The following is a 121,896-nucleotide window of genomic DNA, read 5'->3' on the forward strand; positions in this document are numbered from 1 at the left end:
TGCACAACCAGCAGCCATATAAAAGCTGCTGTCTCTTCCGGCAGCTTCCTTCAGCCCACCAACACCACCGTTGGCTTTTTGTTCAGATTATACTGCACCTAATGAGCTCAATGCAAGCCATGAGGTGCTGGTTCCTCCCCAGTCCTGTTAGTCCCACAGCTGTGGGGCCACCATTCTCCTCAGTTTGTGTCGACTCATCTCTCTTGACAAACTTTGTATGTGGTCTCACATAACCCCCAATGAATAAAGGAATAAGAGGAGAGAACCTCTCAATGCCCTGTAAGGCATATTCACTGCTTACATCAACTGTCTTCACATCATGAGAAGAGGAGCAACCACCACCTCCTGCACTCCACAGGGCAACACAGCTCATTGCTTATGGTACCCCAAGTCCTGCTCATCAGCAGGGTCCAGGAAACCTAAGGACTTAAAAAAAGGCTCTGATGGCCAGGTAGCCAGATTGTCAACATCAAGCACTGCTGGCCCAATTACTGCTCTCACTACAGTATTCAGAAACCATTGGCACTGGTTCCCTTCCCTTACATATGGAAAAGAGGATAATCTTAAGCAATAATGGGTGTAATAGCAAAAAATCTGAGGGTATAGGTCACATATCATTATGTCTTCCCATCATATAACCACAGCCTCACTGAGGAATGGGCACTGCGTAGGTAGAGTACATTCAATTCATCCCTGTAAGTGTATGGGGCTATTTCCACAAGAGGCAGCAGCTCACCTGGAGCCCAAGCAACTTCATAAGCAAAGCAACATGGACTTCCTTCGCCATGAAGAAACCTTCATTCTGGAAGTGAGCAGAGACAGGCAGAGGTACCAGGCCTTCAACACCAGAAACTTCTGCTGTGACAGAAACTCTGACAGAGACTACAAGATCTTTTATAATGTGGGATCCACAAAAAAATATATGCACTTCAGAAGCAGTTGTTCTAAGCAAGAGGCTTTTATCTCTGGCTTTCTCTCTGCCTCCCTTTCTCATCTTCTCTGCTGTAGATCATATGCAAATTGCTGTGACCTGTGAAACAGATCAATGAAGAGGAAATTTAGGGGCCAGCATAAGGATAAAAGAGGACACAAAATTATGACAATGCCCTACTAAACCATCCAGAGAGGTCAAAGTGAGAAGAACAACTTTATCCTTTGAGGCTGCTTGTAACCACAGGAAGCTCCATTAACTCCTGACGGTGCATCATAAAACATTAGCTCTTGTGCTGTGGGATGGATGTAGAGCAGGCTCCTGCCAGGAGAGACAACGGCCCTTCTGCGACAACAGCCGCTGTGCAACAACCGCGGCGGTGCCACCGGGGCACAAAGATGCTCAAATTTATCCGCAGAATTTACAGTCACCTGGGACTGTATCGGTTGCAGAGGCAGGCATGAAAGCCAGAGTTAGTATCAAAGAACTGTCACAGGCAGCAAAACCCCCTGTCCCTCACAAGCATTAATCTCGGACTCTTCACACATGCTGAATATGGCATCATTACTTATCCTGGGTTTGGAGCTCAGAATTGCTGGGACTGGCTGCTAAGGTCTTCACAACTAACTCACCAAGACCCCTCATTACAAACCCTTTGGTTTAAATCTAAGACATAAAAGAGACTGTAACATCTTTTAGGAAAGGCACCACACACGCTTCAGCCTGTAGCTGTGACAGTTCACGACATATGATTAAATAAATTCTCGTTCTGGGAGAACTGATTATCATAAACTGAACCATAACTAAAAATTCACTGGGACAAACACATCCTTGGGTGCCTCTAGGTATCCATAAAACTCCTCCAGGGATTTTTTGAACCTAAGATCTTCCAATATTTCTGTTTAAAAACTGAACACATGAAAAAATATTTTGGAACAAACTGCACAAACAGGATAGATGTAAATTACATCAATTTGTTTTGATGCTGAGTAACAACAGTTTCACAGAAATCTGTGTTACTGAATGTTTGGCAAGCTCTGTAGGAGATGCAGGTATATTCAGATAAACTTCTTTGCAACCAGTTCCTTCAAACACATCATCTGCTGGGTCCAGGAGAACACTGGGGCAGCTGTAGTAAAAAAACTCATTAAATATACTGTATCACAAACGCCTGAGGATTTTTTTCATGATCACATTTTAGTCACCCCTCTGGTATTTTTCCCTCATAACGTAGCTCTAAAATCATGCAAGCTGTCTTGTTAGTAGGCCACAAAAACAAGACACGCTGCTTTTTTATTGGTGAAGTTTAACTGCAAATTCCATATAGGCCAGCCCTGCCTGCCTTCACAGCGGGGTATTTGTTATGCACCTCCTTTCAAACATTTCCTATTGACAATCATCTTTTCCACATACGGGCTCAAGAACTAAAACAGCACTTCAAAAATTAAAAATTGATTTTAGCTCCAAAAATCTGACTGTGCATGAAAAAAAAGAGTAAAAGAAAACATCCCTATCTCTAAAGGCTGCTTTAAACATGAAAAGCGCTTGGAGCTTTTTTTCCTTGGTTGTTTTCACATCGCTTACGTCTCCTCGTGTTTCTCGGAATGACAACAGTCACTTTTGGAGATATGATTTGTCTCACACTGACTGCTGGGACCGGCTGCTAAGGTCTTCATAACAAACTCCCCGAGACCTCTCATTATAAAACCTTTGGTTTAAATGTAAGAGATGAAAGTTAGTTAGGCAGATGCAAGATAGATGTTAGCCATAGCTTATTAGAAAAATATTTTTTTAATAGTCTTGATAGGAATAAAGTTCATTATCTTCTAACCCACAGATGGCATTGGCACAAAGCATAAAGGGTTATAGCAGGGTTACAAAAGGCTTAGTTTCATGTTTTTAACTGGATTCAGAAAGTGTTTGTGTGGGGGGTGTCAGAGAAAAATTCAAGTGAGGTTTAACTTATATATTTATACTGCCTTTATGTTCCCATTATGACAATAAGCAAAATGGATTGGCTGGGCTATAAAAGTTGTTTAAATTACATTTTATGATACAGTATTAATGAAAAATACACACCAGAAATAAGTCATTTTTGTTTTATAATTCAAACAACATCAAAAGCAGGATTTAATTAGCTATTTTTCATTTTTTATTTAAAAGGCAGCATGGAGTGATATGTTCACTCACTAATCAGGGGGTGAGGTTACTAACCAATCCTGCCTTATACGGTTCCAGCTTAGGAGGCCCCAGACCCCAACTCTGTGCAAGTCCCCGCCATCCTGCAGCGAGGACCCCCTGCACAGTGAGGTTGTTCCAGTCGCGTACAGCCCAGATCTCCGGTCCTTCCATGCTCTCCTTGACAGACAGCCACCAACTTATACAAAAACAGTGATGACAAATATTTTCAAACATCCAGTAATTTTTTGTCTGTTTTCTGGGTGCCAGCGAAGTGTTTCAGATTGAGCAACTAAAACTGGAGGGACCCAAAATTACTGGATGCCATCCAAAACGACTGTCTTGCATATCTGGATCTAAATCGTGCAAAACTTTTAGAGTCCTCTGCCCTCCCTTCATTTCCTGAGCCCTATACCCAGCCTCCTCAGGGTTTTACAAAACCCTATACTTTCAGGTGTTTCTGCTGGCCGCTGAGCAGGACCCAGCAGCCTGGGAAGAGGCACGCTGCCTCGGCTGCTGCAGGGTGCTACCTGCTGCGCTATCAGAGAGGGGATGCTGAGATAGAAACGCACGGGCATTGCCTCCTACCAGTAATCAAAGAGCTGTCTTTCCCTTGTAAAATCTCACCTTCACCTGCAACAGATCCTTACCCACAAATATTAATCTCCTCTAATGGCTTCTTTCAAGTTACCTATGACTTTGCCTTAGAACATTTGTTTTCCTTTTCTTTCCAAAGAAAATGCCTCAGGAACTATGATGTCAGTTGAGGATTTAAGGGTTATATACACTCCAGCCTATGATACTGGGGCAATCATTTTTTCCTTACATTTCTTGGAAGGTACCTGTCTCCCTGAGGACTGTATGAAATCTTGTTAATACTAATGAAGCAGATGCCCTAATGGCAAAAGGGAATAAACAATACTACGTTAGAAGATTAAGGGCACCTTTCTTTCTTTTCACTGAGCCTCTTTGAAGTCCTATTGTTCAAAAAGCCTGCAAGAAATCATATATCTCTCCCACGAGAATTAGTCAACAATTATTCCGCTTCCAAGATAAATTTATTTTGAGTCAATGTTTTTAAAATCTATCTGTTCATCAGGCTTACTCATGCATTAAGGATGATTTTCACTGTTCAATAGAAACTCCTGAAACAAGGAGCAATTAGAAACATCTGATTTCATGATGCATTTTCCCTCCAGCAAACCAAGCAACTGTTTCCACAAGGAAAATGCAAAGACTCTCTGTCTTCCAAGCAGTTATTAAGTGTACAGCAGAAACAGCTAAATTTCAAAAGCTGAAATACAACAATAACTTGGCTCGCAATGCAAGTTGTCAAATGACTGAATTTAGTTGTACGACAGTAGAATAAACATAAACATTAACTCAACTCAACTAAAAAAAATGGCTAACAATACGAGCAACAGCAACCAGCCAAGAGCACAGGTCAGAAAGTCCTGGCTTTGTCCTGGGTTTCTTGCCTAAATTCAGGCAAGCTCTGCAATTGCTTTGCTCCTGTCCTGAAAACCAGCGACGGGGCCCATCCCACAGACAGAGCTTGCAAATTTACTAGCTAAGCTCTGGGTAGTGTGAAACGATGTAAAGGGTTGCTGAGTGTTATTTAAGAATGAACATTAAGAAGTTAATGGTACCTTTTACAGGTGCTAAAAATTAAGCACATATTTAAGTGTTACACTGAGGCAGGGACTTGGGCCTGCTAGAGTCAATGGGCTGCTGCCATGAGCCCACCTTCTGCCTCCAAGCCTTCTCCTGCAATCTGTGGCCTGAGCGCAGCAAAAAAGGGAGAAACATGCAGGTTCGAATAACACCCTCTGATATGGATCTAAACATAGGAAATGCCCAGTCTCGATGACAGAAAAGCAATTTGTTTGGCCTTTTTCTTTTGCAGACAACAATCAGCTCACTAGCTTGCCATAGTTTATTAAAGATCAGAGATTAAAGGCAATTTATAAACAGCTTCAATCCCTAGCAAGAAAACGAAAGAAACGTTAAATAGTACTTTCACCAGTGTTTCAGTTGCTAGTAGTTAAAAAATAAGCAAAACAGGTCTCAACAATATCCAGTCTTTTCTACAGACTGGTTAGTGGCTTCTGACACAATATAATTTCTTAGACACAGTCTGTAAGTAAGTTATAAAAACACAGCTTTTCTTAGTCAAATTACACAGCACAGATGAAAGGGAGCTAATCCCCAAGGCTACACAGATACTACACTGCACTTTTCATTGAAACCATGAAAGATGGCCTGGCTAGGAAAAGTGAAAAGTTAAACACCATGGCTTGCTTATCTGTTCTTTCTCCTTGCCACAAGAAGGAAAAAGACGCACATGGGGCAAAAGAAGCAATCTCTAGTAGGGGTCTTGGAAAAGCAGTTCTTACAGCTTCACCTTTTTGGCTCTGCCACACAAACAGATGCAGAAATGTTATGTCACAAAATATATCTGCTTCTCCTATTTTGTCCTCCTTGCTTTCTTTGTGATTTCATTTCATTTTTTTCTTCTCCAGATGCACAAAACTGGCCCTGTGGACACATCAAGCCAGGTAATGTTCATAGGTGAAGAGTCCGTCTTGCAGTAGCGCAGACACATTTCCTCGAGGGGGAAATGTCAGCATAATTCACCAGCAAGGAAACAAACAGGACTAACGGGCAAGGATTAAAAACAATACGTACTTCCTTCTCACCATCACTAAGAAAAAGAGCCAAAGGAAGGTAAAATGGAAACAGGCAGCAGCCTAGGGTGCTAAAATAAACATACTTTAAAATAAAGAGAGAGAGAAAGAGGGAAAGAAAGGAAAAAAGAGAGAGAGAAAGAGAAAAAGTTATTTCAAAAACTAAATTGGAAATAGGATTATCTTTACAGAGAATCCTGAACTGGGATGTGTTCCATCTGAACACAAGAGTGGAGTATTAAGCTTCCTAAATTTAGTCTGGAAATGTTAAACAGCTCCATCAGCAGGGTGTAATTCTGCAACGGTTACTGCAGTGGGAGCCGCAGCGGCAAACATCCTCAGCGGCCGGAAGGTTCAAAATGAGACACTTCTCAAAGCCTCCTGTGATATGGCTACCGAGAGCATCTGTGGACTGGACTCAAGAATCCTGGAGAGCTTTCCTATTCCTGCGTCCTGGGAGAGCCCAGCGCTCTGCACGTGCAGTGCCGTGGTTATGCGCGTTTGGCATAGCAGCGTCCAAAATGAACCCAGGCTTTCCTCACAGGACAAAGAGGAAGACAGCCTTCCCAAGGAGTTCACGATCTGTATGTGTGAGCGGTGCTGTGGCTTCCCAGCATCAGCAAGGGAAGAGTCATTCAACACTCCACAGCGAGCACCATCTGACTGTCCGGCTGACATTTGCTGCTATTTCTTTATATTCTGGGAAAGTCTTAATGAGCCTCAGGAAAGCCAATGCTTTGCCCCTTAATTACTGAAAGAGGCAGAAGGGGCTGTTTTGCCAGCCAAAGAGAGTCTCGCGTTCTACGAGTAAAACACATTAACATCACCTAGAGATCTTCCCACTTGCTTGTACTGCTTCAAACGTCACTGATCGGCTTAGTACCTGGGCATTTCACAGGAGTTCGACGACTCTGCCACTGAGGTAGGGAACCAGAAACATCTCCAAAGAGAACTGGGACACAAAAGTATTAAATGACTGGTTTTAAGATGCACGGGGGTATGTGGCAGAAGCCTGCCTCCTGAGCTATAGCCTCCTGTGGTCACAGCACTACCGCCACGTGCCAGCAACTGACTGATAGTGAGATCCTACGATGATCTTCTAGGGATTTTTTTTCCATCTCCCACACACGGAGGCCCTTCCCTACTCCAGTCTTCAGCCACTGTACATATCCCCAACAACTCACTCTTCTGAGAAGTTCCACAGAAAGGGAATAAACAGCATTGTTAATCATTGAAAAAAATACATATATACAATAATTTATTCTCACATTATCACTCTGCTGCTGTCTTGCTTAGACTGTAGGCTGTTCAGAGCTGAACCAGACAGCATTTTCTATCTTATTCAGCACACTGTGGGCACCAGTAGAGATGTTTAAAGCCTGTTTCAGTGTTCATCCAGATAGCAGCCACAGAAATTAAGGGGAGTTATGCAGCTGAATCCCTTAGTCATCCATTTATGCTTCCCCTTCCTCATAAATCAAAGGACAGGAAAGCAATTTAATCGGAAATAAACACAGAATTAGCAGTACAATTCAGCTCCTTATGCTCTTTCCTCATTGCTTTTGGTAAGTAGAGTCAGCAAACAACCAAACAGCAAAAGAAAAAAATAATGAAAAATTAAAAATCCCACTAGTATCACTGCGCTGCAGATTTCATGAAGTCCTGTTCCAGTCTGAAATTGAATATTCTTCCAGTTCAGTGCAGTCTGGTTAAATAACTGGATTTTCAATTTCTTAATACAGATCTGATACTAGTTGTATTACTGCAAAGCTCTGAAATTGCAGACTATACTTAAATATTTGTTTTATACAAATATGCAGTCCCATCGCAATGATGTGGCTAGATCTCCTTTACCCAGCATTCTGTTCTGATGCGATATGTAAATACGCTTGCTAAAGGACATGACCAGGAGGTCTCAGTGATAGCTTAGTAAAAATATAATAGAAATGGGCAATGGCAACAAAGGGGAAAAAAAGCAAGCCAACTATACAGAATATAGTAATTAATAACACATAAAGCATTACTGAAAAGGTTAAAGACTCTGCTGACTTAGAAAACAGAGCTTCTCTATGGCCCTCCCATCTCGCAGAAAATGAAGTCAGAACAGAATCCATTCCGTAAGGGCAAATAAAACATTTAGGAGCACAGAAAGCCTATAACAAAGGGTTGGAAAGATTAAAAATATTCAAAGAATAATTAATGAGAGGATAGACAAGAGATGTGTGAAAACAGCAAACACCATGAAATTAGCCCTTTACCCTCACTGAAAACATAAACAACAGGATATAAAAAGTAATGTATTTTATGGGGGTGACAGAAGGTTCCCCATGGGATTATCTTGGGGAAGATGCTATCAGAAGATACCATAAAGGTGAAATATCTTTAAAGGATTCCCAAAAGACACCATTTTCACAGAAAAACAGAAGCCTTTAAGTAATCTTGGGCATGCTAAAATATAGATGAGAGATTAAAAAAGATTTTTTTAAAGCATTTTACTGAATAAACCAAACAGTAATTGCTCTGAATTAGGAGGCAACTTCCCCTCTAGGAAGATTATTCCAGTGTCTATCAGTCGGACAAACTTTCCCCTTCAGCATCTGCCAACGGGCTCAGCCAAAGAGCGAGCACCACGCTGGTCTGAACCCCCTATTTCATAGCAAGTCTTACTAACTGCCTCTGGCAATCGTACTCCTGGGTATGAAAAAATGATGAACCTGCGTCAGAGTTTACACCAATGAGATGTAAACAACAGGCAAATTAATATATACTTCACAAGAGGCTTGCAAAGAAGAGCACATGTGCCGTGCTTTCGGCTGCCAACACCAGCCTGACCGGCCATGGGGGCTGGCTCCAGCGCACGTGATGTCTCCGGTAAAAATCACTAAGAGCCTTGGTCGCTCCTACAGCAGCTCTTTGCTGTCCCGATGCTCCCGGATGCTGCTCCGCACTCCCTGAATGTCAGTATGTAATGCGTCTGACTCCGCAGAGCCCTCTCCTGAAATTATCCTATTACACCTAACACACTTAAAAATTAATTAATGCTCCTCTGCAGTAAGATGCCATAATTAAACTCTCTCTCTTTTCATTTAAGACTGAATTTAAATGAGGGCTTGATGACACTGCAGTACAGTAACATTCACAAAGGCAACACTGACCTGAGACCTTTGCCATGGGTTTTGGCTGCAAAATTGCCAACAGCTTCCTTCAACATCAAGATTTTGGCCTTCAGCAATATACATTTATAACCACCCCAGCTTTTGGCAATATTGGCTGAAACACATGCATGGGTGATGATAGGTATCTCCTCAAGGAGAAAATAGAAGTCTTCAGGATTTTTTTCCCCCAAACTGAGGCTGTCTATCTCTCTCTCACACACGCCAAGCAGTGACCCAGCCGTTACAACTGACAATGGAGAAGAATAAGATGACATTTCCTGACCTTTAAGAAGCATTCACTGATCAGCACTAACGGCACCATTTCACTCATCTTGTTACTTACTAGCTTAGCTATAAAGAAAAAAAGAAAGCCGAAATTCAGTGTATTTTGCTCTTTATGGAATACTACAAGCACTGTCCCGTTCCCAGTGCCATGACCACATGTCTTCAAAAGAAGGGCAAAGCCCTGGTCTGCTGTTTGCATTCAGCTCCCACTGGAGGCAAGAGGGCTGAAAATATCTGACATCAAATAGGACATTAATGTACATACATTAGAGAAGCAGATTTATTAGCTAGGTTTAAAGAAAAAAGATCAGGTTTTGGTCAGAATGGACAGCACACTTTTTTTTTTTTTATTAAAGCCTGAATAAAACAGTAGTTAAAAGCAGGTATTTCAAGAGTAAAAAAGGTTCAGTTTGACTCCATATATGCAGCATAAACATATCTGTAGAGTCAGCCATACTAAGAAAGTATGTCTTCAGTGCAGTCAGAGCAGTTTACATGCAGGCATAAAGATAGCTCTGAACAACCTAGCATAGGTCCTGATCACACTGTGGCCAGAGCAAGGTGGACATCAGTACTGGCTGGCTCTCCAGGGATTCAACAAGGACCTACACAAGCTTTGCAACTTGCATTAAACCTCACATAATCACAGTTGATCATCTCCATACCCAAATCAACAGCGCTGGGCCACTCAGTGCATGCACTGATTCACCTGGACGTAAAGGACCATCTTGAATTCAGCATCCAAGAGAGCGCTAACACACTGAATCTCATTCAGGGCATTAGTCTGCATTCAACTCACTGCAGAGGAGCTTTTTGGCAGTTCAAGCAAAGAAAAAAGCCTCCGAGAAAGTAAATGACTAATTTCTTTCTCACAAAGACTAACTTCAGCTGAAGATGGAGCTGACTGGAGATTACTCCCGGTTGCTCCCAGGGAACATCTGTTCTCACAACACTGCCCTTGAGCTAGTGAGGTCTTGTGATGGGTCTTTTAACGTCACCATGGCACTCACCATGCTCTAGGCGTCCTCTCAGCACTTCTTGATACAAACAAATGAGAAGGAGCTTGTACAAAGCACCAAGCTTTAACCCAAACCTTATCTGCACCGCTGCTGCCTGCCAGTATCCTATGATGATTTTTTGATGGGAGATACTGGGCAGTGGGAAAAGGAAGCAGGAAGGTCCTCCAGGCTCCTTGTCAGGGCAGCCACTGGAACAGTGCTTAAGGGAACGCATTTTGTCTTCCATCCCCAGCTCTTCTCTCTCACATGTATATCTGGATTCTGACAAGAATAATTAGGGGTTTGTAAAAGTTTGGCTTGACCAGAATATTCAGCTCCTTTCCCTTTCTGGTGACCACTACTACCAGTTTTCCATTATAAGCCACTTCCACAGGCAGTGTCATTCACCCACACAGCTCTCACTGGGATGGTGCAAGTGGTTTGCCGAGACAACAATTTATACAGGTCAGAAATAGGGGTTTCAGCTATCCCAGTAAGCGTACGCTAGCGAGATGTCCCTATTATCAGTTATGATATCAGGATCATTAATTCTAATTTTTCCATATTTTTAGGCCTTAATTACTCCACATCACACAGTTCCTTCAGTATAGACAGGCTCCTGTCTTTTATTTATGTCATAAATTTTAGATATATATACACCTATACACACACACATATTTTTTTTTCAACATATGTCACACATTGATATATTTTATATATCTACTGGTGTATTTTAACCAAGCAGCATGTCAGGAAAACCAACACTGGTGGATGTTTAAAAGTATAGAAGCAATGTTGTGGAAAGTGGAGAAATAAGATTCAACTCCCAAGCAGTGGGCTGGAATACTTGGGAGTGGTATTAACAAGTACCCCTGCTCACGAGCTCTCACAATGGGATTATCAGCTTGCAGTTAAAGATATGTTAGACACTCATACTAGATTTGCAACAGGAAACCCAAACCAATAACAAAATCTGGGGATTTACAGTTACTTTTCAGCAGTTCTGTCCTCTTTTAAAATCTCTGCAGTTCATTCTTGTAAGTCTCTATTGCCATTCCTAAGAATGTCTCCTTTATTCACATTCTTAATGAAAACAATTTCGAATAGGATTTATTGCTGAGCAAGCGTGCAAAGTCACTATCCTTGAGGAGCTAAAACCTTCTCTGGCTGTAGCCCTGTCAGGACAGTCTTAACATGTTCTGACTGCCTTCCCAAGCAGACAGTTAGACAGGTGTATGTGTGGGGCTATGGTAGTCTTCAAAACCCACCGGCCTCCCTGCTGAAGCTGTCAACACAATACCAACAAATAAGCATCATTTGTGAAGGCCGTTTCAGTGACTATTCACTGGTTCATTAGGCAACAGACTGATCCAGTGAGGATTTCTCTTCCAGGTCTGTGAGAAAATCACATCTATGGATTCATCCTCTTCTGTCAGTACCATCATTCCCTTTCTGTTTTCTTCCTTCCTTCCTTCCTCTAAAAACGTATTAAATATCTTTTTCCATCTTCACCCCTTCATCCCATTAAATTCAGATCACCAAAGATTATTCTTACACTTCTCAGATGCACCTAACAATACTTCATTCATAATATTTCCATTAGCTTGTGTCCTAACAAAATGGTTCACATAGTCAAAATTGTTTTTAACCAAGTGAATCAAGAAAATCATATTTGGAAAAAAATCAAGACTTTGCACTACCTGTTCAGCAGATGACTACTACATTTATGGCTTAATATTTATGTTCACCCATGCTTTGCAGGTTTATTGCCTCTTAGATATACTATTACTGATTAAATAGGTATGCAAGACTTTGTTACTTTCTACACAAATCAGTAGAAACTCAGAGCCTAAGTTAATATGGAACTAAGGGACAAATTACATTCTTCATGGTCACACAGACTGGAAGGTAAACAAAAAAATGGGATTAACAACCTTAAAAACAAGAAGCTGGAGGTACCATAAGTAGCACAGGTTTCAGATGGCCTCTCAGTACCCAGTAGGTCACCTCTGACTCCTGACACCTCTCATAGCGCAGCACTCTAGAAACACAACTGATGGGAGGGAACCAGAGGAGTACCCTAGAAACATAATGAGGGAAAATTAACAGAGAAGGCAGCAAGGAACACAGCTATATACCCTGTGGAAAGGAAGGGAAATCAAAAATTTATTCCCACCACTGCGACAATTACAAGCCATGACCAAGGAACAAACCAAGGCAACAAAACTTCCTAGTGTCACTAGCCTGCCAAAAGCATGAAATCCTAACAGATCTTACCTCACATTAGTGAGTGACCGCTACTCCTTGGTCAGCTGCCACAACCCATCGGACACCACAGCACCGTGGCAAGCTAGAATGAAGTTTCTCAGAAGTTACTGAATTCCAACAGCAGAATTAAAGTTCCTATTTCTCCATTCCTTGATTTCTCATGAAGACAAAGCATTCCAATTTAATTCTGCATTTATTTCCACCCTGTTTTGGGGCTTGTTTTTGTTTTTAAATAGCAACAAGTTAATTGTAACCACCAATACCCTGAGATGAAACTTTTGTATCACACTTCTCTCCTTGATCTCCTGGCTTAGCTCAGCCTGATGGCTTTTCTCCAGCACTAACTATTCTTCCCTCATTTTTTCTCATTTCCTTCATGTTCTCTGTGCACAAACCTGTAAATTACTATTTTGAAATAGACTTTTGCAATAGAGCTTGACTAGGGAAGTGATTGTCCCCCTGTACTCAGCACTGGTGAGGCCGCACCTCGAATCCTGTGTTCAGTTTTGGGCCCCTCACTACAAGAGAGACATTGAGGTGCTGGAGCATGTCCAGAGAAGGGCAACGAAGCTGGTGAAGGGTCTGGAGCACAAGTCTTGTGAGGAGCGGCTGAGGGAACTGGGGTTGTTTAGCCTGGAGAAAAGGAGGCTGAGGGGAGACCTTATCGCTCTCTACAACTGCCTGAAAGGAGGTTGTAGTGAGGTGGGTGTTGGTCTCTTCTCCCAAGTAACAAGTGATAGGACAAGAGGAAATGGCCTCAAGTTGCGCCAGGGGAGGTTTAGATTGGATATTAGGAAAAATTTCTTCATGGAAAGGGTTGTCAAGCATTGGAAGAGGCTGCCCAGAGAAGTGGTCGAGTCACCATCCCTGGAGTTATTTAAAAGACATGTAGATGTGGTGCTCAGGGACGTGGTTTAGTGGTGGACTTGGCAGTGCTAGGTTAACGGCTGGACTTGATGATCTTAAAGGTCTTTTCCAACCTAAATGATTCTATGATCCCACAACTCCCCTTGAAATCACTGGGTGTACTCATTAAACAATGCACTTCTCAGCCAGAGCAAGCATACCATAGTCTGCCTCATTTGATGAGTCTAATTAAAGTTTTCCAAGTGGGATATGCAAACTGATTATCTGCTCTACAACAGAGTTTCAGCAGGAGCGGGCAGCGTTTAAATCTCCTGAAATTAGACTTAGTTGATCGAATGTCCAAATTGTTCTTCAAGTACCTTTAATTTCCCTTTTTTAAAAAATAAAAAACACATGGCTTGTATTGTATTTTATTTGCTTCTTTTACAAGTTGGCTATATTATTTTTTAGCTATCTGTTCTACACAAATATTTAAATAGGGTTCTTTATCTTCTTCCCCTCAAAATAAACCCGAAAAATGTTAAGAAGATGGCTTGGCCCCTGTGTACCAAGTCAATTCCTACATTCACTGTCAAGGGAACTTGCCTTGTCATACTACTTTTCAGCACATCCCTTTTCTTCCAAATTTTCAAGACCTGAATAAAAATGAGAAGCTATTATACAGCACAGAATAAAAAGAGATTGCTCTGTAAATTTTCTTAGAAATTACAATGTTTTGTGCAAATCAGCACATTTTAACAAACAGATTTGTTCTTCAGTTTCAGTGTGTATAATTTGATCACATCAGCTTGTGGACATTTTTCACATTAATCTCCCGTAATTTTTGGCCATCATTTCAGTGTACAATAAAGATCACAGTAAGGCTTCAGCAGAGTCTAAGGAGTCCCACGAGGACATGGGTCTCTCCAAAGAGCATAATCCAGATCATCTAATTTCAGAAGGAACCAGGTAGGATTTACATTTCTGAAAGTATATACAACAAATCTGTGGCCATTCAACAAAAATCCTGCAGACTCTTCCAGCAGTGTTTTGTCCCAGTTGTGCTAAAGCATCTTTATCACCAAGATACATAAGCAATCAAAAGGAAAGTTTAGGGTTTGGGATTTTTTGTTTCTTTTTTAAACACATGGTATGTTTTCAACCCATTGCACACTTCTAATGCCTTAGGGGGAAAAGAAGTTTTCTCTATTCTCTTTGTCTTCTGCACCTTTCTTCCTGGAGTTTCTCAAGGAGAAACATTTCCTCTGCTGGAGTAAGGACAGATGCAGTTACTGACTCAAGAGTGCTCCCTGTTTGCATATATTACTGTAAAAGATAGCTTCCCTTAAGAGAGATAAGACTCCAGGCTATGAATCTGATGCTCTTTAAAGCAGAGGGTATCATGCCTCTGATACACATCTTGATTTCAGCTACTTCTCCCTAGATCATATATTAAAAGAAAAACACAGCAAACCACTAGCCTATCAATGACAAATACGTCAGTGCCCATAAAACACTTCACTACCACTGCCTTTCTCAGCTGCTACATTTCATAGTATCCGTACCATGCACATTCCTTCCCCCAGGCTCAGATACATCCCCCACTACTGCCAGCCCCACATCACAGCAGCTTTTGTTTGCTTTTCAGAGGAAAGCACCGGCTGAACACAGAGTCAAACTTTTGTCCTTGTTTGATTGTAAAGGTCTGAAACCTTTGAGTTTTCCATTTCCTTAATGACGTACTGATGAAATATTCTGACAAGGCCAAATTGAACCACGGTTCATAGGCTATGGTAAATTTGATCTTGATTCCATCACTGAACTCTCAAAAATTAATTTTCTTATCTCTAAACCACAGAAATATGAATTAACCAGATTGTGGAGCATTTATCTTACGTCAAGATGAACTAGCGGTCTGAGCAACAATCTTTCTTCTTTTGCTGCTAACACACACAAAGAAATCTGTTGATCTGGTATTTAGGGCATTCTTCATTTTCTGTCCGCCAGTTGCAGCATTCCTCAGAGACTCTATTTGTCGGTATCATTGAAAAGTGATTTAAAAAATCTCTGGAAAAAATGTCTGTGCAAAATCCACATTGATTTAATGATTCAATACACATATGTTTATCACACAAAAGTAAAAATTTTCCTTACCTGCCATTATTCAGTTTTAATCAAGACTTTTTCAGGAGGCTGAATGAAGCCATTTTCTGTAAAACTGTTTTTGCACCTCCTCTTTAACAAAAGTTTTACATGACAATACATTAAAATACAGCTGAAAATGCTGTATTTTATTAGGACTAGATGTTCAAAGTTATGATTAAGCATAGGCTTCCAGGGAACAGTAGGAAAGGGATGTTAGGCACCTTCATTAACACCCTCCAGTACAACACACCAAGACATATGAAAGCGTATGACAGTGTAGCTGTGCAGGCACATCACCATTGCATAAATAAATTACTCCAGCTAAAAATGCAGAACTCCAGGCACTTAGGCAAATTATACATACAATACCCACCACATATTTGCATGTATGGACACATCTGCATATAATGCACTTTAACAAAATCTTTCCCCTAAAGCTTTCCATTAGATTTGCTGCCAGAGAGCTGCAACGTGATTGCACTGCAGCCAGCTGCTCACACAGATGCAATCACTCCAACACTGATGGTTTAATCACAGAATCTCTAAGTCAGGAAGGCACCTCTTGATCATCTAGACCAACGTCCTGCTCAAAGCAGGGTCAGCTACAGCAGGATACTCAGGACTGTGTCCAGTCAGGTTTTGAGTATCTCCAAGGATCTCCTCATCCTCCCTGGGAGACCTGTTCCAGTGCTGACTACTCTTACAGTGAAAAAAGGTTTTTCATACGTTTCAGTGGAAACTCGGTGGATTTCCTGTATTTCAATTTGTGCCCATTGTTTCTTGTCCTGTCACAAGACAAGAATGAGAAGAGCCTGGTTCCATCTTCTTTGCACCCTCCCTTCAGGTATTTATACACATTGATGAGATTCCCCCCGAGCCTTCTCTTCTCCAGGCTGAACAGTCCCAGCTCTCTCAGCCTCTCCTCACATGTCAAATGCTCCAATGCCCTCATCATCTTTGTGGCACTTTGCAGGATGCCCAGGATTTCTTCTACAAGCTGCTTGTTCATTCATGCAGGTCTCCTGCCACCTTTGCTTGATTTCCTGCTTGTCAGGATGGACCACTCTTAAGCTTGGAGCTGATCCTTGAAAAACCAGCCAGCTCTCCTGGACTGTATTCCACAGGTTAATAATGCCAGCACTAGTTCAGATACACCTACTCCCCTGCCCAAATCACCCAACGCACTGGCAGCAAAGACTGGCCTGCTATAAATGCTGTCTTAGGAAGAGGTATCAAACACAAGGTCCAACCCTTTGGGGTCATCAGCACGCTGCTAGAACAAAGTCATTAACCCTCAGGTGTCCTGACCTATTCTGAGAAAGCTGACAGCAAAGTTGATATGAAACCTATCCCACAGATACCATGAAATTCACACAAGAGGGTATATTTGAAGCCCAGATAATCTAAAATGAATTATGTGTGATGGGAGGCTATCCATTATTGCCATAGAAACCATAATTCCTACATTGCTTGACACATCCCTGCACCTGAAGTGTTAATTTTCACACTGGACACAGTGCTCGCTGGACTGATGGTTAGATTTGGTATAAAGACAGCTACACCGAGTCAGACAAGAAGCCTATTTAGCCCTGTATCTTCTCTTTGGCAGTCAGCAGGAGATACTGAAAGAAGGTGAGAATATTCTGTATGTGTCCTGGTTCTTCCTGAAGATGTTCTTCCCACTTCCTGCAGTCTGTACCTCAGGACCTTCCTATAACCATGCTCTTGAGAAGCAATGAATAATCACTTGCCTTCTCCACCCCTTCAATATTCCATAGATTTTTCTCATTTCTTCCTTAGTTTCTTCACAATCTGAAGTCCTAATCCAGTTAGTCTTCCCTCAAGAAGAAGCTATTCCATGCCCTAGGTCATTCCTGTTTCCCTTTTCTGCACCCTCCCCTACCTCAGCTAACTCTCTTTTTAGATAAAGCAATATTCAGGATATGAGGGCAGCATGTGCTTATACAGCAGCAAAAAGATGTTTCCTCTTCTGTTCTCACCTTCTTTCTTAATTAATTTCTAGCAGCTTGTTTGCCTTTCTGACCACTGGAAAGCACTGGGTTGGTGTTTTAAGAAAGCTGTTTAGTATAATTGCTAGTAATTAGAGCCCATAATTGTCTAGGTACAGTGTAGATGTTTTTGCCTTGCTTGTATTACTTGGCATTTAGTGACCTGGAGCTTCATCAGTCAGCCAGCACTTCTCAACTTTGCCCATGATCTGGTGATCCTGATTGAACATTCAGCTGTTCTTATCAAAATATCTTGTGAGGTGTTTCGAAGCTATTGTAGCTGTATGCTTGATGACCACTAGTACCGGGGAACTAACTGTCCATTCTCATCAATCTCCAGACAACAACCGCCTCTTTACTATAGCCTCTGGTAGTTGGGGGAGACCACCACAGGGCTTGGGATGCTCCGGTTCACCATGGAAATCATTCAATACGCACAGCTGAACCGAAATTACAGGGAGCATGACTTAGCAAAAATCAGTCGGATATGGCCTGTCCCCATCACGATGTGGGAGGTTCCCCAGCCAGCTCTAAGGACCCAGACTGTGTGCTCACTTGTATCTTCTCACAGACTCTGAGCCACTGGAAAGCTAGAGCGGAATTAAATATTAGTCCTCTGGTACTGCAGCAGCAATCTATTTCCCAAATGTTTTCATATGTCTTGTGTGCAGTTTAAATATATATATGTATCTTTGCCTCTTTTTTTTTTTAAGTATTCAATTTTTTCTAGAGCTCAGCAGACCTTCATTAATCTCATACCACCGCATCTTGCCCTACACATTCCCCAAGTACCTGCCCTGTTTAATCAAGGATTTTCACAAAGAGGCTCTGGGAATACAAGTTCAGCTTCTTTACAGGCAGACATTTCAAAACCAGAGCTACACCTGCACCCTCACACGCATACATGCACATACACACATGCACCCAGCCATCACTATATAACCACAGTGCTATATATACATAACTATATAGCAAGTGCTAAAAACTTCACTATTTAAAAATACATTCTTGTCTGCGCAGTTTTACTGAGAGTGCCTTATTGAATGTAATTCTAAATTATATGAACATGAAGGGAGTATCTCCAAGATTTCTTCCACTTTCTCCTTCTCTTCTCCAATTAAGAAAATTCCATTGATGAAGATATTTTTTCATGGTCTTTTTTTCATGGTCAGCAAAACAAGATTACATGGACTGCTGTTTATTTGAAAATCTGCTAAGGAAACCAGCAAGAAATTTCTCCCTAGAGCTATCATGAAAAAAAATTATCTCCATATGGGGAATTTCATGTTTTTGTGAGCTCATAAAAAAGTACAACATTTAGTCTTGTACTCCATAATGTTTACTCTTGCTTTAATTTTTTGCCCAAGTTTAAAATACTGGTTTTGACATTTTACCTCAAGAAAGTGTTGCTTAGTCTCCCAAAAGGGAAGCAGCATGAGCTCAGGCTTTACTGGGGAGGTGAAATTTTATTGTGCTTCTCCCACCTTTAAAAAATTCTGTGTTGTAAAATCTGGCATTGAGCACATTATTGTATATTCCAAATTCCATATGTATCCAGCGAGCTTATCTAAGACAACACAGACCATGTAGACTTTTAAGCAAAAGCTACTCCCGGAGCAAAATCTGACAGGTCTGCACAGCTACAATAGGTTTAAGCCCTGGCTCTACAATATTTTGGAGAGCCTTTCTCTCTCCATATGGACTCTAAGAAGATACATTCTCTGGAGTTGATGTAAACTTCCAAGACTGGATGCCTGAAATTTCAGCAAAGAGGATGAGAGCTAATAGCAAGAATTGTCATCCACAGTGAACGGAGTTCTGTGGGACTCTTTTGGGATGCATATATATACACACACATATATCTATCTCTCTGCATATCCACGAGTATGTGAAAGGTATATTCAGAATGGAATTCGTGGCCATTGCCTGTCGTTTGTATTGAGTTGGTTATCTACAGCCAGAGCCCTAAAATCATGCCTGTACCTAACCAGCTTCCTTCAGACAAAGGTCTCTCATCATTTACTCTATATCCCTGAGCATTCTGGGTCACTTACTGTCTTTTGTAATATATTTGTTTACTGTTCAGTAAACCTCTTACACTGCTTTGCTGCAAAAACAGCTAGAGCCCTCCTGATTCTTTTGTGGCTAATGTAGTAAAAACAGCTCTTTTGAAGCTTACGAGATTTCACAATGCAACTACGCAACCTGTATTAACACTGCTGGGAGTCTCTTGTTTTTGTCCAAGGTAAAAATCCACCCATTCATTAATGTACTTTATATTGTCTCTGAACACATCCCACTATAAAATACAAAGGTGTGAAAATCTGGAATCTGTAAGACTGCAGACCCATATTGCTCTCTCCTTTTGCATGCATTCACTTGGTCTTCCCAGCGTGCCATCTTCTGTGCTAACCTTTCTAGCTATCAAGGAGAAAATATAGGGTGGAAAGCCTGTTGTGTTTCACTGTGTCCCCAGGTGACACATTACGCCTTAGAAAAACAGCACCTTTAAGGAACGTGTTTCTTCAGAGCGCCGCGCAAAAATAATCAGTAGTGTTGTTTATCTGTGCAGCCTGTAACCTGGGCCAAAATTGGCAGTCTTTAAATGGTAGGGCTCCTCTTCTCCTATGAAAAATGTCAGCTTTCCATTCAAGGGTTAGAACATTTCAGATCTAAAGGGCTACTGTAAATGCTTCTCAAGAAATGCAGCTGGGGTGCCCAATGCTCCTCCTCTCCTACACAAACAGCATCCTCCGGTCAAATTAACACTCCAGAGAGACACAAACCTCCCATGAGGGCCCCATGGCCAAGGTGCTCCATGGGAAATAAAGTCCTGTTGGTTACTTCTACCTCCAGAGGAGACCCCAGAGTGCTATAACCAACAGGGAGTATCATACCTTTCAGCCAACGCTGGTTTTGACAGAGCATTTTTAACCCATCCTATGGGGAGATCTGAGCCCTGCTGCCTTGCTGAGGCGAGCAACTTTGTTGACTCACCTGAAGCAGCAAATACATGAGAAAAACCTTCTTGAGTGATAAATCTAGAGCCTGCAGCTGGGCAGTACCCGATGTGGAACATCCGGAAGAGCTGTGCTAAGGCGAACACTGGGAACAGAAAACATCCAAGCCAGCTTACAACACAAGGGCACTCACAGTGCCAGCCCTCCAACAGTACAGAGTTAATGGAAAGCTGTTATATGCTGCCTCTGTCTCTTTTTTGGCAGTCCCCCAAATTCATAATTAAGAATGATGCAAGTGTGATTAGAATATTCAGCAAAATCTGAATAGTTTATGGTTTCTACTAAGTTATTTCCCATGAATCCAAAGAGCTCATAAGATCATCCTGAATAATAAAATAAGTTATTCTTATAGGGACAAGATATCATTATCTAATATTCATCATGACAGAATATAGTCATCTTACAATTTATGCTGCAGTATCCAAGATATTATCTAACATCCATTATCAGCTATGTCTTCAACTGCCTATATTACATTTATTTAAAGAAATTCAGACAGGTGAGATGTTCTACAAAGACGCCATTTTCAAACAAGCAAATGGGAAAAAAGGCATAGACTGCTATAAATGTAATAAACTCCTACGGATGTCTCAAACGCGTTACAATTCACTAACAAGTATAAAGGCTGATTACTATGATAAAAGAAATAGAGAGAAATAGCTTCCTTTCCTTTATAGGAAAGGAAGTACGGTATCTACTCTTCATTGTGCCGATCCACCTGACTGTTACTCTTGGCATCTGCCCAACATGCTTCCCATCCTTTTTGTTAATGCTACATTCATTAAATAACTCTTTTTTCTGCCCCTATTTCATAATGCCAGGCTTTGAACACAATTTAAGATATAAAGGGTGCAATTTGCAGAGCTATATTTGCTATTTCTAGGGAACTAATTTAACTGATTATTTCTTTTTCAGGTCCAAAAACTTAAAAAAATGATACAGCACAGCTGATAGGCCGGTTCCTTCCTCTGGCTTACTGATAATAAGATGCCAACAAGATTAAATTTAGCATCATGCAACTAGGCAACTGGGTGCCAAACAGGTTTCAAAAGATTTAATCCTGACAAAAACCATGCATAGAAATATAAAATCCACCAGGTATGTAAATCAGTGGTAGAACAGCTAGATTACTCTATTGAAACATCTTCTCAACACAAACTAGCACTAGCCAAAAACATGGCTTGTTTCCTCTGTGGAAAAAAGCTATGTTGGAATAATAACGGTTAATATCTGTCAGATAAAACAGACAGGATCTTGATGTCAAAATATGTGTCTGGAAAAGATTTTTGTTGTGGTGACTTTTCCCATGTTTTGTCCTTTGCACATCATCAGGATTTTAATCTTGCCTGAAATTTTCATAGCCACATTCTTATTGATGATGTTAAAAAGACAAAGTCAAACTTGGTAGCACGCAAGAGAGGGCGAGGTTTCCCTGGAGCCTGCAAGGGGCTTCAGCATCTGTACTGGGGTGGGCGAAGCAGGCAGAGAGGCTGAGCCCTTCCTCCCTTCTCTCCTCCCTCCCTTCTCTCCTCTCTACCCCAAAATCCCTCTGCTGCCACTATAAAGCTCAATTTACCAGCAAGTCCAAAATGCCTGAAGAGCAAACAGGGCAGATGTTCCATGCTGAGTGCATTTATTCAGATGAAGTCTTTCTGGTTTTGTTTTTTTTAATTACTGAACAGCAGAGTGGAGCAAGTGAAAAGGGGACCTTGATACACTGCTGCTGTCAGCCATCATTTAATGCTTGTTTTCTTCAAGGCCACATATATAGCTTGATAATAGATAATGCTGATATAAATCAATTAATAATTTGACACACAAATGGTCATTTGCTTATTTAAAGATTAGTTTTCCTTCCTTTGATCCCAGTTTGATGGTGAGACACATGCAGCGGGTCCTTCTTAATCTCTAGCCACAGCCATATTACAAAAAGATTTTCTAGCCAGGGAAGACTTTTTTCTAGGATTTTTCTAAGCCAGAGCGTATGGAGTCAAGGACCCAATACACAGATGACAGTGCATCTCAGAGTAGCCTCATCTGAAACGTTAGCCTTTTAGCTTTCTCCACTGAGTCTAAGAAAAGGAAAAGAATAATAAAAAAATAAAACCTAAAGATTAAAAAAAATCACAAAAGCAAGAGTACTGGGGGCATTTGAAGCACTTCATCCCCTTAAATTTAGCACAATGAACTATGTCCACATGGTTTTATTGATGCATCCCAAATCTGGCAATGAATGGTCCAGAGGAAACATGGGACTGAATTCTTGAAGTAGGTATGAAAATCTTCACTTGTCTGTATTTTCCCCTATGGAAAACTAGTTTAGTAAAGAAAAGAAAGGGTCTTGTGCAACTGCCCTTTTCTATTTTCAGATACAACATAGGTGGCACACGCAGTCAGTCTGCCCACCCGTGTGACATTGCCCGGTCAGTGGTGCCCAAATGGGCCCACTGGTGGCCTGGCCACCCACCCACCAACCCACGCAAGGTCTCTGCCAGCTCCAGCCCCATCTGCGGCAGGTGCCTTAGGAGGAGACCCGGCCACTGTGGGCTCGGGGCTGCTGAAGGGCTGGGAAGTCAAAGGCAGACCTCCATGGTGCCTGCCCCGCCTACAGCCTTCTCGCATGGTTTCCCAGACAGCCCTACTAACTGCTGCCAGTCCCATGCAGAAAGAGGCAATTGCTTCCAAACTGCTCGCTCCAAAAGGCTCTTGGCAGCGCCCCAAAACCAGCACCTGGCCCAATGCCCTGGAAAGGCCTCGGAGCTGCTGGGCTGCCAGTGCCACCAGCGCCCCAAGCTCTCTGAAGCGGGGATGGTCCATCACCACTTCTGAGAGCCATCACGAGGGGTGGGGAGCAACAAAAATGCTGGTTCTGCTTGGCTGTGGGGTGAGGCTTCACATATCCCACTGAACCAAAGAGAAAAAACGCTACAGGGGGCACAAAGGAAGGCCCCAGCCCCACAGCACTTTGCACAGTGGAGGTCCTCTGTGCCCGCAGCACAACTTAAAGGACTGAGGTCAAAACACATTTAAAGAATCCCTTTCCCCATTAATTCAAGCCTTTTCGGTGCTGTTTGCAATTAAGGAATAATGCATTTAATTGCTAATTGCACCAATCAGTCTTAACTTCAAAAAAGCCAAGGGAAACTTACTTTCCCTGAATTCCACTCACACAATTGGCATGCACAAGCCAATGTGCAGACTGAAAGAGTAGGAGCAGTGGGTTTAGCTGTTGGAGTCTATATCCTTCTTCAATTCCAGGCTGCTTTGATGACAACAATTCTGGCTAGATTTCTGGTCTCTTGCTGCACAGTAGTTCTATATTGCAAAAAAATTAAAACAGATAAAACTTCGCAAGGCAAGCTTTTCTTTTATGAAGACTCCATCCTATCTTTAAAAAAAAAAAAAAAAAGAAAGATAAAAGCAAACATGCAAAAGGAAAGGAAAAAATGTTCACTCTTTTAAATACAAGAATACCCAAATCTAGGTCTGTAAATTGTTTTGAAAATATGTGATGTGGTTCAAGTCTGGCTATAGCACAGGAAGCTAGTTACTCTTGAGGAGAGATGCCAATGATTTTGCAGTGAGACATGTCATTCAAGTCTTCTATGTGAGCTGCAAGCCTGACAAAAAAGCCTCACGGTGGTTCTGAGCTGTTGTTATTATTAGGCAATAGCGTATGTAAGCATCCTTGACACATTCAGCTTGACAACATATTTCAATCTCAGGAGGAGTCTAAATAAAATCTTTGCCTAGTATGTTCAATAATTTTCTCAAGAGGCAAGAGGAAAAGGGGAGGGCAAGATTAAGGCATACAAGCTGCAGAGATCTTGGATTTTGAGTCACCCAAAGCAATGAGAATCAGCAGTGGCTTGCTTAATCTTTTATTTCCTTTCCATAATGAGCCTGCCTCTATGAATACAGTTCTCTTGCCTCTCAGCTGTTATCTGCCACTTCATAAAGCAAACACAGCTTCTAATTTGACAGTTTTCTTGTTGTTAGTGTTTGTTCTGAAACCAACTCTCCCGTTGATCTAAAAAGCCAGCGGCTTTCAGCCCCATCCTGTCCTGATTATGGTCTTGTCTCTCCAGTGCAAAGACTTTCTTCAACTTGTTATGGTTTTTCAATGCTTTATCTCCCACCCCACAAACGAGAGCATCTCTACTAAACCCTACTACATTTGCGGTTCTCCCTTATCCTTAATAAGGGAAACCTAAGCTAGAAATACTGCAGGACAGTAACACTGCATCCTATAAACTGCCTGGTCTAGAGCTGATCATGAATTTTTCTGACAAAACCTTAACTGTGAAAAATTTTGCAGGACAAGGACAGCCAGTAACGAATTCCACCAGTCATAGCAGCATTACAAACACCCACAGAAAAATTGCTTGCTTCTTCTATCAAACAACTTCTGGGGGAAGACACATTTTGGGAGTTGTCGCTTCTTAAGGTCTGCAGCATAGGAGCAACATTAGCTAGGTTTGTAATATCTTGTTGGAACAGCTATATTTAATAAGAACAGCCACTCTGGATCTGACAGAAGAGCTGTCTACCCCACACCCAGGCTCCCACAGTGACAGTGACAAGCAGCAGATGCCTCTGATACAGAACAAGAACTGTGCACGTATGCCATGATACCTCCCCCAGTGCAACTTCCCTGCTTCAAAGAGCCTGAAGCTTGGGCAGATCCTCAAACAAAAATATGATCTACGGCTTAGCAGCCAAAGGATTTTTCCTCTTTTACTTTTTTTATGTGTTTGGGCACAGATAAACCTTTGGGAATAAAGCCTTCTGTAACAGTGATTTTCACTGTTGGCTAGATGCTGTGCAAGGAAGGACCTCTTTTGGTTTATTTGCAGCCTTCACAGACCAGTTCAAGACTAATAATTCCCATAGTATTTTCAAATTCATACTGCTAAGTTCAGTTGAAGGCTCCCAGATTTTCCTAACAATGGCAAACCAAGATGTGCAGTTAGTTTCCAACTTTATCAAATTCATGAATAGTTTCATTTTACTCCAATCTTTCATTTTCTTTTTGGGGGGGATATATAGGAGGAAGGAGATCAAGATATTTATAACGCTTACTGGAAAAAAATCAGATCTTCTTTTAAAATCTTCTTGCTGAAAGAAACTTCAGGATTCCAGCTGAGGAGTCAAGCATTTGAGAAGGACCTAAACGTAAGTATTTTAGCACTGGTGGCTGGCCACCTGCTTCCATGCAGATCTGCTCGGGTGCAAAGACCACCATGCAAAAGCTTTCTGGCCATTCCCTGTTAAACAAGGCAGATGTTGATGTGGCCCATCAGCTCTTCCACACATCATCTCCTCTACAGAACCTCAGACTGCAGTATTGGGCCTGCTCCAGACACAGTCACGTGTCAAAATGAAGGGAACATAAGAACATATGGAAAAATCACATTTAAATGCGGCAAAGTAGTCAAAGATGCATTTTAGACATTTAAGAAACCCAAGAAGTTTCTTTAGGGCACTAGCATATTATGTAAAACCCAGAAGGCTCCAGACTATCCAGGGATGTAGACTGAAGTACGGAGACGCAAACAGCCTTAAATACCTGAAAGGCCACAATCTAAGGAATCTCCTTTATCATCTGTTGCTCTTTGCCTGAAGTGAAAACAGAAAGGTGTTGGTTAGATTTCATTAACTGAAAAACACCTGAATATTCAATGCATGGCACCTCAGCCTTCTTCACTCAACACTAAATACTCCAGCAGACTGCCTTTGCTATCCCTGTCCTTGTCCAAAACCTGGAGATTCCAGTTAAGTATCCTAAAATATCTGCCAAAGTACAGTTATACTTTGTTGTTGATTCCAGCAGTTAAAGTGAGAAACCTTAGGTGAACCCAGCAATACAGAAAATCCCAAGTGCACTTGAAATAAGCCACAATGACACAAACACAAGACACAGAGCAAGCTTAATGTGCAGATTTACTTGTCTACACTTGGGATTTTCTTTACCTTAGGTAAAGTACCAGTGAAGGCAGAGCCAGGCTCACTCTTCCCTTACTTCCCAGGTTAGTCAGCATATGCATCGCAGTACACTGGATTCAAACATCCTTACTCTCTAATACACTTGTCTATATGGTTGCCACTAGCTCCAAGCAACTGTCACTAAAGCAAGGTTAATAATGCATGTACCCCAGCTCCAAAATGCTTCAAATACAGCATCACTTGTTCACTTTGTAGTGAAGTAACCAGCGCCATGCCAACTACTCCATTTGGTCATGCAAGCACACATGAAGAGACAGGAAAAAGATGTTAAGAAAATGCTCCTAATTCAAGGGTCTGATGACGAGATATTTCCCAGCAAATAGCATCTGGAATTCAAAACAGAGAAGCAAGATAAGCCCTGATTTTAACAGCATTAACTTCAGTAAGCTTTGGTAGAGAAGCATGGCAAAAAATACCGCAGACGTTCCAATATTTACAGATGCAACTTTCTCCCTTTAAATTAGCAAGTTAAAAAGAAAGCTAAAACACAAAGTACAAAACCTTATTAAAAAATATCACATAATGAGACTGATCAAAACTTAATCATGACTTGGTTAAATTCACTCATAATAGTTAAAACTGTAAAACCTGTTACTAGAGTGGCCCAGGTCTGGGATTTCCCTCCTGACAACAGTACCACCAGAAATGGCTAAAAAGCACTCCATAGCAAAACTACTTGAAAGAAAAAAAAGCTTTCCAGTGGTATAGGAGGGGTGTTCAGAGGGGGAAAATTACTGTTTACAGTCTTAATATGTAAGGGGCTATTTTGAGTGGCACTATCTGTTCCCTCTCTTTCTCCTACACAAAGCAACTGTTCTCATGATGAGCGGCGCTGCCAAAGTTAACAAGGCAGATCCAAACAATCTTGTTGTTTGTTACCTGAGAAGCCCCTTGGTCCAGCAGGTCAGTCTGTCCCCTCCTAGTGCACTTTCAGTGTTGGATGATCTAAACCCATGTTGTCACCAGAAGGGGTAGAGCTGCCCCCAGCCACACGCTCCTGTCCTGTGCCAGCGGTCGTGCTCACACAACCATCTGGCCGGCCAGATCCACGAGCTGACACGCAGCTGAAAATTAACCCTGAAAAATAAGGTTGCTGGCTAACTGAAAACAGCTTCAGCTCATGGCTACAGCTTCAGCTTATGGCTACTTGCCATAAGTCAATGCTGGCGCAGGGGAAGGAGCAGAAACATGGAGGCAGGCAAAGGGCAGCAGTGGCCATTTCTGAGGTGGCACAGACTTAGATGAACTTAACCTGTTGCCAAACTACACCCTGAAATCAACCCCTGCATTGCTTGTGAGGCCTCGTCTCCCAGGCATGTCCGTTCCTGATGTGTTTTGCATCAAAACACATGTTTTTGGAACAGCCAGGGGCACCACCCAGGGAAGTGGGGTACAGCTCCATCTTCCACCTGACCATCCCCTTGAGAAGTCCTATTCAATCTCCTCTGCTCTACGCCCCATCCATACAGTGTGATGATACTTAAAATTACCTGGATCCCTATTGATTAGCACTTTAAATAAAACACTGTTGTAAAACTTCTCAGAATACACAAAAGCAGGAATCTTCCTTTTCTTTTGGTGCAGCTTCTCTTGAGGACATTTCTCTTAGGACTACATTCAGCGGAATGAATCAAAGTTTTCCTTGCTCTTTCACAGTCTACCTTCTCTGGTTTACCTGGTTTCATGTAACTGGGACATTCACCACAAGTTACACAAATACAGGTATGTAAGATTAATGTCAGGAGAAGATAAATGAAATGTGACAAATTATTATCTGAGTTGCATTTATTATCAAAAGATTATCAGTTGGTCATCAACTTATTAACTAATGATTACTGCCTTCCACCCCAAAATCTCCTGAGGTTCTGCCTGAAGACCAGGGGTCCCTCCTGGTTAGCAAACAACTTTTTTAAAATTTCAAGGTACAGACAGAAGACAAATAGCAGAAGTTGGAAGAAAACTATAGTTTGAATCACAGACACTTCAACCACTTGGCTTCATCACAGTACGTAGCAGGTTGATCACAGCAAACTCCCACAGAATCTCACACCAGAGATGCAGTTACACCTACACAAAATGAGGGACAGTCACTGTGGGACATCTAAACCACAGATTATCTACAAAACCATTTCTTTCAAAGGTCCTTCTCAGTGCTTATGGAACAATCCTTGAAGTGAGTTACATGGGATAAAGTTCACTCCAAGGGAAGGGAAGGGACGGTCCAAGAACTAGACACTATCGGAATATAGGCACTTTGTAAGCCATTTCAGTCCCACGTAAGCATCACTTTGGAGGCCTGATGAGAATAAGCATTGCATTGGCTCTTATGTGAATGCAACAGAGAAGATGCAAATTAAGTTTAAGATCATATTTTTATCACACTTCAGGGCTGTAAGACCTCCATATAATGAGGTCCACAGGATATGCATAGCACACAATTCAGACAAAAAGCCATAGAAATATTATACTTTCCAATTTCTGAAAATAAAAATAATCAGAGAACAATTATCAAAGTTTGAGCTATTTTTTCCCTTTGTGTCCTGATTTCAGCTGGGATAGAGTTAATTTTCTTCCTACTAGCTGGTATAGTGCTGTGGTTTGGATTGAGCATGAGAATAATGCAGTAACACACTGATGTTTTAGTTGTTGCTAAGCAGTGCTTATACTAAGTCAAGGACTTTTCAGCTTCCCATATTCTGCCAGCGAGGAGGTGCACAAGGAGCTGGGAGGAAGCATAGCCGGGACAGCTGACCCAAACTGGCCAAAGGGCTATTCCATACCACATGACGTCATGCTCAGTATACAAACTGGGGGGAGCTGGCCGGGGGGCAGCAACCGTTGCTCAGGGATGGGATGGGCATCAGTCAGCAGGTGGCGAGCAGTTGTATCCCTGGGTTTTCCTGAGTTTTATTTCTCTCTCTTTTTGTTATTTTCCTTTTCATTAAATTTTTATTATTATTATTATATTTTATTTCAATTATTAAACTGTTATCTCAACCCATAAGTGTTCTCACTTTTACTCTTCCAATTCTCTCCCCCATCCCACTGAGGGGGGGAGTGAGCGAGCGGCTGGGTGGTGCTTAGTTGCCAGCTGGGGTTAAACCACGACACTTTGAAAATAGAACAAAGCAAGAGTTGATGAGTGAGTTGTAAAAATGAATGATTCAGGCTATAACATGCCTCAGAGGAGGTAAACCTGAATTTAAAACAATTTTACCAAAAAAATCCATGAAGTTTCCAGCCAACCAGTAAGGGAGGTTTTGCCTCTTATTTGATTACTGGCATGAAAGTCACTAAATCCCAACTCTCCTGATGAATCACTGAGAGTGGGTTAACATAAGCCACCACTCTACTTTTTTTGTTTCTTCAAAGTTATGTATTACAGTCCAATAAACAAAATTTTCCTTGAGTCATCAAGTAGTCAGCTATCAGTATTAGATTTATTCTCACTTGCTCAAAAGCATTAAGGAAGAGCCACTGTCAGTTAAGCCAAACAACTTTGTTCAACTTTGCTAAAGTAGACAAGAAATCTAACTTGTTCTAACAATGGAAAAGGGCAATTTTTTTCAAGAGATCATACAACATGGCTGCTTGTGGTAAAAAAATAAATCAATAAACCAAGATCCTTTTCGAGTACCTCATTCCCACAGCTTCCAGGAAAGCAGTAAGTCATCAACACATCTGAATATCAGAGTCTGAATCTGAAGGGATCCATTTCCTTGATGATATGATTTATGGCCATTTATTACCACAGCCTGTAATCTATAGCTGTTTGTTTATGCCATCCATAGCGGTACACAGTGGACCAATAGCACCTATACAGATTTAGCTCTACAGGGGATTTTTGATAGCTGTCAATACCCTGTATGGTAACAGTATTTCCAAACAACTAAATCCTAGACAGAAGCTATCAGTAGGCCCTTGCTGGGAGGGAGAGACAGCTATTAAACATACATGAAACCAGCTGCCATGCCTACCTAAAATACAAGAAAAAAATTATAAATATATTTACAGAAAATGTCAGTGGGGAAAAAAAAAACAACGGCTCAAGGCTAATGGCAACCACAGTTTTTCGGAGTACATTCACATGCAATAAACCACAGCCTTCACAACTGACAGCATCTGCTCCCCGGCCTTTCACAGTTTAAAAGGAAAGTAGGTCCTTCAGAGTGAATCAAGGCAAAGAGAGCAGAAACATCTCACAAAGGGAATAAAACAGTCTGTAGCTAACACTTTGTTAATCACTACCACACTTAAGTAGGAAAAGTGAAAAAATAGCCTTTTTGATCCTGATCCACTAACTACACTGGGGCCATTTTTACCAGATTTTACCAGAACGTACAATTTGACATGAAAAGTACCCAATCAATTTGGGACCCAGTTCTCAAAGGTGAAGATGCACCTTCATCTTTGTGCAAGATGCACGTTACGGGAATCAGGTGTGTTCAACACCTTTCAGGATTGGGAGCCTGACTGCAGTCAGACAAGAAGTACTTCTCTCTCCCATTTCTCCTTTCATCCAATTTACTCTGTGGGTGCTTTGTCAGAACTCAGCCTTGGTAAGAAACATGTTCTTTCTCACAGATGATCAGCTCTTTGCAGATATTACCATTTTTAGATTAGTCTATTCCACCACTGTTCGTGGGAAGAAGGGGCTCTTTTCAGAAGAGCTGTAAGTGAGGGAGGTTGTGGAGTCTCCCTCCTTGGAGATATTCAAAAGCCGTCTGGACATGGTCCTGAGCAACTGGCTCCAGGTGGCCCTGCCTGAGCAGAGGGGTTGGACTAGATGTCCTCCAGCGGTCCCTTCCAACCTCAACCACTCTGTGATTCTGCGATGTGCAACCTCCTCTCAGGCACCTGGAGAGGGATCTGTAGTTCTGAGTTATAGAGAAAGGCTCCCTGTACAGAGTTAACTTCAGTACACCAGTCAGCACTTTTGACGGACCCATCTAAGGAACACAGCAAGGAAATTCTGTCTTCAGCCCTATAGTCTTTCCCAGGGTTTAAATATCTGTTATCAGTTTGGGATTCACAGCCTTTTCTAGAGGTTTCCTAGATCACACCAGGTCTGATTATTTCCAAAGCAGAGCAGGAGCCATTTCAGACCTCACCTGTGAGCAGCAGCAACCCCCCATCTTTGTACAACATCACTGTCTGAGCACCCCAGTCATGCTGCAGACCAGACTTCCACACATTTGGCAGTGAGAGAGGATTCAAGTCCACACACCAGTAGTTCCCAAAACTACTGGGCTTATGCAGATGTTTAGGGGGAGGAAGACTTTTAGCCTACCAAAAACCATGTTGTTGGACCAGAGTTGTGCTTGCTCTCATGGGTGAAATTAAAACAGCAATGTTTTTGCATAGATGGAAAGAGCCGTTCCCACTTCAGCATCCTTAGAGCATGGTACTGAGAAGGAAATGGATGTCTGGTTCATGCCAGGTCTCTCATTTGCCATAGATAAATGTCGTAACCACCAACCAACCCCACATACTTGGGGACAGGATACCACTACCCCTCTTTTACCCATCTTTTTGGGCAGATGTGGCTATGACCGCTATTTCCAGCAGACCTTTTATGTACCAGCTGCTGTCCTGCACACACATGGACTGACCACAGATACCATGGAAATTCTACAGCACATGAGCACACCCATCATTTAGGCCCCAAAGGAGGTTTGGAAACATCTGAAAATTACCTTTTAGGACTTAAGCACCCAATTTTGCCAAATCTTTAATGATTAAACCTTTTTGTAGATCTCTGGGATATGACTGCAGGTAGGGACACGTGAATTAGAAAAGACAAGAATGAGAACACAGTATTATTAAACAAGCAATAGTAATATAGGAGTATATGAATTATGTAATACCTGATAGTTTATTAACTCACTCTCTTTGGCATTCTGCAGTGATAAATCATGAGGAAAGATACAACAGACAAGAGTGTTAGTGCCATTTGTGGGCCAAAAGTTTGAACAATTGAACAAGATTTGTCGTGCTTTTGGAGAAACAAGTATTTCTGCAAGTCACTGTTCAAATTCACTGACTGAAACAGGTAAACCTACCAAAAAGAGGTATCTAGAGTATTGGATGTTAAATAATGGCATATTTCTGCAACTTACAAACTCTACATTTAAAATTCACCTAACTGCAAGCAGAATACGGTCTCCCCAATGTATTAAATCCTAAATTTGTCAGTAATAACAAATAGTATAAATTTAATCTTGATTCCATAAAATGTTCTTTCTTTTTCTTAGCAATGGCCATAAAGAAACATCATGATAATAAAGGTAGCAATATTTATTTTTGAGGACAGTAATACAAAGATGCTGCTCTAGAAGCAATTGTAACATTTACCAAAGGCACCCATAGATCTTATTTCCAGGCAGGAAGATTATGACTATGTAGTCTGGGCTGCTATGAAGCACCAATGACAAACAAAACAATTTCTGCATCAAAGCCCATAAATTCCTGTTCAGACACTTCCTCACTTTCAGAGGGCTGTCCTGATTTACAGCTTTTATATCATATCTCTATGCTCCTGTGTGACACAATGGCTATTAGCCCTTTCTGTTAAATACATACCCTACATGCATAAACAGTGTATCTGTGTATATACATATACAGATTGTGAAAACGGCTATAAATTAAGAAATCTTACACCTTTGAGGAAAATCAATTGGACCTACACTGAAAGCCTACTTGAAGGCCCCTGCCAGACTGAACAAATCAAACCTAAACTTTCTGTTACCTGATTGCAAGGATCTTATCATCTGGGCCAACATTCTGACTTCAGTTTCTTTGCAAAAGCTGAATCACACCTTCAGGACATGGGCCCAACCAAAGTCCTGCATAAATATGTCTCCATTAGGACACTGTACCCCATAAATCAGCATTTTCATTGCCATTAAGATATCTGTGGGTTCTAATACCTTAAAGAACACAAAAATATTTATTTCCTAGAAATTTAACTGTGGAATCAGTCTTTGCTTCACTATGGCAGGAATTTACACTGAAACCAACAGTAATCTTGCCACAGAGTGGACTAGGAGTAAGCTTAGGGTTCTCTCCAAGTAACATCCTTTGGGTTGGACCATAAGATGCATTTAAACTCCAGGCTTTTCAGAACTGAAGGTGAGATCAGTCTTCATGTACAGGTGTGGTGGGTTAGCCTTGACTAACAGCCAAATGCCCAGCCAGCTGCTCGTTCACTCCGTGCCTGCAGAACAGGACCTATTTACAGGGGAGTAAATAGGAAGAACAGGAATGAGAAAGCTCATGGGTTGAGATAAAAACAGTGAGACCACTTACTGGTTACCCTTGCAGGCAAAACAAACTTGACTTGGGGAAAATTAAGCTAATTTGTTGCCAATTAAAACAGACATTTAATTACTGATTCAAGTAGTAGGAAACAAAAACATAAACAATTAAACAACACTTTTCCTCCACCCTTTCCCACGCCCAACCTCCTTTCTTCCTTCTTGCTTCCTCTACCCACTCCAAGTGGTATGGGGGTGGCTGGGGATAGGGGATTATAGTCAGCACACAGCAGTTGCTCTCTGCCGCTCCTTCCTCCTCACACCTTTCCTCTGCTCTGGCATGGGCTTTCTGTGGGCTGCAGTTCCCGTCAGGAATGTCTGCTCCAGCATGGGCTCTCCACAGGCCATGGTATCTACTCTGGCACCTGGCGCACCTCCGCCTCCTCCAACCTTGTTGTTGAACCCTGTTGTTTCTCACTCTTTTTCTTCCCTCCTCCTCTGCCCATCCAGTGTTTTCTGCCCTTTCTTGAAAATGTTTTCCCAGGGGCACCACCAGCTTGGTTGATGGGCTCAGCTGTGTCCTGCACTGGGGCTGTTGAAGTCAGCTGTGCCCAGTACAGGGCAGCCCTCCACTACCAACACCTTGCCATGGTCACCCAATACAACAGGAGGCACACCAGCGCACGGAGGTGTCCCAAAAGGCATGGATCACATCTGCACAATGTGATCCCACCCAGCACAGAGAAGCTGGAGAGCGGCAGAGCCTGCAGCACCCTCACAGCAGCAGAGGGCAGAGGGAGGCAGCACCATACTACCAGTTTGTGCACCAGCTGCCTGTAATACCCGCTTTGGGTGTTCTGGTACATACCAGATTGAGCATCCATTTCTGAAACCTGCCACTGGTGAAGCACTGGAAACACAGGCAGAGCATGAGGGTCTACTACATAAAGCCTTTAAGAAAGAAACGAGTGAGAACAAAGACATCAGATTTGCTGTTATTTGCAGAGAACGTCCTTGCTGGTTTCAAAAACCTGCCACGTAACTCGGAGAAATCCAGCCTGCGCAGACAGCAGAAACATAGAAATGAGGTGGTGAATCTGTAATGTCAGGAAGGAGAGGAAATATTTAAAAAAAAATGCAAAGCATCTTAAGAGAGTTTTAACAAAGTCTTTGCAAACTCATTGGCAATTCAGTAGAGAACATGCAAGGATTTAATTTTAATACATTTTAATGGTTCTGAAGTGGTACAGGGTGGAGGCACCAGGAATGCATGTCCCCACACTGAAAACAGATGCCTAATTGTGCAAAATACATTTATCATCAATAGCTGGAATAAAGCTCCTTTCAGTGTCTTCTGTCACAAGGAACACTGAGCTCCACTGAGGCTTTTGAAGGCATCAGTGCTTCACCGTGTGAACTTTGGTAAATGTTACAGCTATATATAGCATCTACTTGATGGGAAACCCCCTCATCTTGATATGATCATATATTCTGCATCACACCAAAAAAAAAAAAAATCTCCAAATCTGAAGAACAAGTTTGAGATGGAAGAGACTGATGGAAGGACTGCTCTGTATCCTAGAAAATTAGACCACACGTTTATTACAGAATTGTCTTAGTCATATGAAAATACCACACAAGAAGCTTAAGTTCACCCTGGTTTTCAGTATTAGGCAACATTTGGAGATCTTTCAGGCAGCAAACTTGCAGAATGAAATAAAAAGGAAGAATTACAGGTCTGGGATTAAATCACTAAAATGTTGCAGCTAGAATCCAAATGATTATTCTGTTCACTTTGAGCAACTTTGTAGGACTGGAACAAATGTCTGGCCACAAAATTCTGCACTTCGGAAGACTGGGCAATTTTCAGAAGTATGAAAATACTCAGGGAATAATCTGTTCAGTTGTCCACAGGCAAACCACAGTTTAAATTTGGTAATCTTAAAACAAACAAACAAGCAAGAAAACAAAAAAGGCCCTCTCCATTTTCTAGCTGTAGTCGCCATCTCTCAAGAAAATACAAATGTAGTATTACTGTACCAATTGCCCAAAGGCATTATTCTTTGCTCTGCCCTACTTTTCAGTTTTTCTCCTCAAATAATACCCCCAGGTTTTTCTTTATTCTCATCATGGTTTTGTTTAGCAGTGGCCTTGCTACAACAAATTCAAATAGCATTCCTGTTTCTCAGTCAAAACTGAGAAGGTATCTAACTACTTTAAGCTCAAGGAAAACTGTCAATAACCAGTGTCGGTGATGTTCTGGAGAGCACCCAAGTGGCAGGTCATCTGAATCCGATCATACAGAGGATCCTTCCAGTCCTCCTCAGTGCAACTCCATACCGATCAGTGTTCACAGAAACACGTGTCTTCTTCCAGTGCCGTACAGCCTGATGGGAACCAAAGATACCCAACACCTGGATCACCGACTTGTATCAGCACTGAATCCCAAGATATAATTTCAAGAATGAAGACACAGAACCGTAACATTTGTGTCTAAATACTTTTCCTTTACTACCTGGCTGGAAGTTACAGTGTTTGTACTTTCTTCATTTTTAAATCATCAGTAGTATAAGCAAGTAGCTTCACAGCTTTGGGCTCAGCAAGAATGAGGTGAGCATTGGATACAATTTCAGGATCTCTGTGGCATACATTTAATCCTCGATATGTAGGTTTTAGCATCTGAAGTCAAACGACATTTGTGAGATTAGGCCCTAGAGAGGAGCCAGAGAGCAAGATAAAACAAGCTGAAGGTTTCATCAGCACAAAGCCAGTGGTGGGTGAAGGTGGGGTTTTGAGCAGTGTGCTGTTTTCTTCTAAACATCTGCTAAGACAAGGGCACTGACTGAACACAACTGTGTTTGAACAGCTGCTCTGACTACAGTAATTAGTCCTACAGTTGCTGCATGCAGGTGTTTAATTATCGAGGTCCCACTAGCTACATGTTTTTATTAGATTGGCTTTTTCCTTTCATGGCCTTTCACTGCTGTGTGTTCAGACTTGATGGGGATGGCACCCTTGAGAGAGCAGATCTTTGATCTTCAGGCTTTATTTCAGCCATCCAAAGCAAGTGGAGTGAAACACAAGCGGTCACAGGCATGCACGTGCCCCGGGCCGAGCATCCCAATGAGACTGAACAGGCTGTGCAAACAAAGGTTACTCACCACGGCACATCCTGGGGGAGACAGGGATCCCCGTTAACTCCTGTATTCTGGGACACACGTCACCTTTGACCAAGCACACCAAGATCGGCAATACAATTTTCCCCTCATTCAGGACAGCACCTAAACCATGTGCACTCTGACAAAGCCATTTTAAAAATTTGGTTTTAATTTCACATTCAATCGAAACCTTCAGAAGGACAAACTACACCAAAAAGATCTCTGCTAGTTGCTGTAAAACAAGCTTAAACATATAATCCTTTGTTTTACTGCTTCAAACAGTCTCTTAAGTGTCTTTAAAAATCTTAGAGCTCCTTCTTAAACAACCATTTGTAGTCAGCTTTGCATTTCTTTGCAGGAAGCACAAAATTCCTGTTTCAATGTTGTGAACAAAACAATCTTCATACTGAGACTGAAAACTAAGTGGTTAAAGACTGGCACAACCACCTTCACTTCCACAGCAAAAAACCCCAATTGTTTATGTGGTCGGCTACTCTCTCTTCAGGAAGGCAGGTGATGTGAAAGAAACAGAGCTTAGATTTGGGCCAGTGGAGTAAGCAATACTCTTAAACATTTCTGCAAATTAAATCCAATGTTCACTAGCATCTGCAACCGGTCTTTATTTGCTCATCTCTCTTTCCTTCCTTTCTATAAATGCTGCCAGTGATCACAACTGAACTTCTGAGCGCCTTCCTCCAAGGATTTATTCCCAAGACCAGCAGGAGTACACTTCCCTGAAGACATTCACACCAGAAGTTCCAGCACTAAACCCATCACTTCCATCAGAAGTACAACACACATTTTATAAAGACATTTAGCCCTGCTTGAAATGATGGCAGATCCATCACATCCAACAGTAAGTTGTCTCCTTAATTACCTTCGCTGTTAATCTTGCACACCACACACACACACTCCCAAAAATCTATTGTGAGAGATGGTACCTCAGCATGATGTTATCCCCTGAACCAGCCTCCTCACTGCTACAGGCTGAATGCTAATCTTCAGACTCATTGCTCTCCTCCTTCTGCACAGATTCAGCAAAATTGAGCGCCAGCATGGTGAGAAGCATTCAAGCTCTTTCACTGTTTGCAAGCTGGCCAAACAGCTATTCCTGCACTCCCATGTGAAAGCAACGGATCAGATGGAAAAGCCCAATGGATCAGATCTGGCTCACAGATGCTCCTGCTCAGCTCCATAAATAAGGCACAGAATAAAGTAGCCATCTTGCTGCTGGAGGTGCCACTGGTGTGACCATTCCCACAGGGGAAACAAGACGAGGAGCGAGATGCCCCCAGAACACATCAGACTAATGCTGACACCCAGCTTGCCCTTCCCCACTTTTAAAAGCATTTACAGCACAGTTACGAACCCCCCTTACCAGGTGCGCAAGAACATTGGAGGCATTTTTATCAAAGGAAGGCTGTCAATCAAGACCAGCTCTTTATCTAAAGGATGTGATTTAATCAAAGGGGAATTAATGCAGGGAAGCCTTACAAAATGAGCTATGGAGAAGGCCAGACCTGACACCTTGGCACCTCTGTCACTGGTGTGAAGTTGGACACAGAGCTCTGAGCACCTGAAGCCCATGGTGGATGGACACCTCACCTACACCCCCTCCCCACCGCTGGCAGCTTCAGGGACATCCCCACCCTGGGATGCCAGGGACAGAAGGCTCTTCTCCTGGCTGCCATGGTTTGACACTCAGAGACCTCAGGGAGATGGTTAAGGAAAGCTGGGGTGTAGGTCTCCCCTCAACAGCCATGACATTGTATCCAAAAGCTGTTCATTCAAAACCTTCTGCTAGAACTACCCTAACAATAAAATAAACAAAAACCACAATTGTGTGTACAGTGTTGGCTTTACAAGAGTGCAACAGAAGCACTGAAGGCTGCAGCTTTCATTTTACTCCTTGCAAAACAGGAACATCATCTGGTGCTAGAAAGGGCAGAGTACACGTGTGTGACTACTCCGAGACTGAAGCATATACTGACACAGGTCTGCTCCATCCTCACTACCCAAATTTGTGGACATACACAAGATATATATGAAACGCATTTATAGAAAGGTCAGGATTAATTCTGCAGAGCGCACAAGAGTAGAGCTGGGTTTACACCTCGGACCAGCCCAGAAGGTGCTTTTGTCTCCTCTTGCTTCAGCACCAGCCTTCGCCCACAGAGGGATGTCTGGGCACAGTTTGAGGAGTGTGCCTGCGGAGACCCAAAATGAGAGGCCCTTACACCACCTCTGTACCCACAGAGCATATGCTGTCCACGGACAGGACTGAGAAGAGTGGTACCAGACACAATTTGCCTGAAAATTGCTTCCCGTTGCAATAAGCTGCACCACACAAAGAGATTTGCCGATGGAGCGCAGTGCGAAACCTGAGTTGTCAAAGGGCTGAGCAAAGCTCACCCGGACAACCTCTCATCCATGTATGCGGTCACTTCCTTAACGTAAGGATTTTACGTGACCTCTGTCTCTCCCGATGAAAGCAACATCTCTGTCCACAAAGCAGGACCCTTGTTTTTATTCATCAAGATTTCAGAAACAAAAATACAGGTCTGAGCAATTATCCTCGGAGAAAAGGCAACAGCAAAACTGGAATGCATTAGCCATAAATGAGGCAATTAAGTCTAACCTTTGCTAACCTGGCAGGTCAATGGTACAAACAGCATGCCAGGAGTTATTTGGGTCCTATAGATGCCCTTTAAAAAGCCAATTATCCAGAAATGAGTGACTCTGTCAGATGACAATAGAGCAGTCCTTCAGAAAGTGCTGGGAGGGCGGTGGGGGGGTCTCTCCACCTGGCCCACATGCAGCTTTCCAGTATAATTGAACAGCTCTCACTGTTCAGAGGAAGGCAAAGGTTTTTTTCCAGCAGAAGGTCTTTGGAATTAATTACACTGCCTCTTACCGGGGAATGGTAGGGCACGTTTGCTTGGATGCTATGTCAACATATGAGTAGGTTTTTAAGAGGTACGAAAAAGTACAAAAGCAAAACAAAAAAGAGAGGGGACGCAGCAAGTTGTGTAAGAGTGCCAATTCTTTCAAAAATGCCAGGATGAGATGAAACACAACTAACTGAGCTTGAGTTACTAAAAAAAGAAAGCACTGAAGTGGCTGTCAGGGCACATACGCAGACCATGGTCACAAAGCAGGCAGGACAGGCGTGCCCATCCTCAGACAGGTGGGGAGGAGGAAAGGAGGGCCTTCATTTCAGTTCGGCTTTCAAAACTAAAATACCCATCTACATGCTATTTCAGAAAGAGCCAGCACATCAGTCTCACCCTGGGGACTTCTACAGATGACATGGCTGGCCTCACAGCAGACATCTTAATCAACGGATTCCAGGTCCAAATATAGATTTGGGCTCAATTATTTTGCCTTGGCCCTAATTTTTTTTTTTTTTTTTTTAAAGTCTGTGAAACAAACTAAACCCAGGGAAGTGTTACAAAAGATGGTTCAGCTACAGCCCTAACCCAAAACTACACTGTCCCTCTCAGACTCAGCAAGAGGGAACCAGGAGAACCTGAAACGAAGGCAAGGAAGGATGTTTACCTGCCATCTTGTATCCCATCTACTGCTCTCTCCTTTCTCTGCTGTCCGACTTACTCCCATCTTGCCCCATTGCCTCGAGCATCCATCCCATTTGTCCTTGACTTTCATTTTCCAGCATCCTTAAGCAGCAGAGGCTGTAAACGTGCACCAGAAAGAATGATCATTAAATGCATCCACCAGCAGAAAAGGAACAGGACAAAAATCACTACCTGCAGCCCCTGCCAGCAGGAAGCAAAACCCTGGAGATGAGCCAAAGCCTCGCAGAGAGCGCCTTTTCAAGCTCAGCCTTCAGGGTGCCCTGGCCAAGTGCTGTGGAAGGCAGATCTCTGAGTATTACACCTGTAAATCAAGATAAGCCCTAGGGCCCACCCAGGCAAGCACTATTTCCACTGAACTGATGAGGATGCTCACAGTCATAAGCACTACAGTTATTCACACCGTGGCTGGCCACCTTCCTGCACCTTCCCAGCTCCAGAGGGTGAGCAGTCTGTAGACTACAGTCTCCCCCAGGTATTCATCCCTGCTGCTCTGATTACACCACTGTAACGCATAAAAATCAGCCCTACTTTTAACCATTGCAATACAAAAGGGATCTGCAAATGAGCAGTATAGGTACCACCTGCAGGACACAGGCTACTTTAATGCAATATGCAAATAGTGCAGGAACAGCAACATACCTTCCGCATGTGTGCACAGTCAGGAACTACGCTGCTGCCACTCTCTGCAAGCCAGCCAGACCAGAGCACACAACCATAGGATACTGCTGCTGCTTGTTATGAGACAGGCCCTGACTATCTGCATCACACACTGCTCTTGAGGACTCATCTTCTCCAGACCAATTCTCTTCTGTTTGTGCAGGATGACAGGCTGGTTCACACTGGCTGCAGTGACACACAAGACTCATCGCACGTGAAAAGCCTCTGGAGCAGAAAGATGCTGTCTGGGGTTAAGAAATCACGTACTAAAGCACTGTTGCTAGTGTAGGCTCCTGCTCTTGTGTGTACTTGTCTTCACAGGCCAACAAGAGAGAATATGAAAATCCATAAAACATCAGCAGAGAACAGGGAGCAACTGGAAAACATGAGATCATGAAACAGCAAAGTACTGCAAAATCATTATATGCTCAACTTTGACACACAGACTGTATGACTCCAGCTTTGGAAAACAAAACACGACTATCACAGCACCCAATGAAAGTAAAACGAGCAGCAAAATCAACCACATCCATCAGCTCCAATTACCCCATGCAGCCCTGCCCCCCAAAACCCTTTAATAAACATTTATTAGTTTCTCACCCCAAATTCAGATTTACAACAGTAGACTATTTTCTCCCGGGAGCCCTTTACAGCACACTTCACCCACCCCCCGACAGCTACTGGTCTGCAACAGCGGCTGCTCTGTATGCCAGCCTGTTACACAGGTGAGCTGAACAAAAAGCATCTCCTGGGGTGCTGCACATGTAATGAGCTGGGATCTCTTAACAGAAGTAAATTTACAAATTTTGTATTTATTATAGCTCTCAATATAAGCAACTTAAATCCATGGACCATTAGTTAAGCTGCTTTTTTGGTTGATTACTCTATGTTATCAGAACTTCCTATGGTGATCTGACTACACATTACCCTATGTTTAATGGCAGTAACTGTTAGTGTACCTGATCTGACAATCATAGCGCTTTACAGCTTCTTTTCTAAGAAAAAATATCTCCAGGAAAAGTAACCTGTGGTCCTTTCAATGAACTGTAAGACAAAGAGCACACTGAGCTCTTCTCAGCAACACCAGCCTCCTCTGTTATTAACTTCCCACTCAGTCCACTTAATGCACGCCCCACTGACACTGGACCTAGCAGCTTGTTTCTTACAAGTGCTTAAACAAAGTCCTACCAATTCATCTCTGTTCTCATTGCTATTTTTTTTCAATTTCATTTACTGCTTAGGTCTGTTTTTTCCCCCCATTTATGTTATCACGGCAGTAGTTTTCATACACCTCAAGCCACCTCCTGTTCAATAATCACCAAGGTCTCAATGCTGCTACCGGCTCCATGTTGACTTAATCCTGCTGAGACAGCCCAGGATTGGGTCTGCTCACACTGCAGCCTGGACGTGTGCTGCCATTGACTTATAATAGGAAAAGCATTCGTACAGAGCATAAAACACCTACGATCTCTACTTAACACTTTTGAAATCAATAAGAGCTCTCACTCAGATCTGACCTTTAATCAAGCAACACAGGATAACAACAAAAAAACCCCCAAAGCCCTAAGATTACTAACAAGCAGTACTAGTAAATCTCAAAAGCCCAAGAGACACTCTTTGGAAAACAACAGAAAATGTGGAGGGTAGACCTAACCTGGCATCGCTATAACACTGTGCTGCAAGCTCAGCAGAGCAGACTTTCTTATTTGCAGATGACGTGTTGTAAGGCAGCTTCTTCTGCCATTTAAGCTTTATCCACTTCAAGGAACTGGCTGAAGCAGGAAAGCTGAGATGAAAGGAAGAAGATTCATGGGTTTTCCTTGGACAATAAAAATTGTGTTTGATTCTACCTCAAATTAGTCACTTCTTCAGCACCTGGGAACAAATCCTGTCCTCCTGAAGTCATGCCAACAGTTTTACTGACAAGCACCGTAAAGATGGCATTCACAGGGCTGTCTTCACACACATGCCTTCTAGTCTGAGATTTCTCCTCTCCCCTCTATCCTGCATTTGGTTCAGCTTCACTTCACATGGCAAAAGTCACCACAACAGTTTAGACACACCAGTGGTCTTGTGGTTGCACATTAGTGTCCAGACACAGTTCTCTAACTAGATACCATACAGAAATAAGCCTGATCTCTGCCTCTTCCAAAGACTAACTTTTCAGCCTTCATACCACTGCTTCCTCAAATCAATCTTTGCCCACAGCACATGCCTCCGTTCCTATTTTTGTGGTGCTTCACATGATGTTCAGGACCTTGCAGACCCTCAGCATGCTCTCTCTCTGCTGATTCTACCTGCGCATGACCCATGCCTGCTGCCCCCTCTTTCAGAGCTTGGAGAAGTCATCCTACTCAGAGACATTTCTTCAGCACCACTGTCCATCTAAATTTACCATCTCCTGTTTCACCATCTGAATTCCCTCAAAACATCCTCTGTGATGTTTTTTTCTTACAGTCTACTATAAACATTTTTCTCCCATTTTGTCCAGTTCCTTAGTCTTGCCTACACAGGCCCTGACCAGATCTACACTGACCATACACTGATTCTGGCCCTTATTGATCCAAAGCAATTTTTTTCTCCCTCCTTTTAAAGGCTTAGAATATTTTTTGTTGATTAATTACATGTTGTTCCAGTTGCTTTTGGCCAAAGACTCAAACAACAGGTCAGAATCAGCACATTGTAATATCGTAGCCTACCCCCTCTCTCCTAGCTTGTTAACAGACCTTCTTGCCACTGCCCTTTCAGTGTGCCAACCCCATTCCCCATGGTAATTAATGCCCGTTTGTCAAGTACTCCTACTGCTTAAATGCCAGAAGGACCATGTGTGAAGTCAGTGCAAATGAATCCTTCAATCCAGCTGCACACAACTGCCTGAGGGTGCATGGACACTTGGTGTTAAACGCTCTCAGAAGTGAACAGTTTTGACCTCTCCCTGGAAATCCCAGAGCTTCAGGAGAAAAGGTACCAAGCAGTCCTGTCATCTGAAAGTGTTAAACACATCAAAGAGATGGGTAGCAGGAGGTTCCTCAAGTACCAGGAGGGAGAAAACTGTGGCAAAGAGGAACAGCACCAAAAGCAGAAACCACTTTATCTGAAAGGCTCTTAATCAAAAGCAACCCTTAATAGCAATCCCCGCAAATCACAATGTTCCTTCAATATAATGACCATGGTCACAGTTAGACCGAAGGGAAATTCTTGATACAACATTTGAGTTTGGAATTGTAACAAACGTTTGCATTAGGTCTATGCTAAACCCAGGTCGCCTGCGTTCATACAGAAAAAGTAATCAAGGAATTACTTCTATTCATCTGTTGGGGTTATTCTTGCCTCACAGTGCTGGAACAGACACTAAACTCCCTATTCATTTTCCCTAACAAAATAAAATGATTGCCAGTTTGTTTCCACACTCAAACCTGAAATAAAAACAAGGATCCCACACACTCCTTGTGCAATCTCTACAAACCAACTCTTCTTCTTGGAACAAGTTACAGAAATATGGAACTTCTTAGGTGGAGACTCAGCAAACAAAAAAAGCAAGGATTATGATCTCCTTTTCTATTTTATGACCTGGAAAGGCAGCCCAAAGAGTTTGCTTTGTCCACTGTAAGACTTTTGTTTGTTTAGCACTTTTGTCAAAAAAAATTAGGGATGTCAGAAATGTTCCATCTTTTCTGCAAAACAACCCAGAAATACTGGGTAGGAAAGAGGGTTCTGAAATGTTTAGCATCAACGGCTTTCCTTCCATTTGCCAGGATTTTAAGATAAATATATTTTATAGACAACCTAGAAAAGAGAACTGTAAATGGTCTTAAAACAAAGAATCATGCTGCCTCAGTTAACCAGATTCATTTGCTTATAATGCATGATCCTGCTAATACTCTAGTCTTTCAGAAAAAATGGAGTAGGCAAGATAATTTTGTAATATGAAAGCAAACAGAAGCAAAAATTCTAGATGTCATTCTAATATGTCTTAGAAGAGTAACAAAAAGTACGACTCTCTTTCCCTTTCGCAGATGATTACATCAGTCACTTAGGAGCTGCACCATCATTTCCAAATGCCTTCTCTACCACAGGAAGCTTCAATTAAATTAGTTACTAAACGCAATTAATTAAAGTTGCACGATTTCTATACAGATGCACTTGTTTTTGTTCAAGGGAGTCTTACTTGCTCTCGGTCCTCTTTCTAATCAACCTAAGCAAAATCAATATATGAGAGTTGACAAAACCTGTTGGTAGTTGAAGGATGAATTCCAAGTCATTTAGTTACAGTTAATTTGGAAAAACCTTCTCTACTACACAAAGCCTACCCAAATTGCCATTTTCTCTTATCTGAGAATCAATCGTTTAACTTGATGACGGGGAGGGGTGGGGGGATACATCCCTTCACTCTACAGTATTAAATGACTAATTAATGTTTCCCAGGTAACATTTTAAGTGAGGAAAAGGAGAATTTAGATGATAACAACTTGACAAAGCTTGAGGAAAACCTCCTGTCACACAAAATGGCCACAGCTGTTTAGCCAACACTATGAGCTCCCTCAAGCTGCTCCACACAAGACCTAACACAAAAAGGTTTGCCGTAGTTTTGACTCATCTTCCCTCTCTTCCCACTCACATCCCACTAGCTTTTCTAAGTGTTTTGCATTTGGTTCTTCCATTCAACAGTTCCTTCGGGTTCTTCTCGTGTCTCCTACATTCATTCCTTATCACCTTCAAATCCTCTCTTGTCCTTCTCTTCCTTTGCCTCCTGCCTTCTCCCAGTTCATTCCCTGTTTCTTCCTCTCCAAGTCCATTCCCAGGCACTTGTAAATGTGGCTGCTCAGCAGTCAAGCAGAAAGGGAAAACCCAGGCATCAAGGGAACCTTACTGCTTAGGCCTAACCTGAAATAGGCTGACACGGGAGCAATTAGAATGCAATTTTATGTAAGAAGATGATTTATTCATTAGTACAAGGCAGGGATAAAAGCCTACAGCTGATGAGAGAAGCAGGTTTGTTACAGCTGTCAGTTCCACCAGCAAAATGTATTAGTCATTTAATTTCTTTTTTTTTTTTAAACAGCAAAAGCATCCTATAATTACGTGTATGTGCCCTTCCTTATAGAAGGAGGGTCTGCACAGAGTTCTTTATTTTCATAATGAAACAGCAACAATTAAAGTGTCATGAGATGATTGGTCTGTCAGTGAGTTTGATTGACCCATGTATTACCAAAAACCGTATTTTTAAAAAAATATATAATAGTAAGATATTGGACTCAAAATACCTACCTACTTCTCCATAGTAGGAAGGTTAATAAGCATCAGGTACTTCAAGCACACTCTTAGCCAAGCGATCTATACAAAAATTCACATGATTTCTTTTCGAGGATGGCTGCATCAACAGGAGTCAGCTCTCATTTCTCTCCTGCTTTCAAAGCAATTTCAGCATAGAAGTCTGAGTACCAACATCTAAAGCACTTCTGCAGTTGGCCCTCCAACCAATATTGATAACTCCCAGCAAAAGATCACCATGAGTAACATCTGCACCATTGATGGCATGTCAAAGAGAATGAGAACCTCAAGGCTTTGGTTCATCGCCTCACGCACTACTGACAAAGCCTGAGACTCTGTAGAAAGTAAAGAGCACTCTGCTTTATTTCTCAGCGATCATGACAGGAGACCACACTTCCCCCTTTGCAGTAGCTCCTAGGCAGAGTTCACGTTGGATGGGAGCACTCAAAGCCTGTCCCATTCCCACCTGCTGGAGAACAACGGGAACACTTAGACCTGAGCAAAACCGTACCTGAACACAGACTCAGCACTTAGTGGGGCTGAACTGGCAGGAAAAACGGGCAGAAAGGACCCTTGCCCAGTACCAAGTCTCCTGTGTCATTCCACTCTCCCCCTACTTCCCATCTGCCCTCTGAGGACTTTGTGTTCTCCCGCATATGAAACTATGGACTAAGCACCAAAGAAGGGTGCTTATTGCAGAAACACTGGTGATGGTTCACTTTAAGCAAGATTCTCAACCTGTATGAACCAGACACTGTTCCTGCTATTCACCACCCAGCAGTGGAGAGCATGAGCACCACCACTGCACTACTATGGGGGTTTTTGTTTGTTTTTACATGTCAGACCTCAGTCATTATATTAGCATGCGTAGCCCTGTTAACATTTCAGACAGTGAGATTAAACCCCTAAGACCCAACTTGCAATAGAAAGGAAGGCAACTGGTGATCTGTGGAATCAACTAAGGCTGGTAGAAAGATCATACACTGAACAGAGTGAGGCTTCAGACAAAAAAAGTGAAGTGTGACAAGAGGAAGGTCCCCTGGGAAACGAGGAAAAACAAGGAAGACTATGTTCCATCCATGGATTTCTCAGTGCAAGAAGGCCAAGTTGGTAACCCCATCTTGGATGGGTTTTGGACTGCTTTGATGCCTGACCTAGGTAAATTGCTAAGAACATAATCTCATCTTCAAAAGAAGAGTATGAAGTCTAACTTAATCTGCAGAGCAGCTGCTGTGTTTGCTAGAAGAGCTGTGACAGGTGGGTTCACCTTCTAGAGAGGAAAGCATGAGGGATGTGCACAGGCTGGAAGAGTGGAAAGGCTGGGGCTCTTCACCTGAAAACACCAACCGATGGCTGCAAAAAAACATACTACAGAAAATGTAAGTGGGAAGGATCTGATCCACTGTCTCAGCACACAGCAAAGGGAATACTCAATGGATCCAAGGCTAGAACCTCAGAAGCTGTAAAAACCAGACACCTTTTTCCATCCAATCTCCGCTTTTACCAAAGATAACTGAAGCCAGATACAGAACTACACACAATTCCTAGTGATCTGAAAACCAGGAATTAAGTGTCTGTTGTTACTACAACTCCTGAATAAGTTTCATTAGGATGCCATGGGACTCCCATTCCATAAGCAGCTACGACTTTGGGGTTTTTGCTTTTTTCTTTAAGACCAGGGCTCTAGATTCGAGATTTGCCAAGATTTGTCACCCAAGACTTTAGTGTCTCAACTGGAAGACAATGTGTTTCCACTGGTTTGGTACAGAAATAAGATATGCCTTCAAAGCAGTCCCTTTGGCAAAAGCATTCTGCTTCTCAAAATACTTCAGAAACAATCATCCGCTCTATGAGGTGCAAAGCATCTGGCTTTTAAGTCAGCAGGTTCTGTGGCAATAAACTGACAAAACAAGTCACCTCCAGGGTCAGCAGCGCTGGTGCCTTTCTGCACAGATTAGCTGTGCATGCCTGACGGTGTCATAACTAAGGACAATTAGTGAGTTTACAGCAGACTTCAGCATGTTGGCCTGAAGGTACAGATGCATGAGTCACAAACAGGCTCTTTCATAAAAAACATCAGTACAAACATTTCTGCTCTCTATATAAAAAGCACTGCTGTTTAAAGGTTTAAGGTGCTGATAAGCACCTTAAGAAGTGATAAAATACTGCACTGAGGGTGTACTTGAAGAAACAGATATTCTGCAGACCTTTGTGCCAAAACATTCAAAAATCAAAGAAAAATCCAACAAAAGCAGGACCATGTCATGCTGGTTCCATAAACAAATTAATAAAGATAATTAAGCGGTATATACCTTTGGAGAGACTTGGTTTATTAGAAATCTTTGTTCCAGGTTAGTGATATAGCCTGAAAAGTTTATCTCCACTTCTCTCACAGGTGGTAGGAACCAGCAAGAAAGCAAACACTGTTCTTGAAGCAAACAGGTGACATGCTGAATTACACTGAGAATAGACAGCCTCCTCCAGCCAGCAGGCAAGGGTACTGTACAGTTACTGATTCAACTGCACAGAGGTACCTGTGCAGCAGGCAAGCGACTGCCTGGACTGAGGCAGCATCCAGAGGCTCCTCTCGGGCTCTGGGCTCTGTTATGCCACAGAAGAATTTCACACACGAAAACCTTCTGCTCCGATTTTTCTAAACCAGGTGAAACAAATGGGTAACAAATAGTAAGTGAAGGGAGAAGACTGAAAACAAGGGATATGTGATTACATAGTCTTACTGTGTATAAGGCAATAGCAGCTCCAGAGTGGACCTAAAATGCACACAAGAAGCCCATCATCTGTAGCTGCTGTTCAGTCTGGACATTAGCCTAATCTCTCACGGATATCAGAAAAATGTTACTGTAAATGTCTGCACTCAGATTCATTACAAACACCCAAACCTCCCATCGAAATGCCCACACATCATCCTTTGTCATTCAAGCGACAAAGGAGTTTCCTTTCAGTTTAACTACTTCAAGTATTTTCACTCGTACTTGCCCCCATCATAGCGTGCAGTTACCAAGATCACACCATGTGCACATGCAAAGTACTTACACATCCACGCAGCTCTGCAGGTGCACAGCAGTACATTCAAACATCTCGTCCTAGGCATCTCGTCAGGGATCTTCCCTTTACTGGGGCAGGGGGAAAGGGACCTGCCTGTGCCAGCTGAAAGACCATCACCAGCAGGTCGAGGGAAGTGATCCTTCCCCTCTACTCAGCACTGCTGAGTCCTCTGGAGCACTGGGTCCAGTTCTGGGCTCCCCAGTACAAAAGGGACATGGGCATACTGGAGCGAGTGCAACAGAGTCATGAAGATGACTCCATGGACTTGAGCACTGGCCACATGAGGAGAGGCTGAGAGCTCAGCCTGCAGACCCGATGGCTCAGGCATGATCTTATCAAAGTGTATAAATATCTGATGAGAGAGTGTAAAGAAGATTGAACCAGACTCTTCTCAGTGGTGTCCAGTGAAAGGACAAGAAACAAAGGGCACAAACTGATACACAGGAAATTCCATTTAAACATAAGAAAAAGCTTTTTTTAACTGTCACTAAAGCAAGGTTAATAATGCATGTAATGCATGTGAACATACACTCTGCAAAGGTGGTCAAAAACTGGAATAGATTACCCGGAGAGGTTTGCACTCTCCATCCCTGGAGATATTCAACACCCGATTGGACATGGTCCTGAGCAACCTGCTGTAGCTGATCCTGCTTTGGGCAGGAGGTAGGACTAGACAATCTCCAGAGGCCCCTTCCAACATCATCCACTCTGTGATATGCTGGTTCTAAGCGTCTGTTGTTAGCCTAATATTCAAACAAGCAAGCAGCACCTAAGTCAAGGAGAATAAGCACATAGACAGATACGAAGACTAAATCAATTTATCACAAACGTTTTTTTTTTTTACTTCTTTTTTTCTTTTCATAGCATGTGTACAGCATATATCTGTCTACCCACATACTTGTGACAGTTGTGAGGTCTGCTTTGGCATGCCCCAAGTTGTTCACATCATCTTGGGGAATATTAAATTAAAATGTCAGCTTTCAGATTAGATACATTTGAGTGCCTTTCTGTATCTTTGTCAGCAGCAGGGTTAGGAGACGAAGATCTTGGACGCAAACAGGCTTTGCCCTAACGTTTACTGAGTCCTGGAGAAGAGCAACCGAGCTGAGTCACAGCACAGAACAGAAATGAATGCAAGCGCGCGCGCACGCACACACACGTGTTTTTTAATCATCACCCCAAGGAGGTTGTGCTTATTTCACACAGCAACACTTTGAGAAAGTATGAGGATGCAAATCCTTCCTCCTGCCTGAAAAATCAACAACTACAAACAAATACAGTTTCCACCAGGCGTTTTACACACTTGCTGTATAAAAAGTTTTAAAGGCATCAGCATCTGAAGAAATTGAATCTCTAACAAACGGTGCAGGTGAATCATGGATCAGGGTGGTAAGCTAAAGGCATGATGCTGTAACAAGAATGTTCTGCATCCTTTAAATGACCTGTTGAAAAAAGTAAGGTTTGAGTAGACACCTGAACATGAACAGAGAACCATTCTGTGCCACTAGGTAGCATATGAAGTGATGCAGCCCTGTAACGCTGCACTCAAAGGAAAAATACCCAAAAGACATGCCGTAGGGGCAATGGATTCAATGCAGAGAAAGATACGACTTAACAAGAGAAGGATGCACAATTTGCAGACTGAAAATCAGATGGAGATAAATCACTACATGAATGAAACTGGAACAACTCCTTTTCCACCCTGCTCCTGCACGGGGCAGAATGTTCTTTGGCATGGAAGAAACTGCACGGCTGATGTGAACGGATCCATTAACTTCATCTGAAGAGGGCACTGCAACTTATCCAAAATATGTCCATGCCAACACCACCTCCTTTCGCATCCATAGATGGTCAAGGGACACATATCAAATCTAAGTGGTGTTACTGAACTAAACCTAATATGCAGAACACACTGACACTGATCTCTAGATGATCGCTTTCTATGCCAGTACAGAACAGTTTTAATGGGAAAAGACAAACCTTGAAATTAAAAAGGTGTCAGTAATATAATGGAAACTGATTCCAAACAAACTCATTCCCAATGCATTTGGATATTTTGGCATGGTACTGCAGTATGAAACTCAGCATCTCACTCTTGAATTCAGAAGAATTTTCTCCTAATTTCCACACTGAATCCAGCCCAGGAAAAGAACACTGAAAGTGTTTAAAAAAAAAAAAACCACCCACAAAAAAACCCCCTGTCAAAACATCAGCAACTTTTTACATCATTTTAAGCGATTAAAGGTGAGATTACACAGCTAACAAATTCTGACAGGGAAATCCTTCCACTTCTACCAGCAAGGTTCGGAGTTTGGGGGAGTTCTCCACAAGCAACAGGCTCAATTGCATTGAAGTTCAGTAATCATTTGCATTGCACTTTGCTACCTAGAGTTAGCACTTCTTCACATTTAGTGATCGTCACACTTCAGACGTTTACTGCCATACAGCTTAGTCCTGGCCCTCAGTACTGCAGTCCACGAAAAAGCAAGAAGTTAGATCTTGTCAACTGATGTTTGTCAGGGCTATTGCAAGAATGCCAACTCTCAAGAATTTCTCCAGACACTGAAGAAAAATTCTACTTGAGATCCAGGTCCACTGTACCTGTGTGAAACCCTGAAGAAACCAAAATCGAGCCTACCATAGAGACGTGCTACAGCTCTCCTTGGAAGTGAAGTGACATAGGCCACTGTTATTGTTCCGTAATAAAAATCTTAGTAGTATGTACTTGCAAGGACTGCACTCCGGTTTCCTTTAAGTTTGTTACTGGTCCATTAAGTTCCACTTTCTCAAAGAGCAAACTCTGAGAAATCTGCCCCAAATTAAACTTCATGTTAACTTCATTAAGCTTCATGATAACTTCATTAAGCTTCATGTTTCCTTTTTCCCTTCAATTTCAGACGCATTTCTTCAAATACTTGGCTTATCGCAAAAGATCTTTTTTCATGCTGTGTAGTAATGCAGACCTCCTCTCTGTGGCTGATGAAGGCTATCCTATATCAACACCTACCCCGCAGTAACAGTTAGACCAGTAGTAACTTTAGGGAAAGGAGACTTCCAGCCCTAAACATGATGCCCCCTGCCTCTCACTCCAAACACATACTTTTCCTCCCATTTTCCATTAATGGCATACAAATTTCCATCACTGCTTCAGTTAAATTTTAAAAAGACTACAAGAAATTTCACAAGAACACCATTTCAGCTTTAGTTCCCACCAAGAAACACTGGATGACTAACAAAAAGCCACCAAATTCACATAGCACATTGTCCAGATATGTCTATGCTAGACCTACATCTTTCTTATATATTCAAGAGAAATTGATTTTAATATTTTCCAGGAAATGATGAAGTCTTTCTACTGCATATCTAATTGGGGAATTACTACAGGAGCCATATATTAATGCTGTAGCCTAAAAGAAAACACACAAGCTTTCATCCATACTGTTCCACTCTGGGTCAGCAACACAACATGCATACCATTCCTGTGCAGAAATCAAAACACTCCCAACACCTTTATCCTCAACCAACTTTGATTTAAAAAGCAGAAGAACAGAAGGCATTAGACCTCCTCATCACACAGGAGTTGCAAAGGTTTGAGTTCACAGCAGAGGAAACCATGACACTCATCCAAGTTCACCAAACCACTCAAGACAACTGTTACAATCCACCTCCACTCAAAGCATTTAGACACAGACTTGAGCACTTTATTGATGTAAAATCTTCCTGATGAAGTGGGAAAATATTGCACATTCAGAAACCAAGAGCTGGGAGACACAAGAGGGCTTAGTCTGTACCTTGAGCTCACTGCCTGCGGTGGACTTAGAGCTGTGGCACATACTCTTAACTGAACCTAACACAATTTCTAGGGTCACATCAGATGACTGAAAACTCTTCCAAGATAAAAGCTACTCTGATTGCAGTGAACAGAAGAACGCTCGTTGCCAAGACTGTCTCAACAAATGAGCTGCGAGAGAAGACACACTTTGGTTTCTATTTACTCAATTTAATTGGTGCAAAGAGTGAGGTGGGTTTCTTTACCTTCTCCTGATTCAAGATTCCCTCTTGACCTTTGATTTTCAGGCTTCCTGAGAAAAAAGCTAATAGCAAAAATTCAGTATGAGCTAATGGTCTAAAACATTCAACAAACTGAACCTCTTCTGGAACACTTGGTACATCACTCCCTTTAAAAACAAGTCTGCTTGCATCATATTCTATGTATTATTATTTTTTTAATACTACTCCTACCAGGAACAGCTGAACAAAAGCAGGAGGTGTATTTCTCAGAAGTTCACCTCCTTCTGCTGCTCATTCCCCTGCCGGAAGGCAACTGTGACTAGATCATCGTAACTACCTCTGCAGCAGATATGCCACAAGCACAGCAGATGGGAAATCAACAGCAGATGACAACCTATATAGAAAGAGATCCTGTTGCCATCATCAGGTACCATTTGTAAAAAAAACAGAAGAGGTATAAAAACAGAGGATAGGATTTTGGTAACCCCTCTCAAGGGACAAAGTCAGTCCCACTTTGAAGCAGATTTTTTGGGAAGTGGGGAGGTCCGATATGAATACTGATGTAAATGCAGCTTCCTGCCCAGCCTGATGACAATTTACCAGTGGGCGGTGTGTCATCTGGCAATTCTTCCCCCATGGCAGATTAGACATACAGGCAGTATACTCTAAATAGAATGTTTCCCAACAAGATGAGACATCCATGGGCGTTTTCAGCCTTGTATCCAAACAAAGCTCGGTATCTTACTAATCATATACCCTTAACATTCTGGCCACAGAAGACAGTTACTGCTTGCAGCAATGCATTTGACAACTAGCTAAGGACAACAGGCCTCTGTATAAAAAAATTAAAATGCTTTAAAACTGATTTAGAGATGTACTGAACAAGACTTTACAATTGATAAAGCCTTTGCTGAAGTCATCCTTGCAGGCAGAACCTATTTCTTTGAGTGCTGCAGGTCTCTGCAAATGTCGAGCTGCCTTTGGTACAGAGCAATCCATGTGTGCAGCCTCCAATAAAGAGAAAAGGCCAAGTCACTGTTTAAGCTTCTAGGGCTGGAACTGCAGATGCATCTCAATTGCATGTGGTTAACCTAGGCCTCCTTTCCCTACCATCTGCAAATGAGATATTCTGACCCAGGTTTCTACCTTTTAATTTACCCAATTCAAGGTACTCCAAGTTCACACTTTTTTTCTTGGTGAAACCAACCTACCTAATAGTGATAGCTTAAGGCAAAGTGATATGTTTTAAACAAAAAAAAAAAAACAAAAAGCAGAGCCAAGTAGAACATAAAAAGAGTTATCCAGCCCATCTTCCACCCCATAGTAGTTATACATACCTACGTCATTCCTGCCAGACAGCTGCTTTATCTCACTACAGTACTGGACGATTCAAGCCTCCCTAAGCCATACATTCCAGTGCTCAACTACGCTGAATTAGAACGTTTCTTTCCCTAATGTCTAACCTGAACTTCCTTTGCTGTAAAAATCAACCCATTAATCCCCAAAGGGCAGAAGTAGTAATAACTCTATTTTGTTCATCTATGTTCTAGGCTTTTATCTCTTTGAAGACTTAAACCCACCCTTTCTTTACCCAAGTCTTTTTTCTAGCTCACAGATCCTGGTTTGTAGACCTCTGACCTTCTCATACTCTTCCCTGAACTGTCTCTGATGAGTTTTTACTCTTCCTTGATGTGTGATGTCCAAGTCTGGAAAGAGTACCTCAGCCAAGAAAAAGGGTATCAAGGAATCCCCATTACTGTACTGAAAAGACAGATAATAGCATGGAGGTCACTGGAGATTTTTTTAAGTCTCCAACAATCCTGTCTTCTCCAATTGATTTACTCTGAAGTTGCTTGGCATTTAACTCGTTAAAGCTAGCTTAACCTGCTTTTGAGACTACTAGGACGATTAGTGCATGGTCAAAAGACATGATTTTGCGTATTCTTTAGAAGTGACCCAATCTTGCACAGCAACTTATGTGAATGAAAGTGAGTCACCATGCTAAGGTTTATCAAAACCATGGAAAAGGCAGAGATATTAAACTGTGGCTGACAATTAATGGATCATTTCAGAATTAATATAGCTCTTCTAATGGCACAGTTAAACCATTTATTCACAGAGCCCCTCAGAAAGAGAGACATGAGTGAACGAAATGAAAGCTGGGAAGCAGCAATCCTAGAGGAATCCAAATACAAACACCAGAATGCATACAGGTATGCATACATGTACAGGATAGTTTCATCTTTATCCTAAACACTGGGCAGACATGTGGCAGAATGGGAACCTGCAAGCATTTTATAAAAACAAGGTTTCTTTCAGTGAAAAGTGCCACCTCTCAGTGGTACACTATGATTATATTGTTACCTTGTCAAGCCTGTGCCTACAGCCAATACCCCAGCACTTTAAGCTTATATGACATTTACCTTAGCATAAGCTTGGAAGCTTAACAAAAACCAAGGACACTGACTTTTATAATGAACTACCATGGATACAAAGATGTTGGTCATATATTTATATGCCCATAACTTGTTTCTCCTCACCAGGCTGATTTCTGAAAAAGCACTAAACGTTACTAGAGCAAATTCATTCTCCTGAATAATGCAAGTTCTGATTTAGTAATGTATCTCTACCTACCTGTCTATCTAAAGACTGATCGTTTCTGTAGAGCTTTTCAAACTTCAAAGCGAAGTTAGTAGGTGGCAGGTACTGTTGCTGGCATGGCACCTAAAAAGAGGGCACTTTCCAAAACAAATCACGCCACTTGAGGATTTTAAACTGAAAGTGAACCCACAGAGAGTAATGAAAAGATTACATCTTCTCTAATTAAATTAGAGACATCAACCATTCAAGAGCCTGACAGTACTTCTGTAGTAGCACTGACTTAACATTAAGCAAATACTGATTGCTTCCTGCTCAAGTCAGCCCAGGATCGCTCCATAAGTGTCTGTGCGCTAATCTATGGTGGTGGGTCACCTTCAGCAAATGAACAAATGCATTTCAAAACAATTTGAACAAAGTATAAATTTAGGGTTGAGGCAGCGGTCATTTGATAATCTGAATGGCTTAATCAGCAAGTGCTCCACTGAAGCACGGGAAATTGTTTTGCAGATTTAAGAGGTCAGAGGGACAGATTTACTACGTATACATAGGAAGAATCAAACCTGCGTTCTCTCCTACGACTGGGGTGAGACAAGACAATTCTGCCACCTTACTGTTGAGCTATTTATCTGATGACACACTAAAAAAAGAAACGAATATACTTATGAATCATAAAATGATACTAACTGCAGTGGATGATGAAATTCATGACTCAGGCTACTAAGATTACCATGTTCCAAATTATACTACTTGCATTTCTTTTATGTATTCCTTTGCAGCTAGTATAATTTGTAGTTACCATCAATTAAATGACAGTCATAAATGGAGCTTCTAAAAGATAAAAATGAATCGTGACGCTGAGCCAAAAAGCAAATAAAAATGTCAAAAGATTAACTTTATAAATGCCCTGAGGCGTACTATTAAGATATTAACACAACATGCCGGTCTGTCAGTACGCTCTGACCAGAAAATGTTTTACATTTTCAAAAAACCAAGTTCAGCATTTTGGCCCTTCTAACAGCACTAACAGGTTGTTTCCTGCCACTGTGTTATTGCAAAGGAGAAAAGCGGCAACTTCTGGTAGAGTTAGGACCGTCAGGAAATAATACTGCCACCTATGCTTTGAAATAGCGTATGGGTGGCGTGTACAGACACTGTCAAGTACTCTTCAAATGCACTGCTTAGAACAAGTTTCAGTGCATGTTTCTTAAGCTTCCTGTCGAAACCTGCCTTCTTTTAGAGAGACTTCCACTGAAACAGAAATAGCCAGGAAGGAAAAAGTTATGTTCAAGAACCAAGTCATTGGTATCCACTATCTCCTTCAGTTCCCCACACCATTTCTGTCTCCATCAGTGGGAGCAGATGACTATTAATAGGAGTGAGGGTTTTGATCCTATCTTTAAAAGATTAGCTGCTTCCCTAGTAAAACAGTGGGACAACATGCAGCATACATCCAGACGAAGCTGGAAGCCTATTATTAAGTTGGAGGAAAAAAGGCTGCTCTGTGACAAATCACTACAGCATACCCAAACAATCAGTCTCACAGTTTATGCACATTAGCAGTCGCATTAGTTGCAAATGGCACCATGAAGTAAACAACAGTGTCTCCAAGAGAACACCAGCACCAAACCATTCTCGCCCTCTACAACAGTAAGGTTTGTAGAGACAATGTAAGGAATTAAGTACTGAAATACAAAGGTTGTTGAGTCATAGTGACTGAACTATGAGGCCCTGATAGCAATAGGTGTCCCAAAAATTTAACAGCTTTGCAGATATATCATTGTAATACAACAAAGTCAAGCTCTGTTAACAGAGCTTAACAGTCTGGTTAACAAAATATTTCAAAAGAGTATTAGAAAAAGGCCATTACTGTAAACATACTGTCATCCAACAACTTTGAGATGTTTCTTTCTTTCATGTGATGTGTTGGAAACTGCGGCCTTAGCTGCGCCTGCAAGTCACACACACGTTTTCTCCTTGAGCATTCTACGTGACCAGGTACAAATGGCAGAGCCTGCCCAAACAAGCCTCAATTCTTCAATGCTCTCCAGTATTAAAATAAGGAGGAAGAGCCCCTGGGAAGGTAATGACTGTGTGTGTCCTTTCCAGAGGAGAGGTTCACAGACCATCCTAGTCAAAAAACTTGCGCTATGTTCTGTGTGAAACCATTGGAAAAAAGATGGCATACAAGAACTGTCAGAGGCTTGCCTCTCCCTCACTCCCTTGACAGAAGTTTTACTATCAAGAAATATCTTGCATGGGTAACAGCTGGGAGAGCTGAGCAGCCCTGCGGAGAAGGACTTGGGGGTACTGGTGGATGAAAAACTGGACGCAAGCCAGCAATGTGCGCTCGCAGCCCAGAAAGCCAACCGTATCCTGGGTTGCACAACAAGCAAGGCCAGAAGGTCGAGGGAGGCGATTCTGCCCCTCTATTCCAGTCTGGTGAGACCCCACCTGGAGTACCGCATCCAGCTCTGGAGTCCTCAGCACACGAAAGACCTGTTGGAGCGGGTTCAGAGGAGGGCCACAAAAACGACCAGAAGGCTGGAGCACCTCTCTTATGTGGAAAGTCTGAGAGAGTTGGGGTTGTTCAGCCTGGAGAAGAGAAGACTCCAGGGAGACCTTATTGCACCCTTTCAATACTTAAAGGGGGCTTATAAGAAAGATGGGACAGATTTTTTTATAGGGCCTGTAGCGATAGGAGAAGGGATAATGGTTTTAAACTAAAGGAAGGTAGATTCAGACTAGATATAAGGAAGAAATTTTTTACGATGAGGATGGTGAAACACTGAAATAGGTTGCCCAGAGAGGCTGTAGATACCCCATCCCTGGAAACATTCAAGGTCAGGCTGGACAGGGCTCTGAGCAACCTGATCTAGTTGAAGATGTCCCTGCTCATTGCAGGGGGGTTGGACTAGATGACCTGTAAAGGTCCCTTCCAACCCAAACCATTCCATGATTCTATGATAAATTGAAACATAACCAGATGCTACAAAATTCAACATGCAAGTACAAGAATTGATCATTTCACCAAAAAATGTACACAAAGGTGCAGAGAAAACAGGTCGCCAATCCTTGGGCCAATGGAGAAGTTAAAAGACGACAAACAACAGGTTCCAACTAGGTCTAAAAAAAAAAAAAAGAAAAAAGAAAAAAACAACTTTACAGAGGAAAGGTGACAGCTGGAAGAACAAATGAACAACAGCTCCACCTCTTGCTGACAAGGACAGAGGATAAAAATTACAGGCAGATTGATGAGCTTACAACAACTGCACACCTGCAATATGAACACTGGCAACATCCAGCCCTCCAAAAAGAGGTTGGCATTGCTTTTGTGGAAACATCACTCTGACAGTTATCTTAAATTAGGAGAAGGAAAAGAGTTGCTATGGAACAGATCTGCATTTCCCAACAGCAGACTTCAACTTTAAACAAAGTCCTATGAGGAAAAAAAGAAAAAAAAAAAATGTTTTTCAAATAAAACCACTTCCAATTCCAGCAGCCTCCACCTGAATCTCCTGATATTGAGATCACCAGGCTATTACTTTGGAGTATTCATCCAGTTTTCATCACAGCAGGTGGACCAAAGCATCTTCAATCTATTTGCTCCAAGGGAATTCTCCTGGTTTCTCTCCTCAGGGAGACTGAATCAATTCTGTAAACTGAAAGTGAGATACTTGTACACAAAGAAATCCTCTGAGTTGTGCTGGCTATAACACTTACTTTGTATGTGACTTCTCCACTACACAAGGCTTCTTGCATGTTTGTTCAGTGTTTCAGGTGGTAGGACTTGCACAGCTTGCAATTTACCACAATTCATGCAAACACAGCATAAAAATTTGAAGTGTGCTAATTACCACTTAAAAGCCTTCTATCGAACCTCAAGACACCCGAAAGACTGTCTACTGGGTACATAACTCTTATATTCTCCTTCAAGAATTGCCCCTGTGTCTACTCTACTCCTGCCTTGGCAGGGCAAGGTGGGGGAGCAGGCAATAACTTAACCCACCACAGGGTACATAAGGCAACACTATTAGGAACGTGCATTTCAGATTTTTAGGTTCTGGTAACACCACAACAGACTGTCTTTGAAAAGCAACAGAGAAACCTTATTACCAGAGTGAGGACAGGGAACAGAAGAAAAGTACTCAAGAAGTTGGTTAGAAAGAGAAGCTGCAGCAATGAGTGGAGCACTCAGTAAGCGACGGAAAGGACATTATAAATGTTCCCTCAGCCCTTGGAACTAACTACATGCAACCACGTACTGACTGCAAGGCCGTAACGTGCACTTTAACAGCACAGGCATCCTAGACCATATCTGGGAGAACAGACAATCCAAGGCACACCTGGTAAGGGCAAAACCTGCTGTTGAGTCATCTAGAGGAATAACATCTGGCATCTCAAAGCCTGAAGGCTCACATGCACCATCTTCTTCCACTTCAAACAAGGACTCTTTCTCCAGAGCTGTCAAGTTTGCCAGTATCCAGTATACTGACACCAGGTGGTACAGCTCTTGGCTTTGCTGAAACACCAGGCCATCAAGTTGAAAAAGGAGATCATAAAGAAGCCAGACGGCTGCTAAACTGACAGATTAAACTTGTGATACCATACTCAGGATACCAAAAACTTCTGGTCCACACTAGAACTGTTGAGATGAGACAGAACAGATCCAGTCTGCTTGACCATGCTACCAATTGTAAAGATTGCAGGAAAGTTGAATAGCTGGAAGTTCACAAGTGAAGAAACACATGTCAGGGAGTTTTGGCAAGCTTTTGCAGCTCTGCTATACAGCAAGTGGAAGGGGGTCCCATCCATAGGCCTCAAGCAGCTAACTAGCTGCTGGCAACACAGGGGGGTAACAAATACAAACCAACATCACTTCTTCACACAACAGGGCAAATCTTGTTTCTCCTCACCTACTGGTAACATACTTGCAGCTGTAACACATACACAGATGCCAGACAAAAGCAATAATAAAATATATTTTAAAAAATACCAATTTTAACTTACGAAGATGCTTCTACATGGTGTGATATTGATGTACTGCAGTGCCTGAATCTAAAGCTGCCAAAACTCAATTCCAAGACCTGAGCCCATGTGCCCCTACCACAGTGCAGGCTGGCACTAACAGAACAGAATTCTGTGTCGTAACAGCAGATCTGTCCACAACCCTAAAGGACAGGACGATTTGACAATTGTTTTCAGTCTATCTAGCCAAGGTGTGTCTGCTGTGAAAAATGCATATTTCAAGACAAGTGCTGCAGGAGCTACACGTGAAGTGTGGCATGGTGCTTAATCTTAGTGCCTGTCAGCACACACCCAGAAATGTGAGGAAAGTTTTCACCAGTGTTTTAAATTATATGAATGAAGATCTGGCTCTCAAACATCCGCTATGGTCTAGAGAGCCATCAACTTGCAAGCTACTAGACTCCTGATTTGAAATCAGGATGAATTCACAGGAAGTTCCTTGTAAGTTGGAGAAATGAAGTGACTGCAGAGGAAATAAATCTTTGCCCACCTAGGGGAAGTCCTTGAGGCGGTTGCCTATGAAGGAATACAGGCTGCAGGAAGGAACCTGCAGGCTATACAAACGTGCAGCCACCATCAGGAAAAGAATTGTTAAAATACTAGTGAGTGCTGGTAAGAAGGACTCTGTACTAGCGGAAAGCTATTTTGAAGTCCAAAAATCCCCACCCTTCTCTAAACTACACAGGCAGAAGTGTTAAATACTAATGGAGTGAGCAGCAAACTACATGGAAAGATACAGTAATGTTACTGTGGATGTTATGGTGGGCATGAAGATTAAGAGGCAGTGAACAGAACAGCAGGAGTCTCCAGAAGTGACCAGAGGGGTAGCAATCAGAAAGGAGTAGTTCCCACAGCTCCAGCCAAACCACGGAGATAAGAAATGCTGATGTCCTCCCAATCTGCTGAAAGAAGTCCTCTTCCCAAAGAAAATCAGTCCTATCCCAGGTCTGCAGGCTAGATTAAGTAGAGCCAGAGGAAGTGGTTGTTTGCAGGTGCCTGAAGAAAGCATTTTCTCTTAGGTGACTTTGTTACCAGACCTACAGCCTAGAAGGTGACTGTAGTAGCTGACTTGGGTATGATGTCCTCAGCAAAAGCTGAGACAGATAGCGACACACGACTGGTAGACACCAAAGGGATGAGTGCAGAGAGAACACAAATCTGAGCAAGTAACAAAGGTAACAGTCCTCATGAAAGGAAGTTGTCAGCACCAAGACTTGGAACTGCAGGCTTACCATTAGGGGCCATAAGAAGATATGAATGTCTTGGGCCCATGACAGCAACTGAACTCCTTACTTCCCAGTAAAGCAATACTCAGCCCCTGAAGGTCCCCCACCGATCTGGTCTGTGCAAGGACACTGCTCAAAACTGCAGAATGCTGGTACTGAGGAGGAGCAAGGTAAGTTTCGTTTGGGCTTCTTTGATGCAGCAGTGAGTAAGGAGACAGACCATTCCCACAGGATCATTTCAACCTCCCTTCTCTATCCTTCAAGTACCCATCTTCTAGCCAGAAGAGATGCAGTTGAAAAAGGTGTGTCTCAAACTATACAGCAGGCAGTCCATTACCATGGATTAGTATTCAGCTTTGGCAGGACAGCTGTGCAACATGACCCTGAACCAACCTATTTTCTTAAGGCCTCCAGCAAGTCAGAAATGAAAAGAAAGCCAGAGCTACAAAATTACCATAGAAAAGGTCGAAGCAGAAACAAACAGAACTGGCAACACTAAGACTGTAATCAACACTTAATCCAAATGGAAAGGCTGTCTCGTACCCTGACACTCACAGTACCAAAAGGTTTCAGAAGTTTTTAAAAAAAAAAACAAAAAAACAACAAAACCCATCCCATGCTAGGTTCCACATGTAAAAATCATATTACTTACAGCTGGGGAAGAGATTTCAAAGAGACTGCAATTTTTTTAATCAAGCATACAGAGACTTCTGGTTTCAGAAAACCAAGAAGGTTAGCAATTTGGAGATTTAAGAAGCACGTTTTAGGTTGCATGGACTCTGGAGCAGGAAAACTGGGCAAAAATTTATTCTAATATACATGACACAGCACGAAACAAACCATCAGGTTAGTCTTCTAACCTCTATTCAGTGTTTAACATTGATTAAAATTAAAGTTAGCCTTTTATTAACAGTGAAAGACTGCAATCAGTATTTGGAAAGCATCCCACAAAATTGCTAAACTGTTTATTTTCATTGACAAAAAACAAGGTAATATTCTTCTGTGATTTCTGTAGTGAAAATATTTATCACACTAACCAAAAATTCTACATAAAAAATATTTTAACAAAGGTTTTGCTATCATTGGTTATATACACATTACAGAAATTAAAAAATTATTATCATTTAATGAAAAAAGCATGAAGCACCTTACATGCTATTCCATATAAAAAACTAATTGGTTTAAGGATGGAAAACCAAGTCTAATATCAGAGATGGATCTGCCAAGGTGGTATCTTCTATCCACTGTGGACTGTATTATTGTACCCGAGGGCTCCCCAATTCCCCTGGTGCTGCTTCTTGCCCATTACATACTGCATTTTTACATTCTTCATCTGACAACATGCAGCTTCAACAATTCCTCTACCAAATACTAGTCTGCCAACAGCACTGTCCAAGAGCAACACCCAGAGGCTAAATATATTGCTACAGCAACTCTGCACATTTTGACCTGTTTCTTTCTGAGAAGAAAGGAAAACCTTCATAGAGATAAGCAACAATTTCCTGTAAAAATAAAGAGCTGACAGAACTCTTTCAATGGTAACATTAACAGCAAAGTGTTGCAGGCAAACAAACCTGGTCATGAAAATCACACCTTTATAGCTATTGAGAACACCATTTAAGAACAGATGATATATATATACACACACTTACCTAGAGCAAATAAGCAACAGTTTTTGCAAATGCATGTGTATAGTATTTTGACTGGCAGCAGCACTGCAAAGGAGAACTAGAAGGATGCCTGCTCTCTAGAAAGCCAACTGCATTTTTCAAATGCAGAAAAACAGAAAAGAGGCAGGCTGCTCTCCATTTCCTTTACCAGTTGTCAAAGCAGTACTTTTTTTTTTTTTCCCTTAAATCTTGAAGGCAGTAGCTGTAGGAACAACTTGGCTATGCAATAACAAAAAACCTCCAGCAAAAAGGTAATACCCGAGAGCATCTTTAAGAGGAACATGTTATCTGGAATCATAGCAAGAAGAGGGATAGAAAACCAGATACAAAAACAAGTCACTAAAATCTCATCTTAAAGATCTCTGGCACCTAACAAGGCTACTCTCTGTAAATTTAAAGCCTACATAACAGACAAAGAAAAAGGCTGACAAACTAAGAACACAATCAGTAACACCACGCTTATACCCCTGAACACTTATTTAAAATAAAATGTACTTAAAAGAAAACGCAGTGAAAACTGTGTAACCACAAAACATGAATGCACCTACCAAACCTTTTATATTTTGACATTTCAGATCAGGACAATGATTTCAAAACCAAACAAAACCAGAAGTCTCAGTCAAACACCTGATGGTAAAGTTCCTCATCTATTGAGTAGGGTTTGCTCCGTTCTCCTCAGTTAGTTACATTTTTTTTAATCTGTCTTCTCAAAATCATGCTCTTCACATGGCTCATGTTCTTCACCTGGTTGTGGCAAAACTGGAATCATATCAGCTACGAGGAAGCAATCATCCCTCAGCACCTGCTCAGCTGTCAGTCTGTTACAGCAGAACAAATTCAGGAGAAGAGATTTAACTTTAGCATCCTACAAAAAGAGGAAGAAGGATTTAATCAGTAAGCAAAACAAACTCGATTACAAATAACAACCAAGTATTTCATGAACCCATCTTGTAAGTGCTTAGGGCCCAAAGCCCTCACAAAAGGTTGTACCATAGCATTGCCAATAGTCAGCAACACTTGACAGTCACAGTGTTCATTAACAACAAAATAAAAGCAAGCATTCAGCATCAGGTCTGTCAACCTGGTGCCAGCAGATTTAACAGAAGAGCATGAGTTATTATATTTTAAAATACCAATTCACTGAACTACTATAAATTAGAGAAATACTGAAGTCAGTCTTTCTACTGAGAAGGAACAGAACAGGTGCTATGCACGTTCTACAACTTCATCTTTTAACTTTTGTCATATTGCTTTGGCTCTCTACAAGAGCACAGGAAAAAAAAGAAAACCAGAGTAATGGTCTCTAAATCAACAGCAGCTATTTTGCTATTAACCCATCACTTACACTTAGGCTCTTTAGATTTATCAGAAGGGATTATGTGCCTAAATTCTTAGCACATTAACAGTGCTAGACTCCATACACAAAACATAAAAATACAGCTGCTACACATATGCATAAACATCAGCTATTGAGGGAGGAAGAGCATACACTGGATTTAGACAAGGGGACTGCAAGAAAGACAATCTCAAATGCTGATCTAGAGATCTGATTACCAAAACTCTACTCTGGGAACAGAATCTTTCCATAAGAAGGCTTGCTTGTTCACTGTCTCCAAGCCAACAACACCTCTGACCAGGGTCAATAAAACAGCAAAGCACAAGATACCTGTACACCTCTCATGTATCCCCCATTTCACTCAGACAGAAGAATCACTGTGATGCAAAAATAATGTACACAAGTAGGCAAAAACTTGAAGACAGAAACAAGCAGACAATTTCCAACTCTTCCACTAATTATCAGAGTGACTCTGGAGAATTAGTCACTCCCCAAATAATCTGAAATCTAGGTGAAAAGATGAGATCTGAAAACTGTTGATCTTACAGGCATAAAGAAATGTTTTATAAACATGTAACGATCAAAATGCTCAAAGCAAAATCTCTAGTTAAGAAGATCCAAACATGTGCAATGAAATACAGGTGTGAACCATGACTACACACTTCCTCTGCAAAATTCAAAGTGAAGAAAGACCGAGCATTTAAAGAGCTTGAAAAGCTTTGTACTTGTATATTTGCATTTCATGATACTATCAAATGTCTGTCAACAACAAATATCCCCTTCGCACCGCCATCTCGCATTAAGGAATCTGAAAATTGATTCCACAAGGAATATTGCTGTAAGACAACATTTCACCACATTTACTCCATTTCATTGTGTTTGCTCTTACTTACTTTTTTTTTTTTAAAATACGCAAAACTGGATGCTGAAACACAGCAAACACTGAAGCTTGGCATGGCTAAATGAGTGGCTACGAGATCTTATGTCTAACCTTTGCTTTTCCTCAACAGCTAGTTAACATTACTATCCCTGTTTTAAAGCTTAACGTTATTTTCCTGTGGAAATTCTACATTTGCTGAAAACAACAACAATTTTACTAGTTGCAAGTGTGCAATTCCTCCGGGTGCAAGACTGAGATGGAAGGGAAATTACGAGCCTGTCAAGAGCCTGCAGATGGGCCTGGAGATTAATTCTGAATAAGCTGATTATAGATAAAGCACTTAAAAGCAAAATAGATTTTCCCCAAGAACTGGGACAAGGATTAACAGCCAGAGGTCTAAAAGATTCCCCAAGAAACAGCTGAAAGATATTTATTAGTATTACATTTCTTCATAAAACCCTCATGTGTGTTCCTGTGCACTGCAGGCAGCACAGACTGCTTTCCAGTGGACTTTGGTGGTTGGTGCATGTGCATGCACGTGCATCCAGGATGAATCCTTAAAAACTGCCAACAATGATATATTGATTAGGATTGTATCACTTGACAAGGTCAAAATCAAATACTGCTTCTTTTCATCAGGGAAAAAAGTTAAAGAAACTTGCTCTTATTAAAAGCTGTAAAATGAATTAATCCCTGATAAGAACAATAATGGCTAAATTCATTAACTGTCCTCGAGATACAGGCAGCCATTTGCACTTCAGAAGTACCTGCTACCAAAGAACACAAGTAGTACAATACCCTGAAACTGGCCATTTAAACTTTGATTTGCATACTTCAGACCTTATTTGTAAAACATTATCACAGCAGAAATTTTATGGAAAACAGAAGTGAACCAACTCCTGTTTTTAATGTCCCAAGAAATTTTTTCTACTTCCTTGAACAATTAAGTTTCCCTTATGCATAAGATAAAGTCAGGTTTTTCAGTATCTAAGGATTATTATGCATAATCCTGAATGACGCACTGGGCAGACGGTTCTGTACAAGTTTTGTGGAATACATTTTAAAACCCCTAGTTAGCCCTAATGGTGAATCACAAAATACTGAATCTTCTTTCCTATAGTACTGTGCATTTCATGAGATTCATTTAATTTTTAATATGAAACCAAGCAACTATAATGAGAGACAAGAAACACTATTTACAGGATCATCTCCCTGCTCAAATGCTGCATGTTTTATTCTTTTATTTTCCATGGTAGTGTCACACTAGAAATAATTTTGCAGAGGGATTTGGTAGACATTCCTGTGCTTTATCAGTAATGCTTTCACCGCTGGAGAACACTGTTGAAATGCAGTTATTAAAAGACATACTGTAGAGGAGAAGAGTCATCTAATAAAACAAGTATTTATAGTACTGTTATGCAGTGATACACAAGCTATGCTGCCTGGACACTGGAACCACTACGGCTGTGTTAGTCTGGTACTGTATCATGACAGTTTCTTAACCTAAACACAGTAAACAGGATACACTAAGCTCAGTTTGAACACAACTCTAGTAAATCTAGACCAATTTTAACCCCATGCTTTCCTAGGTATCTCCCCAAAGCAGGCAAACCATCAATGCACAACTATAACCAATAAAGAGGGATTTACTATTAGGGTTTCTTTTGCCCTTGACAAAACAACACAAATTTATCTGACCAACAGCAACTCCACTGCTTTGTTTTCTACTTTTCCATTTAAAGTATTTTTCTACTTTTCTGGAAAATATGGAGATTAACCTCTCTTTCCTCTATTCCTTAGGAAATTATATCCATAACCTAAGTCTTCACTTAAAAGCTAAACAGTCACCTGTTTGCAGGTTTTTTAATAATAGTCTAAGGCTTGGTTTAAGGAGTTTCATGGCCTTCTCAAATCTAGATAAAGCAGTAATCTCTCACTTAAAGTAAGATCAACAGAATAAGCATGATATGATGTCCTGGTTTCAGCTGAGATAGAGTTAGTTTTCTTTATAGTGGCTGGTATGGGGCTATGTTTTGGATTTGTGCTGGAAACAGTGTTGATAATACAGAGATGTTTTAGTTGTTGCTGCACTAGTCAAGGACTTTGCAGCTTCCCATGCTCTGCCAGGTGCACAAGAAGCTGGGAGGGGACACAGCCAGGACAGTTGATCCAAACTGACCAAAGGGCTATTCCATACCACATGACGTCATGCTCAGTATATAAAGCTGGGGAAGAAGAAGGAAGGGGGGACATTTGGAGTGATGGCATTTGTCTTCCCAAGTAACCACTACGCGTGACGGAGCCCTGCTTTCCTGGAGATGGCTGAACACCTGCCTGCCCATGGGAAGTAGTGAAGGAATTCCTTGCTTTGCTTTGCTTGCGTGCGCGGCTTTTGCTTTCCCTATTAAACTGTCTTTATCTCAACCCATGAGTTTTCTCACTTTTACTCTTCCGATTCTCTCCCCCATCCCACCAGGGGGGAGTGAGCAAGCAGCTGCGTGGTGCTTAGTTGCCAGCTGGGGCTAAACCACAACATATGAGAAGTAGTCCATCCAGATTAAAGAACACAAGGGTAATCCACTCAAGGGAGATGGGAGGGACACAGGACAAGAACAAAGCAGTCAGTAACGAGACAGGCAGAAGTACAGCAAAAAGTATGAAGCAGAAACTAGTCTGGGAGGGCTAATGATCTGAAAAAGGTCCATAAACCTCCCAGTGAATTTCTTTAAACTATATATGGTGACATGTCTTTTGTTATTCCAACTTTTATAAGGAGGAAAAGGAATTGCTTGTAGCAAAGGTAGAAGAGGTTGAAAGCGGGCAAGAAAAATGGTCTTAACTCTTGGCCAGAAGGCTGAAAGCTTATGGGAAAGAGAGTTACACAAGAAAATAAACCCAAGGAAAGACAGGTGCTTGGGTAACTAAGGCACACAGAGAGAAGGCAAAAAAATTATCTGCTTATGATTAAAATCCAACAGATAGATAAATGAGCGAAGGATTGACTTCAAAGTTGGAGGCCTAAGTTGGGAAACATGAAGGCACACAGGTCTACTTCTTATTCTCAAAGAGTCGCTGAGACACTGTGCAAGGATAAGTTTCAAAAAAGGGACTGAAAATAGAGTTCAAGGTGACAATGGTTGCTGGCATACAATAGACAGAATAACAGTTGCGAGTAGAACGAATGAAAGCAGTAACACAAATTCGTAACATGCAGGGTCCATTTATATCTCTGCATTTGTTTCAGAGGCATAGGAAAGTTTGTTTCACACAAAAAACTCCCGGAAATAATAAAGGGCACAATACACTTTTACAACTGCATGTAAGTGATTAAAATGGAAGTTGGCTGTTTTATTAACGTCAAGCATTGTGCAATCATTATGTAGGAAGACAGATGAACAAAGTCAACTTCCCTGACTTCAGAAAAGACAGGTTCCTAATTCAAATACCTCCTTTGAGGCTGAATCTCAATGACTTACTCCCCAAGTCTGTAACTTGGTGTCATTCAATTAAGAGCTGTCTGTGAAGAAGTTGCTCCTCCTGAGGTCAGAGTTAAATACTAAGAAAACTCTGGCATTTTCTACCTTCTCAAACATAATTTTACTGGGCATGCTATTTAGAATTATCCAAATAGTCAATTAAGAACATTTTCTCAACCCAGCACTTACAATCAAATGTTTGACTTTGAAAAAAAACTTATCGATTAACCACCTCTAAACAAGAGCAGTCTAATCTTCCTCATCTGACAATTAACATACCATGACAACCACATCCACCTCAGGTGCTCCATCTTCTTTTATGCCAAACTCCTGGTTTTGAATGCAAAGCTGTAAATGAAAAGATACATAATGTATAACACTGGCGGGTTTTTTCCCTTTAGTTTAACAAAACCAAACATCAGTCAAGAGATTCCAGGTTTCAAGTGAAAATGGATTGTTACGGGAAAACAGCAGGGAAAGACCTTTTTCCTAATTTCACAGTAGGGTAAAACATGCAGGGGGCTCAAGTTTCCCTTACACAGAAATAAGGGCAAAAAAATTTAGTATCAGAAGAAACTTTTAGAGGTCAAAAGAAACAGATTTTTAAAAATATGACTCAAAGTCCATGCCCAAGTTGTACGTTTAATTATATAACCCTCTTTAAGAAATGCTGAGAGGTAAGTGCACTCCGACAGACAAATCTGAACCCTGTAACAAAATAGAATTTCCCCAGTCCTTACTATTGCCTAGAACCATGCCCAAGTACAGCATTTTTCAAAACCCTGCCTGCAGGTTAAGCTGAAAATGCCTCTATTCTGAACAATTACATAGACAGCAAAAGGAAGCATGTATTTAGTCAGTGCTGGGTGCTTGTGACACAGATCAGCAGAGAACTCAGAAAACCACTGTCTCAATTTCAGAAGTGGCACTGCTGTTTAATGAGGGAGAACACAATTTCAGATGCCCAACATGAAACTGGCAACTGTTGAACATAATACTAACACTTGAGCTAAAATCTTCCATCAAATGATCAATACAACACCAAGTCCAAGCTCGAGATTAGTTACACGTAGATTAATCTGAAATTCAGCTGGCGAACTTGGATGAGGTTTCATAAGAATGCTGATCTTGCTTCATCCCAGATATTCTCTTCAAGAAGAGCCAGCCATTAGTAAAACTGCCTTTGTTTTGGGGTTGTTTCTTTTTTTGTTGTTTTTATTTTTTTTTTTTTTTTACTCACTTCTACATGTAAAAACCATTTTTCTAGAACAGATGAAGATCTGAATAGTGGTACTGAAAGTGTTAAGTAAACCGTACCATGTTAATAAATTATTAATATCTACAATATTAAGCTACACTTCACTTTAGTTCATCTAAAGTAGAAATTTTGAGTAGAAAAGTCACTTAATTTTAAGCAACTGCTTCCTAAATTGGGAATAAAAATAATGAAGTGTGACTTTTATATGAACCAGCTCCATCTTCTCAGCACAGGTAATGGACAGTGGCTACCTATCAACTTGCAGTTTATGTCTCTATTAGGAAGTGTTTTTAAGATGCTACAGCACGGAAGGGATTACTGAAGCCATCACTACATAGGTGATGGAACTGCCAGTGTTTCCCAGGAAGACCCCCATGTACCTGGTGCTCCAACTGGCACTCAGTGAACCAGTTCTAATATACGAAGCGCTCACACAAAATCACTGCCTGGGAACATCAGCACTTGCTGAGTAGCTTGTGGCTTTTCAGGTCTGGGAGATTTGAAGTTTTCCCATTCAGAACACATGGCACTGACACCCTGAGTTGGGGAGGCAGCAATACAGTGCCAGAAGAAAGGAGATGGAGGAGATGCTGTACAACATACCACCTAACACAGAAAAGTAGATTGCTTTCTCCTCCCTGGCATAACACACACTAAGAAACAAAACACCTATCTAAGCGCTGTTGCCAGCAACAAAACATATGACAGTCCCATCCTTGCCTTCATTTTCCCTCTCTTTTGATTTGGGTAATTCCTCAGGGGCAAGGTCACAAAAAAAATGAAGAAAAAAAGGCTCACAAGGAATGAATGGGAAGTGCAGTAAGAACTGACAATCCACAGCATGAGGAACAAAAGCATAATTTTTGTTCATATTACTATACAAATTACATTGTATATTTTACAGAAAAAAAAATTACTGTCTTCTGCCCGTAATTGTAACTCCCATTCCTTCCACACTTACTGCTCAGTTGAAAATATGAACACTGATTTCACCAAAATAGTTCAAAGCAGAAGCTGGAGATAACATTTATTGCTCTTTATAAGACTGCTACAGTTCCATAATATTAGTAGAAACTCTCCCACAAGCCATAACATACCCAGAACAGGAGGCAGCCATAAGCATACATGTCAGAGGCTGGAGAAGCTGGCTGTCCCATTTTCAGTTCAGGAGCAACTAAGCTCAGGGTACTGACAACCATAGTGTTTGCAGCAGCACGTTGTTCCTATGGGGAAAAAAATTGTACCCTTAATTTCAAGCAAGATCGACAGACCATTGAAGTAGATCTATCTCCCTCTCCCTTTTAATGTGTCAGACAACTTTACCATAGAGTTCTGTGCTGACCCAGACTGAAATGTAAAATCCTCCTTTACTGATCAAAAAAAAGTGGTGCGTAAAGGAAAAAGATAACGTCACACATCTCTCAGCTGTACCTAACAGAAGACTAGGGATGGCAGATTTTACTCCATACTAGCACTATTAAAGCTCATAAGGTGGTAAAGAATACAAATTGCAAAACTTCTCAAATTAGGAAAAAAAAAAAATCACAAATATTAAAAGACATTTGGCACTATTTTGGAGAACTTTAGTTCTAAAGTTCAGTTCTGCCAGCTTTCCTGTTTTTTCTTCTCTGCCTTTCTGCTCTTTACCTGAAACTAGCTGCTTCCTCCCTCCTGGTTTCCAGCATATTTTAAGACTGTCTACTGTCAAAATAAAAGCTAGACCCTGAGTTTCTATCCCCCTCCATGACAGCAGCCAGCACCAGCTATAGCCAGACTGGAGAAGAATAGTCTCCAGATTGCCAAGAGTACTCGATAACACATCAGTTACCAGCTTCACTCATGCATTTGTGATCATGCAGAAAGTACAAGCACTGAGCAGTACTGACAGCCCTATAGAGAAGGCACAAACTGGATTCAGGCTGTGAACCATGGGTGGAACCTTCCTGCTCTATCACACATGAGCTGCTCATTTCAACACAGCCCATACTTGCAGGGATGAGTAAAGAGAGGGATAGGCTTCCTCAGCTCTTGCAATTTTCACAATGACACCATCTGTACTGAGTATGACCTTTCAGGAAATTCAGCTGTCAGTCAACAATTTTTAAAGCATCTCTCTTTAGTATGTTGAAAATTGAAATTTATTTCAAGGGAAGCACACCTTGCTATCCAAACATTTGACACTGAGATTAACAGATAATGCATTTCCAAACCAGAAATAAGGGTTCCCAAGGAAACTTACTTTTATTTATATTATGTTTATTATATTAATATGACATATTATTACAATATATATTACTATTTTAAAAATTAAATAAGCATGAAGCAGACCTCTAGCACAAAAAGGTTTTAGCTCAAACAACTTGAGTTTAGAAAGTCAAAAGGCGATTACAGAAGATACCATTACTGGAGACTGTGCTATGTAAACACAATGAATAGTAAGAAAATAGCTTGTGTTCTTAAAGAATATTGGATTTTCCTCAAGAACAACTATGAAACTGAGGACTAAATCAGAAGTACCTATAAATACAGGTATATGAAGGCAACATGTAAAATCCTGTTAATTTACCAAATACCACAACAGATTAAAACACATACTCGAGCCCCATCACCTATCAAACAGAAAGGCAAAGACTTCATATGAGCTTGACTAGCCCTTCTTCAAACATGAGTTCTTACTCTCACCGCTGATGATGCTGATTACCATTAATTATACAAGACAGACAGCCAACAAACAACTACTGCAACTTCTCTAGCTTTTTGGTTCCACTGTTTTGCTTAACCAGAACTGACACTCGGTAATTCTTTTTTTCCCCCTCCAAGATTAGATTGTGTTTACAAAAATGTCAACAAGACTCAAACTGCCCAACCCTATTCTGAATATGAAAGGAGTCTCACTGCTAAGCACAATGTTTACAAATAAATCTTTTAAATTGCAAACACAGTTGTCTGTTTTGACAAATAATTCTGTCTAGAAGTCACTAAAGGATTTTTTTTTTTACCTCTGATTTCGTGAAATCAAAGTCTCCAACAATTCCTTGTTTTCGATTCACAGCAAAAACATTATTTCCATGCAGAGATCCGTGTACTATATTAGCTCCGTGTAATGTTTGTAGACCTTGGGCCACTCCTTTCATCACTTTTAATGCCTCCTAATTATTTAAGTTGGGTGTTTATTCCAAAGATATAGAAAAAACAAAGCACAGTATCAAGTCAGTTTCTATCCAGAACTAAGACCTTTTTTTTTTTTTTTTTTAAGGTTTGTACACATTCAAAGTTCATGCCAATTCCATTTTATGAAGTTGGGATTAGTTCCCACAGTAAGATTATTATGACTTGCACAGCTAGGCAGAAAAAAAAAATATGCAGTCACTGGTTAACAAATCACTAACATGAAAAAATATGGGAGGGGGAAACAACCATGCAACTTGGACCTTTACAAGTAGGTCCAACTCAGCAAACAGAAGCTTCAAGTCATCAAACAGTATTGGCTTCTAGCTACTGCTCCTTTGAGAAGGGATGACTATTCAAACTGCCTATACACTGTGTGGGGAGGAGGGAAAGGAAAAGGAGGGGGATGAATTGAGGGAAGAGAGGAAAAAAAAATTACACACACAGGAATCCTCTAAAACTTCAATACAGAATGCCTGTTGAACATCTAACATGTTCAACTCCAGTACTTCTAAAATGTACTAGTAATACAGCTGAGGCATTCATTTCAACAAAAGAAAAAAACTATCCATGCAAAATCTCTTTTAGAAAGTTATAAACTACTGCCTGACCAGATGCTAAGAATGCCAGTCAAGCTATCCTGTACAACTTTGTACAGTCACTGTCAGCCACCAAAGGAAGTACACTCGTGAAACACCATCAGCACTGTAAGATACAGCAAAACAATAAGAGTTTGGTTCAAAAACATACAAAACAAAACGTTGATAGTCTAAGTTGTTATACTTACTTCTAAAGTTAAAGGTGTATCAGCCTGTAAAGCTCCCAGACTTGCTCGCGGGTAGTACGGGACCATTAAATACACCAAAGGATCAGACTTCAACAAAACCACCAAAAAAAAAAAAGGAAAAATATATTGTTTCAAATATCAGAAATATTAGGAAGTTTAACATGCACTAGATGCGTGATAAATCAATTCATTATGTTTACTAAGTAGACAGTTTAGATAAACTCAGAAAGGAAATATTTTTCTGATTCAATGCTCCAAATTAAAATGTGTTAAAGCTTTAAGGTCCTATTGCAAGTCTTTCAGCTTAAACCAGAAATCAAGATCATCAATTTGAATCTTGCCTTGCAGAAAAGAAGGAACAACAGCTGTAGTAATCCAGATTTCTCCTTCTGCTGATCCCAAGCTCTGTGGTATTTGGCAACTCTTTCTATCACTTTGGCTTCTGAGCTTACATCTACAGAGTATCCCTTAAAAACAAAACAAATACCCAAGCTATTACTCCTAACGCCTGTAACATTATTGCATTAAACTTTTTTTTTAATTAAAGAAATGCATATTGTTAGATGCCATCAAATAACTTCCTCTTCTACTTATACAAAACTCAATTCCAACTGTCAAAGACTGTTACCATATTTTCTTATTAACTCTTAGAAAGCCTGTACCAACAAAACAGGAAGCGTGCCTCTAATTTGAGATTTAAATAGGCCACATCAAAAGCAAGAAGAGTATTTTCAACTATGCCTCTCAGAATACTACATCCCCTGGTTTCCCAATCGCCAGCAGACTGGTAGAGAAGCAGAGCAAGGGAAAAGCAGTAGTTCCTGAAATTTCTCAGTGAAATCATCAGGAAGACAAACCAGCATCTGCAAAAAGAGACAGGAGTAATGAACAGGAAAAAAGGTCCACCAGATACCAGAAAGAACAGACAGCAGAGGGGAAGCACTGTTCACTACAGCAGTCCTCAAAAGTGAAAAAAATCAGTAGCAACATGGAAGCAATCCAGAAGGAAAACAATGCTTCATGTTCTACAGGCCCCGACAAAAAAATCTGACATCAGAAAAGGGCTGTTAAACACACGGATATGAAAAGAACAGCAGAGTTCATTCAGCACGTTAATAAACCAGTGCCAACATTACCTTTAAAAGAACCTTCTGACCTTGAATTTCTGAACATACTAAAGGTCGCTTCGTGCTCAGTTCCTTCATGGGCTCAGCATCCAAAAGGTCTCGCTCCAGACTGCGTGTCAGAAGTCCACCAGAGTTCTGAACCACATGCACATGCAGATATCAAGGGTAAGCACATGGCATTTAACAGCTGGTAAGATTCAGAGGCTTCAACTACCTCTCCTCTTCCTCAATGAACTTAGCAAAGCACAAAACCAGTTGGGACATGTTAAAAAGTTACAGCATTCATTACCAAGAGGCTGGCCATCATGAGGCAGCTAATGAAATGCATTCCTTGAACATCCCCCAGAAGAGGGGGAGAAGGAGGAAGACCACAACAAACAATGCTCAGGGTATATGTCCCCCAAATGGACAGATACTCTGCAAAGCATTGTTGGTGCAGAGCCTTGATAGTGCCTGAAACAATAACTGACAGTGCATTCAGACACAATCTCTGCTTACCATATAGTTTAGAATTCCTGCTTCTGGATAAAGAAGTGGTAACTCAGGGAACCATTTCTGTACCAAATATGTAAGCTTCTCCTAAATGAAGGAAACAAGGGCCACAGCTTCAGGTCACTAGTTTCTCACATATATAAATATACAATGACATTTGCGATGTATACCCAGGACATTTAAATGTACATTGACCATGACTGTACCTCCTTAAACAACATCATTCAAAGTAACACTGCCATTTGCTTTTAAAAAAAAAAAAAACAAACAAAAAACACCACACACATCATGAATACAACAGTTCAGTACAGACAGATTTTTGAAAGCTCTGAGGGTCAGGATAATGTTAATGCCCCAAACAGCTCATGCACTATCACGGAAAACATTTCATCTTTTCTACAAGAGGCTTTAGTAGGCCTAAACAAAGGAAAACAACTTCACTACGGGTAAGTGGAGGAAGACAGAAATCAAGTAGTAACACAGACCCTGGTCTCATCTCATGAGCATCTCTTGCAATTCCAGACCCACACAGCTGTAATGCTGCAAGGTGACTATTACACACAAATGCTATGTCTGCAGAGGTAGGTATATCACCATCACAAATCCTGGTGCCCTTCTACTGGCTCACAAGGCAATGGCTTCCGATTCTTCCCTCCATATAGAGGGCTTAGAGAAAGGGTGATCTCCTTCGCTCCAGGATAAAAGCCTGTTTTAACCTAGTCATAAGGAAACAGTTCCCCTTCTTGCAAGAAATACAGTCTTTCTTCAGCAACTGAGCTTACGCTTCCACCTGCAGCTCTTCTGGGTTGAGAACTACAGCTCACATTTTTTTCTCACCTCCGCCCCTTATGGAGGGGGGAAGGGAGAGAAGGTCTGAAGAAACTATGTTCAAATAGAGATAAAACTGATCAGCCTCCATGCCTTCTCCCATAGGTTTCACCAAAAAGGGGTCATCTTAACATGCAACACTATTAAAAAAATCACATTTTTTATTTTACCCAGAGCACACATTGAAACAACTGAAATGCAGATGTGCCTCATACAGGTTTTAGCTGCTTAAGTAGTTTAATACTTACATATTCTTCTTGTTCCTTGGATATTTCCTGAAGAACCCTATTTCGCAGATCAGCAATTTCCTCTTTTATTCCTGCCATTTCAAACTCACTGTAATCATCAGACTGCATTAGGAATAACAAAGTCAGTGTATAATTGTCATTCTGCTATTATACCAAACAATGGTAACCTACTATATCAGGATTAAAAAACAGCTTCCATATCACAGTTCTGGAGTTGAGCATATTCTCAAATGCATATTTTAGTCTCATTCGTGGAAACCCAAGAGAATCTCTTAAAACCTAATCACTGAGAAAGGTGTTCCCTTTATTTATGTGACAGACCAAATGTTCTAGCCCTTTGCCTATTTGTCTCCTAAGTCAAAGAGCTTTTTTTTTTTTTAATTAGCTGATCGCATATAATCATAACAGCAACATCATTCATCTACCAGCAATGCCAGGTTCCATAATTCATTCACTTTTTTCTCCCATAAGCAGGCATTTTCCTCACGTCACCTCATTATTCAAGAATCCTTTTCCCAATGGGTTTCATTAGTGTGTCTCATTTTAAATCCCCCTTGGAAGCTTACTGCCCCTTTACAATGCTTACAGAGAGACACATGCAGGTTCTTTTTTTCCTTAAGCATCACCAGAATAATTAATGTGTGATCAAACAAACAGCACTGAAGCTGGGGTAATATTTACTTTCTTTGGACTTCTCTGAGGTGTAGTGGGGAGCCCTGAGAACTAGAACAGACATTGACTTCTGTCACCAAAGGGGAGGTACACGTATTATTACAAAGTAAAAACTTAAGGTAACCACACAACCAGCACAGTAAAGAGAGTTGGACAAAACTGTTCATGCTGTGAACAGCGACCGTCACCAGAGGGACTTAGTTAAAAGCACAGTACCATGGCTGGGGATTGAAAAAGAAAAGTGGCTATGTACCGACTTGTTTTTTTTTTTTAAGCCATTCAAGGCTTGGTCTCAGGGGCCTGTAAAACTTCCACAGTTAAAAGGCAAAATTCAGGTCAGAAAACACAGTCAGAAACTGTTCTGTATAGTTACTACTTACTTGGAATAGACAAAATCAATGTTTCTAAACCAATCTAAAAAACAATAGACAAAACCACCAACACTGTAACATTTTCATACTTCCTCAAAGTTGTTCTTTTCAACCAGCTTCCACCTTAACTGGGCCTTTAAGCTTTTCACAGTTTTCTTAATTGATAATAAGTTGTTAATATCAGGTCTGTTATTCAGCCATTCCTCAGCCTGTTTTTTGAACTAGGAGGGAAAGAAAAAAAAAAAGAAAAAAATCAGAAAGTGTTCAAGCATTCTATTTTAACATGCTTTAGCCCAATGCATTAGAGAAACTGCCTGAAGCCTGTTTGAATTCAGCTTTTCAGAGTCTTGCCCCACATAAGAGGGGTTTTATTGTGTTTCATTTTAACTACATTAACAACCTCCTGGAAAACCAATATTCTACTTAAAGCTCAATCCCCTTCAGTTACATAGTACTGATTTGTAATGAATCCAGAGATTCCAGCTTCCATTGTTTTATTTTTTTAAAAAGTATCTTTGTATTTAACTGAAATAAAGCATTGGCTAAGGTAACGCACAACTGCAATTCTCAAGCTTTAACCCAACCAATCTCTCACCACCAATATACTCCTAGAATCTCCTTATAAAAAGATAAGGGGACATCTTTCAAAAAGAAATTATGTCAGAAAGGGTTACTAGTATAGATCAGTGTGACAGAAATAAATAAGGCATAAACTCACCTCAACACTCGCCAAGTATCTGTTCTGTATGACAGTGATCATACTTTGCTCCTGACGAACATTATGTATAACTTTATTGTAAGCACTCATAATTATTCCCTTCTCTGCTTCATCGTGCTCCTGGATTGAATTACACAGAGGGAGATTAAAGATTGAGAGTCGTTCTTCATTTATACACACCAACGTTTAAGATGCAAAACCTTTACTGAGAAATTCCACCGTTAATGGAAAAAATCGTTTATCAGATTTTTCTCTTTCTTCTTAAAGAGATTCTAAAAGGGAAGTTAGCAAGCCTAAGAGTTCATCCAATAGCTTCAACAGAACAAAACTGATTGGCACTTCTATGCAGAAATCCAATTTCATATTCCACATGCTATGAAAGAAATTTTTTTTAAGGATAGCATGGTTAGATATGAAGCATTAAAGCATGCAACCATTCTTCTACGAGAGAGTCACTGGTTCTATCACGGAGAGCAGTCACAAGCAGACTAAACTACTGGTTTGTTGTTAGTATGATGCTACATTAGAGGACAGGTTCAACTTTTGCTGATATGACCATTCTCTGGCACAGTAGGGACTCTCACTGCAGAGACAAGGCAAGTACCTCAAAGAGTTAGCAAAAGAGAATGGAGGAAATGCTTATCAGAAAAGGTAAATAACTGCAAAAAAGGCTAACACAAGCATAGAAAAAGATTACCAGTAAGGAAAGAACTCTTGTCCCATGCAATATGAAAGTGATGAAAAACTACTCGTCTCTTAAGACTGGAAGAAATAAATTTATCCATACACATTCCCCCAGAGAGGCAATCCCATTATTTTAAACAGAAACCTACTTTTCATCACCTGTATTTTCAACACAAGCACCAGAACTCAGTACAGCTCAAAGAAAGATTCTCTGCACATAGAGAGGGAAGAACCAGTTTTCCCAGTATTTCTTAGTTAAGCCAGTCATACATACAGCTACATTCCTGTAACCCAAAGCTGTCCTCTGCCTGTTGCCTGGAAAACACATTCTCTTCTCTGTGGGGAGCAACCTGAGTGACTTTATCACATTTCCACAAAAAAAGGTGCTGCCTTGTAGCAAATAAACTTGTCTGATACGTTAAGAAAAGCCTTAAACTGAAATCAAGAAATGTATAAAATATATAGAAGTCATGACACAGTAGGCATGATTAGAACTTACATTTAAGTCGGTATCCAGTTCTTCACAAATAGCCAGCTCAACCTTTTTGAGAATTTCATCCACATTGCCAACCACTTCCTCTAAATCTGAAGATGCTTCTGACATCAGGTCAAAACACTTCAAAGAGGGGGGGAAAAAAAAAAAAAAAAAAAAATCAATCAGCCTTGGAATTGAAAGTAAGAAGTTAGCAAGCAGACAGCAAAAACAAGCAAGAAATACAAAGAGTTATAGCACTACTGGAAATCTAACTAGGATTTGTGTCAGATCTCACCTTTAACTGCCTCACACTTGAGTGATATAACAATTTCTAGAACTAACAGAGTCAAGATTCACCAGGCAAGAAGAAAGTTGATTCTTGCCTTGATCGGGTTTTATTTTCCTAACCTCATTTTGATTTTTACCAAAAATGAAACAGTAGAAGAATCCCAATTTTCTACTGAGTTTCATGTCAAAAATCAACATGTGTGCTGCCCACACAGTGATACACAAGATGCTCAATATGGCAGTTTCACTATCAAGTGGGCTTTTCATTCCTATATAGTACTACGTGAGATAAAGACACATCCTGGGATCTATTTCACAGTTTATCAAGTGTGAAATAAGGTTAAAGATTTCACTAGGAAACCTAAGTGTTTTCACAGAAGTCAGAAATAATTTAGCTTCAAGATATATGATACAGAAGGTGCCAGAGAAAAATCAGTAAGATCAGCTTATAATTACATTGAAGGTTGTTTTCAGCAAAGTTGTTACTTGTATCTGCAGAAGAAGAGATATTACACTGGCAAACAGAACTAAAATGAAAATATGGTCCTGTATTTAACATGCAAGATACACAGTCATAATAGAAATCTGCAAACTCCACCTTGTTCATTTACCTATCAAGTATGTGTATTCCACTAAAGATTGTGAAAATATTTTATTGCCTTAACCTTAAAGGAACTAAAAATAAAAACTTTAACAGTGCAAGTTCAAACAGTATGTTGCTCCCCAAAGCCTGGAGCTGCGTACTTGGAAAGGAGTTGTCCAATCTCTGAAAATTTCCTTGTCTGTCGTTGACCCATTTCCTACTGTAGATTCTGATCGATGCTACACTAGATTAATTTGGATTCAGAAAGAGAGGAAGAGGAGTATCTATTTAAAATAAGAGGAGGGGAAACACTTCAAAGAAGCATTTGCTATACAGGATAGCTCACACTTTTTTAGAAAAGGAGCTAGAAGTTAAATTGCAACAGAATAATTGCATGTCAAAAGCTGAAATTATTAAGATGGATAAATGAAAATTTCTTCCTTGGTCTACCTACCAGTGCTTTACCAACCCATGCCAAAAGCCTGGACATTTCTTGTGTCTCTGAACTGTTTGTGGAAAACTTCAGATTTGAAACAGGTAAATCAAAGTTCATCACTACACTAACAAACCTTAGTCACTTTCATACATGCAGAACAGCACTCTGAACTGCATCCAGCAATCACAGAAACCCACCTGCAGGTTTGTTTGCCCCCTCTAATAACTGACATGATTATAAACACCTGCAAGTAATTATATTCATTAACATTATTCTGCATTTAACATGCACCAAGTCTACACTGCTGCTGAACAGCATTTACTGTCAGGTCAAGGAACACTGTTACTCATAACCGTCTGGCCACAGTAAATGCTCTGGGTACAATGAAATGCAAGGGCAGAAAACCTATTCACTATGAAAGGGCATAACCCTTGCGGATTATGTACATGTTAAAGGAGAAGCCCCAGCCCAAGCACTCACACCACCCAAGACTTTAACTGCTAGGACCCGAGTCCCTTCACAGCAGGCAGCTCCACTGAGCTGACGGGTGCCCCTTCTCCACTCCTCAACTCACGGGTGCTTCCTCCCCACTCTGGCTCCACCCTAGGTTTCCCGAAGCAGAGTCTCCCATACAACGTATGCCAGACGAATTTATTGGTACAGCGGTGAAAACAGCTCGACCTGGGTGCCTCCAGAGAGGGACCCAGAACAAAGAAATCCCTGGGTAATTATACTCTTACAATCTAAATCCCCCTCCCCTCAGGAGGCAGTTTGGACCAACAGTAGTATTTGGGTCTGGGGTCTTCCCATTCTTCATTGGGCACTTTCATTGCCTCTAGGCAGACCGATTCTTCTCTTATCTCTAAGATCGCAGCTTGTGCTAAGGCTGAAGCCTCCTTATCTTTCTGGTTTGCACCGGTTTCAGGGGCCCTCCTTCATGTAGCCAAGTAAAAGTTCAGTGCACAGTCAGTGGATCTAGGTGAAAGTTCTTGTGGCCTAAGACTTCAGCAAGCCTTGATACTAATGCTAAAGTGACTACTACAACATACAATTCACAGGGGAAGGAAGGTTATGCTGACACAGAGAACATTTACAGACAAGTGCAACAAGAAGGAGATAAAGAAGCAGGGCCTGCAGGAAAGGAGGGAAGATTAATCCTCCCAGGAAGATTAAGAGTCCTAAACTGAGCAAGAACATAGATATTAAGCACAGAGACAGGAAAGCCACAAAGTTACCTCCCTACTTTGCTCTTTCTTTACAAGCAGAACTGAATGGATGGTAACCCACTTCCACCATCCATCTCCTTTTAAGACAAAAAACACGCACTCAACTTCAATGCCCCAAACCTCCTACAACTCAGGCAGAGACACACAGCATCAGAATGGTATTCCAGAAGATATTGTAGGACATGCAAATAGAAGTGGACAATTTATTTGCATAAATTCTCCACAGTCAGCATTTCAATGAGGAAAAAAACTTCTGTTCTATATTTGTCTGCAACCTGTACCTAGATCATGTCAAGCCAGACTGGCTTCTTCTTTGCAGTGATCTTTCATCACCTCTTTCAGCAGCATTTAGGAACTAGAACCTTTTAAAACCTGAAGTCTTTCTATCCAAAGGCCACTTGAAAGGACTAATTAAAACATTTCAGTCACACAATGAACAGACCGAGCACACCCATACAAAAGTTATACTTGCATAAAGGTACTAATCTTTATACAAAAGATGTCCTTTCATAAGAAAGCATAAATTCTGGCTCACCACAAAGGTACACTGAGAATAAAGGTAAATTAACACTCCATTCCTCAACGCGTTACCTTTCCCTCTGTATTAAGGCACTGTCATTTAGTGCCACTGCTCTTATGCACAATCTCCCTGCCATAGGTAGTTGTCCCTACTAATGCCTACTCCTCACAAGCTCAGTTAGACAGTGTCATACTTCATCTTTTTCACCATCAGGAAAGACCGACTGTTCGCCTTACCTTTACGATGCCACTGAACCAGCCAGCAAGAATTTGCAGAGCTGTGTCCGTATCATTTCTGATGCAAATTAATCTCTTCATTTTAACACTCTTCCACTTAAAGAACTGTTGAAATACCTCCTCAGAGTCATCTGCTTCAGAGCCTTGACCATACACCATCTCCAGAGAAGCAGACAGTTCCTGTGCATCAAGTGAATCAAACAAAAACAGGTTTGCAAACCAGAAGAATTTTGTGATAGTATACTATCTATAAAAATCAAGACATTTAACACAGAAAAAGTTAGCACTACCTGCTGGCATAAAATTATTTCTACTATAAAGGCTTCTTTCTATATCCAGTGAAGTACATTTTATATTCCACTTTCCTCTCAGATCTAGTGGCAGTACGTCTACCAGAAAGCGCAATGCAGAAAAGGATCTCACACAGAGATCACAGAGTCTGATTTTTCCCTTCAAAACATGGAAGGAAAACACACCACAAAAAGCTTAAAAGCTCATAAGAAGTCATTTGTACTCTAGTTTCTTCTTCCTTGTGGATTGGACTTTAAAGTCGTACTCACCAGGACAAACAGCAAAATGGGGTTCAATTTATAATGCTTCTCATAGAACTGCTCAAATCTAGAAAACAAAGTGAACTTGTACTAAGAAACAAGGTGAGCAGCCAGACACCCAAGAAATGCTCCTGGACCAATCCCTCCCTTCAAAAGTCACTAGTCAAATCTATTCTGATGCACCTTCGTCATCACACCGATTCCTAGATGGAAGAGCAACTACCTACGTGTCTGACACCTGAAGGCCCTCTGAAATGAGTTTTACAGTCTGGAAACTTCTATTTCCATCTAAAAGCCAAGTATTCTGCAAGTATATGAAGCACAGGGTCCACTTCCTTTTGACTTGTATTGGAAAACGAACTGAAGTGCTACACCTAAGGGAAACGCATTGAGGCTAAAGCTCAGGCCAAACAGAAATCACTTTTAAACAAAGGGCAGTCTGTCAAACAACCTGAAGAACAAGCAGGGTCAGGGAGGAATGTACCGGTCAATTACCAGTGGAGACAACATCCTGACAGAAAGCAGCCTTCCTTGCACCTGGGTGGAAAGTCCCATGCCGAAAAATATTTGAGAGCTACACTGGTGTTTGCAGGCAATTTGCTGTAGTTCAAAAGAGAAAATTCTCCCTAAACAGTGGGATTTGACTGAATGAACCTGTGCTTTTGTAATATAAATATCATGGTTTAGCTTCAGTCGGCAACCAAGCACCACACAGCCTCGCGCTCACCCTCCCCCCCGGTGGGATGGGGGAGAGAATCGCAAGAGCAAAAGTAAGAAAACTTGTGGGTTGAGATAAGAACAGTTTAATAATTGAAATATTATTATTAATAATAAATATAATTATAATAATAATAATGATAATGATAATAATAATGAGAAACTGAGAGAGAGAACACCAGGGCGGGGAGAGGCAGGAGGGACAACCAACAAAAACAACAAGTGAGGCTCACCACCTACCGACCGACGCCCAGCCAGTCCCTCAGCAGCGATCACTGCCCCCTGGCCAGCTCCCCCTACTTTATATACAGAGCATGACACCATATGGTATGGAATAGCCCTTTGGCCAGTTTGGCTGTGCCCCCTCCCAGCTTCTTGTGCCCCTGGCAGAGCATGGGAAGCTGAAAAGCCCTTGACCAGTGCAAACATTACTCAGCAACAACTAAAACATCAGTGTGTTATCAACATTATTCTCATACTAAATCCAAAACACAGCACTATACCAGCTACTAGGAAGAAAATTAACTCTATCCCAGCTGAAACCAGGACAAAATAGCATCCTTCAGCTTTCAAAATCCATCATTTTACTTACCCACATCATTCCCGACAAGATGACTAAAGAAACCCTGAGAAAGGCTGCTGAGTTTGCTTATATATAGTGTTTCACTTTTTTTCTTTTCTCAGATCCCAGAATATTTGAGTTAAATATCACAGACCTTCCCAAACAACATCTAGGTCATATAGATGAAGAAACACACCAAAACACCTCTCTGTCTCCTCCTCTTGAGACAGGTTTTCATTTTTGTGTCCCTTCAGACTGAACTGCCAATACTATGGAAAAAGCATTATGACAGAACTTAAAGTCACTTGTCAGGAGCCTTTCAGACACTTGAAACACAGAGGTCATACAAGCAACCAAACGTAACTAAGTAAAACAGACTGTCTGACACTACCACCACAGGCCAGAACGCGGCAGCAATGAACTCCCCTTGCTGAGGGCTGCAGGGACTGTGGAGGTGAGGAAGTGAGCTTGACCAATTTTGTAGAACTACACATGATGATGCCACAACCAGGCCTCACCTGTACAGACACAGCACAGCAGAAGTTCAAACTGGGACCAAAAGCATAAGAATTTCCTCACATAACAACTAAATACAGTGACCACAACCCCACCCCACAAAAAAAACACCCCGCATATCACCACCAAACACACAACCCAAAAAAACCCCAAAACAAACAAAAAAAACCACAGCACCAAACAGTATTTGATAGAATTCTAAAGCTAATTTCGTAACAATGGTTACTATAATGAACAGCATTCATTTAGTACAACAGATTGTTTAGAACAGCAATTTCCAACTGAGCCAGGTGGCAGGAGCTTTGTACAAATATGCTTGTCTATAAGCAAATACAAAAAGTAGGTTTGTGCTAAATTTATGGAGGCTATTTAAATCACTCAAGTGCACAACCAATTTTTCTCACATTCTTTTTTGAACAGCTGGATTTTAATACACCAGGATACACGTGGATAGAAAGTGGCACAGCAAGGGAGAAGCCAGGTTCAAATGGAACAGTCTGAAGGAGGGAGAAAAAAAATCAGCCCATTTAACAGCAGACAAAAGTGGGTAACAGAACTGAGAAAAGTGCTCTGTAACAGTTTCATATCCAATATCACATCCTGTTTACAAAAATGGCAGCACTAGTTACACCAGAAGCGTATCTGCATGCATTCCATCAGACTGTCCTCAAGGAAAGAATCCAGCAAGTTACATCCTATTTCTACCCATTTATTTTTCAAACTACAAACACACTTCCCTAAAACATTAGCAACTTCACCAGCATATGGATACAGAAACAGGCTCCAGAAGGATAACGAGTCACCATATGAAGATGGCTCAGTGGCCTACATGCACTTGTCCCAGTTGCTATCTCTAAGCATGGTAACTCAAAGGGAGCACAGAACAAGCTACTACAGGCTGTGTGTGGGGCAAAGGAAACATGCGTACAGACAGCTGACAGAACAGCTGACAACCGTTCAGATCATACCCTAGCGTGCTTTAGAAAACCTAGGTGTATGCCCACACTCTTGGCCTTCCTCTTAACCAATGCAGTATTATCACTTGGAAAGCATGGAGCTCACCAACTGTTTATTTCAGCCCTAGCCAGTTGGACCCAGCTGTGGCTGAAGCTGTTTGAATTTGTCTGTAGTTCAGGCCAACAATGGTTCTCAGTGGAAGGTATAAAACATAAGTCAGAGATGGGGGATGCAGAAGAGAGGTTTGCAATACACAGCCTCTATGAGAAGGGCATTAGCTCCCATGGTCCTGTCCTTCTGAGAGGCAGTGGAAAAATACTTGTTTCTCTAGGGCAGCACAGCATGACCTCTTCAACTCTGTAAAATTGCAACCAAGGTTCTCACTGATATTTGGTAAAAACTTATTTCTGTTTCCCTGCTTGGGAAAACTATTTTGATCTTCTAGCTCCTAATACAAGAGAGAACCATCAACAGAGTTAAGCTAAAGCCCAAAATTCACTTAACACACCTAGCAGCATTTCAGTACCCCTTCAAGTATTTTCAAAAAACTATTAAAATTTCACTGCAGTACCGTTACGTAGAAGATGCTTAATGCCTACCACCTAGTGGATTAGCACAGCATAACCTTTAAACATACACCAAAAAAAAAAAACCCACCCCAAAAAAACAACCACAAAAGAGAAAAACCCCACACAACAACACACCACAACCTTCCTCTGACTGAGCAGGATCTACACAGGGCCTTTGGTGATAGAAAGCCATGAAATGCTACCCATCCAATATCTTTTCTAATTAGACACTAGACTAGAGCCAAAAAATAAGTGTTCCAAAACATTTTTTTGAATGGCATTGAAAAAGAATTCCATTAGAAATTGAGTAAGCAGTTCCATGAAAATGTGAATGCTTCCATTTATTAATGCTGCTCCAACCTTACACAAACTTATGCGCAGCCTGTAATCTTGGTGATTTTTCCTAAGAACCACATCTCATACATGTGTGGACAAATACATCTCTGGAATTTGTACAGACAAGCTGTCAAACAATTGCCAACCTTTTTCCTCTCTCCACACACACTTGCACAGTCAAAATAAAAGTAATATTTCTGAAGTTAAAAAGAAGAAAATAAATTATTTCTAATAGCAAAGGCCAGAAACACCAGCTTGGTAACATTTCTATAGGTAAAGTCCTCTTCAAAAGTTCTTACTGCCTCTACAGAGCCTATTTCCCTGTCTACTTCCCCACTTTCTGTTGTTGGTTTGGCTGGGAGGAAGACAGACTCTTGGTATAAACGTGTGCTTCTGTAGTGTTTAATACTCACATTAAAAAAAACAAACAACAAAAAAACAACAAACAACAGCATACAACTTTAAACATTTTACACTTTGCTACAGTCGTCCGAACTACGCAGCCATCTTAACAGAAAGGGCTAGGAAAGTGTATAACCCAATCACAAAACCCACTGCCACAATTTGCAGGATAACTGCATTGACTTTTTAACTGTAGGTTCTCTCATTAACACCTGCCTTCTACTAAATATTCTGTTCTTTGTGAAGTCTTGTTAGTCACCAAACACAGTACCATAAAAGAAAAGATGTTGGTCAAATTCAGGATCTAGATAATAATTTGCCTCTAGAAACAAAACATCTAGGAGACCAGGATCACAAGTAACACTGAGAACTACAGGTGTCAAATGTACAACTTAACTCAGAAGTGTTATCTAAAGCTTCATCTGCTGCTGTCTAGGTCTCCAACTATAAAACATTTAACATTTAAGAAACACCCTCCACAGGTTCTCAGTGTTTCAGAATCAATACTGATAAAACCAACCTCCTTACCTGTAATGTTCTTGAGCGCTCAGAGAGGGGCAGTTGATCCACTTCCAAAATTAATTCTTCTACTGCTGAATACAAGCTCTGCTGCACCTCATCTCTCTTGGTAATCAATTCATCTCTTTCATCCTATGCCGAAGGAAAAGCAAGTCAGCAACTCACACCAAGCGCCACATACGCAATGTGGAAACTGATACAAAAACGCATTAATCCCTGCAAAGTATGAGTAGTACAATACATGCCTGACTAGGAATGAGTGAAAAAGCAAATTTTGTTTTTAACCTCTGCTCTTAAGACATGACCACCTTGCACAAATACAGCATCCTTTACAGTGTAAACGTATGCAACTAAAGAAACAGTTTCTGCATGACTGTTGATAACAGTGGGAGTCCTAACTGTCACTGTCAATCTAAAATGTCCTAGCTGTCCTGCAGTTTTTTATCGTATTACAGAAATTAGAATTTGGATTATTCACACTTCCATACATGCCAAATTATATCCACAAAGTCAGATTGCAAAATATTACTTGCTGGAGAAGAATACTCTAGGATCAAATAAATCTTTTTACCAATTTTTTTCCTTGCCTTCTAGCAGGAAAGACAGGTGACCTATAAACTCCCTGCTGATTATCTGCAGTAAAATTATTAAACTAAAGATAATTTTCTAGGGACAAAAACAAAGTTTCCCTTGGATCACTGGCAGGATTATTTCTGCTAATAGGAGAGGAACCCCACCATTCATATCAGACAAGGTACCTAAGAGACTCACCAAAACCAAACCTTTCGAAATGGATGAAGCAAGTTACTCAGAAGCACGTTTGCAGTGTTCTTTTCACAGTGATTTAACCCAACATGCCCACAGAAATACGAAAATACATATGAACATGGAAGACCAAACTACAGCTTTGTAGACCTGCTGTAAAGATTTGCTATTCCCTTCTATATCCACCTCCAAAAAAGTACGTAAAATGACTCAAGTAGATATAACACACTGTCCTGACAGGTGTTCCCTTCCCCACCCTGAAAAAAAAAAATAAAATCTTGGAAAGTCTAGTGTGGAAGGCAATTAATAAAGAAACAGAAAACAACAAAAGAGTTAACCATGGCACTAATACCAGTTTCACATGGAGCCAAAGAACAGTCAAATTAACACTTCCTACTAACAAGCAACATGTAATATAAATATATCTGTAATATAAATATGTATATACAAACAGAGGTTCCCAGAGTTTTTAAATTTATATTTTATCCAGTGAAAGCTTAGAAGTTGACTTAATCAGGAGTTTGTAAGTAGAAGGAAGACAGACTAGAAACCTTTTGCCTGTAACAGACAAGGGCAGAATGAGATCCAATGGCTGGAAATGGAAAGATGGGCAAACTCCATCTAAAAATAAAACCCCAAGTTGCAGTACAAACTGCTTTAAAACTTACATTAGCAATTGAACAGATGTTGTAATTCAGCCAGACATTAGTGGGCTGGATAATAAAAATCAGTGGATTAAGTTCTACTATAGAAGGTGAACATAACTTACTGCTTCAACACTTAAAAACATGAAACAACAACAAAAAGATTTAATAGGCACTTCTGCACTTTTTGGGCATCTCTGGTGACCAAAAGCACACACAATTTTTACAGACTTCCTGCTGGTTTTCCTGCATAAGACAGGAGCCAGTTTGTAAAAGAATACTGTAACACACTGCATGAAAAGTCTTCTTTATGACAAGGGATCCTTATTCCTTTTTAAGACAAGATTTCCGCAGAATATTACTTCAAAAACTAGAGCAATAGAGACTTCATGTAGTAGAAGATTCAACCAGGCAACCAAACTCCAATTAATACCAGTTCAAGCACTAGAGTAAATTCAACAGTCTACACATGACTAAATGACAATCCAGGAACTCAATAGATGGCTCGGGAGCCACAGGACAAGTCTTCTAATGTCTGCCATTTAACTGGGTACATGCAACAGTTCATGGCTCAGATAATGCGTGTTAAATAACAATAAATTCAGAGAGCATTAACGACACAAGGCAGTGTTTTAATAGTCTGCTTTTCAAAGACGTAAGCTCATCACAACAGCAAACAGTAGAATTAAACTCCTTTAGAACAGGCTAAAAGCTTCTCAAACTACAAAATTTAGTTTCTTTTGTGTCTGATCCATCTTATACCTCTCAAAAAAAAAAAAAAAACCCACAACTCCACAAACAACCCCACACAAACAACCTGCAACTCGGTCATACCAAATGCCAAGCTAGCTTACCATCTTGTTTCTGATAACTATAGCAATGCTTACGAAAGTCCATAAGAGCAGGATATGTATGGTGCAATCACCTCATCAATGCATTCTTGCTTTAGTGTGATTTAATGACCTCATAAGCAAGAGAAAAAAAAATGAATCCCCCTCCATGGATAAGTTCTAATCCATTTTTAGAGCCTATTTCTACTTTTGGCCCCAGTTTTTGGCTCCCCTTAGTTCAAGTTACTACTTTGCAGTACACGGAACAGCTAAAACTAGCTCTGGCATCAGCATCCTCATTAAACGGCTCTATTTATTCCACCCTCCCCCACTTTTTTTTTTTTAAATGTGCAACTCAATAGCTCCCCTTTTTTAAACATTGGCATGATTATTTTTTCATCCTTCTCACAAAAAATGCTGAATATGTACGCTATAGTCTCCAAGAAGTTTCTAAATCAAAATCATAAATTGACACATCCATAAAACACTATCTACAACATCTGAAAAGTCAGAATTTGTATTACACCCTATTACTATGAGTATCTGCCCACACTGCAATCAGGGGAACTTCTAATTATCCCTGTTTTTTCATCTGTAAAGCTGCCATCCTCTCAGTAACGTTTCATAGGAGTGCTGGTTAAGTGATCAGCACCACTACCTTCCTATTGGCACACAGAATTTACATCAAATTCTATGATTAGTTTTGAATATATTTTTAAGCATTTCCACTCCAGAAGAGCCATCTTTGTCATTTTCATACACACCATGCCCCAGTACTACCTCAGTTCACTGATTATCTTATTACGTTTCCAAGACATACGTTACATAAATACCTTATTAAGAACAAATGCTCTAGTCACCCATCTTCATTTTTGGGACAGTATCCAGGAGAGACCCAGTTAAACCAGCATAAACCAACTAAGAAAGCACAGACAATGAAAACTGAAATAATGCCATTTACTCTGCACTCAAACTTTATTGGGTTTACTCATGCCTGTGATGTTTGCTTAAGATGCATTAGGTTTCCCCCCAAAGCAAGACAAGATGTTCACTCTCAAGAGCTTACAAACAAATGAGGCTTGTGACAGTGAGAGAGGGCATCAGCACTCCAGGGAGGTTAAAGAGCACAGCACATTGCTCAGGCAACTGAATAGCAAGATTTAACTTAGTAAAACCAATTTTGACAGCTAGGTTGACAAATTAAGCAAATAGAGTTAAACAGTCTGCTGTAGTTCAATAGCCAGCTATTTCATCCATCTGTTTGGGTTCACTGGGCTTCACGTACACTGGATTTACATGCACCTCATTTTAACTGAGCAAGAAACAAAGTTAGTGACATCAACATACTCGGTTGCACTATCAAAAATATTTGTTAGCCTATCTACAGTCGGTATAATTTAGGTAGGGATGACAGGCAGAATAACAAGCATACCCTTTTACTGTGTGCATCCTAGACATTTCATGTATTTGAAAATACAGTAGCCAAGATTCTGTGGCATGTTACAGCACATAAAATAGATCTTTAAAAATCAAAATTATTCTCAGGAAAAAAAAAAGTTACATCACTACACTGCATATTAAAACAGGACAACCTTTGTGGTACTGTAGCTCTAGCATGATGCAACCAAAACTGTACCCTTGTTCTGTACCCTTCACCTACCAAAGTTTTCACAATACTTAAGACAAATTCCACAAGAGCCTTGAGATGTCCTGCTTCCAGCTGCTACCAATTCATCTTGAAACTAAATTAATTCTTCAGGGAGCTCTACACTTCCACACACATTCGCACTTGCATACCCTTTGCAGCACTCGGGCACTCTGGGGGATACCTGACATCTGGCAGAACTCATGTTGTCTTTATTTTTCCCCGTTTAAAATATTGGTGACACTACCATGACAACTTCCCCTCTTCAGATAGCAGGATTTTTTTTTTTTTACAATGGCGTGCTCTTGCAAAGTTGTAAGACTTCGTGCCACTGTTCATTTACACCTTAGCTTAGGCAACCAGGAACAATGTCAGAATGGGTGGGGGAGACAGACAAGGGCGGTGGTGTTGATTTCTGAATAAAACTAGTTTTCAAGCTATGTGTGAGGACACATCTTGTCAACACAAAACAGAGAGCTACACAAACACATGTGGAGCTACCAGAAGCACCATAGTGCTGTAAGCTCATTTCAGTAGTACTTCAAATATTTTGGCAGTGTAACGCACTACAATGCATCATGCAGATATGACTTCATTGCTAGCCATTCACAACTGAAATGGGTGACAATGTCCAGACTGCCTAACATATTCCAACAAGTTAGTCCATCAGAAAAACCTCAAGCACTCTTCAAGAATGAAACCTCTTTTCATGATGTTTCTTATGGAAGAATGCTGTTTGCTGGGGTTGGCAACTCAAAAAACAAACAAACAAAACCAACCCACACACTGCCACCTGAATGACACCAAAGCCACCATCTCCTCTATTGAATAGACACTTTGAGACTCCCCAGTCACACCACTGTATCTCCATCTGTCCTAACTCTTGTCCACATTAAGAGCTTTCTTTCCCTCTATCCCCAGCCCAACTAAGTCAAAGCAAAACTGGACGAGGGGGACGAAAACAAGTTCTAAGATGGCTTTGCTTTACTTGTCTGCTGCTGTTCAACAAGGCTTACGGACCCGCTTGAGCTCAACCATCCCATGTAAACTCCAGAAAATTACAACTGCTACTATTTCATGTGGGATCAGGAATTCAACCAAGGAAAGCTTGTGCAAGTGAATCCCTAAGCAGCCCTGGCTCCTGGGTACCTTGCAATCTAGCTATTCTTCTACACATTGCTCCCCTGTACAACATGCAAGACTAAAATGTCATCTGCTTATTAACGCTTATCTTAACGTTGTCAAGTTTAAACATTTGACTTTGTTTACTAAAAACTATTTATTTCCACCTACAAAAATCAGATGTATGCCATACCATAGGTGTTTTAATACTTTTCCCTGCACAAGCAACAACAGAATTTACTCGGGTTCTCCTCAAGGCTCACTATTTTCTAGTCCACTTCATGAGCTGTTAAATTCAGTGTAACACAGCAATACTTCTTAAGCAAACACGTTTAAAATGTTTTAGGTTATACTTGAAAATAGTCACAACACATTTGCTGTCATTCTCCCAGGTGCACAACTACCATCCCTTCCCCGCCTTACCACAATGCCTGCCGCAGACCGGGAAACCTTCCCATTCCCAGGAGCAGCATCACCGCACACGAGAGATGCAGTACATAACCATCCTTATCAACACAGCCATGTCTGTGTACCCAGGCAGGCTTGTTCAGATCTGTGGTTGCAGAGAAGTTGCACTAGATGGCAGCTTTCCTCTATGCAAGTCCATCTTCCCATACAACGGCATTTGCATACTGCTCTCCCTATCCCCATACGAGGGAGGCATATACTAAGTAGTGGCATGCTGCTTTAACAAAAGGTTTTGAAGACAGACTGCAGCTGCACAGCTGAAACGGTTTCTAACTATTATGGAACAGAAACCTTTTAGCTACCATGTTCTGATTTCCTTATACTTCTTTACACAATCAAAGGTATCAAAAAGTCTAGGTTTAACACAAAGAAATAACACTCCACAAATACATCAGTTGTGGCAAAGGCAGCAAAGCCTCTGATGTTATCTAGCAAAGGACAGATGTTTCCATGCTGCGCTCATGCTACCCAGCTACACTTATAAGACTAAAATACTCTGTCAATAGCTGTTAAATTATAGCTCTTGAGACAAAAATAATTCCAACCTACCACATTTCTGCATAACTGAATCCTCTCTTGAGCCAAGTCATACTCTGTCCAAATCTTCTGCAGTTTTTCCAAGGAACTTGGAACAGTGACACATCCTTCTGTAACTACTTTTATGGCTTGTGAGAGCTGCTCCCCAAAATGACTGTTCTTATTTGTGTGCCTAAGTTGTAAGAAGGAAACAACATTTTACCAGGATTTTTTTTCCCCAGAACTTAAGCAGTTTAAAAATCAATGCTACTCAGACTCCTTGAACATAGAATTTTGAGATAGCACCTGCCATGTTAATAACCTAGTTTCTTTCAAAAGGTAGCAGCAGCAATTTGTCTCATTCAGCTGTTAAATCTTTTTTTGAGAAAGGAAGAAGGACCTAGAATACATTCATTATACCTCAGTATTGACAAGACTGTACATGGAAATTGTCTCCTGCTTTTAATTTCCCTTTTGTCCTATTTCCTCCCTTGGTATTTTTTTTTACTCATCTTCTATGAACACATACAGCAATATATATATTCCTTCTTAAAGGAGCTGCTGGTCATTTCTATTTCAAGTCTCCTTCCCACAGCAGTTTTGTCCCTTCTTTTAAAACTATAAGGGTAATTTGAGCTACCCAAAGAGATACACCTCTCACAGCAATACAGATACCCAAGGAACTCTGACTACCCAGTTACTTTTAACAACTATCTGCATTTACTAATGCGCATCTTCCTTGAAGATGGAATTGAAAGCTCTTCTTGCAACAGCTATGGTAAATGAGCAGAAGTGAACCGAAGTCATCTGATAAACATTGAGAAGCAGGCAACATAAATTCCAATGTGAGCTTCCAAAAAGCTCAGGTTTCAGCCTTGCTTTTGGGAAATACTCTCCTCCGTATACAACACTACTTTTTCTTAGCAAATTAACAAAACAAAACTTTTGGGAAACAAAAAAGCACACATGACTTCAAGAGGGCAATGATAAATAGTACTATTTTAGGGAAAAAAAAATACATACCTAACTTCTTTCAGTGCCTTCACCTTAACAGCCAAACTTCTTATTTTTGTTCCAATGTAAGTACTTAGGGTTTCCTCAAAACTTGCAGCAGTTTTCCTGGATGCTTCCTTCTCTCTCTGAATTATTTATCATTTTTGGAGCAGTGTTTCACAGAGAGAGGTAAAGACAGATCAACAGTTACAACATGCAGACCATAATTCAGACTTTTGAAAACTACAGATAAACACACACATGCACGCACACACACACACACAGAGCTGGCCCTCTTCAAAACACTAACAAAATGCCTAGAAAGATATACAAACCAATGAGAATAATTTTATTTTCTTTAAAAGTTCTTAAAGGTTAATGGCTCATTTCCTTCCTCTCCTTTCAGTAGTGATGTGTTCAAGTGTATTTCTTCAATTACTCCCCATTTGATAGCAAGTCTTCAGACAACATGGAATTTTTTCTTTCTTTGCTGGAAAATTCCTACCCATTAGTTCAGGGAAATCAAGTCCAGGACCTCATTAAACTCCTTACTCTCATCACTACCACACCTCAAAATGGTGCAGCAAAACAAGAACTCTCACTGTATATACAACCATCTTGACCTTCCTACAAGGAATAGTCTTAAGACAAAATAAGGAATATTCCTGACCCAAAAAAAGCCCACACACCACATCAGGCTATATTCCTCAAGGGGCAATCTAAATTTAAAAGCTCTTGCTCTCATACCACAGAGATGCTTTTATAAACTCCACTTTAGGTAATGAAACACAGTCTTTAAAAGTTGTTAGCCTTTCAGACTCGCTACATATTATATTAAAAAACCAAAACCACCACCAAACATAGAAGGATATTAAAAAACCAAAACCACCACCAAACATAGATGGAAATAGTTTTGTATTTGCAGATGAGCATCCAAACTCTCATGACTGCAGGGCGGTTTTTTTAAGTACCCCTCAAAGCCACCACCACACATCATCCTTCTAGAACAAATCATTGCCTACCATAGTGTTTCTAAGCAGGAAGCAAGTATTTTCTTACTTAAAAGAATATCCACAACCTTTTCTTTTAAAGCAGTTTACTTGTATTCAACACAAAAGAGTAATTAAAATCTGTAGAAAACAATTTTTTTTTTAAATCATGAGACTATAGATAAGAAATGCTTCTAAGAATTCCTTGCATTCAAGTATTTTTTCTTAGCTGCAGACATGTATTCTGTTGCTTGTTAATTTAGTTTGCATAGACGTGCACAAACATCATTATCTTCAGTTGATGGAGAATCCGTGCAATGACAGGTTAGTATATGTAGAAACACAGGTGTTCTAGGTAGAGGTAACTGAGTAGCAAAGCTGGTTATGAGTAGTTTTATTCCACAAGAAAGAAAAAGGAAACAGCTGTGTGCAAGTTCAGGTTTGGGGCTGTCGAAGGGATTTACGCAACGGCAGATTTTCCTTTCATATCTGTAGAGATAAGATTTTGCACAACGTTTTTCTGAATTCATGCAAACATAACATCCTTTCACACAATCTCTTCTTACTACTGCTGTTTATTACACTTAAAGCCATTCACAGCATTTTTAAGCCTACCAGTAACTATTACTAAGTACTGTGGTTCTCAGATATTGCTAGCAACTTCCCTTGGAAAGAAACATAAACATCTTTTCTATTAAGCAGCAATTAAGGAAATAACCATTTTTATCCAGTTCTAAAATTCCACAGCTGCTATGATTCTGTGATGCTTAGGAATTTTCAGCCCAACACACAGAAAGCTGCTTTTCCCTCTGAGCTGAGAAAAAGGCAAGGATTACATCCTTATACACAAAGCATGTTTTTAATCACAAAGTGTAAAACTCCACATTCAAACTGAACGCCTACATCCAAACCAGCAGTTGCATCAAGCGTGGTGGCAAGCCAGTACAGACCCCAAGGGGAGCTAGGGTCCAACCTGGACTGCAAAACGCGTGCTGACACACACTGACAGCATCTCCCTGCACCAGGGCAAGACAAGTCTTCACTCAACTAGTTTAATCCTTCTGTATTCCAAAAAACAGTGCACAGCTGAACTGCAGTACGATGAAACTGTAAGACAGAAGCATTGCCAGAAACACTCACAACAAGGAAAGAAGCATCCTCTTCACATTTCCACATACCTGAAGTTCACGTTTCAGCTGTTGAACCTTCAGTTCTAGTTCCTTCTGCCTCTGCAAGAGATTTACATTCTCCCTTCTGAGAATTTCGTTCTCTTCGGACAGCTTCTGATCTGGTCTTATTTGTGCCAAGCTGGTGTCTGGCACTGAGGTAGAAACTATCATTTTTTCCCTTTTAAAAAATGAATTAAGAGGAATTAATTAATTAAAAAACACCAAACAAAACCCACAACATGCATTCTTTCATGCTATTGTAATTTCAATAATGACTACAGAACACCACATCGAAAAGACTATAGAAGCACCTACGCAATCATGCTTTACTTCTTCAAAATTTGTATCCCTCTCCACGCCAGTCTTTACAGAGGCTGTTACACAACAGGGAGGAAAAAAATACATCATTTGAAGACAACCCTTTATATGTTTTCACACTCACTAACTCAAAAGTCTTTCTCGTCCAAAAAACATCTTATGATACCACACTGCAGACCCAGAAAAGTCAAGGTCCATTGTAATTCAAATCTTCTATCTACTAAATAAGCCAAAGCACTTTTAAGATTAGTGTTTTGGATCTATACCCTAAAAGTTATTTCTGTAACGAAGAAGAGTGATGAGAAGCCATCTGTCTCAGAGTACTGTGACAGTTCTGTGCAGTACCAAACCTCCACTAGACCTCACATCAACTTCATCCTCACCTGCATGGCCTTGCGAAAGAAAGAAGCTAGGATGTAACCAATTTGCTTCGCAGGCATACCACCCCAAAAATGCCTGCAATGTGCAAAATTTAAAGGACACCAGAACATACAGAAATTGAATAGAGAATCTGCTGGCTGCCAGCTGCTGAGGCCAGTCAGGATAGCTTTATACACGGAAGTATCTCAACACTGCACACCACCAAAAAAAAAAAAAAAAAGGGCAATTTCTTTTATAAAATTGGATTCAGAGCATATCTATAACTCAGAAAACAGGACAGATGAGAGTATCAAAATAATTCAGGATGAGGCACTTAACTATAAATTTAGACTTTTTTTTGAAGAGCACCTCATTTCATGTTAGTATTTGTTAACAGGACTGACTTGCCTAAATGATCTAATTGTAAAACAGATTTGGATACCATGCTGGTTTGTGGAAAGGCATGCCCTCAGGTGATCCATTAAAATGTTCAAGAAGCTCAAATTATGGAACATCAGCAAATTCTAAACAAGTTTTTATGGAGAACATTATTTCTTATACCATCTCAACTTTCTGAATGCCAAGCACCATCTTTCCCACCCACAAACATTTTTCTCAGCAGCCTGTTGCCATGGCAATCCTAGCAACTGTAGGACAAATCTCTTTAAAAAGATTTCTGACAACAACTGTAACTGCCAACTTACCACCACCTCTTGTCAACGTAATTACAAGTTGCAGAGACACCATTATCCCCCTAAAGCTTACTTCAAACTATGATTGCTGGCTTTATTTCTTATAAGCATACATTGTTACATTCCTACACAAACAAATCACCAAAATATGTTTGTCCTGCTAGGTAAGTGTATTTTTACATTCCACATTTGTGTCCAGTGAGTTTTTAATAGAGGTAAATAAATAGAGGATAGCTACGAAAAGCCTCAAGGACAAGCCTATAGAAATTACACAAATGCTAAAACAAACATCATTGCATTGCCTGTCACTGCAAAAATCTGCTAGAGGCCTGACACCCTGCAACCTTCGCTTTCAACTAAGCTTTCTGGTATCTTCTCTTCTGCTTACTGGCTGCTACCCCTTCCTTCTTTCTCGAAATCTTGCATTAAGATACATAAGAACAGCCTGTCTGGAAATCAAATGAGGAAGAACAAGCTATCCAACCAGCAACAACACTAATGAACAGTTTTCTCCAGATTAACGTCCTAATTCCCACCACCACACCATGCACACACAGACTCACATATACTTCCCTTCCATTGAGTACCTGTATTACTTGATGTTGGAAAGACAGAAATTGAACTTCATATTTTAGATACTCACTTCCCTTTCCATCTTCTCACATACCCACATCCCAGCAACTAAGCTAATCAGATCACTCATACAAAGTTTTCTATGACATCCCACTGCCTTACTTTGGGGCAAACATACGGTTTCCAGCAGAATTCTGACTCCTTGCGCTGGCAGCTACGTGGTCAAAGTGCCCTCTTGGGATGCTGTACAGTGCATGATCAGACCTGTTTACCCACAGTGGAACTGAAACTTTTATCTTCCGATGTTGGTTTTGCATGACATCTACTTTTCTCTCTTCTGCATCTTTAGTGTTTCCTGGAGAAGTGCATTTTTCAGCAAACCCTGCCTTGGCCACCTCTTCTCCAATATCCATTTTTTCATATTCTGCCTGGGCGATAATGGTACCATCTTCGTGCTTGGCCTTGTGACGTATTTTTATTTCTTTTTCAAAGACTAGGCTGCTCAAGAACTTTTTCCCCTGTAAAATAAAAATACAATGAAGTTGTGTACTGGACACTCTGAATACTTTTAGCTGAAATCAGACATCTTTCCTCTAAGAAAAAGAGGACATGTTTAAGACCAAAACCCAAACAGCTGCACAGGTAAAGCTGATGTTTAACACATTTATTCTGAAACAATGCTGTATCTGTACAACTGCAACCATACCCGCATCTAGTCACCAACCATGACTGCATCTAGTCACTCTCAATGCCAGACTGGACTTCAACACCACTAGTTCTCCCTCAATGTTCAGCTTTGAAGAATTCAGTATCATTTATACATGACAAAAGTCCAAAGTCTCATCAACTCTCAATACAAGTTGGCAACCAGGTTATCCAAGTCTTTTAGAGGATACTAGACCAACTATTTAACAGCATTATACAAAATTAAATTTAAAAAATATTTTAATTATTACATTGTTTAACAGCCTTTCAATAAGTGGTCCAGAAGCTGAAATAGAACATAGCGACGAATTATTATGTGTATCTACCTTACTGAAACTACTCATTTAGAAATTGGGAAATGCCAGTATTGGCACCTATCAGTTTCATCAGTAATATCAACGAAAAACAGCTTTGAAAGACTGGAGAATGCACTCAAGACCTTCAAAAGACTTCCGGGAGAATGTTATCTTTTATTTACAGGGGTTTTTTCTTTGTGCCCCACCACTTCTGAAAACAAGCTGGTTTTGCTGAAAATTAAGAATGGAAGGGGTGGGGGCAGGAAAGCTACACAAAGCAAACAAATAAAGCTGCACCTCAAGCAACAAGAACTGTTTAAAAAACAAAAACCAACAACAACACACAACCAAAACAAAACCCCAGGGAATTGAGAACAGAGATTCAGATGTACCTATCTTAAGTAATCACATTAAGCAATGTCAATAGGACCACAGGGACAAGACCATACACAAGGGGTCTCAGACCTCCTCTAAGTGATAGAGGGATATGACAAGGCAAGCAGGACAGCCGCTTCCTGCCTTCTCCTCCTCCGGCAACTGCTGCTCCCAAGCCACCAGCTGGTGAAGCATGGGCAGTGCCAGTGACAAGCCTTGAAGAAGCATGCCATTAAGACTGTAAGTGGTGTCCTCGAAAGGGAGACCACCACTAGTAAAACTCGACCATTGGCCACCAGTGCCACTCAAGAGGGCTCACAGCTTTTACCAGCCCTGCTGGCATCAGCTCCTGAGCCTTTCACATTCGTTGCTGGCCAGGGATGACAGGGTTCCTACTACCACTCACATTCACTTACTATTCTCTCTCCTGACCAAAAGTTTGTACGGTACCCAGGCACACGGCATTCAAGCAGCTCACAGATATAAGTGAATTTATTGCAGGTTCTGTGGCCAAGGGAGGCATTTTTCCTTCTGAAGGGAAAGAAACAGAAGTACTTTGTTTTCTCAGTGCCAGAAAGAACTCAGGTCAGTCAGAAACAGTCCTGAGGCTCTAAAGATGGCAAAATCATACTTTAAAAATCACCTCCCAGCACAACCTGAATTGTTTTTGACAAAACCATTTTAGTTTCTAGAGTATGTTCAGGGCAACAGATCAGACAGTCCTTCCCAGCATGCCCTCCCTTCACAGTTAAACATCCAGCTCTTAAAAGACTCCTCCTGGTGACACTGTGCTGATATTTTAACTTCTCACAGAATCACAGAATGGTTTGGGTTGGAAGGGACGTTAAAGATCATCTAGTTCCAACCTCCCTGCCATGGGCAGGGACACCTTCCACTCGACCAGGTTGCTCAAAGCCCCATCCAACCTGGCCTTGAACACTTGGGGCATCCACAACCTCTCTAGGCAACCTGTTCCAGGGCCTCACCACCCTCATAGGGAAGAATTTCTTCCTTACATCTAATCTAAATCTACCCTCTTTCAGTTTAAAGCCATTACCCCTTGTCCTATCACTACATGCCCTTGCAAAAAGTCCCTCTCTGGCTTTCTTGTAGGCCCCCTTCAGGTACTGGAAGGCTGCTATAAGGTCTCCCCGGAGCCTTCTCTTCTCCGGGCTGAACAACTCCAACTATCTCAGCCTGTCTTCATAGGGGAGGAGCTCCAGCCCCCTGATCAACTTTGTGGCCCTCCTCTGCACTCGCTCCAATAGGTCCATGTCCTTCTCATGCTGGGGGCCCCAAAGCTGGACGCAGTTCTCCCTCGACCTGCCGGTCACGCTTCTTTTGATGTGGGCCAGGATACAGTTGGCTTTCTGGGCTGCAAGTGCACATTGCCAGGTCATGTTGAGCTTCTCATAAACCAACACCCGCAAGTCCTTCTCCTCAGGGATTCTCTCAATCTATTCTCTGTTCAGCCTGTATTTGTCCTTGGGATTGCCCCGACCCATGTGCAGGACCTTGCACTTGGCCTTGCTGAACTTCTTGAGGTTCGCACGGGCCCCCCTCTCAAGCCTGTCAAGGTCCCTCTGGATGGCATCCCTTCCCTCCAGCGCGTCGACCACACCACACAGCTTGGTGTCACTGGCAAACTTGCTGAGGGTGCACTCAATCCCACTGTCCATGTCACCAACAAAGATGTTAAACAGCCCCAGTCCCAACACCGACCCCTGAGGAAGGCCACTCATCCGTGGTCTCCACTTAGACATCGAGCCACTGACTGCAACCCTTTGAGTGCGACCATCCAGCCAATTCCTTATCCACCAAGTGGTCCATCTGTCAAATCCATGTCTCTCCAATTTAGAGACAAGGATGTTGTGCAAAGCATTTGACACTGTCCTGCATAAGGCCAGGTAGACCAGGCAGACCCTGTGGTTTGCACAAGGAACAGGTAGGTCCATTTGGCAGCATCTGTTACAGATCCCATCATCTAAATACTTCAAAATCTGTTACTCACCTGGTCAAACATGTTTAAGTTCTGATTAGTTGGTGTCTGCAGTCCCCAGAGTCTGTACTTCTTGGCAACACTCGGACATTGCAAGTTTGGTGGAATTTCAACTATGTCTGCTCTATTCAGAACCTCAGAATTTCCATAGTCAATGTACAATACCTGACACTGCAACAATAATATAAAATACAAATCAGCAGAGGTTACATAACCTCCTACAGAAATATGTGCTGACAACTACTAGAATATAAGGATTTTAACACACGTGCTTGTTGCAGAGATCAGAATCTTCCGTACTGAGCCTACACACCTTTCAGAGGAAGGAACCAAGTTAGAGAAATTTTTTATGTTGGCACCTGTCTAAAAGCTTAGCAACAAAACTTTAAGTAACAAAACAGATCTTTGCTGGCAATTTGTTTTTCTTTAAGGGCTACAATTAAGAAGCAATATAGAAGACTGACTTCAATGGACAGATATGCAATCTAATGTTTCCATGCCAACCAGCCTGTCTAGAAATTATCTTTTTAAATAGGAACTACTAGCCTTCTGTATTAGTCACCTAATGCCGATTAACAACTCTTTCAGGTCATTTGCATCAGTGCTAACATGTCACATGAAGGCTGCCATTTTCACCACTCAGAAGTTCTGAAATTAAACTACATTGCTTAACAACATTAACTACCACTCATGAATCTCTTGATAAAGAGAAACAAACAGCACTTCGCAAGTATGTCATGTTTTGCCAGTCTTTTCATCAGCATTTTTCAAAATTACAGGTCACTTAAATTTGTATCCCACATGTATACTCATTGTTTTTAAATGCATTCACACAGTAAGTTTCAAAAAGAGAAGGAGTTGCATTTATTCCTATCATCCTGCATGTAGGACTGACATACAATTAAAGACTTTGAAAAAATGGTTCCTGCCTTTTCATTGTTGATCACTTGCTGTACCATACATCTGTACCAACATCTATCTTCAGAAAAACAGCCACCGTAAATCTGGGAATTAGGAAAAAAAGATCAAGAATAGCATTCTGAAAATACAAGCATACCTCAAAATGGTATTTGTAATATATTACAAACCTTATTTTCACACTTTCCTATAATTATCCCAACAGCAGTATGAAAACAAAGCAATGCATTTCATATCCTATCTCTCATAACAATATATGCTAATGCTTCAAAAACATAATCCTCTACTCCATAAACAATAGCTCAAAGAAAATTTTGCAACTAGAAAAACACCAACATTTTACATAGCAGACTCCCATGGCTTTTCTGTTAATGTGTCGCTACAACATTTTATTGACACTGACGGCTTAGTAAGCCCGACAAAGGAACAGGCCAGTCACATCACAAACATGCTGGGTTTGCCGTTGGTACCTTTTCTTCCTTTTCAAGAGGAATGTAGAAGGTCATTTACCTGCATACACAAACAGTTCAGACAAATCGTTTTATTTAAACCTTACTTTGCAATAAGCCATCAGTAGTTCGCGCACAAAAACAAAAGCTGCCATCACTCTTTGTATGCTTGTCATAGAACTGCTATTAAATATGTCCTTGTTATCTTAAGAGTACTTTGTCCAGCGCATTTAACATTACAGGTTTTTGTAAGATCTACCACACTTCTTGAGATGGAGCAAAGAATCACTTCCCTGAAAAAGCACTGCTCTCTTGTTAAAGATAACCCATAACGTATACTGGACAACAAAAGAGAATTCAGCACTCTGTATGTTACCTTCTTGTAGTATTTCCTGAGTGTTAAAAAAAAAAAATCTATGGTCGCATAATTTAACTGAAGTCTGAAGTGCAGCAAGATCTAAACTTGCTCACACAAAATAAGTGTTTTCTGTAGGAAAGCCAGCAGTTCTTAAAGAGATCTTAAGAGAATATAACCCACAGCATGATCAAGAAAATACCTAAGAAAATGATTGCATGGAATTAAGGCTTTTACATCCAGGTGAAAAACAAAATCCACATATACACAACCTACTTACCTTACTAAAATCAGGTTTGCCAAAAACTGCATCAGCCCGAGGACAAGCTTCTGCCAGCGCACAACTCAATTTCAAGAGGTCATTACATCTACTGATATTCTAAGAAGCGTGGAAAGAGGGTACAAGTTATTAACTGTCACTTTTAATAGATGCTTGATGGCTTATAACAGCCAAAAATTAAAACAGCTGTTGCACTGCTGTTGAGACAAGTAATGCCCCACCTGAAGCTTTCAATCTTAGTTATTTCAGTTGCATTTGTAAGTCTGCTCTCATTTTCTTCCAAAAATTAATGAAACGGATCAGGGGCAGGTAATGTACCCCAGAGAAATAGTTTGCAACAAATGTTTTTAACAGTTTAATTACCAGATTTTGCAAGCAGTATGCAGATCTTACTTATCAATCCTTCCTCACAAATTTTAGTATGTATTTGGTGTTCTTTTTCCTTCTCTCCTTAATACAGGAGACAACAGCTCTGGTATACCCCTTGTTCTCTTTACATGCAAGACTTGGGTTTTGGTTTGGCTGAAAGAAGCAGAGTCTTTCCAGTTACAACTTGGTATCTGAACCACTGTAAAACTGGGTCAATTCCAGTAACATGGCATTTATTAGACAACATTCTACTCGTAATTCAAAGGAAAGGATCCAGAGCTCAGAGCAGGGAAGAAAACACTAGTGCAACTAAACATTTTGTTAACCTTCGAAGTACACTCCTAACTTTTGTACCTTACAATATTAAAAACACTGTGACTGAGTCTCAGAATGCCAGGCTAAGAACCTAAAGGAGAATTACCTATGACTATTACATCTTTATTAGAAGAAACTATTCCATGAACAGAATGAGTAAAGTTTGGTCCCCCTCCCCAAATTCCAATTAGGGACAATGACAAGCAGCATTACCTCCTCCAACTGGCTCAAAGCTACACAGGTGTTGACTAATATGCACACACCAGTTAACCAGCAGACCAAACAGAAAGGGCAAGCTTTGATACTCCTTCTGGATTTTCCCCTCTCCCTACCCCATTAATGAAAACTACTCATTGTTTTGGGTTTTTTACTTTTTCTCACACCCCCCCATCCAACATCTTCCTGCCCATCTACACAAAACTTGAGAGGACCTCACATCTTTGAGCCATCTCCATGTCAAGCTTCACGGAAACTGCCCCACATGCTCAGCTGTTAGAGGGTAGGGGATCCATCCCCAGCAGGACTCCAACTGCCTCCTACAGTATTCTTCACTCAACAGCAAACATTTTAAGACTCAATTTATTTATTTTTTTGGCAGAGTCTACCAAATATTCAAGAAAACCCAGCTACAATTCAAATGGATGGATGAACAATTCTTTTTGACATTTTGGGAAAGAATAACTGATTTAAGTTTAAAAGGGCACAATAATACTTGCAATTCTGCAATCTAAAGTAACTTTTTTCTTCCAACATCAAATGCTATCATTTATTCTCACTTCTACAGAAACTTGCTGGGGGAGGGGTGGAGAGATAAGATTAAACACTTCAGTTACAATCAAATAGTTCTCTGAATTCACCTGTGCCCAAAATGTTACAGCATCTTCAACATGGCAGCCCACAACATCTTCAACTTGAGGGAGGGGAAAGAAAAAAACAAAACAAAACATTACTCCCAAGTGTAAGATTATGTGTTTGTTTGTTTTAAAACCACCTCACATTACCTTTGTCATACTCTGTGTCTCCATCCATGACAACAGGTTCTGAAACATTACAAGATATCTACAGTTAAAAGAGAAATTAAGGTATTCTTCCAGAGGCCGTGGCATGAGGAGGTACGTGCACCCGCCCTGCAGACCCAGGCAACCTGTCCCTGCCCTAAACACTTCATGGGTTCACTGCTTAGCGGGCTCCTGCTCCCCTATCGCCTCACCCCCACGTTTCTCCTCAGCCCTTCTCCCTGCCAAGTGAGAGGCACCCATTTCTTTAATGAAAAACGCTTTTTTTACACGACGAAGCGCCGTAAGGCTGGCACGACCGCGACTTCCCGCCAGCAGAGCAGGGCCCCTCCTCACCGCGAAGCTCCGAGCCCCTGGGAGCCCCTGGGAGCCCCTGGGAGCCCCCGGGAGCGAGGGCCGGGTGCCGACCTCCCCCGACGGAGCGGCCCCGGCGCTACCTGAGGCGGCCGGGCTGGCTGGGGGTGACGAGCCCCGCCGCCGCCGCCGCCACACGTGCTCCCGCCGCGGCCGCCCCCAACGCCCGCCGCCGGCCCTGCGCATGCGGCCGCCTGCCCAGCCCCCGGCGGGACCTTCAGCGCGGCCCCCGCGCCCGGGCGGTGCCTGCCCTGCCCTCCCTCAGCGGGGGACGTGAGGCGGCAGCCCTCGGAGCTGCGCCCTCCCTGTGTCTGCGCAGTGGACGGGGCGCGGCTGCCGCCTGCGGGCAGCCCCTCACCTCAGCCGGAGCAACCCTACTCGGCACAGGGGCAACGGATGCTCTGGAAAGTTTGCAGGCACCGGGCTTTTTCTACAAATCCATAACTGTACGCCCAGATGCGTCCTTCACCACACAAAAGGGTGGCGATCAGTGCATGCTGATCCTGGCTTTGAAGCATAAACGAAGCAGCAGCAGCGGGGAGGCTCCTCGCTTTGGTGACAGCCTCTCCACCGGCCTCGACACACCCTTTGAACGTGCTCATCCGATTGCTTTGTGCGATGTGTCAGTGCTCATCTTTTGGTTTCACATAGAGTCATTTGCAATTTTCCTGTCTTATTTAATACGAGGATGAAATTGATGACGCCATTAGCGAGGCAGGGGTGCCAGTGTTAGGCAGGTGACATGTTACGGTTGAGGCCGGGAGTTTCCCTAGGGAGGTAACGGAAGGAGCACGCGGGCTTAGTGTCCAGCCAGGGCCGGCCGGCACAGGTACAGTGAATGTAAAATGAGAGCTAAAGCCAGTGTAAAGCAAATAACGATTTACTCTACCAGAAGACAAATGCTAAGGGCTCCAAAGCAAGAGTAGGCTTCTAGGCAAAAGTAGTATCTTTTGTTACCAAAAAAAACCCAAACAGGTACACATGTGCAAGGTCTTTTAGATTGGAATAACCTGTGTTGTTGTTTTCAATTATATTTGTGCTAAGAAAAAATACTATCACTACCTGCAAAGTTGTCTCTTCCCTTAGGCTACATGGCTGCAACAAAACTACCGCTAGAGACTCCAGGGACACAGACAGGAGACCTGCAAACCGTTTAATATGCACAACACGCTGTAAAGACCCTGACAACTTGACAAAGTAATTCTGCACGGATGCTGTTACCGGCTGTGAATTCACACATTACACTCCCCTTCCTCCCTGAGACAGACAGACACATTTTATATTTAGTATGGGAGAAGCACAGAAGGGGAAGGAGCCCCTTGCCCTCCACCTAGGATCACTGACCAGTCTCTACTAAATATCCAAGGTACATCTAAGCCTTTTCACAGGATAATTAAAACTAGTTAAAAAATTATGTTCTACACTCTAGGAATGTTATAATAATGGCAAAATATTTATTCGAAAGCCAGCTATTTAAAAAATGAGACATGCTTAAGCATTGCCTAAGACCTACGCAATTAGGCTTTACCAGCTCAGAGCACTCCGTGTATGACAGCAAACCATTTCTCCCGTGCCAGATTCCTTCGATTAGAGTCAGAAACGGTTAATGCGTCTAGCTGAACGACAGATATACGCCCACAAATAAATCATACAGATGAACGAATAACTTATCTGTCCCATGATAATTATGTTCAAAGTTCACGACTGCTCTCTCAGGAAAACGAACCATCAACAAGTACATGTTAAACTGAGCTCTTTATTTAATGACCACTGTTAATGGCAAACATACTAGCATTTGCCTCTGCTTTTACCTTCACAAAAATTTTCTTAATAGAAGTATAAAGAGATTTTTCAATAGAATTGGAGGTTGCAATTTTGATTCTAGAAAATGATGATTTTTTTCTTAGGATAAAAATAAGAGTAATTCCAGTTAAGTGCAAATTTCACTTAAGTCATGACATCAGTGTCCAGTTTTCACAGCCAGCAACATTATGAGATACATTGTACCTGGATTTCATGTATAGATATGAATAAAAATTCTGCAAAAAAGTACTACATGACTACCAAGAAGTCAAAAGTATGCCTTCTAGTAAGGAAAGTGAGTTTCTTTTACTTGGACGTCATCAACATGGGTGAAAAGTGGTCAGAACTCCTAAGCAATATTTAATGCAGTTGCTATTTTTATGATCCCACCTGTTTTCCAACTAAAAAGAAGTATAATGAAATAAATGTAATAACTTGTTAGTATAATTTAAGTGGAAATTTTAAATAAGTTTAAGCACAGAATAAAATTTTTAAAAATCGGCTTTGATAAAACCAGTTCATGATGATCAAAGTACAGTTTAGTAAGACTGCATTTGGCAAACATTTAAAACTGACAAGTATTTTTAACTCAAAATGTCAATAAAAGCACAGTACATTATTTCCTAAAAGTAAAAAGTTATGCTACCAGTATAAAAAGAAACACAATTTTTTGTAACTATTAAAATCTCTGTCTATAACAATATTTTCCTGTGGGAAACCTCATCTCGGAAATACACACATACATTTCTGGAACCGCATTCCCTAATGGGTATAGCCATGGGGAAAAATACTAAAGTAGCATAAACTTCCACTATTAAGCTTGTAATAATCTCTCTGAAGACTGAAATAAAAATATTTTTTCTATATTCTTATTTACCTTTTTTTTACCATTATTTACATTTGTTTGTTTCTTGTAATTCTATCGTGAAATCCCCATTTACTTATGAGACTAAGTAGAGCACCTGTAGAAATGATTGCTTATTCGGACCAGAAGAGGGAGCTCAAATTAGTATTTTTATTAATTAAGTTAGAGCAGTATGCTACAGTGTAGAATTTAAAGGGACTTTTAAAACATTCATTAACGACTCTTTGATATATTATGCATTTAAATTAAAGTAACAGATTAACCTCTCCGATTGGCATCTGTAGTAATGGCAGCATAGCTCAGAGTTAAGGTAAAAGGCCTTTTTTAATCTTTGAATTTGGGCAATTGAGCGTTCCATTCCTTTCTCACTCAGATTCCAGCTACCTCCATCAGTCACTGTATGACGTGCATGCACTCTCAAGTGGATTCTTCCCTCCCACAGCTGATATCTGAACAAAAAAGCAAGTTGCCCTGCACCAAATGCATTCAACGTCACCTCTTTTCCTCTGCCCATCAGGCACATAAAGGCATCAGGCACACAGTGGCATTCTCTCTGATGGGAATCAGAGCTTTGTGAGCTTCTCCCAACTCTTGTTATAAAGTCTCAGTACACGCATACCACTTGAAAAGTCTTCAGTCCAAGAGATGTCTTCAAGTATTTTTAAGGACTTACACTTCTCCGTTTTCAAAGGAGACTAACAAAGGTAGCTCAGGCTCCGCTTTTGCCTCCTAAACGGCTGCCTCTGCCAATTATTCTGCACCAAGTTCTTGCTGTGCTGCTTTGTGGATTTAAACCACCACACAAAGTTAGCAAATTTTAAATTTTCCTGTCCCCTAACTTTAACACAACATATGCTGCCACAGCTGCAGATACGGACAAAGAACACAAAAGCATATCTCCCTTCTTGAGGGACTCAGTCTGTGTTGGATTAGACATGATGAAAGAGTATCTGTTGGATAAGTAAGCTGATATGAAACACTCTATAATTATTTGTTTACATGCAATAAATAGCATATCCTTTTCCACTTAATGTTTTCAGAAGTTTAGTGTAACAGAATCATTGCTATAGACAGTATCAGACAAACAGAACTGGGAGAATGGTACCGCTAGAGAAATCTGGCATAAAGTATACAAGCAGAATGCCTTCAAGTAGCTAGTAAGTACGTGTAGAAATGGGTTTACACGCATACAGAACTTCACATGTAAAAAATATTTATACATTGGCCTAGAGAAGTGTGAGAGAAGAAGGGTATGTTTGAATTTTATGTAAAGGCGATGAAACCAACAGAAAGAAAAAAAAACATTTAAAGAAAATATTAAAATGTCAATAATAACAGAACAAATCCCACCAAGTAAAAATCCATGAACAAGATGAGTTCTAAGGACTCTACAAATAAAGAAAGTGCATCATAAAAGTCTAAGAATAGGACATATATTTTCTTTGTCCTACTACAATGTAATACTTAAATACATGCCTATTCTCTCAGAAAATAACAGTTCTGTAAATCTCTAAATATGATTTTCCATTCTCAAAGGAATATCTATGTAACAATTCTGGAGATTAGAAATGCATTGATTAAAGTACCAATTTTATTACAAGATAATTAAAAATTAATTTCAGCAATAGACGAAAACAGCAGAATAAAGAAATTAAGAAATACAAGTATACAGGTAGGCACAGCAAAAAATACTCTTCAATACAACGATTAACACTATGCTATATAATAAATATTTCTTTATTAATCTCATGGCTTCTTTGATGGCACTGGACTTTTCTCTTTCTGTTTAACAGCCTTCTCCTTTTTCAGCTGTAACAAAGAAAGACACCAACAGTGGTTCAAGCATTAATTTGCAAGTCGGCTAGTAATGCAGTATTAAATCTCTACATCCAGTCATAAACTTACCAGAGTGATATATGCAGTGGAGAGAGCTACAGATCATTATTAGCCCAACCTAGCATTGCTTACTTCTGCATCATAGGACAAAGGAGCACTTCCATAGCTCTGCAGCTGCTACCCTATTCAAACCAGGGCTGCCTTTATCTCTGATAATGGCAATCTAGGTATTTATGTAACCCTCAAGGCCAAAGTGCCTCAGAAATGTTCATGGTTTTATCTTTATGTCAACGAAAAGTAAAGAAGTTTTGTTACAGACATGTAACAGACACAGACTAACCAGCATGCACAAAATCACATAGGAAGTTTGTTGCTGAGGTAGATGCTAAACCTCCATCTCAGTGTCTCCTCACTGACCCACAAGGTCATGTCTTCCTCTCATAAGATTCTTCTACACAGTAGGCTCTTATAGCATGTTATGATTTACCAACACACATCCATTTAACTCTGCCATTTTGTAGTAAGACCATTAATCCAAACAAATACATCTGTTGTTTTTAGGAGCAACAGTTGTTCTGAAGTATTGTTACATTAGTGAATGAAATTCTATTTAGAGCAATTACATAAAAGGGATGCATGAACTTTTGCATCTCATCTAACATAAGATATCATGTTGCTATCAAAAATGCAAGGAAAAATAAAATAGTATTTTCAACATGCTTTTTTCCCCCATAAAATAGCGTCAAAAGGAAGCAAGGCCCCAGTCCCGATTTGAATGTCTACGAATGAACTCACTGCTAAGCAATCCTGTTGTTGGTCTACACAGGAACTGATTTTAAAACATTTTTCCATATTTGGAGGCTTGAGGTTTGTATCTGAAATTCCTACTACCTTTTGCAAAGAAAATAAAATCTTAAGGGGAAAAAGAAACATAGCAAATTGGATTTGATAGTAACATGTTTTCTCCTATAGACTGATACTATATTTGTAACATCTTACCATATTTTGTGATGATTTCCAAAATAAAGAAAATTATTTAAAATTTCACAAAGGTAGAACAGCTTTCTCATTAACAAACACCTCGTTGCAAGCAGCGAGCATAACAGCAGTTAAAATTTTAAAAGTTAATTATGCAACATTGCCTTACAAAAGAATTCATAAACAGTCAAGACATACTTCCAGCGGAGATGGTGGAGCTAAGGAGCTAATGGAGGGAAAGAATAAGTATTTAAGCATCTAAGTAAGCTACACTGCAGGGCATTTAAATTTACGACACAGTCAGTGGGGCGGAGGAAGCACCTCTAAGGGGAAGTATTTTGTTTTACTGTAATGGAGAGTTACCTCAATAAAAATCTGCCCAGTTAAGCTAAATACCATCCCAGACATGACTGACCTCTGAAATCCTGCAATAGCTCATAATTGTATTTAAAACTTTATTTTACAGAATCACAGAATTAATTAGATAGTAGTGACCAGGTAAGGGCTGGGACCACAGAATCACAGAATCACAGAATCGTATAGGTTGGAAAAGACCTTTAAGATCCTCGAGTCCAACCGTAAACCTAACACTACCAAGACCACCACTACACCATGTCCCTAAGCACCTCATCCAAACGTCTTTTAAATACTTCCAGGGATGGCGACTCAACCACTTCCCTGGGCAGCCTGTTCCAATGCTTGATAACCCTTTCTGTGAAGTAAAATTTCCTAATATCCAGTCTAAACCTCCCCTGGCGCAGCTTGAGGCCATTTCCTCTCGTCCTATCGCTTGTTACCTGGGAGAAGAGACCGACCCCCACCTCGCTACAACCTCCTTTCAGGCAGTTGTAGAGAGCGATAAGGTCTCCCCTCAGCCTCCTTTTCTCCAGGCTAAACAACCCCAGTTCCCTCAGCTGCTCCTCATCAGACTTGTGCTCTACACCCTTCACCAGCTTTGTTGCCCTTCTCTGGACACGCTCCAGCACCTCAATGTCTCTCTTGCAGTGAGGGGCCCAAAACTGAACACAGGATTCGAGGTGCAGCCTCGCCGAGTACAGTGCCGAGTACAGGGGCATGATCACTTCCCTAGTCCTGCTGGCCACACCATTTTTGATACAAGCTAGGATGCCATTGGCTTTCTTGGCCACCTGGGCACACTGCTGGCTCATATTCAGGCGGCTGTTGACCAACACCCCCAGGTCCTTCTCTGCTGGGCAGCTTTCCAGCCACTCTTCCCCAGGCCTGTAGCGTTGCATGGGGTTGTTGTGGCCCAAGTGCAGGACCTTGCACTTGGCCTTGTTGAACCTCATACAAGTGGCCTCAGCCCATGGATCCAGCCTGTCCAGGTCCCTCTGCAGAGCCTTCCTACCCTCAAGCAGATCAACACTCCCACACAACTTGGAGTTGTCTGCAAACTTACTGAGGGTGCACTCGATCCCTTCATCCAGATCGATAAAGATATTAAACAGGACTAGCCCCAGCACAGAGCCCTGGGAAGAAGCTTTTAAGAAGCTAGTGTTTTCTCAGGCAGACAACAAATGATATAATGCATTCATATGCCACTTAAATCATATATTTATCTGTTTTAGACATCCTTTTGTGAAAATATATTTGAATTAAGCAATAAATGTAGTAACTTGCCTGTTCTTGATAACGTTTTTCAAAGTAAGCCATGTCATCGTCTTCTGAATGCTTTCCATGAGAAACTTGCCTTGTGGCACTAGAACTATCTGAAGAAAAAAAAAAAAAACCACAACTTTTTTCATTAATGATACTTGCTATTCCATTAGTTATGTTTTACATTTGGCAAAACACATTTAAAATGAGAACTCACCTTTATAGGCAAGTAACAAACCCCAGCAACTGGGACCAAACAGTAACCTCTTTAGTCTAGGCTAGCAGCTATTCTAAATAGTCTTGGAGAAGTTCAACAGTTATACTAATTGCTAAATTCGTATACTAAATAAGGGACATCAAATAAGCATAACAGATCCATAATTCCATGCAGAAAATACTTTCTGGTAGAAAGCAGTTTCACAGGATTGCTCTGAATAAGTACGATCCATTCAGATATGATGAGCTTCTAGTAGGAATTAAAAATTTTAAAAACTGATCCAATGAATAAGTGACACCATTAATGGGGAAGATACCAAATGCTAGAAAAAGATAATTGAAGTTAAAAAGCACATCATGACCAAAAATAACAAGCAGTAACAAAAGTTATTCTAAGCACTTCAAGTACATGAATGTTGTACTAACTTTTCACATAATAAGGCCTTAATATAATTTTAATTTTTAACTTTTATTTTAGCCCTAAGCATCCTTCAACTCATAAATAAAACCAATTAATTTTATATTAAATACTTTTTGTAAAACAGTATTATCCTACTAATATAGCACCTGCTATCTGTGAGATGGTTTGAGCAGAACTAGAAGGTCCCTGAAATGCTTTTAGAAATGGATGATCCATGCTGGTAACAGGGGATTCTAAAAGTTCAGCAGAAGGAGCCCCTGTTAAAAAATAAGTTGAATGAAAACAAAAATTAACTTCACAAGATATATTAAGAACATACATGATGGGGTCTAAACAAGGCTACAGATTAATATCTGCAACACTCAGTGCATACCCCATAAACTCGAGTTTACAAAAGCGAAAAAGGCTTCAAAAGAAATGAAAAGCTTTGTTTCTTTAATTACTATGGCTATTCCACAGTTTCTAAACTTCTGACAAATCCAGGAAACCAGATCAGAATTTTAAAAAGAAATAATGAGTACATGGCAATAATAAATAAAACAGTATTTCAGGACAAAATGTGTCCATTACTGACACAAAATCACAGAGCAGCAGAGGTATCAAGGGCAACTAACATGCCTGTCAAAAATAAGGTTCTACAAATCACCTCTTTTTTTTATGCTAAACAGCTATTAACCTTTGAGTTTGGAAAAAAAATGCTATAACTGTATAACCAAGAAATACCTGGGCAGTATCAGGCTGAAGGATTAACGTAAATATAACATGGAAGTATTAAGAGAAAAACAGAAGTTGCAGAGTTCTTTCCAAAAGATATGCTCTATTTCAACCAGAAGCTACTGGGCTGAACACCAGAATTACTGATAAAGAGGGTTTTTTATCAATTCACTACAGGAAGTTGGACAAGATGGTCATAGTGGTCTCTTCACACCTAAGGACTGCTGCAAAAAAAAGATCTCTCTTAAGTCCTACTCCTATTGATCCAGTTTGCCTTTGAACTTTGAAAGTCTAGGTTGAATTACTACTTTTCAAAACTACTTAGTTGGAGAATTAAAATTTCATCTCAGGTCAGCTGCACTTACCTATTCCACTGTCATCGAGTCTCATGTAGCCTTCTGCGAGTGAACTAAAACCAGTCAGTCCTCCCATAGCAGCATAAGGAACATCCTGCCCCACAGGCCTTCCTTGGGCTAAGCGCTCTTGTTTAGTTTCCACGACTGTTTCATGAGCGTATGTTGGCTGACCACATGCACAGGTAAAGCAACTATGAAAGCCCGAACACTTGGAACCTAATTAACAAATAAATAAGTGTAATGATTGAGATTATAATGGAATTTATACTTCATTGCAGACAAAACAGTGTTTCCCTAAACTGATCTTGTCAAAAACTAGAGTTCCTTCACTGCAAAAGCACCCAGCTATGCTTTCTGTTTGGAAGCACGTACGTGATTTGGGGCAAAGCAATCAGCTATCTTTGCTGAAACCTTTTACAGCCTCTTTTCACCATGATATGAAAATGCTGTATAAAACAGGAGAAAGGATGAATGTGGGGATTAGATCATAGGGGTCGTCCAGTCTCAGGGTCTCATTCAGTCAAGTTTTGAGTGCCTCCGAGGATGGAGATTCCACCTCTCTGAGCAGCCTGGACCAATGCTGGTCTTCCTTTGGAGCAGACATTTCTTTCCTAATATCTATTTGGATTTCCTATGTTGCAACTTGTGTCCATTGCCATTAGTAACACCCTTCTCTATCCCTCCCCTGGCAAAAAATAAAAAGAGAAAAGATTCTGTCACTGGGTAAAGAAGACAACCTGCCAGCATTTTGGCAGTATTATCTCCAAAGGTGTACAGCACATGTCAATATTGCATGGACAGAAAACTTCAAATCACAATTTATGACACAAATCACAATTTAAAGTCTTTTTAAATTAGCAAAATTATCTGGGTAGCAAACAGAGGCTATGGCAACAGCAAAATAGGTTCTATGTAAGAGTACCGTTAGACTGACTTTCAGGGGTTTTTTAAGCTTACATAGCCACAGGATATAACTGAAATAGTTATACAAATGACACATGACATTCAGGAACACAGAATGAAGTGATATATCTGCCCCAGCTACAGCTAAGACTGTCATCAAAGCCCTGCTGGAGCAATGATGTGAACAAGAAATTGAGGAACTGATTTTGCAAATGTTTCATTATACGAATTACCCTGCTTCCAGCTCCCAGTTACAGTTCACTTTGCAGAGCACCAAGAAAGGGTTTTTTTAAGTCTTGTGTAATATGTTCAGGGATCACATTCTTGGAAATGTTAAAGGCTTTTTCATATCGTTTTGGGCACTCCTCAGTAACAGAGCTCTTACTCTATGTTTGGATACAGAATAAAGTATATACAATACATAAAGTGCAACAGCAATATTTTTTCAATTATAAAGAGAGCACATCTCTGATTTATCTATCACATTAGATTTATACAGCACTGGGCTAGACTAATACCAGTACATTAAAACAACATAAGTCCAAAATAGAAGCAAGTCTTGGCACTTCTCTGTGTAATCTCTGAAGCCCTCAGAAGTGTCACTAGAAACACTAGAAAAAGTGCAAAATGTAAAAGATTATTAAAAACACTGTGTTCTAAGGATTCAGTTTGAATCATCCAATTGCACATTTAAGACTTTCACCTTACTTAGAGCAAATTCTTGACAGGCTGTCTAGTTTATGTTTTATTCTGTGGGATATGATTCTCATCCAGCAAAAGCTGTTTATGATTTTTCCTGTACAAATTAGACAGACTTCATGATAGAAATTTACTAACAGTATGGAACTCTAACAAAAAAATCTTCAGCTTATGTAATTTGAGGTTTCAAACTAAAATATCTTTATGCATTATTTAGTATCTATGTTTAATAATTACTGCTGTTTCATTACAATAACCTCGAACAACTGAAGCAAAAAGCTTCCTCTTAATGCCTTCTCAAACCTTTTGCTTGAAACTCCATTCCCATTTGCATTTCTGGACCCACAATCTGTATGCTCAGGAACTGCTTTGTTAAAGTGCTAACAATAGTACTATTTGGGAACACAGCGCTACTTCCTATTGAGTTGAGAAAAGATATAAAAATACATTAACATTATATTCAGCCAGGCAATAGAGGAATGGAGATGAACACTTCTCTCTCTCAAACTACCAAGTTCAAGTAGAAAAGCCACGTGCATGCAGCAGTGGAAATTACAAACTGCAAATGGGGTGCTTTCATAGTGCCTAACTTTAGGTGGCTGTCTCCATATGTACCTAACTGAATCATTCAGAAACTTATGCTCCTTCACAGAACTTGGGGAAGCTAAGGATGTTGTTCCAAACCCTCCTGTGCAGAAGGCGATGTCTTCCTTCCCATTTCCCATCCTTCTGCAAGGACCAAAATACACATCAGTGACAACTGCAGCACATACCTAATACTCTGGGCAGAATATAGATCCCTAACATGCTGTTCCTGTTAAGTTTCCTAGCAAAGAATGCTGCAAGTCCATCAGTAACTTACAAGAGTTACATGAAAATCCAGGTGCTGCACTGTGCTCATCAGCAAAGTGTTTGCATCTACAACGGATGGGCTGTGTGCCATTTAGAGGGACATAGTGATAGGACGGGCACGGACAACGGCTCACTCTACAAGGCACACAAATAGGACGGTCTTTGGGAATCACTTCATAGTCCGTTTTGTGTTGTTTATACCTAAAACAGGCAAAAATAATAACTTTTACACCTGTTAGTATTTATCAGAAAACTACGTGAAAGGCTTATAATTTATCTTGCAAGTTCTGTTTTGAAGTATCTTTAATTATATTACTGTTAATTGTTAATTTTCAATTAAATACATAATATCACGTGCTTTTACATCCATTCATTATGTAACTACCACAAATCCTTATGTTTCATTTTGACAGCACTATCACAATCAATCTGCTCTACAATAACTCGTGCCTTAAAGTTGAAGACTACAAAATCATTCCGGTCTCAGAAAAATGTATTGAGATTTAGATTTAAGGACAGTTCTTATGATTTAAAACCCAATTTTCTCAACCCTTAGACCTTAAATTAACTTGCCTATACTGTACTGTAATGTATCTGGAAACATTTGATGTTTTCCTGATTTTAAAAGATACAACAGTTCAAAAAAATGCAAAGATTCGTACCGGTGAGTACAAAAGCACAGCGTCTCTGGTCCCACAAGCTTGCAGTCCATGCCAGTTGGTGATCTCCAGCTCACATACAACCTGTTCTGTAACCGAATTGGTAATACTTTTCTTTTGTACTCCTCATATTCCTCAGGGGTAAAGACCTTTCCTCCATCATCATCACCTACAATTCTGTAGGCATGTCATTAAAAAAAACATAAGAAAATGAAGACAATAAAAGTAGGTTTCTTAAGGTATTTTTTCAAACAATATATAACAACACTTTTGCTATAAATGCAAAAAAACCCCTTATCTTTCATAATACTGTTCTAGTGATATACATTTAACAGAACTATAGCTAAATTTAAGACAAATTTTGTGAATAATGCTCTTTTAAAAATTTTGCTCTGACTGACTGAAAACCAGGGTTGTAAGAGAGAAGGAAAAAATTAATAAAGCAAACTACCAAGCTCCTTTTCATACAACAGAAAAAGCAATGGGCATCAAGGGTGGTATAACCAGCCAGCTCTGCCTCACACTTCTTGAATGACCTCTGACAAGTCACTTCACCCATCTACACCTAACTGTACCACAGACTTGTATCAGGTTATCTAATCTTAGTCTAGTCTGAGTAAGATTATTCAACTGGAAGTAGGGAACCACACTGCCAGCAAAGTAACAAACAACACACCCAAGCTGTCTTCTACTTTGCAAGAAGACTATGCTCGTTTCTGTACGTAAAGTTGACAGCAGCTGTATCCCACACCTCGGACAGGACCATTTGTTTAAGCTATCACTATGTTCAAATTCAAAGTCACCAAATAGCTGGAACTCCAGAGCAGCATCCAAATTCCGTATTTATGGAGACAACTGAAGACAGTAAGTAAAATCAGTAAAATAAAATTTAGACTTAATTGCAGCACTTAACTATGCTGAAAGTTTATTAATATCTGTAAATATTTCAATTATTATTTGTTGGCTGTGCTAAAACATACTGAATGAGTGATTCTTTGTCAAATGTTCTGTGGATTTGTATATTGCCAGTACTGTACAGAACCTGAATAATGTGTCAACACATCACTGTCATTTGCACGTCAATCCAGCTGACACCCAGTGAATCAGTGCATAACTACTTGTGTAAGAAATACCACTGTGCCTGCTACCTCTGATGTTTTACTCAACGTTTTCCTAAGCTAAATTAAGGCCACATTTCAGTATAATGCCTGAGTTCGTGCTTATTTTTGCTCAAAATCAAGTCTTCAAGAGGAGCGACGAGATTAGCGAAGACACATAGGAGTATAAGGGCACGCGGTTACACACTGCAAAACTTAATTCATGATGCACGAAAGCCCGTGTTTCCCGGAAGAGAAGCACAGTTGGCAGATTACCCTCTAACACCACATCACACAGACGCGCTGCCAGGCCGGCAGGTACGCAGGCTGGCACGCAGGCCTGGACGTGAGAAACGATGCGCTACTTCACTCGCCGACAGTCAATATCGACAACGTGCCTTCACACCGGCGAGGCGTACAGGGCTGGTGTCTCCAAGGCCTGCCTCTCCACCGCAGCTGCTTCAGGCCAGGGAGAGATCCCTTCTCCACGGAGAGCCGCTCTCGGGCACCTTCACGGCGTTAGTCCGGGCGCTTCCGATTTCACCGATAAATGGCCGGGCCGGGCCGGGGGGGGCGGTGTTGGGGAATGTGACACAACGGAGCCGCCGCAGGTCCCGAAGAGGCGGCTTCAGGACGGCGGGAGGCGAGCGGAGCGGCGCCCGGGCCGCGAGGATCTCCTCAAGGGAAGCCCGGGGCCGCGGGCAGGCCGCAGGGGACGCGAAACCGCCCCGGGCCTGGCGCCAGCGCAGGGCGGAGCAGGTTGCCAACCGCCGGCAGCCCCCACGGCCGCGCTGAGGGAGTCCGGCTCCCCCCCGCCGTTCAGCGACCCCCGCCCCACCGCGCCGCCCCTCTCCCCTCCTCAGCGACGGCGGGCGAGGCCCGGCCCTGCCTTCCGCTCACCGCCGGTACTCCGCGTACTCCTCCAGGGCCGTCGCCTCTACCTGCAGCCGCTCCATGCCCGGCCCCGCCGCCCTTGGGCCGCCCGCGGGCCGGGCGCCTGGAGCGCCGGGCGCGGGGAGAGGACGGGGAGCGGCAGGCGAGAGGCAGGCGGGGCGGCTGCGCGCCCGCGGCAGGTGGAGTGCGCGGAGCAGCACGTACCGCATCTGTAGGCTGAGAAACGTGCGGGTAAGTACCAGGTCTGTGCCAGCGTACGTGGGCACGGCAGAGCCCGCGTCAGGGTAGGCACACACGCGTGGGTGCTCACACAGCCTCCACGGGATGGTGGTCACCCCTCGCACCCTGCTATCAGACTCGGGGAAGACGCCCTCGGTGAACTACAGTGCTTGGGCATGGACACACGTGTACGTACAGGTGTGGTGCCTCAGAAAGGGCACTGACACAGCCACGGACAAAACCAGCCAC

At 41.1% G+C, this 121,896-nt stretch overlaps 2 protein-coding genes across 3 annotated transcripts; both read right to left on the bottom strand.

Annotated features, from left to right (window-relative positions):
* Positions 1-64,759: 64,759 nt before the first annotated feature.
* Positions 64,760-107,192, bottom strand: STK31 (serine/threonine kinase 31). Its single transcript, XM_072851460.1, has 23 exons — positions 107,150-107,192; positions 107,006-107,058; positions 105,465-105,563; positions 104,392-104,466; positions 103,475-103,633; positions 100,250-100,605; positions 98,154-98,322; positions 96,017-96,132; positions 95,027-95,186; positions 89,013-89,135; positions 83,875-84,054; positions 80,610-80,726; positions 79,427-79,546; positions 78,798-78,929; positions 77,666-77,767; positions 76,596-76,676; positions 76,107-76,232; positions 75,312-75,437; positions 74,971-75,057; positions 74,015-74,164; positions 72,113-72,238; positions 70,037-70,105; positions 64,760-64,930 (listed from the first exon to the last, which is right to left on the bottom strand). The coding sequence occupies exons 1-23, from the start codon at positions 107,175-107,177 to the stop codon at positions 64,760-64,762; spliced, it is 2,925 nt and encodes a 974-aa protein (XP_072707561.1). The 5' UTR covers positions 107,178-107,192.
* Positions 107,193-111,823: 4,631 nt separating this feature from the next.
* FAM221A (family with sequence similarity 221 member A) lies at positions 111,824-121,539 on the bottom strand. 2 transcript variants are annotated; one of them, XM_072851462.1, is made up of 7 exons: positions 121,435-121,539; positions 119,441-119,614; positions 118,789-118,979; positions 116,334-116,540; positions 115,401-115,511; positions 114,642-114,730; positions 111,824-111,995 (listed from the first exon to the last, which is right to left on the bottom strand). In XM_072851462.1, the coding sequence occupies exons 1-7, from the start codon at positions 121,488-121,490 to the stop codon at positions 111,933-111,935; spliced, it is 891 nt and encodes a 296-aa protein (XP_072707563.1). In that variant the 5' UTR covers positions 121,491-121,539; the 3' UTR covers positions 111,824-111,932. The 2 variants fall into 2 exon arrangements, with proteins under 2 accessions (XP_072707563.1, XP_072707562.1); XM_072851461.1 differs by lacking the exon at positions 115,401-115,511 and having other exon boundaries at positions 114,642-114,726; positions 116,330-116,540; positions 121,435-121,515.
* Between the last annotated feature and the right edge of the window lie 357 nt (positions 121,540-121,896).

Source organism: Ciconia boyciana, chromosome 2, assembly GCF_034638445.1.
Source record: "Ciconia boyciana chromosome 2, ASM3463844v1, whole genome shotgun sequence".
Classification (NCBI taxonomy): domain Eukaryota; kingdom Metazoa; phylum Chordata; class Aves; order Ciconiiformes; family Ciconiidae; genus Ciconia; species Ciconia boyciana.

What these genes read in the sequence shown, in the direction of transcription:
- STK31 (XM_072851460.1), bottom strand. Translation starts at nt 107,177, where the DNA reads ATGGATGGAGACACAGAGTATGACAAAG. An exon ending in AGCGCTCAAGAACATTACAG is followed by an intron (nt 84,055 to 89,012) that starts GTAAGGAGGTTG and finishes CTTGATGCACAG; the next exon opens with GAACTGTCTGCTTCTCTGGA. An exon ending in GATACTTGGCGAGTGTTGAG is followed by an intron (nt 78,930 to 79,426) that starts GTGAGTTTATGC and finishes TTTCCCTCCTAG; the next exon opens with TTCAAAAAACAGGCTGAGGA.
- FAM221A (XM_072851462.1), bottom strand. Translation starts at nt 121,490, where the DNA reads ATGGAGCGGCTGCAGGTAGAGGCGACGGCCCTGGAGGAGTACGCGGAG. An exon ending in ACTCGATGACAGTGGAATAG is followed by an intron (nt 115,512 to 116,333) that starts GTAAGTGCAGCT and finishes ATTTTTTAACAG; the next exon opens with GGGCTCCTTCTGCTGAACTT. An exon ending in AAAAACGTTATCAAGAACAG is followed by an intron (nt 111,996 to 114,641) that starts GCAAGTTACTAC and finishes TCTTTGTTACAG; the next exon opens with CTGAAAAAGGAGAAGGCTGT.